General features: G+C 41.8%; 3 protein-coding genes across 4 annotated transcripts in view; 2 read left to right on the top strand and 1 right to left on the bottom strand.

Annotated features, from left to right (window-relative positions):
* Window positions 1-1,165: 1,165 nt before the first annotated feature.
* On the top strand, window positions 1,166-94,613 carry syt1a (synaptotagmin Ia; the record flags this gene model as incomplete). Its single annotated transcript, XM_080754824.1, has 8 exons — window positions 1,166-1,331; window positions 16,857-17,029; window positions 21,750-21,878; window positions 52,263-52,430; window positions 55,447-55,614; window positions 62,204-62,321; window positions 89,136-89,269; window positions 94,407-94,613. The coding sequence occupies 8 exons, from the start codon at window positions 1,166-1,168 to the stop codon at window positions 94,611-94,613; spliced, it is 1,263 nt and encodes a 420-aa protein (XP_080610950.1).
* A 13,048-nt stretch (window positions 94,614-107,661) lies between these two features.
* On the bottom strand, window positions 107,662-117,377 carry LOC308308635 (endoplasmic reticulum-Golgi intermediate compartment protein 2-like). 2 transcript variants are annotated; one of them, XM_080754071.1, is made up of 14 exons: window positions 117,249-117,377; window positions 116,685-116,810; window positions 116,131-116,239; window positions 115,991-116,037; window positions 115,812-115,879; window positions 115,498-115,538; window positions 115,051-115,152; window positions 114,361-114,456; window positions 114,218-114,273; window positions 111,783-111,881; window positions 111,090-111,187; window positions 109,903-110,065; window positions 109,701-109,780; window positions 107,662-108,922 (listed from the first exon to the last, which is right to left on the bottom strand). In XM_080754071.1, the coding sequence occupies exons 2-14, from the start codon at window positions 116,797-116,799 to the stop codon at window positions 108,848-108,850; spliced, it is 1,149 nt and encodes a 382-aa protein (XP_080610197.1). In that variant the 5' UTR covers window positions 116,800-116,810; window positions 117,249-117,377; the 3' UTR covers window positions 107,662-108,847. The 2 variants fall into 2 exon arrangements, with proteins under 2 accessions (XP_080610197.1, XP_080610198.1); XM_080754072.1 differs by having other exon boundaries at window positions 111,783-111,857.
* Window positions 117,378-120,559: 3,182 nt separating this feature from the next.
* Window positions 120,560-122,567, top strand: part of kdm7aa (lysine (K)-specific demethylase 7Aa) — a 39,838-nt gene continuing 37,830 nt past the window's right edge. The window contains exon 1 of the mRNA XM_080754104.1: window positions 120,560-120,693. Coding sequence (XP_080610230.1) covers window positions 120,596-120,693 — 98 coding nt within the window. The 5' untranslated portion in view covers window positions 120,560-120,595. The remainder of the gene's footprint in view (window positions 120,694-122,567) is intronic.

The following is a 122,567-nucleotide window of genomic DNA, read 5'->3' as shown; positions in this document are numbered from 1 at the left end:
TTCACCCATCTGTAGTTTTTAACCTGTACCAGAATACAAACTGCAAAATTGGCATATAGGTATATAGGTGCAGGGGTCTTCAACAGGGGGTCCGGGACCCTTAGGGGGTCCTCAGAGTTACTGGAGGGGTTCCTCCAAATCTTTGTGTGATAGAAACTTTTTGTTCTACTTTTTTATATTAACCACTTGAACCCAAGCATCCATATCCGGAGAACTTTAGCCAAAAAATAGCAGATCTATAGCAGATCTACAGCAGATCTATTGCAGATCTGCGAGGCATTGTGAGCTTGTAGATCAGCTATTTTTGGCAAAGAGCTTTGGTGTAGAGGGGGAAAAGAGTAGACTAAGTGCAGAGTGAAAGGTAAAGTTGTATAAGTATTGACGGTTCAAGTGGTTAAAGGCCCATTTCACCTCTGGGACAACCAGATCTTATTTTATTGTTGTTTGGGACACGATCAACACAATCCTGTTATTTTGTTCAATCTGTGTTTTGAGATATTTTAGTATTTCAGCATGACTAGTGATGCATTTTGCATCATATGATGCATCATGCTGATCTGGTTGTTCCAGAGGTGAAGTGGGCATTTAAATATCTGAAAACACAAATTAACATGAATCCAAAATACACTGATGATTGTGCTGTCAAAAGATGAAACTATGGAATCTAGGAAAAGGTCGTGGGGGGGTTCCCTGCTTCATCTCTCTCTCAGCTAAGGGGTCCTTGGTCTGAAAACGTTGAAGACCCCTGGCGTAGGGTTTCACAGCCCCTCTAAACTTTGTGTAAGGGTGAGGAGGGATTCTGAGTGAACGCCAGTCCCATCTCCCTCCCCTGGCCGGCTGGGACCTGCCGGCTCAACCTGGAACTCCAGGTGATGTTTACTCAGGCCGAGGCAGCAGCAGCTGCTCATAACGAACCGCCTCGGCTCACTCGTCAGACGAGTACAGAAAGCGGAGTCTCTGACGCACATCTGTCACAGCCGTGCAAATCTCACCCCCCCTGCATTTTGTCTTTTTTTCCCCTCTACCCCCCCCCCCTCTCTCTCTCTCGCCCTCTCTCTCTCTCTCTCTATACTCTCCCTCTCTCTCTGTACACGTATCTCTCTCTCCCTTTCTTTCTCTCTTTCCCTCCTCCCCCCAGCATCTGCCTGGCTGCCCCAGCGCCACCATGACTGAGAGTCGACGGGAAGCCCTGGCAGCGGCCCCGGCGCCCACCGCCACCTCGGCGGGCGGTGCCAACACCACGGAGCTGGCTGGCCCGGGAGCCGGGGAGAAGGACGAGGCTTTCTCCAAGCTCAAGGACAAGTTCATGAATGAGCTCAACAAAATCCCATGTGAGTAAATGTTCTGCTTTCTCTTGTCACTATAGGGATGGGACGATAATCGTTGTTATCGTGTATGGTGAAAATAATAATCACAATAATCGTATCGTGGAGATTAGATAGATTTATCGTGAAATTATCCTCCGTCATGACATGCACTGGGATCAATTCACCTTAGCCGTACTGCACATCCAGTACCATTTCAATTAATTGGTAAAACAGACCTGGAAATAATGTACTTGATACAGACTTTTTTTTCCCCTTCAAAATAGCCATCTACAAGCTCACAACACGTCGCAACGCCCCAGGATAATGGATGTTGGGGATATTTTGATTATTACGATAATATCGTAAATCGTAATTCTTTCGTTGATCACAATAGTTGAACTTGTGACATGACATTTTGATATGGTTCCATCTCTGCCTGCCACACAGGAGCAATGATGATTCATCCACTGGTTCTGCATGCTGATGCTTTTTGTAGATTTGTACCAAATAAAACAAATATATATATATTTTGTCCATTAACTCGGTGGTTCTCAAAAGTGGGGTCCGGGACCCCCAGGGGTCCTTGTGGGAGTTTCAGGGGGTCCCCAGTTAAATTAACCAAATGGATCCTTATAGGTTTAGAGTTACATGAGGCAGTATGTACAAATGGAACGAAATGGAGGTCCATTTGAACACTCTCAGAGTTACATTAACATTGATTTTACTATATTAATTGGGGTCCCAGAAATAAAATGCCATTAAATGGGGGTCCGTATATAGTTGGGAATCACTCCTAGAGCCATAAAAACCTTCTCTTATGGGGCTCCCTGACATATCTTTTCAAATGGGGGTCCCCAGTCATTTGGGGGTCCTTGACATTAAAAAAGTTTGAGAACCACTGTATTAACTTACCCAATATATTTTGCGACTATACATCTTTACCAGTCAACATCTTTACAGGAAAAGTATGAATAGCGTCTTATAGATCATGTTTGGGCTTTTTCCACCTGTGCCTTCAACCAGTACTGTCTCAGCAGCACTGTGCTGCACACACATCACGGAATAACATCAATAAAGCACTGACAGCATATTCAGGGGACTTTTATTCATCTACAATCCTAAATATAGACACAAGTGACAGGTTGTTGTTGAAGTAACTCTGACATCTCACATCTCGCACCCAAGGAAGAGGGCTATTGCTTCAGCAGCATTGCAAATGACACAGCTAGCATCCTACCCTCGCAGAGATTTATAGTGCTGGGAGATTGAAAAAGATTTCCTCCTTCCATCTGGGAAGCAGCATGTGTTTACCATGTAAAGTGAGTTTTTAATATTCCGTTCGTGGCCAGCTCTCCCAAGCTTTGTGAGGAGGACTGAGCAGGTTACAGAATTCACATACACACGCACACGCGCACATGCGTGCACACATACTGCACCCAAGCACGCACGCACGCTCACACACACACACACACACACACACACACACACACACACACACACACACACACACACACACTTTATGAGTGCATAATGTCTTGATAATCACATTCTGACATGTATGAAGACAGCGGTGGCCGCTGAGAAAACCAGTGTAATGAATTCCCCAGCAAGCTCTTTAAACACCCCAGGCTTGCAGGTTCCCAATGAAAAATAACCTCTGAAGGAGTCTGTTTAATAATATAACTGCTGGCTACCCAAGTCATTACTCTGAATAACACACAGTATTGACATTTGATAGATAAATAAAAAATCTAACCTCTGTTCGAAGTGGAGCTGTGTGTGTGTGTGTGTGTGTGTGTGTGTGTGTGTGTGTGTGTGTGTGTGTGTGTGTGTGTGTGTGTATTGCAGTTGATGCTCAGGGCAGGCTAGACTCAACAGCACCTCTCTGGTCACCCAGGATCATGTGTACCGATTTTTGTGACATTTGAAGAAAATATGTAGGAAAAGGAGCAAAAAGTGTGTTTTGGAGAAAATTCAAGATGGCGGAAAATCTATCCTGGCGCAAATGGGCGTGGCCTATATGGGGAGATGCGTCTTGACCCAAGGAATCCAGGGAAAAAAGAATTTTAATTTGCCGATCTACGGTTCAAGAGTTACGGGGCAAAACGCAAAGTGGGCCGTTATAGCGCCACCATGAGGCCGAGTGATGTAATTATTTTTCGATTCATTCTTAAAATCATTATGAATCTCCTCTCCGAGGTTTGAAACTGTAGCTCCTATGCTTTGCGAGAGAAAAATACTTGAATGTGATGTCTTGCATTGTCCCATTATAAGTCAATGGGGACAATTCAGCGTCGTTTTTTGCAGATTATGTCGCCATTGTAAGGCGGATCGGAAAGAAAGTTACTAGCACACCATTCCCGGCCGAGCCGCACGGTTTGATGTATATATTGCGGGGGTGGCGTAAATGGTGCGGGACTAGTAGCGTGCCGAAGTTTAGGCTACAGACACGGACGGACGGACGGACGGACGGAGACCCACACACACGGCCACGTATAGGGAGCTTGTGTTCCACACAGCTCCAAAAATAAAAAAAACAATTAAATAGATAGATACATACATACACAAATAAATAAATGTGTTGCAAGTATGCCCTTTGAAGCCGCCAATTCGTCAAACCATTCCTCAAACATTATGTTAATTTGACCCTGGAGCCATTTCTATGGTGTTCTGCTTCTGTGAAGCTGTGACTAAACGTATTTTAAAAATAGTGAGCTACAAAGCCCTTGACTCTGGGTCTGTTTTGACGCTCTCAGAGTTAAAAGAAAAGAAGACTCAAGATTTTTGCAGTGTCGCCACTCTGCTCTGCCTGCCTGCTGGCCTGGCTGCGAGCCCGCTTACCAGCCTGCTTAGCAGCCCGCTGCCCTGGTACTGGAAGAGTGGGCTGGGCATGCACCACCAGTAGGGGCTGCATGGGCAGTCTGCAGCCTGCCTCTCTGAGCCAGCAGCTGACACCTGCTTATAGAGCAGGCCAGGGGCTCCCAAACTTTCTTGCTCGAGACCCAAGGATAAATTAGGTTTCTTTGCCGGGACCCAAACAATTAACCACTGTTTCAAACACAAAATACTGGGGCCAAGCAATGCAATATGCAATTAAAGGGATATTCCACTGGGAGCCAGTGGTAGGGCCTCTCTCCACATACACACCCATTGTAACTTCAAAGGCTGTGTTTTTCGATAACTTTTTTCATTTATTTTTAATAATTATTTGGGAAAATGGAAAAAATGAAATACAAAAAAATAATTATTAAAAATAAATGAAAAAAGTTATCGAAAAGACACAGCCTGCTCACATATTAGGAGGGTAATATGAGTCACCAGAAAAAATAATGGGTGTTTTTAATGAATCTATCATGGTTAAAATGAAGTTTGAAGTTACAATGGGTGTGTGTTGGGAGAGGCCCTGGGCCTGGAGAGCCTGGTAACATTTACATCAAATATCTAAATATTCAATCAAGCTAATTAAAAACTGTTCAGGGTGTTCATAAAAGCCTGATTAGATGATAAAATTACCAAAAGTTTTTGAGAAAAAAACCAATATGCAATATGCACATTAAGCCATAGAAACATAATAGAGTGAACTTGAGAGAGAAAATACTTTGCAATTAACAAATGAGCATTGGAAAGAGCTGAGCACAGTTCTAGTTCTTTGTGGATGTGGCTATTAAAATGCAATAATGCATGTCTTTATTATGTTTCTTATTATGTCGATTTCAAACTCTTGTTCAAATTGACAAAGACAATTATTCTAACTAGAAGCTCTTCGGGCGGCCCAGCGTCTAGTCGGCGACCTGGCCAACTCGGGAACGATGTAAATAGGGAATGAATGCCCCGCGCTTTAATGCAAACCCCATTATACCTGTTGTCATAGGACCCGTTTTGACCATCTGTTTGCCTGTGTCCATTTATGCCCATATATGGAGATATCTGTTATCTGTCTGTCTGTCTGTCAGTGTCCATTTTATGTCCATATATGGAGATCACTGCAGATATAGTTCTGGGTCCATTTTATGCCCATATATGCCCATATATGGAGATATCTGTCTATTTGCGTCCATTTCATGCCCATATATGGAGATCTCTGTATCTGTCTGTCTGTGTCCCTTTATGCCCGTATATGGAGATATTTGTGATTCTGCGTAAATTTTATGCCCATATATGCCATTTGCGTCCATTTTATGCCCATTTATGGAGATCTCTGTATCCGTCTGTCTGTGTCCCTTTATGCCCGTATATGGAGATCTTTGTGATTCTGCGTCCATTTTATGCCCATATATGCTATATATGGAGATATTCAGAGATTTTTTGTTGACTCATGTGGCGTACGTGATGTCAGAGCCTTTTATGAAGTGATGTCACAATGAGTCAGAGCTTTCGCCGATTTCCTCCGGAACAGCCTGATGTCAACAATCAACCCCGCATAAGGAGATTCCGAACGTTTCGCGCCGGTTCGGGAAAACCGCGCGTCGGGTCGTGTCGAGACCCGGCACTGCACTCCGTGCCGCGGCGGGGAACGCGCGTGCCGAATCTGAAGCCGGTGGGACGAACGGTTCTCGAGATACGCGGATTACAGACACACAGACAGACAGACACACACGCAGAGACTTCTCGCATTTATAGATAGATTAGGGCCAATGCATACTCGACTTTTAGAGCCGAGTTGAATTGACGTCATATTAGTTTGGACAGAGCCGAACCGAAATAAACTCTGCTCTGAAAGTGGAGTATGAATTGGCTCTTTAGGCTATATCTTATCATCACTATTCCTGGCCAGGCGGTTTATCCAGTGCCTAGAATCGAACCTACAGTATGACCTAGGGGTGTAACGATACATTTTAATAGCGATTCGATACATATCACGATAAATGGTTGACGATAGGATACATGGACGATATTGGTTCATTCATGGCGATACGATACGATTCGATTCAATGATTTAAAATCGATATAGTAACTATTTAGCAAAGAAATTAAATCTGTGTGAAAAGTGTGGATAGTGCAGGTTTTTAAGGGAAACATGTATTATTATGGATATAAATAACTAAACACAGTGATTATCTGCCAAATACATGGACATTGTATAATGACAAACCTGCACCTTGACATGAACCCAGAGATTACACACATTTATCGATAGACCAGTGTAGCTATATGGAAAGGAAAAGTAATTAAAACCCTCCGTTTACATTTTTCTTCTTAAAAATGCTAAATACAATGCCCAAATAGGTAGTATCGATACAATCGATTCTTTGCACTGCCGATTCGATACGATACAAAATAAAACGATACGATTCGATTTTAGCTGTTTTCATTTAGGTATACTTCGATTTTTTATGTTAAAAACGATATTTCGATACAGTTACTATATCGTTACACCCCTAGTATGACCTGTTCCCTGGGTGTCCTCTCTACACATTCAGCTACAACAGCCTGGTTTAAGTTTGCTGAAAAGCATAACATGTTGGGCTTCTGTCATGCACCACACTCCTGTTTCATTATAGGACATCTGTATAGTGGACATTAATTAATTAATGGTCACTGATTAAATTAAAGTCATGATACCTGTGCAGCAATTTAAATGAAGCCTGGATGAGTCGAGATTCAAACCAGGGACCTTCTGACTGACAGAATATGAGCTACTGCAACGCATAATTGTTTTATAGGGCTGAAGTGGTTAGTGTACTTATGTTTTGTAATAATAATCTAAATCTACAAAGTAACCTGTAATTAACATTTTCAAATAATTGTCGTGGAGTAAAAAGTACAATATACATCTAAAAATAGGTATTTAGAGCAGTCAGCCTAAGAGTTGACCAGTGGTTTTAAACGTTTTTGTTTCCAAGGCACACTCAATCAATGACCGATCCGATTATGTGGGGCAATATTATTATTTATATGGTATGTAACCGGTGTAGCTTTGAACGCTCCGCATTGTGTAATTATACACATTTATAATTAATACTGTTACACACACACACGCACACGCACACGCACACACACACCCGCTGTAATCCTGGGCTCTGCTCTCCCTCTGCCAACCTGGGGAGGGCCCTGAACTGAGCTCATGCTTCCTTCAGTGCATGAGGAGTGATATATATTAGTAGGCATAACTTGTTTTATAATGGCATTTACAGTTTATAGCATTAATGATGTGTGGTTGTCATAAAATCCAAGGGCACACCTGGGCTTGTCTCACAGCACAGCACCATTTGGGAACCACTGGCTTAGACTCCCCACAGTGGGAAAAGGCCATGGACTGGCTGGGTGTTGCTCTCACTGGCATAACAAGATGTAATGTCAAGGTTAATTGACCATCCGGGTTCTGTCACATTTGATTAGTGTGGGCTGCAGAGGCTGTATATTACCCACATACAACATTAAACACACAAACTAGCCTGCTATAGGGCAGTGGTTCTCAACGTGTGGGTCGGGACCCCCAGGGGGGGTTTTGAGTGTTTTTCACTCAAAAGTAATCAAACCAACATAAAGTTTAAGTGTATAGAGGGTATATGCACATTTCTAAAGTGACAATTAAGGACTTTTCAATACCTCTAAAGTGACAAATTAAATGATCAAATATTAGAGGCAGAAATTGTGAAAATAGGAGATCTACATCCCGGATGGCTTGATTCTAGGCTTAAAATAATGTATATAGCGATAGATATTTTTGTAAAAGTCTATGGCGAAAATTTATGGGAGAGTTTTCAGTGGCACCAGTAAACCACGCCCACTGCTGCGCCCTATACAGGCTGGTGGTATTCTGTTCAATTATGTACCCTATAAATGTGCTTCGTAAAGCAACAATTCTTTTTTCTAGTTCAAAATACTTTAATACAACAGCACCAAGTCACCTACGTAACACTTGGGTTGGGTGGTGAAATATAAAGTAATCTTGACAAGTGCAAGAGAGAGAGAGCTAATATTAACAGAAAGTGCGAATACACTTCCCGGCACCGGCGTCTGCCGCGACATGCACAGAACACGACCGGCAGTTCGAACGCACGCCCCGGCAGGTAGGACCGGGGTTAGGGTTAGGATTAGGTATAGTTTTACTCTGGTTAGGGTTAGGGTTAAGGTTAGGTTTAGGTATAGTTTTACTGAGGTTAAGGTTAGGGTTAGGGTTAGGGTTATGGTTAGGGTTAGGTAACGGCCGGCACCTGCCGCGGCAGTGTCGCAGCACCCGCCGGTGCCGGGAATTGTATTCGCTGTCCCTCAATATTAAAGTGCCCCAACCAGGGCTCGAGACTAAGGGACTCCCGAAGTCCCGGGGACGTAAAAATATATATTTGGGACGCAAATTAATCTCCCCTGGGACGCAGACGGGACGTAGAGGATTTTTTTGAGCCAACGGCGCATATCAATGTCACTGCTCAAACCACGGTGTGCAAACTCGCAGCATGAGACTCACAGAAAATGAATATGATGTAAACAGAATGTTTAAGAAGTTACCACAGGCAGTGCTGATCATCCTTTTCAGGTAGAACTTAGTTGCTAAAATGCTGCGCTATTTGAAGAGATTAACCAGCAAAATGAGGCAGAGAACAGACTGTCAATCTGGGTTACAACTAGTGGAAAATAGCCGATCTACAAGCTGTGGCTGAGAGATAAATCTTAGCATCCCCGCCCCGGCGCCCCCTGCTTCGCCACATAAAGAGTAACGTTATATGATTTGGATTGTGATTATTAATGAAAATGTAAAACGGAACGCGATGTCAACGCACCAAGCACAGACACATAGCCTACGTTTAGTGAGCAGCACGAGCAGTTGTTTGAATATAGGAGTAGGACACATTGTAAGTAAATCAACGGTTTGTTTAACTTTTGTCATCTCTATAAACCTATAGCCTATATTCCCAAATACAAGACGTTACTTATGTTCGTCTAATCAACTTCATCACAACCAGCCGTGCAACGGACCCAAAAAGCAGACTGCACGCGTCTCCACTCGATCAAGCATGGCACTGGTTATACTTCTTTCAGTACGACGGTGTTGTGCGGTGCGGTGAGCATATAGACGATCTAAAAGCCCTCAAAGCCCCGAGGATGTGTCTAGTTGTAGGCTTGTAGATTAACGCGCAACACGTTCGTACGGACAAAGTACAAACCCAGTTTTACCGTAATTCCTCCAACAGTCGTGCATGATTGGTTCTTTAGTTTACCGTATATGACAATCACACCAGCAAACTGGCTGAGGTAAGATTTTTAGAAGCCACAAATGACAGTATAAAAATAGAAAGGATTGTCAAGCCAATTTCACCAGCAACAACAACAATATAATAACAACAATAACAATAATAATAAATATTATTATAAGGGTAATACTAATAGACCTGCAATAATTTATTATTTTATTATTATTATTTGGGACGGATTACATTCATTTGGGGACGGTTCAATTTGTATTTTGGGACGGTCCCGGGACGTAGGTGAAAAAAGTTAGTCTGGAGCCCTGGCCCCAACAATAGCAGTAACCACATATCCCAGTTCAATGTATAACGATTATTTGCAGTGTCCTAGTAGTGACCGATTAGCACTGTAGCTTGCTGTCCAGATGGACTTATTAGCAGATGAGCAGCTGCATGGAATATGCTAAAGATGTACCAACAACCTGCTATATCTTCAGATGTAATTTAACTGGACTGATTAGATGTCTAAATCAGCAGTTTGTTTTTGTTATCACCACTGACAGTCCTGTTTGTAGTAAAATGGAACATTTTGGCATTAAATCATTACTATTACTACAGTCTTGCATTTTCACATATGGATGCTTATTTCTGTATTTAGCACAAAGGCATGTTAGAATAGAATACTAACGACTAAATCTCTGAATGGCGAACAATTTCTTTAATGTGACAAAATTGAAGACTTTGTCTCAATGACAATAACTTAAATTGAGTAAATTCAGACTTTTGCTTTGTGCCATGAATTCTACCATGTGACCTTTGATCCAGCTCGAATGTAACATCTAAGATCTCGTGTATGGGTCACACAACGACAGTATCGACGACGTGTCAATTCTCTGTGTGGGGGTTTTCATAAAGGATCTTGTCTGAAACGTAAAAAACGTTGTCGGGTGGAAACCTTGTATGTCCAAAACCTGTTCTTTTAAAATAGTGAAAATAGTGGTTCTACAAGCACACAACGCCTCGCACCAGTTTTGTGCGACAGTCTTGTATGAGGAAGCAGGGCTTTACTTAACGGAAAAAAACGTACAAATTTGAAACTTGGAGATACAAGGTTTCTTCCTGACAGTGACGAAATGTAAAATTGCAATGCACTCTACAGCAGTCTTTCGTCAGAGTTTGGATAAAGAGCGTGCAGGGTTCAGACAGAGCTTCGAGCAAATTCATCAGGAGGCTGTTTCTCAGGGGGAGTGTATGGTACTTAAGGCTGAGCCAGAGGCCCCTGCTGTGTCCTTGAAGACGCTTGGATAAAAAGGCAGTGTTTATCAGCCACTCGTTGCTATTCACAGCCCCTGAAGCATTGTCTGGTAAAGACAAGAGCCGGTATTCGTTGGGGTTCTGTGATGATGATGGTTTTGTGCCAATGATGACGTCACAAACACCTTCCGCTACTAGCGCACATCTCTCTCTGTCTCTCTCACTCTTTCTCTCTCAAGGCACAATGTAATTGCTTTCATTGCTTTCTGGGACTCGGGTTCCCTTAATTAAGGGAACACAAAGCCAAAGGTGTCTTTCATTGAAAGGCACGTGCGGGTGCTGAATAAGATAAGAGTGCCAGTTAAATACATTGATTGCTACAGCAGCTGGCCGAATGCCATTTCATCAGACCGTAATATAACAAAACATTGACATAAGCATTTTGAACGATTAAATGTGATTATATAAAAAAGAAATCGCACCTGTGTCTCGCATGGTATCAAACACGACATGCGTGCACATCTTCTTGTATGGGTCGTTCTCTCCTGTGGTGATGTCGGTCTCTGCGTACCCTATGACGTTAGTCATGGGGGACAACTATGGGGACATAGGGACACGGACAGAGGGACATAGGGACACACAAAGCCAGACATATACAGTACAGTATGTAGGCCTACAATAGTGTTGTTTGTTGTGAAAATGTCAAAATGCCACTGTTTGATAGGCCTGTTTATTTCGAGGCATATGCTACAGTATATTAATCCATTCAACGTGTAATTTGTGTATCAGAGCTTTTATTTGAAAACGTGTCACTGCTCTGCAGGTCCCTCAGTGGGGAGGCTGCTTATCAGTACATGCTTTCAGGCTTGAAACATGAACCTGCCAACATCTGCGACACTTTCATTAAAAGATAGGCTCCTTAACTTATGTTTGTTTGTGTGCAAATTTGTGTGTGTGTGTGTGTGTGTGTGTGCGTGTGTGTGTGTGTGCGTGTGTGCGTGCGTGCGTGCGTGCGTGCGTGCGTGCGTGCGTGCGTGCGTGCGTGCGTGCGTGCGCGCGCGCACGCACGCACGCGTAGTGGGGGGGGGGGGGGGGGGTTAGAAAATGTCCAGTCACGTTACAGTTACAGTATCCCCGAATTATATGATTGTGAGACCAGTGCTCCTGCTCCAAGGTTCAACGTTATTCTCTTTTATATTTAGCTTTAAACATCACATTCATCTCATTTGTTTTCATTCTTACCGGTATTTATTTTTTATTCAAAATAACTAAAATGTTATACATTCGTATTTGAGAGAATCACTGTGTTTACTTATTTACTGTATATCCATAATGATACATTTTTCCCAACACGTTTCACACACTTTCAATTTCTTTGCTAAATAGTTACTATATCGATTTTAAATCATTGAATAGTATCAATGATTAAATGATACTTGAATTGATTGATGCCATGAATTAACCAATATCGTCCATGTATCGTATCGTATCGCTGTTAAATGTATCGTTATGGTTACACCCCTAGTGTACATACATGCCAAAACGTCCCTCGAAGCTTGGCCAATGCCAAGCTTTGCGGGACATACAGACATAGGGACATACACACAGAGCCAGATGTACAATAGGAGCGGTTAGCACTGCCCAAAAATAAAGTCCACTAGAGTTTTACGTTTGTGAATAGGAGACCAGCGGTTTGGGACGGCATCTTCTACAAGGTGCCTCTTGCATCACAACAACACTCCAAGCAAAGGGCAAAAGCTGTAGATCCTAAAGTTATTTTAGAGCATCACTCACTGTTTTTCCTTGGAGGAGAGTGCTTATTGATTTTGTCAACGGAGCATTGATTTTTCATGACCACGGCGAGGGAAGCGTGGCTGAATGCTGCTGAGCCAAAACCAAAAGGAGATGAACTGTAATGTTTGTTTCTCTTCTGATAGGGCTTTCTTCTGCACCAAAGATAAAGTCTTCACAGCAGAACTGAAAGTCTGTCACACTGTTACACTGGAATCTTTTTAATAACATTTCGAGTGGATATGGGAGGACGCATAGCATAGGGGTGAGGCCTTCTTTTTTTCTCAAGAGCTGACCCAAAGCAGTTTAAAGATAAATGATACGTAGCCCGCGAAGTTAGTTCAGGCAGGTATACTCGAGAGGGTACATTGCATTGCAGGTGTATAAGGACACTAATACTCACTATTATGCCAGACCCTACGTCATTGGCCGACATGGCAGTTAGCTGATCATTTGCCAACTACTTAAGCCCGCCCAGTCATTCTACCTGCTGCTCTTGCCTGGACTGTTGCTTGTGTTTGCTTGCCCCCACCACCTCCCCAGCACCACCAGTAGGCTCTGCTAACTCTGTTCCCCATTGGAGGTTGTTTATATATCTATATAGCTCCCTGCTCATTATGGTTAATGATGTTCTGCTTCTGTGCTGCTTGCTGCTTAGCAGGGAGAATATTTAGCAGAGTCGAAACGCCAAATTAAATGTGACATACACACTTGTATACTCATTAATAATAATCATAAACATTGTTCAATATATCGTGAGTTACCTGACTGAACCACCACTATCATTTTCCTATTTTATGCTATCAACATCAACATTTTTTTGAGTGGAATAAATATGGACCAAATCAAAATGTGCTCACAAAATTGACTGACTGTTTATTTCCCACTCTACTGAAAAAGAAGAGGTGAGCAGTGACTGCTGAACACGGTCGTCTGCTGCTGAGTTTCCATCCTATTTCCAGCCCATCTGGGCTCTTCACCATCTCTGTGATACGTTCAATAACCCACTTGCCCTGCCTGTGTGTGTATGTACAGTATATGGGTTATTGTGCCATTTAGGCAAACGGGATGGTTTGTCAGGTTTGCTGTGTGTAGGGTAGTGTGTGCCTGGCAGCTGGCCGGGGGTCCTTGCTGCGTTCTTGTCAATGTTGGACTGGCCTACAGGTTGTCCCGTTTGACTAGGGTCGCAGTCATTTAGAACAAACTGTGCCTTGGAAGACTCCCAACTGCTAATCAAATCTTTTCACTCAGATATTACACACAGTAAGCAGTGCCAACAAAACACAAAATACTTGATTTCATTATGTAGTGGTTCATTTCTGAAGTGCTACCACCTGCCCAAAGAAATCACATCACAGACAAACTGGAGGGAACTGAATGTACTCTCCTTTTTTAGAGAAACGGGTGAAATGGAAGGGGGAAATCTCGCTCTTTCGAACGACCATCATTTCGACAAAGGAGCCTCGGGAGGGTTAGCGACTCACCCCACGGAGGTTAGGGTAAGGGTTAGGTTTGGGTGTCGAAAAGATGACACGTAGAAACAGCGAAGCGCTCCCAAATGGAAGCCTCAAAACTTACAATAATTGTGCTGATGAGGATTTCTGTTACCTTACAAGCTCGGTAGGAATGATTTGACATGAGGTTTGAGGCATGCACGGTGGCCCCAGTGCACTTGAGTGAGGTGTACCAGAACCGCATAACCCTGTTCAGTGGTTCTGCATCATTGACTTGGACACGGCCCTATTGCCGGCGTGCACAATTACCAGTACTCCCTGTGCCAGTCCTGTGGTGACTGGCGCGAGAGTGTCAGTTGTCAGAGAATGTTTCGTTTAAATGGCAAGAGCAAAATGCTTCTGTTATTTCCACTAAACTGGCTGAGGATGTTCAGTGAGGTGTTGCCCTGCCAGAGCACGTCTGGGGTGATCGTTAGGACTCTTTTGAGAACGGGCAGAGGAGTGAGCTATGTCTTTCTTCTCTGCTTTTGAAAGAAATATGCCAGTCAATTAGAAGACCTTAGATGGTTTTAACTCCGGCTTAGCGGTTGGTTTGGCACACAGTTGACTGAAACGTTTTTCTTCATCTTCTTTTTTTAAGCCTCTGCAATAGTAAAGGGGATTTATTTTAAATAAGCCAATAACACAAATCTGCATCATATCATTCGCACAGGTGTAGTAATAAGAACAAACACACAGAGGGAGAAAGATGGGACCGTACCTATGCTCCCCAGATTCTATGTTCCCCATTTCCCCTCACAAAAGAGCTTCTATGTTCCCCGCTTACCCCAAAAAGGTCCTATGTCCCCCGGGTTCTGTGTTCCCCACTTACCCCCACAAAAAAAGTTCTGTGTTCCCCGCTCAACTTAAAAAAGGTTCCATGTTCCTCGCTCATCCAAAAATGCAGGAAACATTACTTTAACTAGAAGCAGTGCTCTTCCGAGCACAGGTCTCCACCAGGCCACACAAATCGGCCTGTTATAGCGCCACCATGAGGCTGATTTAAAAAATGTGGGGCAGAGGTTCTGAATTAGCATCCAGGGAGTGTGTGTGCTCAGTTTGGCAGCGATCGGGCCAACGGCGCCGGAGATTAGCTGGTAACAACCAGGCCACACAAATCGGCCTGTTATAGCGCCACCATGAGGCTGATTTGAAAAATGTGGGGCAGAGGTTCTAGATTGGCATCCAGGGAGTGTGTGTGCTCAGTTTGGCAGCGATCGGGCCAACGGTGACTGAGATTAGCTGTTCACAAACTGCGAGGACGCACGGACGCACGGACGCACGGACGGACGCACGGACGCACGGACGGACGGACGGAGGGGAAAACATACTCTCCCTCAGCCTTCGGCTGGTGGAGACAATAACAATTAATAACAAATTAATAACAACTCTAAACACACACAATAATGGGGAGAAATTACGAATACTAGTGGGACAGGAGTAGCCTGGTTTCAGACTCAGCTGAAACAGTCCGCTCTGAGAGTCTATGGGCTGGAACCAGGCTAGGACAGGAGGGCACTATAGGGACATCTGGGCGCCATATTTTTGTTCTGACTGGGCATCTGGATGAATGGGCACCTGGACATCTGGGCACTAGAGGTAGGGACATGTAGGCACCTGGACAACTGGGCACCTAAAATAGAATTGCCCACATGTTATTTCTTAGTGCCCAGATGTCACACCATTTCCTGCATTTGATTTGAGAACATATACCTTTTTATGAGTGGGGAATGTAGATCCTTTTTTTTCATTGAGCGGGGAACATAGAAACTTTTTGGGGGGAGGGTGGGGAACATAAAACCTGGGAAACATAGAACCTTTTGGGGGGGGGGAGTGGGGAACATAGAACCTGGGGAACATAGGGAGGACCCCAAAAAGACACAAGACACAGACAGGGACAGAGAGTTAGAGACAGCAGTTTAAATTATAAATAGAGGCACTTACACTATTTATCTCTAGATAGGCTCTTATTGCCCATGTAGTGCTATTGTGCACCGTGCAACTTCGTGATGGTCCACAGCGGACATGCAAAAGCTGTTTTGAATCAATTTGGTAATGTTCAAGAGCAAGAGGGCTACACTCATCAACAACATGACCCTTTTAACTCGCATTCCTGATTGGTGCCCAGATGACTCTACAGACAGCTCTTCTGGATACACTGTATACTGTGTATAGCTACCTGTCAGCGTGAGCTGTCACAGATGGACCCTATCCCTCCCTTGACTCTTCATCCGCCTGTCGTTGAGGTTAAAGTAAACTATGCATAAATAGCGAAGAAAAACATTTAGAGATTTGGTTAGATTTCAGTTGGTTTGGTATTCTGATTGCATCCCATTATGACCCGGACATTAGAGGAGAGTTGTGTGACAAACACATGACCTATCAACATCAAGTCTCCTATATTCTCTTGTAGAATTGTATTCCTGCTCCTGAAAATAAGTTGAATGAATTCAATTTTTTGTTTTGATTTTATGTTGTGAAAGTCAGCCTATTCACCTGAGTGGAACCTTTTTGGTAGAGCACAATGTTCCACATCTTACTGTATGTTCAATTTGACATATTACTCATGAAGGCTGGCGCAATTGTCGAGTGAAAATCCAAATATTTCTGTGCAGGACTAAGCCTGCGTGTGTTTCAACGCACTGACTTTAATGTAATAATACAAGCAATTGTCAATTATGATTCATAGTCAAAATGCAGAGTCCTATATAAAAGTTACAGAACCCATAAAGTCGGCAGAGTTAAGGGGTTCTGTACAAATATATTTTAAAAGTTTGCTCCCCCACCTCTGATCAAATTTAGAGGCCCTTGGCAAAACAACATTTCTAGTTTTATGTTGCATGTTTTTTTTTTTTATTACAAATATGTTTGTGTCCCCTCCACAGTACCATCATGGGCCATTGTCTCCATTGCCTTCGTGGCCATCATCCTGGTGTTGGCTTGCTGCTTCTGTGTCTGCAAAAAATGGATATTCAAGAAGAAAAATAAAAAGAAGGGCAAAGACAAAGGGAAGAATGCCATCAACATGATGGATGTTAATGACGGAGCCAAAACCGAGGTAAAGACACTAACTACTAATCCTGAAAAAGAATATCAAAGTTTACTTAAAAATCTCTTTCAATGCTATACTCTATGCTGTTAAGTTGTGTAGCTGCCTCCTGTTTCATGATCAACGCTATTATTTCAGCAATCGTTGACTCTCCCTAGGGTAGATCTCAAATCTATTCAGTATTGTTCTCTATTCTGTATTCATCTATTCAGTATTGTTCTCTATTCTGTATTACAATTCCCCCAAATGATTGCTTCAATTTATTTCAATGCGTCTTTAAGTGTTGTTCTGTGATGGCAGATTGATTTCTTTTTTTTTTTTCCCTCTCTCTTTGTTTTCTTTTTTGGTTTTCAAATATAATCAACACGTTATGTTTGGAAATGTTCAAAACAAAGCAGATACAGCCATCGAAAAGGCCTCATTAGTCTTTACATACAATACTGTATGTAAATACTGTACAATAGTACCATCAAGTTAAATCACCTATTCTAATTACAGGACAGTTTAAAGGACCATACCCGTGGTCTGGCATGTTTAGCTCACTGAATATGATTCAATATACTTGATATTTCTACAGATCATTTTACAAAGTATACCTTGGTTTTGTTTGGTTTAGCTTTTAAAGACAGAGAAGTCTAGCGGAAAATAGCTCCTATAGAAAAGATTGATTTATGAACTACATTCAAACGTCCTTGACTTATTTATCAGTGATGTTTACCAAACATTATCTCAGCTAGTTTGGTAGGATTTCAGAGACTTTGAAGAACATGCAGTGTAATTTGTAATGTTGATGGCTACATCAACTGGGTAAATTTATATTTATGTGCGATAATATGGGAAAAGATGTGAATAGAATATAACATGTATTGACACTGGTATGATCCTTTAAGGCAGTGGTCCTCAACCTTTTCAGGCCGCGACCCCCAAAATAATCATATTTTAATTGGGGACCCCCACCCTGACAAGCACTAAGAGTTGAGGCATTACATTTTGTATAACACGGTTCTATTGTGAAAATAGTTTTCATATTTTCACAATTTCTACCTCTAATATTTGACAATTTGGCCAATGTTTAATTTGTCATTTTAGAGATATTAAAACGTCCTTAAATTGTCACTTTAGACATGTGCATATTCTCTCTATACACTTAAACTTGATGTTGGTTTGTTTACTGTTAAGTGAGAAAACAATGTTGCACATTAAGTGAATCATCTGGGGACCCCTCCAAATAATTTGGGGACCCCTCTGGGGGTCCCGACCCACTGGTTGAGAACCACTGCTTTAAGGAAGCCAGCCATAAAGTTGGCTTCAGAAAAAAAGCAAAAAAAGAGTGAATATCTCCTCATGCTCTCTTTTATTTCTATACCTGTGAGTGTTTCCTTTTGTAAATGCAGTTCACTTGTGCTATGAGTGCTGAGTTAGGTTTGCTGTCTAATGCAGCGGCATCTACCCAGAGAAATGACCATCACCTAAAATCACAAAACTGTGTGGGAACCAATTGAACGCTCACTTCAAAAGAAACATAAAGGGACGGGAGGATGTGGAGTGCTTAAAACCTGGGATAGCATACTTACTTGTGTGAATGAAAGAATCTCAATACTGACATTCTTGGGATCTTCATTTTGCTGAGTAAATTTCCCTTTTTGCGGGTCTATTCCGTGCCAACACCTCTTTTCAGAAGTACATCAGACTTCTAATAAGGGAAACATAATAAAATCTGTGAACTAAATCGTTACCAAGAAATTTCTTCACCAATGTGTTTTTAAAGGTGTGTAATAATATGTACTAAAAGGTTGAAATTCAACTCCCGGGGGAAACTTCATAAAAAACTGATGAAAGTTTGCGTCCCATTAACTTTACTATACAGGAAAAAAACACAGAAAATAAATATGCTTTAAGTGAAAATAAATATGCTTTAAGTTAACGATTTACTTTGCAGATTGGTGAAATATCTTATAAAATCCCCTTACTATTCATCTGACAGAAATGAATAGAATTATTTGAGGGCTCACACTTGATTACAACTACTGTAACACATATTGTTGAAGACACTCCTCTCCACTGATTTAAATAGATTTAAAAAAATACAGCAGCTTAAATCATGGTGGTATACACCACAACATCCTTGTCATTACAGCTTACTACTAAAGCAATAAGCATTTATATTTTTGCTAAGACCTATGCCTAATTTCAGACCGAAGGTGTTGCAGTTACATAGTCAAATTCTCAGTGTTCATTTAACTCTGTGTACAAATTGACATTTATATGTCCTCTGGTTATATTTGTTAATTGACCAGATTCCCAAAAGGCTCTATACTCGCTCTACACCAAATATCTTCACCTAAAACAGCCAATCTATTAGTTCACCATGAGTCGCATTGTGCCACATTGTGAGCTTGTAGATTAGCTGTCTCAGAATGGGGATGCTAGGGTTCAAGTGGTTAAATTAACTGAAGATTTCACTGTGTAACTGCCCCCCAAGTCCCTCTGCCCGCTGGAGCCAGCTGCTCCTCAGCCAAGCAGTCATTTCTCCTGGGTGTGCCCACACTCTGGTGTGTGTTAATTCCTGTGTGTGGTTGTTTTAATTTGTGCTTCTTCCTTCTATGTCCTCCTTATCTGTGTTGTGTCTGATGACTGTTCGGGATGGTCACTGGCGGTAGGTTCCTCATTGCTGTTGGATCTTCCTAAGCCTGCTGCTCTGATGTGTTTTTTCTTATAGCCTCTTGACAACAACTTACTCCCGTGAAACCAAATATATGTAACTATGCATACAGTACATGTATATCTATTGTATATATGTGCATAAAAACCTGCATATGCACATATATATATGAATGTATGAAAGAAGCACTGGGTACGCTTTGACAAGGCTGAACCACATTGATTTCTTGCCAAGCGAACGTCTCCTGCTTTCTGAACCATTCCATTTACATTTCAAACAAGTGCCCAGCAGCTAACGTGGAATGATTGAGAGGCTCTACAAGGACATTTTCTTTTGAAACTGGCAATGAAAGAGGAACATTTTCACACAGAATTTTGCATCTGCGTCTGTCTAGCCAGGAAGAAAAAAAGATGCATGGTTGGTTTAACATCACGGGAAGACCTGATGCACTTTCAAGTCAGCCAGTAATCTGTGGCTATCTTTTCCTCAATCATTTTACCTGCTCTACCTTTCCTCCTCTTGAGATGAAACTATTCATCCCCCTCCACTCTGGGAGTGGAGGGGGAAAAAAACACTTCAAAATCCCATCGAAATTGGACGTGCTCGTAAGAGGGCGGAGACCAACGCGCTCCACTCAGTAGACATTCAAAGTAAAAAATCAATGTTGTTCAGCTTTTTTTGCTTTCACACAAGCAACCTGACAGACCGATAGGAAGCAGGGCCTGATGTCCATTCAACCCCCTCTTACCGACACCTACCCACCCACCACCCACCGCTGGCATGACGCTTCTAGCTACTGTACCCATCGGCGTTGGGGGAAAACACATTGAGCTGAGGGTTATGACGACAATGTGACTGTGTCTGAATGGGGGGGGGCGATATGAGACTGGGGTCACATGGGAGCACTGGTTTGTGCTACTGGGAATGCTCTGCATGTAGGCCTGTCACAATTATTACATAATAATCGTCTAACTGCAATTATTTGACATAATCGCAATTATTTTTGTCATAATCGTCATAATCGTTTACATGATGACGTTTTCAAACGTTTAAAAAAAATTGTGGAACTAGCCGATCTATAAGCTCACAACTTGTTGTGAGCTTGTAGATCGGCTATTTCCACTATAAATGTTCTTTTTCAAGTATAAAGTTGTCAAATATGTAAGTAATTTCTTTGTATATTTAGCTTATCTGTCATTTCTGCCATGTGCAACTTCAAAGCCTACAAGTCAAACAGGAATGTAATTGTCTACGACAAAAACACAATTAAATCGTTAATCGTAATTATTTGAGTGACAATGTAAAATGTCATAATCGTGACAGCCCTATCTGCATGCCTAAAGAAAGAGACATCTTGGAAGGCAACCTCTGACAATGAATGAATGACCTTGAGAGCAAGTTTCTTTTTTTGCCTCTTCAATCGCATGCGTTCTCTTATAAACAACTGCTTCACCCTGTTCCCCCACCAATGCCACCACCACCCCCTCAACGTCACCTAACTACTGTATATGGCTAGATGAAAGGGCGACTTCACCTGTTACCGCTCTCTGTCTTTTTTTTTTGGCCAGAGATTTTATCTGCCTGAAATAAACATCAAGGGAATGGTCACACTGTGATCTTTCCGGAAGCATCTTTCTCTCTCTCTCTCTCTCTCTCTCTCTCTCTCTCTCTCTCTCTCTCTCTCTCTCCCCCCCCTCTCTCTCCTCCTATCCTATCCTTCTCCAATGCTTGCCCATTATTCTCATCTCTGGTTGCCATCATTTGATCTTTCCTCCCTTTTAAACCAAACACCCACAGATTGATAGAAAGCATCATGGGGCCCATGTAGGCCCGGGCTATACTGTAGTTCATCACAGAGCATGTCCTGGGTGTTAACCACTGTGGTGATTTTAGTGCTTGCTCCCCCTCACCCTATCCCTCCGCCCAATTAAAAAAAAAGAGAGGCAGCTTTTTACAGGAGTATAGGTCGGCTGACAGGCCCTAGGCGGGGGGGCTACAGCCGGCCAGGGAGGGCCGGTGCCAGCGGCCATGCGGACGACTCTGACTGTTGGTGGGTGTTTCCTTCAGGCCTTGAAGGATGAGGATGACGCAGAGACAGGGCTGACCGATACCGAGAAAGAGCCGGATGTAGCCAAGGAGGAAGAGAAACTGGGCAAATTACAGTACTCCCTGGATTACAATTTCACCGAGAACACGGTAAGGCACTGCTCTCCGAAGCGCTCTCACTGTGTGTCGTTGTTGTGCGAAAGTAAGTATAGTCGCCCCCGCCCCCCAGCCTCTAATGGTGTTCCGACCTATCCTGTGTCTTTGTCAACCAACTGAGAGTAGACTGGACCAGGTACTGCATACATGGGTCATCATCAATTTATCCGTACACTAATCTTTTAGATTTTCTTTTTTACACACCATTATAATGTTCTTATTTTCCTTATGATTCATAAGTCCCAAGACTGTCGACAGTCTCCAGTCTCTTCAGAATATTTATGACACTTATTAAGTACGACACTATGGCACATTATGAGTTCACTAGTACTAGTGGTTCTCAAATGTTTTATTTGCAAGGACCCCATAACAGTGATATGTGTTATATACCTGTTATGGTCATTCAGGGATATCTCTTTGGTGTTTTTGGTAATATTATTGTCTTATCATTTTTATGTCCGTGGCAAAAATTAAATTTTGACAAAAATGTCCACCACAAGCCAACATGGCGATGACCCCTGTGCATAAGGTTCTGAATCAATTACATCCGAAGGAGCTTTATTGTCATGAGAAAACATACTTTTACATTGTCAAAATATAATAAAGACAGTTGAAAATGGGGAGTGTTTATACAGTTGGAGGGGGTACAGCATTGTGTAAACAGAGTTCTGCCTGCAGTATAACTGCACCATCCCAGGGCCGGTTCTTGGCATAAGCAATCTAAGCAGTCGATAAGGCCACAACCAGGAAGAAGATTTTTTTTTTTACATATTATTACATTACGTCATGTATCCCCTATCCAAAAACTAGCGTTATTATTTTAATATGCCCTCCCCCTTCCTCCTTCCCCATAATCCCCAACTTCACTCTAAGCCTAGCTGCTGATTCATGAGCAAGTCAATATGCCTCCAAAAAGGACATTTCGATGCAGATTATTTTAGTTGGTCCCCCACTGTGTGCGCATCCTTCAGTGGGGGGCCAGTAGGGGGCCACCCCCACCTAAAATAATCTTGCATAGGGCCACCTGAGTCCTAGAACCGGCACTGCACCATCGTCGCCGTTCGTCATGATCCTTCTCATTGATCATGCAGGGCAAGGGAGTATCATAGCAGTTAGGCTAAACCTTGTATCGCGGAGGCGTTGTTCAAAGACATGCCTCGGGATTCAATGCTCTTCTAAAGTACAGTAGTGTGCCTTTTTTTTCCTTTTCATTCTTTTTTCCTTCTTCTTCTTCACCTTGATGGAATATGCTCCCGGCAAAAATCCATCTGCTCCCGTTTCCAGTGAGTGGCTTTTAAAGAGCAGAGAGTGAGTGAGCAGAGGAGCCCAGATGTTGTGTGACAGATAATAGAAGCAGTGCGTGAACGCAGGCCTGTCCCTCACTGCGCTGGCTAGCTCCCCATTATAAACACTACTGACAGCCCCACATCACCAAGCACCACACACACACACACACACACACGCACACGCGCGCACACACACACACACAGGCTCAGGCACGTGCACACATAGACATCAAAGGGGGCTTGAGCCCCTGCCCTTTTATCCACCTGTAAAAAGTGCCCTCTCAAGACCATGAATGCAGTTTTTACTATGTTGAAAGAAATGCAAATGCCCTCTTAAGGCAGCATTCAAGAGAACTGCCTTGTCCAAACTCTCCCGAACTTAAATGCAGCATCTTATGTTACAATAATTGCCCTTTCTGTATAGAAATCCATGCCTTACGGCAGGGGTTCCCAAACTTTTTTGTCTCAGGGCACCCCATAAATATTGGGGTGCCCCGTCACCCACTTTGAAAACCCCTGCCTTACGGTACGCCACAATGGCCACATCTCCAGTATTGACTTGATTACGCTTAGTTCAGTGTGGTATCGCGCACCGAAAATAGCCGACCAAAGTCGTCACACAGCATTAAATGAGTAAAAAAAAAAAAAAAAAAAAAACTGTGATACAGATGAATAGGAACTTAAAAGGGGACATGAGCATTGGTTCGACCTCCTGTTGGTTCGACCAGGTTAGCATTCTCCTGCATCGGCAGGTTAGCATTTCACCAGGTTAGCATTCACCAGCGTTAGTTTTACTGAGGTTGGGGTTAGGGTTAAGGTTAGGTTTAGGTGGTCGGGTCGGAGAATTGGGTGGTCGGAATAATTGCATGGCACCCTTAAAAGTATACTGTATTTGTTCCATTGATCCAAGCCTGAACTGCTGAACACAATCGACTGATTGATCATTAAAATAAACATGCTTTAAAAATGCATGGCGTTTTAACAGGTCAGATGCAGGCCCTGATGCAGAACATTTTGTGAACCACATGTCATTTGGCATTTGCACAAACGGACACAGCTGGGGGTCTCCTCGATGATTAAAAGGATAAGGATCATAATTGTGCAAACCACAATGGCAATAACTCTGTGAGCTACAACTGCAATACTATGTGATCATCATTGCAGTAATTATACAGATAATAATTACACATATTAAATTAAATTGTACAAATGTACGGTACCGTTCCAGGCCCTCACTCTTCTAGAGCACAAGTAGACATTAAAACAAACAGGCTATGAGTCATTATGTGAAAACCAATATTACGGGGACAATATTACATTTCACAGACTCCATCTGTCATGGGGGTGCGATGCAGTGACAGCCTACTCTATGAGGTCCCTGATTACAGCAGTAATAAAGCTCCACAGTGGAGCTACAGTAGTAATGAATGGATGATAGCTGTCACCCCATGTGATGGTGACCTCGGTGCCTTGGTGCAAAAAGTAACTCACGTTTTGTTACTTAAGTAAAAGTATTAATACAGCACTGTAGAAATACTCTGTTAGGGCACGGTCGGTCACACCAAAGTATGGTTTCTAGCTGATAAACGGATTCCGCCAATGCATTTCAATGGGAGTGGAGCGGATTCCCATTGAAATCCTCTAACATGACCGGGCCCTTAGGCTGATCCTCTGCGATTATCACTTATCCCGATATTATCCAGGAAGAAGAAGGGCCATGCTCTGCCGACTGAGTCGGTCAGAGTGTTAGTGCGCATGCGCCGACACATCTTGACTCGAATAGTTATCTCTCCTCAGCGGGACGCGATCCCAGACCATAGTTATAGTAGCCACGTTACTCTACTTACAGAGCTACCGAGCGGCTGGCCAAACAAACCCCTTTTTTTGTGTTATCTTTGACAACGTGGATACTAACGCTGTACCTTTGAGCCGCATTCGGACGCAGAAGCAGTCCCCTGGTCAATATATACTATTCTGTCCATAACGGCATATAACTCTGTAACAGCGCTGAGTCGGCTCATGCCACCGTCGCAACGCTCGACACGGCGACTCGCTCGCTCCCGCTCGCACGGTGGTGTCTCACGTGGCTCATGGTCGCCTGAGACGGCGCGCCTCTGTTGTGGATCATGTGGCCTGAGCGGTAGTGCCAGGTGGCTGGGAAACCCACGGTAGTCGTTTCAAATCCCACTATAGGGATTTGTCTTTAGAGCTTGTCGATACACTCGGCTAATAAGCGCTTCAGTCAGCAGAGTATGGCCCTACTAGCTGGATAATATCGACTAATAAGACGTGATAATCTCCGATGGTATCGGATGATAACATTCGAATCAGGTGCAAGACTTAGTATCTATGAGTGTGGATTCCCCATTCCACCAATGCATTTCAATGAGAATGGAGCGTTTTTTTTTTGTTTTTTTTTACGAAAACCTCAACGCTCCATTCTCATTGAAATGCATTGAATTGGGAATCCACCCTCATAGGTACTTTGGTGTGGCTTCAGCCTTACAAGTAAAAGTCCGGAATTTAAAATATACTTCTGTAAAAGTATAAAGAATTGGCATAAAAATGTACTTAAAGTACCTGACTGTCGCAACAATATTTGCCTCTGAGATGTAGTGGAGTAGAAGTAAAATTACTGAATATTGGAAATACTCAAGTAAAGTACAAATACCTAAAAAACCTACCTAAGTACAATACTTAAGTAAATGTACTTAGTTACTTTACGCCACTGCAGTGGAGCTCCAGCATAATGAATGGATGATAGCTGTCACCCAATGTGACAGTGAACTCAGTGCACTGACCAGGGGTGTCGCACCAAATTCTGGGCCCTGGGTACAGGGATTCACTGCGGGCCCCCCATGAATGTTTAACCCATTTAGACTGGGAATGCATTATTTTGTGCGTTAACTTTTGAAAAATAGCAGATCTACAAGCTCACAGCGCGGCACCGAGTGCCGCGCTGCAAGCTTTTAGAAGCAACATTTTAGTTACAAATGTTCGCTTAAAAATACATATTCAAAGATTTGCACGCATGCATTTTCACGACTTTTCAAAAATAGCAGATCTACAAGCTCGCAGCGCGGCCTTGAGCTTTTATATCTGCTATTTTTCAATGGTTAAAGCATGAAATAATTAAGGCCCCTCCACCTTGGGCCCTAGTAACTCAGTCCCACTTTTGCCCCCCTTGTGACGCCCCTGCACTGACACTCTGGCTGCCTCTGACCATACAGTAGCTCACCATAGGAAAGCCATAGAGCAGGGGGATCCAGTCATCCGCCCTGACCTACTTTCAGCCAGTGGTGAAAAGCACAGTTTCCCAAACAGTGGGTCGGGACCATAGAGGTAGTAGGGACTTTAAAGGAGTAGTTCACCCCCTATTGACTTGTCACACCATGGAGACCCTTACCAAAAAGTAGTAAACTTCAAGTTTACTTTTCTAAGTATACTTAAGTCAACTTTGAGTATATTTCTTAAGTATACTTTAAGTACAAGTATACTGATATTTATGTACAAGTAGTATACTAACAAATGTACTAGTTAGTGTACTAGTTAGTATACTTACAGTATACCTACCGTACTAAAAGTAATCTGAATTGGCCCACTTTTGAGTATACTCGAGTAAACTCTAAGTTTACTTAAAGTATACATGAAGTATATATGAGTATACTTAAATTATTGTATTCATACACTAGAATTGTGCTATTCCCTTACTTAAAATAAACCATTCATATACTCAGATGTATACTTAAGTACACTACTTATTTACTTGAATTGCACTTCTCTTATACGAGAGGTATACTATGGTCATACTTGAACTGCACTACATTTAAATTTGAAGTATACCATTTATATACGTAAAACATACTATGCGTGAACTTAATGTGCACTTCTCTTTTACCTGCAGTGTACTTGAATAGCACTTTTATTGTACTTGAGGTATACTAAGTTCATATGAACTGCACTACTCGTAACCTTGAAGTATACCATTTATATACTCAAACTATACTATGCATGAACTTAATGTGCACTACTCTTTTACCTCTAGTGTACTTGAATTGCACTTTTCTTATACATGAGTTATACTACGTTTATATTTGAACGGCACTTTTTTCATACTTGAAGTATACCATTTATATAGTCGGAACATACTATGCATGAACTTAATGTACACTACTCTTTTACCTGCAGTGTACTTGAATTGTACTACGTTTACATTTGAACAGCACTATTTCATACTTGAAGTATAACGGTTATATACTCAAAACATACTATGCATGGACTTAATGGACACTACTCTTTTACTTGAATTGCACTATTCTTATACTTGACGTATACTACGTTTATATTTGAATTGCATTAATTTTAAACTTGAAGTATACCATTTATATACTCAAAACATACTTGATGTACACTACTCTTTTACTTGCAGTGCACTTGAATTGCACTTTTCATTTACTTGAGGAAGACTATGGTCATACTTGAACTGCACTACTTTTAAACTTGAAGTACACCATTTATATACTCAAAACATACTGTGCGTGAACTTAGTGTACACTACTCTGTTACTTGCAGTGCACTTGAATTGCACTTTTCATTTACTTGAGGTATACTATGGTCATACTTGAACTGCACTACTTTTAAACTTGAACCATACCAGTTATATACTCAAAACATACTATGCGTGAACTTAATGTACACTACTCTTTTACTTGCAGTGCACTTGTCTTATACTTGACGTAAACTACGTTTACATTTGAACTGCACTATTTTCATACTCGAGGTATGCCATTTATATACTCAAAACATACTATGCGTGATTTTAATGTACACTACTCTTTTACTTGCAGTGCACTTGAATTTCGCTCTTCTTTTACTTGAGGTATACTATGGTCATACTTGAACTGCACTACTTTTGAACTTGAACCATACCAGTTATATACTCAAAACATACTATGCGTGAACTTCATGGACACTACTCTTTTACTTGAATTGCACTATTCTTATACTTGAGGTATACTATGGTCACACTTGAACTGCACTACTTTTAAACTTGAAGTATACCATTTATATACTCAAAACATACTATGTGTGAACTTAATGTACACTACTATTTTACCTGCAGTGTACTTGAATTGAACGTTTCTTATACTTGAAGTATACCAGTTATATACTCAAAACATACTAGGCGTGAACTTAATGGACACTACTCTTTTACTTGCATTGTACTTGAATTGCACTTAGCTTATACTTGACATATACTATGTGTATATTTGGACTGCACTATTTCTATACTCGAAGTATACCATTTATATACTCCAAACATACTGTGCGTGAACTTAATGTTCACTACTCTTTTACCTGCAGTGCACTTTAATTGCACTTGTCTTATACTTGAGGTATACTATGGTCATACTTGAACTGCACTTTTTTCATACTCGAGGTACACCATTTATATACTCAAAACATACTATGCGTGAACTTAATGTACACTACTCTTTTAATTGCTGTGCACTTGTCTTATACTTGACGTAAACTGCGTTTATATTTGAACTGCACTATTTCCATACTCGAGGTATACCATTTATATACTCAAAACATACTATGTCTGATTTTAATGTACACTACTCTTTTACTTGCAGTGCACTTGAATTGCACTCTTCTTTTACTTGAGGTATACTATGGTCATACTTGAACTGCACTACTTTTGAACTTGAATCATACCAGTTATATACTCAAAACATACTATGCGTGAACTTCATGGACACTACTCTTGTACTTGAATTGCACTATTCTTATACTTGAGGTAAACTATGGTCATACTTGAACTGCACTACTTTTAAACTGGATTCATACCATTTATATACTCAAAACATACTTTGCGTGAACTTAATGTACACTAATATTTTTCCTGCAGTGTACTTGAATTGAACGTTTCTTATACTTGAAGTATACCAGTTATATACTCAAAACATACTAGGCGTGAACTTAATGGACACTACTCTTTTACTTGCATTGTACTTGAATTGCACTTAGCTTATACTTGACATATACTACGTGTATATTTGAACTGCACTATTTGTATACTCGAAGTATACCATTTATATACTCAACACATACTGTGCGTGAACTTAATGTACACTACTCTTTTACCTGCAGTGCACTTGAATTGCACTCTTCTTTTACTTGAGGTATACTATGGTCATACTTGAACTGCACTACTTTAAAACTTGAAGTATACCATTTATATACTCAACACATACTATGCGTGTACTTAATTGACACTGCTCTTTTACTTGAACTGCACTTGTTTTATATTTGACGTATACTACGTTTATATTTGAACTGCACTATTTTCATACTCGAGGTATACCATTTATATACTCAAAACATATTATGCGTGAACTTAATGTACACTACTCTTTTACTTGCTGTGCACTTGTCTTATACTTGACGTAAACTGTGTTTATATTTGAACTGCACTATTTCCATACTCGAGGTATACCATTTATATACTCAACACATACTGTGCGTGAACTGAATGTTCACTACTCTTTTACCTGCAGTGCACTTTAATTGCTCTTTTCTTATACTTGAGGTATACTATGGTCATACTTGAACTGCACTACTTTTAAACTTGAATCATACCATTTATATACTCAAAACATACTGTGCATGAACTTCATGGACACTACTCTTGTACTTGAATTGCACTATTCTTATACTTGAGGTATACTATGGTCATACTTGAACTGCACTACTTTTAAACTTGAACTATACCATTTATATACTCAAAACATACTGTGCGTGAACTTAATGTACACTACTCTTTTACCTGCAGAGCACTTTAATTGCACTTTTCTTATACTTGACGTATACTATGGTCATACTTGAACTGCACTACTTTTAAACTTGAACCGTACCAGTTATATACTCAAAACATACTATGCGTGAACTTAATGGACACTACTCTTTTACTTGAATTGCACTTGTCTTATACTTGACGTATACTACGTTTATATTTGAACTGCACTATTTTCATACTCGAGGTATACCATTTATATACTCAAAACATACTATGCGTGAATTTAATATACACTACTCTTTTACTTGCAGTGCACTTGAATTGCACCCTTCTTTTACTTGAGGTATACTATGGTCATACTTGAACTGCACAACTTTTAAACTTGAACCATACCAGTTATATACTCAAAACATACTATGCGTCAACTTAATGGACACTTAATGGACACTACTCTTTTACTTGCAGTGTACTTGAATTACACGTTTTTTATACTTTACGTACTACGTTTATACTTGAACTGCACTATTTTCATACTTGAAGTATACCATTTATATCCTCAAAACATACTTGAATTGCACTTTTCTTATACTTGAGGTATACTATGTTTATACTTGAACTGCACTATTTTCATTGTAGCGACGGGGTGCAACTAATTAATATTCGAACACAGTTCTGCATAAGTATTGTAATGGTTAAAGAAAAACAGAGTGTGAAATATTATAGCTTTGGAAATGGAGGACTGTATATTCTGGAGTTGAGGTTCTGCCCACCACAGGGCTCCAGTCAAAGAGCAGTAATCAATGATGAGACTTGATGGCGTTTTATGTGGTTTTTATAAAGGAGGTAGTTGGCGGACACAAACATACACAATGATGAATGGTATCTGAAAATATAAAAATAATACATAAGGATAAGGAGACAATAAACAATATGCAGTAGTAACCTACACAAACATAGCATATTACTGAAATGAGCCATGCACTCATGTGCCAGCTTAGACCCAGCATGCACTCACACACAGGTTAAACTAGGGCCTGTTAGCTTAGCCACTGAAGTTTAGCTAGCAATTACAAAAACAAACTTTTTAAACCACACACAGATCAATTCTGACACAATGAACTGTTACCACATGAACCATTATTGCTCTGCAGGACAGAAAACAACTCACTGGGGCATGCCTGCTCTAAATGGGGACAATAAAGCTGGTGATGGGGAATTTTGTACACAGAGTGTAACAAAGGCATTTAATGAAGTTGGGGGGGGGGGGGGGGGTTGGTGTTGCTGAACTGTCTGTAGATTTCACTCTGAATGTGTAGACTTGCCGGTCCCATTATACACCTACAAATGAACAGATAAAGCACATTAGTTATGGGAGTCAACAGTAGTAATATACTTTGAATTGACAAGTAGAATGCCAAGATGTGTGAAGATAATACCTTTGTCTGATGTTCTCCTCCTCCCAGGGTGGTGTTCGGGCAAAAGAGTTCCCTCTGGGAACACACACCCTATTTATAGTCCTGGGAGGGTGAAACCAAGTGGGAAGTGGATAGAGGGGAGATTGAGAATTATTCTAATGCATTTTATAATACAAAAGTACTTAAAACACTAGCACATGGAAATGCTCCTTTAATTCATATCTCCAATTACCACTATGCCCACTAAATGTGTACACCCACCATACATTATTAAATGCATTAGAATCATTCTCAATCTCCCCTCTATCCACTTCCCACTTGGCTTCACCCTCCCAGGACTATAAATAGGGTGCGTGTTCCCAGAGGGAACTCTTTTGCCCGAACACCACCCTGGGAGGAGGAGAACAGACAAAGGTAAGGGTTTTACAAATAACAGCTTTACATTATCTTCACAAATCTTGGTATTCCTCTTGTCAATTCAAAGTATATACTGTTGACTCCCATAACTAATGTGCTTTATCTGTTCATTTGTAGGTGTATAATGGGACCGGCAAGTCTACACATTCAGAGTGAAATCTACAGGCAGTTCAGCAACACCAAACATCCCCCCCCCCCCCCCCCCAACTTCATTAAATGCCTTTGTTACACTCTGTGTACAAAATTCCCCATCACCACCTTTATTGTCCCCATTTAGAGCAGGCATGCCTCAGGTACCCTCTGATCAGGACCCAGGTGACACTTTAGTTGAGGCAGTTGTTTGGGCACCACTAGAACAGAGGACCCCAACTGTTTACATGCATGAGTGCAGCCACACACAAACATATGCACATAAGAATGCGTTCTTGACAAAGTGAGTTGTTTTCTGTCCTGCAGAGCAATAATGGTTCATGTGGTAACAGTTCATTGTGTCAGAATTGATCTGTGTATGGTTTAAAAAGTTTGTTTTTGTAATTGTGTTTGCTAGCTAAACTTCAGTGGCTAAGCTAACAGGCCCTAGTCTAACCTGTGTGTGAGGGCATGCTGGGTCTAAGCTGGCACATGAGTGCATGGCTCATTTCAGTAATATGCTATGTTTGTGTAGGTTACTACTGCATATTGTTTATTGTCTCCTTATCCTTATGTATTATTTCTATATTTTCAGATACCATTCATCATTGTGTATGTGTGTGTCCGCCAACTACCTCCTTTATAAAAACCACATAAAACACCATCAAGTGTCATCATTGATTACTGCTCTTTGACTGGAGCCCTGTGGTGGGCATAACCTCAACTCCAAAATATACAGTCCTCCATTTCCAAAGCTATAATATTTCACACTCTGTTTTTCTTTAACCATTACAATACTTATGCAGAACTGTGTTAGAATATCAATTAGTTGCACCCCGTCGCTACAATGAAAATAGTGCAGTTCAAGTATAAACATAGTATACCTCAAGTATAAGAAAAGTACAATTCAAGTATGTTTTGAGTATATAAATGGTATACTTCAAGTATAAAAATAGTGCAGTTCAAGTATAAACGTAAAGTATAAACAACTTGCAATTCAAGTACACTGCAAGTTAAAGACTAGTGTACATTAAGTTCACGCATAGTATGTTTTGAGTATACAAATGGGATACTTCAAGTATTAAAATAGTGCATTTCAAGTATAAAAGTAGTATACCTCACGTATAAGGAAAGTGCAATTCAAGTACACAGCAAGTGTACATTAAGTTCACGCATAGTATGTTTTGAGTATACAAATGGTATACTTCAAGTATTAAAATAGTGCATTTCAAGTATAAAAGTAGTATACCTCACGTATAAGAAAAGTGCAATTCAAGTACACAGCAAGTGTACATTAAGTTCACGCATTGTATGTTTTGAGTATATAACTGGTATGGTTCAAATTCAAAAGTAGTGCAGTTCAAGTATGACCATAGTATACCTCAAGTAAAAGAAGAGTGCAATTCAAGTGCACTGCAAGTAAAAGAGTAGTGTACATTAAAATCACGCATAGTATGTTTTGAGTATATAAATGGTATACCTCGAGTATGAAAATAGTGCAGTTCAAGTATGACCATAGTATACCTCAAGTATAAGAAACGTGCAATTCAAGTGCACTGCAGGTAAAAGAGTAGTGAACATTAAGTTCACGCACAGTATGTGTTGAGTATATAAATGGTATACTTCGAGTATACAAATAGTGCAGTTCAAATATACACGTAGTATATGTCAAGTATAAGCTAAGTGCAATTCAAGTAAATTGCAAGTAAAAGAGTAGTGTCCATTAAGTTCACGCCTAGTATGTTTTGAGTATATAAATGGTATACTTCAAGTTTAAAAGTAGTGCAGTTCAAGTATGACCATAGTATACCTCAAGTATAAGAATAGTGCAATTCAAGTAAAAGAGTAGTGTCCATTAAGTTTACCCATAGTATGTTTTGAGTATATAACCGTTATACTTCAAGTATGAAATAGTGCTGTTCAAATGTAAACATAGTACAATTCAAGTACACTGCAGGTAAAAGAGTAGTGTAAATTAAGTTCATGCATAGTATGTTCCGAGTATATAAATGGTATACTTCAAGTATGAAAAAAGTGCCGTTCAAATATAAACGTAGTATACCTCATGTATAAGAAAAGTGCAATTCAAGTACACTAGAGGTAAAAGAGTAGTGCACATTAAGTTCATGCACAGTATAGTTTGAGTATATAAATGGAATACTTCAAGGTTAAAAGTAGTGCAGTTCATATGACCTTAGTATACCTCAAGTACAATAAAAGTGCTATTCAAGTACACTGCAGGTTTAAGAGTAGTGTACATTAAGTTCACACATAGTATGTTTTACGTATATAAATGGTATACTTAAAATTTAAATGTAGTGCAGTTCAAGTATGACCATAGTATACCTCAAGTAAATGAAAAGTGCAATTCAAGTGCACTGCAAGTAAAAGAGTAGTGTACATTAAGTATGTTTTGAGTATATAAATGGTATACCTCACGTTTAAAATTAATGCAATTCAAATATAAACGTAGTATACGTCAAGTATAAGAATAGTGCAATTCAAGTAAAAGAGTAGTGTCCATTAAGTTCACGCATAGTATGTTTTGAGTATATAACCGTTATACTTCAAGTATGAAATAGTGCTGTTCAAATGTAAACGTAGTACAATTCAAGTACACTGCAGGTAAAAGAGTAGTCTACATTAAGTTCAAGCATAGTATATTTGTAGTATATAAATGGTATACCTCAAGTATGAAAATAGTGCAGTTCAAATATAAACGTAGTATACGTCAAGTATAAGAAACGTGCAATTCAAGTACAATGCAAGTAAAAGAGTAGTGTCCATTAAGTTCACGCACAGTATGGTTTGAGTATATAACTGGTATTCTTCAAGTATAAGAAAAGTGCAATTCAAGTACACTGCAGGTAAAAGAGTAGTGTCCATTAACTTCACGCACAGTATGTTTAGAGTATATAACTGGTATGGTGCAAGTTTAAAAGTAGTGCAGTTGAAGTATGACCATAGTATACCTCACGTATAAGAAAAGTGCTATTCAAGTTTAAAAGTAGTGAAATTCAAGTATAAATGTTGTATACGTCAAGTATAAGAAAAGTGCAATTCAAGTACACTGCAAATAAAAGAGTAGTGTACATTAAGCTCACGAATAGTATGTTTGGAGTATATAAATGGTATACCTCAAGTCTGAAAATAGTGCAGTTCAAATATAAATGTAGTATACGTCAAGTATAAGAAACGTGCAATTCAAGTACAATGCAAGTAAAAGAGTAGTGTCCATTAAGTTCACGCACAGTATGGTTTGAGTATATAACTGGTATTCTTCAAGTATAAGAAAAGTGCAATTCAAGTACACTGCAGGTAAAAGAGTAGTGTCCAGTAAGTTCACGCAAAGTATGTTTAGAGTATATAACCGGTATGGTGAAAGTTTAAAATTAGTGCAGTTGAAGTATGACCATAGTATACTTCAAGTATAACACAAGTGCAATTCAAGTACACTGCAAATACAAGAGTAGTGTACATTAAGTTCAAGCATAGTATGTTTGTAGTATATAAATGGTATACCTCAAGTATGAAAATAGTGCAGTTCAAATATAAACGTAGTATACGTCAAGTATAAGAAACGTGCAATTCAAGTACAATGCAAGTAAAAGAGTAGTGTCCATTAAGTTCACGCACAGTATGGTTTGAGTATATAACTGGTATTCTTCAAGTATAAGAAAAGTGCAATTCAAGTACACTGCAGGTAAAAGAGTAGTGTCCATTAACTTCACGCACAGTATGTTTAGAGTATATGACTGGTATGGTGCAAGTTTAAAAGTAGTGCAGTTGAAGTATGACCATTGTATACCTCACGTATAAGAAAAGTGCTATTCAAGTTTAAAAGTAGTGAAATTCAAGTATAAATGTAGTATACGTCAAGTATAAGAAAAGTGCAATTCAAGTACACTGCAAATAAAAGAGTAGTGTACATTAAGCTCACGCATAGTATGTTTGGAGTATATAAATGGTATACCTCAAGTCTGAAAATAGTGCAATTCAATTACACTGCAAGTGTACATTAAGTTCACGCATAGTTTGTTTGGAGTATATAATAGTGCATTTCAAGTACAATCGTAGTATACGTCATGCATAATAAAAGTGCAATTCAAGTACCCTGCAAGTAAAAGAGTAGTGTACATTACGTTCACACATAGTATGTTTTGTGAAAATACATATGGTACACCTCAAGTATAAGAAAAGTGCAATTCAAGTACACTGCAAGTAAAAGAGTAGTGTCCATTAAGTTCACGCACAGTATGGTTTGTGTATATAACTGGTATTCTTCAAGTATAAGAAAAGTGCAATTCAAGTACACTGCAGGTAAAAGAGTAGTGTCCATTAAGTTCACGCACAGTATGTTTAGAGTATATAACCGGTATGGTGCAAGTTTAAAAATAGTGTAGTTGAGGTTTGACCATAGTATACCTCAAGTATAAGAAAAGTGCAATTCAAGTACACTGCAAATAAAAGAGTAGTGTACATTAAGTTCACGCATAGTATGTTTGTAGTATAGACATTTTGTGTAAATAAATATGGTACACCTCAAGTATAAGAAAAGTGCAATTCAAGTACACTGCAAGTAAAAGAGTAGTGTACATTAAGTTCACGCATAGTATGTTTGGACTATATAAATGGTATACTTCATGTATGAAAATAGTGCAGTTCAAGTATAAATCTAGTATACCTCAAGTATAAGCACTACAGGTGCACAGTGTAGGGCAACTACCTCAAGCAGCCAGTTTGAGAAATATACAAGTATACACCCACAAGCCAGATACTGTATAAGAACACTCCATGTTGCATTCAGGCAGGTAGAACATTTTGATTTACTTGTACTTAGTACTATAGAATATAGGCTGCACTTGAAATGAAGGAAAAGTATACTTAAACTTTTGCTGTGTACTCGTCAGTATAAACTAAGTATACTTTTGTTAAGTATATTCCTGATAGTACATTTTAAGTAAACAGAAAAGTATACTTACCAAAGTATTAGTTTAGACAAAGTATACTTAGTTCATAACAAGTATACTCAGAGTATACGTAAGTATACTACTTTTTGGTAAGGGGACTTGAGTTCAATAATATTTTTTTGCATCGCATTCCTTTGCAAACGTTTGCAAAATTATTCAAAAACAGCTGATCTACAAGCTTAAAAATATTGTGATGTGAATCATTGTGTGCTTGTAGTTCGCCATACTAGTCTATACTATGATTAGACTAATTCATGTTTTGTAACAATAATCTAAATCTACAAAGTAACTATAGTTTTCATATAGTAGAAGTATAAAGTATTGAACAATGGAAAGGCTCAAGTAAAGTAAAAGTACCTCAAAATTGTACTTAAGTACCGTAGGCCTACTTGTGTAAATGTGCTTATAGTTTCTTTCCACTGGCCCAGAGCTACAGTAGCCTTCAATCAAATACCTCATCCTCCAGCTATGAGGCCTCTGCAATCAAACAGAATAATGTACGCCTGCTGGAAGATGAGAGGTGCACATGATGAGCAACCTGCAGAGATGGGGGGGGGGGGTTGGCAGGAGCTGTATGTGTGCGTGCATGCGTGCGTGCGTGCAAGCTGCAATCCATAACTTGTTTAGAGAGTACAACGTTATTGATAAATTGATCAAAGTTTTAACCCAAGGTCAGGACTACTACTGGCTGACAAGTAGTACTACCTGGAGCTCAAAGCACAATACCTCCCCAGCACAAGTGGTAGGAATCTTCTGCGTGGGAGAGCAGTCACAGATTAAATCTTATGGATTGCAGTATTGGACCGAAAGGTGCCACTTAGTGCTCCTGAGTTTAGACTTGAATGAACAAGGCAGGCACGAGCCCCCGCCCTTTTATCCGTTTGTAAAAAGTGCCCTCTCCAGACCATGAATGCAGTTTTTACTATGGTGAAAGAAATGCAAATGTCCCCTTTTCATTCCATACCTGAAGGCAGCGTTCAAGAGAATTGCCTTGTCCAAACTCTCCTGAACTTGAATGCAGCATCTTATTTTGAAAGAACTGCCCCCTCTGTGTAGAAATCCATGCCGTTATGCCACATCTCCAGTATTGGAATCGAAAATAGCAGACCTCCAAGCTCACAACGTGGCGTGTTGTGAGCTTGGAGGTCTGCTATTTTTCATATTTTCGCCAAAATTCCCCTTTAGAAATGTCAAACCCTGCCTCTCTAACATTCTCTGCACGTCCCTGGAACAAGGCACACATGTCAGTCTGATGGCACTGCAATTTATCCACAAACATTAAAAAGCCATTCCTGCTTTCAATGTAATCTCCATAATGTGTTGGCCTTTCACCAGGTCAAGAGATATATGGCTTATTCATGGCAAGTAGAAAGTAGATTTACTCAAGTACTGTACTTGGGTGCCAACAGATGCTAACACGTCTTTTGCTCAAGTCAAATACTAAATGTAGGCCTTTTTGATATAGTAAATGTGTGTTCCTACAGTACATTGTTGTATTTCTACTTTTACTTTAAAGCTATACTATCTAAGTTGCTCAACTATTGGTCAGTAGCAGTATTGCTTTTTTCTGCCGTTTTTCGCCCGGGGTCGCCGCGGACCACCGAAGCGGGGCCGCAGACCACCGCGTCCACCTGCGCCTCGCCGAGACACATCCGTAGAGGGGTCTCGCGTCCCTCTGCGACCAGGCGTTGGGGAGTAACAGGCTAGACTCCTACACCAGAGTAAACACTGCTGTTGAGGCAAGCTACTTCCTGAAAAGACGGCAAGACGACGTATACGGAAGGATGCAGATGACGTAATTTTGCCGCGAAATCCGGTCCCCGGCCAGGATCATAGAAAACATATTTACAGAAGGCTTTAGGGGCTGAAATTCACAGAGTGGGTATTCTAAAACTTTAGCGATTTAATAGTTAGGACAATTTTAAGATTTGTTTTATTGGAAAAGTTACATAGTATAGCTTTAAGTAAAGAATCATATTACTTCTTTGTTCTTCCACCACTGGTGACCATTCGGAATGTGTCCATTTCAGAACAGATTATGATCGAGTGATGAGTTTCAAAAACATCCACTTCATTTCCTCTGCCGTTGCTTCAAAGCTTTGCTGAGGATTCTCCTTATCTGAGACAGAGCCAGTACACAGAGCTACCGCTGCCACACTGAAGATTACAATTATATCCCCTTCTATAGACACTTTCAGGTGTGTGTGTGTGTGTGTGTGTGTGTGTGTGCGTGTGCGTGCGTGCGTGCGTGCGTGCACAGTAAAATCATCAGTGTTATTTTAACTTTGAGGTACTTATCTTTCGTTGTTCCGTCTGTCGTCAAACACAAACACTGCTTAACCTGTTTGGTGCCAATCCCGAGTTTTCCGAGTTTGTATTGGTACCCTACCTGTGCCAACCCAGAGTTTCCCGAGTTTGGGCCGTTTTTGAAGAAGAAAAAATATATATATCTTTTTTCAAAAATTCTTTTTTTTTTTCAAAAATGTTTTTTGGACCTCAAAAAATGTATTAGGCATGATCGCGATTGCGAAATTGCATGTTTAACCCCCATACCAACCCCATCTTTCAAACATGGCAGCCATGTTTGTTTACATAATGTAAAACGTAATGGCTGATATCTCATGTCATGAATGCCTGAACGGATTTCCAAGCAGATGTTTTTGGAGAGAGGGCGAGATCATTTAGCGACCTACAACCGGGTTGCAACGTCACGTGGTCGGTAGTTTTCAGCGGCCGGGTCGCTAAAGCTCCGACCGGGCCGTTAAATCACCGACCGAGCCGCTAAAGCGTCCGACCGGGTCGCTAAATCATCGACCGTGCCGCTACAGCGAGCGACCGGGTCGCTAAATCGAACGACCGGGACGCTAAATCCACGGACCGGGTCGCTAAATGCACCAACCGGGACGCTAAATCCACGGACCGGGTCGCTAAATCCACCAACTGGGACGCTAAATTCACGACTGGGTAGGTAAATCCACCGACCGGTGGTCGCTTATCCACCGACCACCGGGCTACTAACGCTAACCCTAACCCTAAACCTAACCTCAGTAACCTTACCTCAGTGGGCTAACCTGCCGACGCAACCTCCCGACCGGGTCGCTAAATCACCGACCGCACCGCTAAAGCGAGCGACCGGGTCGCTAAATCGACTGACTGGGGTGCAAAATCTTCCGACCGGGTCGCTAGATGTACCAACCGGGTCGCTAAATCTACCGACCTAAAACTGCAGGTAGGTCGGTAGTTTTAGCGACCGGGTCGGTCGATTTAGCGGCGCGGTCGGTGATTTACCGGGCCGGTCGGTTGATTTAGCGACCCGGTCGGTTGATTTAGCGACCCGGTCGCTCGATTTAGCGACCCGGTCGCTGAAAACTACCGACCACGTTGCGACCCGGTTGTAGGTCGCTAAATGATCTCGCTCTTACTGTGTTTTTGTTTGAAAGCTGTGAACAGCGTGCACACACGTGGTGCATGATCTAGGCATGGGAGTGCATGATCCGTGCACTATAAATTACATGGAAGTCTATGGAGACCATGGCATCGCGGACCTTCAAAGAGATTTAATTGATTGCAACAAAAGTGTTTTAACATCTGGGAAATTACACAACTCACCCACCCAGGTGATTACAATAATACTAATGATTGTAATAATGATTATAATCTAGCTCACGCACAGACTTTAATTGCGCTCAAGGACAGAACATTTCCTTACCATTTAGACAGTGCATTATTGTGATTAAGATGCGCCTGGTTAGATTCACAATGAATGTGCACTTGAATCGTAATCAAAATACATTTCAACACAACACCTCAATGAACAATATAAGTGGCATGTGATATGGTAGCCTACTTTTCACGTATGCCAAAAAAAAAAAATCGTTCATGTAAGAATGCCATGAATGAATACTAGCCTCCTGGCATTCTTTATGTCTCTGTAGCTACTGGAAGGTCATATCAATATCCAAATGGGGCTCAACGTGGAGCATGCTCTCGTTGCGTCTCTGATTCTGTCCGCAGAGTCACAGTCACTGTTTGGGTTGAATACCAGTAAGCTCGCCCCAAAACACAATCGCCTCGGGTGTCCATGCGGCTGAACGGTAGAACGGTTTCTGCCTGGTATTCCTAAACGTAACGTCGGTAAACTATGCCTAAACGGTTAAACCTAACTTTATTCCTAACCTCAGTAAAACGGTGCCCAAACATAATCCTATCTTAACCTCAGTAAAACTATGCATAACCCTAAAGTTATTTCTAACCTTATCCTCAGTCAAACAAATAGAACCACCACACCAATTGGTCGGTGTTAGTTTGGAGGAAAGAAATTAGGGTGAGCGTGCTTTGGAGTGAGCGATCTGGTTACCATTTGGTTTACCTCTCCTTTCCAGGTGATGTTTGTGGGTGAGAACTTTTGTTTCCCCTGCATCTCCTGACAACAGCATTATATCACATTTTTAATGCTGTTCCCAAGTTGCCATGTCATTGTTCCAATGTCCCGTTGTCCCAAAGTCTCATTAGTCCTAACCCTAACATCAGTAAAACTAAGCCTAAACCTAACCTTAACCCTAACCCTGACCACCGTTGGACTAATGAGATGTCGAACTTATGGGCAGTCATTTATCCCTTAGACGGTGGAACGCTGTTTTCCTCAGAAGTTTAAACGTCTCCTCCAACTTGGGTTGTTTAATTAACAGTGTGCTATGATGAAGGCGCAGCACTCTGGTTTATTAAATGTTACGCTCAATTAGGGCTGTCACGATATGACATTTTACATGACGATTAATTGTCACTCAAATAATTGGCGATTAACGATTTTATTGTGTATTTGGCATTGATAATTACATTTCTGTTTGGCTTTTAGGCTTTGAAGTTGCATATGGTAGATATGACACATAACCTAAATATACAAATACATTACTGACATATTTGACAACTTACTACTTAAAAAATAACATTGATAGTGGAAATGCGACGCATTGTGAGCTTGTAGATCTGCTATTTCCACTATTTCTGACATTTTTCAACATTCACGATTATGACGATTATGACAAAATAATTGCGATAATGTCAAATAATCACGATTAGACGATTATGTAATAATTGTGACAGCCCTACGCTCAATACACACCTATGAGTAATTCAGAGGCTTAATACCACCCCCTGATGGCTTAGTGCCGGGTAACATGCTGTTTAACTAGCAGAATTGGCGTTTTGGTGCCGCAGATTTTCGAAATATGGCCCTGAGTGTACAGAAGATGGAAGCAAATACTCGTGAGTGTCAATTTGCTTCCATTTGTACACTCTCACAGCTACACATGTATTAATCTCCCAAGAAGACATACTTTCAAAAAGAGATGTATTATCTTTTTATTTATTTTTTTACCGAATGGGTTCCCCACTTCCCGGATTGCAAATAAAAACATACATTAACACTGTGGATTTTATCGTGCATGCCTGCAGGTGCGTGTGTGCAGTGCACGTGTGTGTATGTGTGCTCATTTCCCCTGCAGAGTTGTCAGAGCAGGGTTGTGATGCATTAGGACAAATCCCTCAGGTACAGTAGGTTGCCAAGGGCTGAGTCACCAACCTATGCCTAATCTGGTCGGTGCACAGCACGCTTCTGCCGCCACTATGTAGACCACAGTTTCCCAAACAGTGGGTCGGGACCCATTTTTGCTATTTTTGAAAAAGGTTAAAGGAGCTATAGTCAACTTTTTCATAGTAGGGCCGACACTTTGTTTACATCCTAGTCTATAGACTAGAATGTAAACAAAGTGTCGGTCTGACAATGGCCAAAATGATTATTTTATCATTATTTTACGCTTTTTATGGTCATTTTTGAATAGAAACACATATATGAAGCTTTTTTTTTTATAAAATATTTTTGAAACATTATTTTTATTTTAGCATCCGTTTTTCAAGAAAAAGTTGACTATAGCTCCTTTAAGTCGTTAAACTGTTCCTTTTGCTGAGGACCCTCACCGGAACCCCTCCATGGACCCCTGGGGATCCCCGGACCCCACTTTCAGAACCACTGAACAACCACATGCAAACAGAGAGGAGTTATAGCGCAGCCAGTGTGTCTACAGTCTTCAAAATGGAGAGTGTCTGTCAACCAAGCCCCCCAGACACCAGGCGGAGGGACTACTGCAGCTTTTTTTACAGATGGGGCCAGAAACATTGGCTCTTTTGAATTGACTGCGCGTTCATAGCGGAAGTGCTCGTTCACAACTTGGAGCCCCAGCGCGTCCATGAACAAACTCTATGACGCAAAACGCGTCACTTAGGCCCCACTACGTCACTTTTCAAACCCGGAAGAAGGGGTCGAATTTGGCTTCATGCGCTGGGTGAGCAACTCAATGCAAGCGGACGGGCGGGGATATTTGTTTATTTGTTTATTTATTTGTTTATTTGTTTATTTATATTATATTATATTATATTATATATTATATATATATTATATTATATTTATGATATCTGGTGCCCTCTTCTTCTTATAACTCTATGCTGTCAACCCTGTCAGCCATCTTTTCATTGTGGGCAGATGGTAGAGATGTGTTCCTTGTTTGAAGAGGAGAGTTGCGATGACCAGGGACGTGCAGAGAATGTTAGAGAGGCAGGGGCTGACATTTATTTTGGTGAAAATATCGAAAATGGCAGACCTCCAAGCTCACAGCGCATCCCGTTGTGACTACTGGGATCCATTCACCTTTTATTTGCCGAGCTGCATATCTGACCATTTAAACCCTCTATTGGTAAAACGTACTTATAACATACGTACTTGATACAGTATTTTTTCACTCTACAAAATCTCTTACACGACTCGTTGTGAGCTTGTAGATCTGCCCAGGATAATGGATGTTCGGGATATTTTGATTATCGCGATAATATTTCTTTGGTCACAATAATCGTGATATGAAATCGTCATATCGTCCCATCCCTAGATTTGCACAGGAACTCCAGAAGTGGAAGGTGGAGGTGAAGGATTTGAAACGGTAACAAATTTGGCCACGGACGACCTCTGAAAATATTTTGTGCCAGGGTCATTCAGAAGAGAAGGAACATTTTTCAATATTTTTTCCAAAAATCTCAAAAACAGCAAGCAAGCGTGTAGATCCGCTATTTTGGAATATCCAACATATAAATAGATAAACTGGTTAAAATGGTTGTGATGCTGCATTGTCATTTTTCTGGTTTTCCCCCCCGGTATCCTCTCAAGGACCCCCGGACCGGTCTAGTTCACTGGTTCTCAACGTGAGGTCCGGGGGGGTCCCAGTTAAATGTTTCAAAGTTAGGAACCTAATGGAAAAGTTCAGGATTTCACAGTGGACATTGGGGTCCCAGAGTTAAAAATAATTGAGATGAGGGTCCGTGTCCTAATACCAAACTGGGGTCGTTGAAATAAAAAGGCTGAGAATCACAGCTGTAGCTGATCTGACATTCTATCTATGTCAGAACATCTGGCACTCAGTTGAACAGAACACACCGTGATCCCACTCCCGAACCACTGTTATTATAACATCACACTTAGCCCAGGCCATGGTAAGTGACAGACAGTCAAATGAATGGTACATTATTCGTATCAGGTTCTTCAGTGAGTCACACTGACAAGCTACAGGGAAGGGCGCAATTTGAGAAAGGTATTGTCGGCGTTAGCCATCGAAAACATGACAGGATCTCATTTCGGCGCTCCTGCGCTGCAGTGTTGTGATAATGACAATGTTATGCAGTACCTGTGGGATGCCTTTTGAGCACAGTTAAATTGAGTGAGGACATCCGACGCTGTTCCCATGATGTTCTGTTCCTGTTTGCGATCTGTGTGTGTGTGTGTGTGACGTACGTCGTATTTCTAACTGAAGCAGAAGTATGCTTTTAATAGTGTGGTACGATGTGTACTTCCGTAGGATTTTTGTGCAGAACGTGGTTCTATAGAGTCCAAACTATGAGAAAATGATGGGTGTATAATTTTCCGGACCCCCACCCCCTTTCTGGGGGTCATCTATTTTAGGACCTCCCAGAACAGTACGCCAGCCAGTTAATGTCCAATTTTCTTAATATTAGAGTTGTTTTGTAGGTTTTAAAACATTCTGAGTTCATTTATTACACATTTGAAGCAGCCAGAATAACCTTTCTGACTTTTGTTTGGGGTCTTTCCTCACCTGGGACCCCCGGAATGACCCCTGTGCCTATCTCAGTAATCGTTCTGCTCCTGCTCCAGAACAATGTCATATTAGGACATAATTGAAGCATAAAAGTCTTTGTAGCTGGGCTCTGAAAACTAAAATGAGTAGTAGCAAATACCAGGGGTCTTCCACAGGGGGTTCGGGACCCCTAGGGGGTCCTCAGAGTTACTACAAAGTGTAATTCTAAGGATTTTTTTGCTAAAATGTATTGTTCTGCTGCTTTGGCTTTTATAGGGACCAAACTGTCAGGAAATGATGCGTATCACATTTTTCCGACCCCTGCCCCCTTTCTGGGGGGGTCATTTATTTTAGGACCTCCCAGAACAGACCAGACAGTTAATGTCCAATTTTTATAATATTAGAGTTGTTTTGTAGGATTTAAAACATTCTAAGTTCATATATTGCACTTTTGAAGCAGCCAGAATAACCTTTCTCTCCTCACCTGGGACCCCCAGAATGACCCCTGTGTATCTCAGTACTCATTACAGTCCTTGCTCTGTTTCTGCTCCAGAACAGTGTCAAATTAGATCATAATTAAAGCATAAAAGCGTTTGTAGCTGGGCTCTGACAACAGAAATTAGTAGCTAATACCAGGGGTCTTCCACAGGGGGTCTGAGACCCCCAGGGATCCTCAGAGTTACTACAGGGGGCCAGCCAAATCTCTGGTCACCCCAACCTCCCAGTCAGCCAAGACATTTGACTGGAACATACCCTCCAGTCTCTGAATTCCATCCATTTTCTTCAATTGGTGGAAGCTCAGGGCAATTTGTCAGGTATCATTTATACTGCATTGTGATGTAGTTGGCATTGAGGATATGTGGTAGCAGTGCAGCTCCAAGTTCTTTGACTGAAATCCCATCCCATATGAGTTATCGCAGATGAAGGGTTGTTGGACCAAAGTGCTCCAATGACTCCAATGTTGATGGTTGTAAGTGCCTTGCCCAGCCCTGAGGCTCATAGGGCAGGAGCATATGTCCTGTTTCTGTAGAGTGAGGCAGCTTGATGTACAAGTACCCCTGGACAGTGGACATGATAATAGTTTGTCACAGGGACATAGCCCAATCCAGCCTTTGATGCTGAGGTCCCATTTTCAGAATCTTTAGTATGACCCAGCTGGGGATCGAACCCCAACCTCCCAGTCTCAGGAGGAATGGAACCCTTGCCAAGGTATGTTCCAGTTAGGTGTCTTGCCCTCCCTACTCCAAAGGCAATACTTGAGCTCATCAAATGTGGCTGCAAAACAGGTTGCAAGACACAGTGCAGCAGCATGCTCAAGCAATAACCTGCCATGCACTCCTCTCTCCAAATTATGGTGGAAACTGTCAACACTATTAGGCAGGACATTCAACATGACTGTGTAATGGACATGTTGTTCTACATGGCCAAAGTGAGAAGTTGCAATACTTTCTTGTAATCCCTGCAGTAACACCTGTGAATTATAACTGTTATTGCGACCATAGGTCGCAAGTTTACTACGAAAACCAGCACATCTTGTCCGCGTATCTCTGTCTGTCTGTCTGTCTGTCTGTCTGTCTGTCTGTCTGTCTGTCTGTCTGTCTGTCTGTCTGTCTGTCTGTCTGTCTGTCTGTCTGTCTGTCTGAAGGTCACACCTGACACTGTGGTTCCCCTGACACATCACTGTGACATCACAGGTTATATCACAGGTGACCTATTTAAATGTAAAAGTACATATAGGGGCATTCCCCCGAATTCCTGTTTATGCCCATGAAGTTCCCTGATGTCATATACATCACTGGCCAGATGGCCAAGACATGGCCCATATCTGTGTGGCCGGTTCAGATAGGGATCTCCATGTATGGGCATAAAAGGGATTGTATGTTGTGATGTCATGGGAACCACTCTAACATAATCCCTTTTATGCCCATATATGGAGATCCCTGATGTCATCAATATTAAGCCCATATCTAACAGGACTTCATATGGGAATGCCCATATATGGAGGAAGACAGCCCATATCTGTAGGGCTGGTTCAGAGAACATCAGACAGGGATCTCCATGTATGGGCATAAAAGGGATGTACCATCAGTACACGGATCTCCATGGGTACCAGGGGTCTCCATATATAGGTAACTGGTCCGATATACATCACTGGCCAGATAGCCAAGAATTCACCCTTTGTTAGCCTTCTGGTTGGTCCCTGACTGACCAACCAGAAGGCTCTATCTGCCTTGTCCCGCCCTGGTTCCGCCTTTTTTATGTTGAATTTGCTAAAACATAATTTTTGGAGAGATAAAATAATTTAAAAACATTCTGAGTCACTATACTGCCACTGAGCAGCTCCATTTTACTGAAACCAAGTTTGAAATGAGAATTGAATACACAGAATAACAATACGAAGCAACTGAATTACAATGGTAGTGGATGGAGTGTCCCACTGAATGTCCCACCGAGACATAGCAACCAATGGGTGTGAAGAGGGGCGGGACAACGGGCGGGACTTGACAAAGGGTGAATTGGCCATCTGTCCATAAACCATCAAGTACACTTCATAAACCAAGGAGAATAATATTCAAAAATAGTTAGCACATTGCAGAAATGGTTGCTGAAATAACCATTTGGCTGCCCCCCTGTAGTAACTCTGATGACATCTGGGGGTCCCGGACCCCCTGTGGAAGACCCCTGGTATTAGCTACAAATTTGTTGTTGTCAGAACCCAGCTACAAAAGCTTTTATGCTTTAATTATGATCTAATTTGACACTGTTCTGGAGCAGAAACAGAGCAAGGACTGTAATGAGTAGTGAGCTAGGCACAGGGGTCATTCCGGGGGTCCCAGGTGAGACCCTAAACAAAAGTCAGAAAGGTTATTCTGGCTGCTTCAAAAGTGCAATATATGAACTTAGAATGTTTTAAATCCTACAAAAAAACTCTAATATTATGAAAATTGTACATTAACTGGCTGGTGTACTGTTCTGGGAGGTCCTAAAATAGATGACCCCCCAGAAAGGGGGCAGGGGTCGGAAAAATGTGATATGCATCATTTTCTGACAGTTTGGTCCCTATAAAAGCCAAATAAAAGCCATTTTAGCAAAAAAATCCTTAGAATTACACTTTGTAGTAACTCTGAGGACCCCCTAGGGGTCCCGAACCCCCTGTGGAAGACCCCTGGTATTTGCTACTACTCATTTTAGTTTTCAGAGCCCAGCTACAAAGACTTTTATGCTTCAATTATGTCCTAATATGACATTGTTCTGGAGCAGGAGCAGAACGATTACTGAGATAGGCACAGGGGTCATTCCGGGGGTCCCAGGTGAGGAAAGACCCCAGACAAAAGTCAGAAAGGTTATTCTGGCTGCTTCAAATGAGTAATAAATGAACTCAGAATGTTTTAAACCTACAAAACAACTCTAATAAGAGAATTGGACATTAACTGGCTTGCATACTGTTCTGGGAGGTCCTAAAATAGATGACCCCCAGAAAGGGGGTGGGGGTCTGGAAAATTATACACCTATCATTTTCTCATAGTTTGGACTCTATAGAACCAAGTTCTGCAAAAAAAATCAATTTTGGCACGAAAATCCTACGGGAGCTCTTTTTTTGGACGCATCGTATCACACTATAACCACTTAAGCCCTATACCAGTGTCTCTCAAGCTTTTAAATGTCAAGGTCTCCCCTTAACTCTGTACAAATGGAACCAAATGGATCGATCCGTTAAAGGTACATTCAGTGATTGTATTTCATTCAAATAAAAATATAATTGGTACATTTTCCATTCATTCTCCTCACTAGAATGTGTGCTGACCATATAAGGACTTCCACCATGGCCCGTGTTGCGAGCATAGCTAGATTCCGTTTTCAGAGGTGGCCAGCCAGTCCTCGACCAATCAGGGTAGAGTATGGCCGTAGTTATGTTATGCTGTTTAGTTATGAAGGTCAAAATAAAGGTTTTGAGAACCACAGTCGCTCTGAATTAAGAAAGTCTGCTAAATGCCTAGATTGTAAACTACTTAACTCATAAAATGCCACAGTCTCCTAGTAAATCAGTATCATACATATCCTGAAGCTAGAGACGTAGGCCTACCGATATTCAGTGATAATGATCAAAACGAGAACATTATAATGGTGTAGAATCTATAAAAAACTAAACATTTCCACGCTGTGACAAGATGACCCCCGGCCACTTTCTTTATCACTGAATACACCTTTAAGGGTCCATTTGGTTCCATTTGTACACTGTCAGAGTTATAGACTTGTATGGGTCAATTTAGACCCCTCTAAAGGAACCCACAGAGTCCCTGCAATCCACTTTGAGAATCACTGCCCTGTACAGTATAGTTTTCAGAAAATAGCCGATCTACAAGCTCACAGAACGCATTACATCACAACGCACCATGAGCTTGTAGATCTGCTATTTTCAAAACGTTTTGAATATTTTTTGCCTATGACATGCCCGAAAATAGTGACACCAGGGTGAAAGGCCTAGAATTATTTAATGTTTTAACTATTGAAAAATAGCAGATATACAAGCTTACAGGCGCTGCGAGCTTGTAGATCTGCTATTTTTGCAAAATTGCGATTTCTTTTTTTGCAAGTCTTTTTAACTCATTGAGTGCCAATCCCGAACTAGTTCGGCTTTATTAGCGTATCGCAGAGTGCCGATCCCAAACTAGTTCGGCTTTAAAAAAAAAAAAAAAAAAAAAAAATTGATTTTTTTTTTTTTTTTTTTTTTGGACCCCATCAAATCTGGTGAACATGATTTCAATCGCGATTTTGCATGTTCCACCCCATACAACCCCATCTAACATACAGGGCAGCCATTTTTGTTTACATAACATGTAAAACATAATGGCCATTATCTCAAGAATGCCTGAATGGATTTCCAATCGGATTTTTTTGTTTGAAAGCTGTGAACAAACTGCACAAATCGCATTGGATTTTTTAGAGCTCATTCTTCTCTGTTTTTTTCCCATGCATGAGGTGTGCAAGGTTTAATCGTGGCTAAATTGCAGAAAATAGATCTTCTAAAATGCTTGGTAGCCAATAGCTAACTTCAAGCTAACTTCATCCTCTTCCTGTACATGCACAAAGGAAAGTGTTCAGGCAAGTCATGGCTGCAGGGCTTCTGCATATACCAGCATATCTCCATGGGATTTTCTATGGCCACTGGGCGCCCTCTAGTGGTGAACGGGGTGGCACTCAAAGAGTTAAAAGCGAACATTTGTAACTGAAATAACTTTGAAATTTTGCATCTGGGGGTCCCTGGAACAACATATTCATGGGTTGCATTTGTAGTCCTACACCAGCCATGTTGAGGACCAACACAGGTGTTCTGATTGGCATAGAACATTAGTTCCATGCCAATCAAACAAATTGAAACACCTTTGTTGGTCCTCAACATGGCCGTTTAGGACTACAAATGCAACCCATGAATTTTCAGACAGTGGTCCACGGCCAAATGCATGTCATTTTGGGGGTCCTTGACATGAAAAAGTTTGAGAACCACTGATTTAGAAGAAGGATTTAGAAGACATTTATAGAATCGGGACACAAATATTCAAAGACTTGCACAAATGTTCACGATTTTTCAAAAACAGCAGATCTACAAGCTCGCAGCACGGCACTCGGTGCCGCACTGTGAGCTTGTATAGCTGCTATCTTTTAATAGTTAAAGCATAAAATAACGGCTAAACGTGGTTCAAATCTAAAGTGACACAGATTTGCGTTCGGGCCTATATAAATGGGGGAGTGGCAACCCCTCTGATTGCGGTGACACTCGACTGCCCGGTAAAAGCCACGCGGCTGCTGACAGCTGTAGAGTTCCATGGCTTAGTGGCCCTGGTCACCCTCCAGATTGCCACTTGATGGCTTCCTGATAGGAAGTTGATTGACTGACTTGCCGCCGGGCCTCCTCCAGAGGCCTTGGAAGGAAGGCCCGGTGACTGGCAGGTCAATCAGCCCTGCAGGGCCTCCGCGTGTTCTCAATTATCAGCCTCGTGTGAAGAAGAGCCGCGCCTCCTGTTCCTGACCTGACACATCCTGACCCCCGCGCTGCCGCCATAGACGCTGCCATATTGCCGCTATAGGCTAGTTGTTATGAACCTGTAGGGCAGGGTTCCCCAATAGGCGGCCCGCGGGCCATTTGCGGCCCACGGGGGGCTACTGTCTGGCCCCCACCAACCCCAGTAATAATGGTGGTATAAGAGCAGCAACCAACACTAGTATATCGTCATTGACGGGTGGAAAACCCGTATCTCAAAATGTGTACGCTCTTTCGCAAAGTAGAGCCCTGCTTCATCAAACAAGGCCGTCGCACAAAAGTAGTGAAAACAGCAGATCTACAAGCACACAACGCCTCGCGGTGCGAGGCGTTGTGTGCTTGTAGATCGGCTGTTTTCACTAGTTTAAATCATTTTAAAAATGATAAATGCAAAACGAACGGTTTTGGACATACAAGATTTTTACCCGACAACGACGATATCTGAACGGTCACTGGAGTGGCGGGAACGCCACCGCTTCCCCCTGCAATGTTGTGGCCCTTGGCTTGGTACCCTAGACATAATTTGGCCCTTGGGGAAAACTAATTGGGGAAGCCTGCTGTAGGGCGACTATAAAAACAAGTCGCAGAGAGGCTAAATGTAGCTCCATGCTCCTATCCATCTGGGCCCAGACCGCTGGCCTAGTGGTCCGGACCTCCCTCCAAACCTTTCTGTGTTCTGAACAGCACTCAGAACTCTGGTCAATTTATCTACCCAGCAACAACCGCAGCTGGGCAGATTTAGCGGCCATCGTGCGTCTGGTTGTAAATCCTCATATAGCTACTGGCACAAAGAACATGCCAAGTCTCATATACAGTACATACAGTTCCACCTGGGGTAGATTAATCTGTCGTATCCCTCTCGTTCAGCTGCCCCACTATCTCTGTGTGGATGTCACCATATCGTGGGGAAAACAAATTACTCGTTAAGCTTCTTTGATTAGCAGTCATGCATCCTGTGTTACCCTGTCTGTTTGTTGTTGTTTCACTTCATGTGACAGCGATGGCCAGGATTAGATAGGATTGCATACGCAGTCAGTTATTTGCAAAAAGGTTTTATCTTGGGGATGTGGATGCTGTCAGGATGGCACTGAGATGACAGTGTGGTGCGGTGATGCTGTTGTCAGCGGGTCTGTGGCGATACAGATGTGAATGTCCTCTCTCTCTCTGCCTCCCTGCCCCTGCAGCTCATAGTGGGGATCATCCAGGCAGCGGAGCTCCCTGCCATGGACATGGGCGGCACCTCGGACCCATACGTCAAGGTCTACCTGCTGCCCGACAAGAAGAAGAAGTTTGAGACCAAGGTTCACAGGAAGACCCTCAACCCCACCTTCAATGAGCAGTTCACCTTTAAGGTATAACGCTCCTTCGCCTGCAACTACAAAACAAAGAAGAACATTCATGCACCTTTTCTTTTCCCACAGGAGAGATTTTGGTTCCACTGACAAACTGATTTGCATGCAGTGGGGAATTCTGGGAAGGCGCGGAGACAGCGACCAGCTGGCACATTAACAAGCTCCTGACAGAAAATTTCACACAAGCCCACACACACACACACACACACACACACACACACACACACACACACACACACACACACACACACACACACACACACATATTGTAACGGAGTACACACACGAATACATACATGCATGTGCACGCACGCGTGCACCACACACGTACGCACACAGGCTCACTGTGATTGGGATTAACGCAGGCAGCTGCACCGCTACACAACGGCCTTGGTTTGGCCTAGATTTCAGCAAACATTCTTTCATAATGGATGCATGAGTGTTACTCGGCAGCTGGAAAAGTTGTGTTATTCATCCAACGGTGAAAAGCGCAGGTGTTTGGCAGAAGTTAGGCATAATGTGTGCGTCTTGGTGCCAGGTCCATTCGTACCCCTCTTTGTGATGCTCAAAATATGTGAAGTGTCCTGGAAAACACCACAGGTAATTATAAGTTAGCGGTTTCTCCTTGTGGCAAGGACACATGCCCAAGGTGCTTATCTCACTCCCGACCAGCGATGCTCACTTCATTCCACGGTGTTCTAACAAATCTCTATCGCAAGAGGTTCCCAAATATTGTCATGTCAACAACTACCAAATATGTATTTGGCCCGTGGACCCCAATCTGAAAGCAATTTGTACCAGGTACCCCCATAAAGAAAGAAGAACATTCTCAGAAACTAGTAGATTGTGCAAGCTTACAGTACATTGCATTGCACCGTTACGCGTTGCCGGTGTTGGTGTTTTCATCTGGTGTTCCGTGATGGTGTTGTTTGTGATCACTGACCAAAGATCACTGACGGAAGATTTTATTGTCTCCGCCAGGCCGAAAGGCATGGCAGAGACTATGTTTTGCACCCTGTCCGTCCGTCCTGTGTCCGTCAGCTAATCTCTGGCACCGTTGGCACGATGGTACCGTAGCAAGCACACTCCCTTTGCCCTGTATTTTTCACATCTGACTTTTATAGCGCCACCAGGAGGCTGACTTATGTAAAACACCTTTTTTTGATATTACACCTTCAGATTTCGTCCAAATGTAATGCAAATCGGTACACATGATCTCTATAGTCAAGTGATCAAAACTTATCTGTTAGATCTTTTATTTTCCATCCTGGTTGGTTACAATCTAAAGTTTGCAAGGGTGGCAAAATGTTGCAAATCATGAACACGCCGTCCGATTGCGGTGAAACTGCATGCACATTCCCGCTTGGCTGAGGAAGAAATGTCACTTGAGCATTTACAAATCAGCCTCATGGTCGTGCTATAACAGGCAGAGTCGTATCTTGACCTATAACTGCGTAAAACTTTGAGAGGCCACGGTAAAACGTCTGGCCTGCATTTTTCCTAAGCTGCCTTCTATATTGCCACCAGGTCGACTTATGTGAAACAATTTTTTTTGATGATCACTCAATACCAAAAAATGCATGCCCACAACAAACATTCCTCACCTGGCAGAGACCTGTGCTCGGAAGAGCACTGCTTCTAGTTTTGTATTTCTTTTATTATTATGTACAGTATATTTTATTTTTGAGAACTTTGATTGTTATCATTGTTATCATTATCAGTGGCTATTTGAATAGGTTTTGCTTCAAATCCCCAAATACTTCAAGCTTAACAACTACAGAATAGGATCAGCTCATTAAGATCCACATATTCTGTCTAGACTAGAGGCACAATTATGAAACACAGTCCCTTTTGGAGCTCTGGATGAGTTGTCAGGCAGATTATTTTTACCTTTATATGCCTCTATATAGGGTGTGCCAAATGTAGTTCTAAGAGCGGCCATTTCTTGGGTAAACACAGCCTTACACAGGTGTTCTGATTAGACTATAGCATTAGTTCTATGCAATCAAACAATTGAAACACCTGTGTTTTGACCCAAGAAATGGCCGCTAAGGACTACAATGACGTAGCTGCTGGCACACACTATACTGTAACTCTGACTGTGGGAGTGTTTTCTATTCACTAGCATACATGAAGAATACAGGCAATACTCTGTCTGTCTACAGCAATATAACCAAGACAACCCCCAACACCAACACAACAGTGGTCCCAGGTTGATTCTTAGTCAAGACGTTGGTCCCTGGCTCACACTCAGTTAAGAATCTGTGCGTTGTGAGCTTGTGCACACAGTATTTTCCAATAGCCAAAGTAAAAAAAGAAATAGATAGCCCTGGAACCCACTCAAGGACCACCTAGGGTCCCCGGACCCCAATTTGTGAACCACTACCGTATCGTATCACCAGCATCATCTCGGCTCAGTGGAAGGCAATAAGGAATCAAATTCTAGATACCACCCTCGAATACCTATAGCCGTACCCCCCCACCCCCCACCCCATTTCTTATTCCTCCATCCCAGGATCGGGGCCAGATAAGCCCTGTGCTGTCAGAAACAGCATTGGACAGTGATTGATTTGGAACCAGAACAACCCGCCCCCATCCACCACGTACACACACTTGACAAGCAATTACTTGTGCAATAGATGTGACAGTAGGAGCCTGGCAGTCATTATTTTCTGTGCAAAGGGATTCTTAAGAGTGATCAAAAGAATGATCGTTAAGCCTGGCTCATACTTCACGACACAACGGCAAAGAAAGAATTTGCCGACCTACAAGCTCACAACGTGTCGCATCCGCAACGCGCTCTGAGCTTGTCGGTCGGCTATTCCTGGCACGTGACACCGCTGTGTGACAAAGCATAGATCTCTTAGACATTGCCCGTGCTATGGATGCCTTTGCATAATCCTTCCCAAGATTGGAAATCTGTTCCATTTTTCATGAGATTACGGTTCTCTCTCAATTTCTCTCCTCTCAGATTTTCTGTTATTTCTTAACCGACCGTTACCCTTCTCCTCAACAGGTCCCTTACGTCGAGCTGGGTGGTAAAACGCTAGTGATGACGGTGTACGACTTTGACCGCTTCTCCAAGCATGACGCCATCGGCGACATCAAGGTGCCCATGAACAAGGTGGACTTCAGCCACATAACAGAGGAGTGGAGGGACCTGCAGAGCGCCGAGAAGGAGGAGGTAAAGTGAAGGAACATCAGAGATTTTGTGTTTTGTCAGAAGAACATTTGCCAATCATAGTCCAGGATTTCAAAATAGCCGCCCCAAAATTTGAATCAACCAATTACCCTCTTACAAGTTCTCATTCGAGATGTGCGAGAACAGTTTAGAAATGACAACTTCTTGACATCTCTCTCTGTGTGTCGATACACAGATGCAGTTATAGCACAAGCGTAATTTGATAGGGTTTTTGGGTTTTAAAAACCCAAGGGCCCCCCCTAGTGGCGAAAATACATTTAGTTTTTAATAGGCCAAAATAAAAATATACGCCCAATGCGCCCATATCTACATAAATTCATACAAGGATATTATATGTATTTAGTAATTTCCAATATATTAGGGGTAATCATTGTAGTTTGCGCTTAAATCGCGCAAAGACAACAGACCTGGGCCCCTTTGATCAGGGCCCCCTTGATCTGAAAACCCATGGGGAATAAGGTCTAATTTCGCCACTGAGTTATAGCGTCCCCATTCAAATCGTAATACCGTAATGTATGTGCCAATTGAAACAAGGACACAAGTGGCAGCACAATAATGACTTGGCTACATTTAAACATGTGTTCCTTGGGTTTGGACCGCAGGCGCGATGCCCTGGCCAGGGTAATCCATCTCTCTAGGAAATGTCACTTAATCGGATGTCCACACTTCCCCTTCAATTAATATGGCCAGGCAGCAGTTCAGGAGATTCAATTTTCATGGTAAATGTCATGGCATATAGCATTTGTTGCCAGGGGAACCTCATTTTTTACATTACGGTGGTTTGATTTAAAGGTTAATTATAACGGCAAGGAATTGCGTGCTTGTTTGAGCTGAAGGGCATCACTACGCTACCTTAGATTTGGCCAGGCAGCCGCACCTGCACAATTTCATGCAAGGCTTGAAATGACACTGTACTCGCTCGCTTTGTGTTACTGCTCACTGAAGGACAACTTGCAACTCGAGGAGCGGTGAAAAATCGACTGCCAAAATCATGGGCAGGGAGTTATTGTTCCAACTGCTTAACAGTGTTTGGCGGTTAGATTTATGCAAATGCTCTGGAAACCTTTTTGACAGGCTGTCAATGTGCTGGTGAAATTCATGTCATGCCTCAGTGGCCACAAATGACACTTGCCAAGGTTAAAAGGGGATTCTTCTTCCCTGGCAGTCCCCCCACAATACTATATTATTAGAACGCAAGTCTGAAGAGTGTGTTGTGTATCCAAGTTTTGGTTGCAAACTAAATGCATTGAGAGCACTTAAAGAGGTGGTGCCATAGTTTTATTCTTTTTCTCTGGTTTACATGTGTCTATGAGGTTGACAGTATTTCATTGCCTGGTGTGGTTGTTATGAGCAATTATGTATTCCCTTTGTATTGTGGATTTCTTCCTGGAGGCTGACACCTTGTGGGTCAAAAGTGCCAATCCAAAAACACAGATTTAATGACATCATATCATCCCCTCCCCTTTTACCATTCACCCAACACTGGTGGGTGTGGCTAACTTCAGCTGGGTCACCACCCACCTGACAACCAGGCATACTTAATGAACTGGTGGGTGTAGCCACATAAAAACCCTTTCTGTACACTCTTTTGGAAAAAATCCTCCTCCTAGTATAATAATAATACCTGATAATCATGTTTAATGAAGGAGATAAATCATGGCACTGCATCTTTAAAATAACTTGTATATAACATTGTACAGTATATAAAATTGTTAATTTTCAGGAAAGGGGAAAAAAGAACCTGCGTTCCAATAGATCCAATGTAGTTATTATCGAGTCACAAGCTCAATACTTTTCATTGGTTCAATATTTATAAAAACCCACACATACTTTACCACTTTCTCTTTACTGTACCTTTCAAACAGTTCAGCAAAACTGCCGACGTGCAAGCACACAGCGCATTGCATAGATCGTAACCCGCGTTACTTGTAGGCTTGTAGATCAGCTATTTTTGATACTTTTGCGTGACACCATTGTATCACCAAGTAGGCCATTCATTTACACCCCCCCCCCCCCCCCCCCCCCCCCCCCCCCACACACACACACACACACACACACACACACACACACACACACACACACACACACACACACACACAGTTTGTTGTTTTTTTTTTAAGTTGAACTATGGAGATACAAGGTTTCTGCCAGACAGCGGCAATATGTAAATGAATATCCCAGACTAGGTAAGGACTTCTCTGTGATAAGCTGTTTACAACTTCATATCCCTACCTAGAATAGAATATACTATATTGCTGTAAACATTTATAGAATATCATGGATATGATTACCATGGAAACTGTGGAAAACATAATCCAACAACAGACATGGTGATGGTGAGAGATGTTCAATTCTCTCTGTATCAGTAGAAATAAAACAAGCAGAAATCAGCTTGTCCGGCATTGCGACCGGCATTTCTGCTTGCCTGCCGCAGACAAGACAGCTTCATATAGCCTAGCTGATTACCATTGGTATTATTGGTATTTCTCAATTCACCAATTTTAATGATTCAGTTCAAGTGTATTCGATCATTGTAAAATTACCAGTATAATATATTTTTAAACCATACACAAACAACATAACACTCGTCATTCAACTTCTTTGTTTAGCCTTATAATGTATGTTTAGAAACAGTCGATAATGAAGTCTATAGCCATTATGAAATACAAGCTCCATCATAATGAGGCAATTTACAGCCAAATTTGTCATTACAATGAGCGTCTAGAATACCTTTGAATTTCCCATAATAGTGCCTATTGCTTCATATTTCCCTTGGTGCAGACTTTGCCTATGAATTTCCTGTTCAGTTATGTGACTGAACACACACGCACACACCACACTCCATGCTTGACTTTTAAGGTCAAGCATGGAGTGGCAGGCTCCAGAAATGTCCCCTCAGGTCACATGGCAGCGGTTGGTGTTTTACAGTTCATAGACATTGTCAGGCGTGATGGCTGCTCTAAACTGCACCATAATTAAACCTACCCTCTCTCTGTCTGGCCGCGTCTTTGCCCTCCTGATGAGGGTGTTTTCATGTTGATTAAACCTCAGCCCGAGCCTGTAAAGTCTACTTAAGGTCATTTCATTGGTGTTTTAGCGTGTGAAGCAGTGTCTAATAACGTGGCCAGAGTTTATACAGCCAGCACAGGCAAACTCATTCTGCACTGCCTTGTTAAGTTCTCCAAGGCACTGAATAGACCCTGATTGGAACTCTACTCAACGGAAAGACCTCATAATATTTAATACTGACAATACCCATATTCAGGCCTACGTGTGTCCCACATGTAAAGTACAGTAGGTGGGATCCCATAATTATATTGATGAATTATTCTGATTGACATGTAATGTGGCATCTTGAGGCATCATGTCGCAGGAATATGAATCACATTCTGTTCCAAATGTCAGTGGTGCTCAAAGTAGGGTCAGGGCGGGGACCCCCATAGGGGTCCTTGAAGGGGTTCCAGGGGGTCCCCAGTTAAATTATAAATGTAATCAAATGAATGTGCTGTTCACTACTTCTTAAACATCTGTATTTTTTATGTTGTGATTTTATTTATGAAATACTTTTGAAAGATGGTGGAATTCTTTTTAATTGATGAAAAGTTGTACTTTTTGACCCACTGTTCGGGAAACAGTGATCTAGAACATTGAACTACTTTGTAGTGGTGATGAGCTAGACAGCCAAAATAGTCGATATATAAGCTCATCATCTATTTTCACTATTTTCTTTTTATTATTATTATATATTTTTTTTAAGTTTAAATAGTGGAAATAGCAGACCAACAAGCTCTCAACAGACAACACATTGCACTGTGGTGCGCTATGAGCTTGTAGATCGGCTATTTTTGCTAGTATATAGGTCTTAATAATGTTTGTTCCAGGCCTATAGCCATTAGCCACATTACATTACCAGTAAGACTCCCTAATCGGGAGATAAGCGACCGTCAGGTCGCAGCGTGATTTTAGGGCAAAATGTGTAGGAGCAGTGTCCAAAAATGTGTTTGAAAAAATTGGCCAGATGGTGGCGCTATATGGGACAGATCCATGTTGATGACATGAGTGTAGACATACTGTGTACCGATTTGCGTGATTTTAGGGCAAAATCTGTAGGAGCAGTGTCCAAAAATGTTTTTTTAAAAATCGGCCTGATGGTGGCGCTATATGGGACAGATCCATGTTGATGACATGAGTGTAGACATACTGTGTACCGATTTGCGTGATTTTAGGGCAAAATCTGTAGGAGCAGTGTCCAAAAATGTGTTTGAAAAAATGGGCCTGATGGTGGCGCTATATGGGACAGATTCATGTTGACGTCTCATGTGTGCTGCAGTGGCGGGGGTCCTCCACTAGGGGCATCCATTCTGGAGCACCAGGAGTCGTGGTCCCCAGGAATTCCCCGTGAACAGCCCCGTTTGGGTGGTCATTTGGTCATTTTTGCACTTTTTGGCGGCGGTGGAAGGGGGTCCCTGGGGGTCCCTGGAGCTCCGGGGGTCCCTGGTGGGGTGGAGGTTGTGGATTGGCAGGCAAGGAGTGTGTGTGCAAAGTTTGGCATGGATTGGGGTAACGGTGGCGGAGATATGAGTTGGGGAAAAGTGTGACATGACGGACAGACTGACTGACAGACTGACTGACTGACTGACAGACAGCCGGTGGAGGTTTTGGTAGTAACTGCGACCTGACGGTCGCAATTAACCACTTAAACCCTGTTTGCTTTGTTGACTGGGGTCCCTCAGGGGTCTGTAATTCGGCTCCCCTTTTTTTCCCTGTCGCTAATCTCCTCACTGAAAATAGCAGATTTACACGCTCACACGGAAAGTTCACCTATTTTCATGTGTGCCTATTATGACGTCTCCAGAATATGGACGCTAGGGTTTATGTGTTTTTCTTACGACATTGGTCTGCTGCAGTGGTTCTCAACCTTTTCAGGCCGCGACCCCAAAATAATCATATTTTAACTGGGAACCCCCCCCCCCCCCCACCACCACCACCACCCTGACGAGCATTAAGAGTTGAAGCATTACATTTTGTATAACACTGTCTATTGTGAAAATAGCAGATCTACATGCTCACAATGCCTCGCGTAGCATTGTGTTGTGTTGTGAGGGGCTGTGAGCATTGCTTTGTGAGGCGTTGTGAGCATGTAGATCGGCTATTTTTAACAATTCCTGCCTCTAATATTTGATAATTTAGCCAATGTTTAATTTGTCATTAGAGGTATTAAAAAGTCCTTAAATTGTCACTTTAGAAATGTGCAGATACCCTACACTTAAACGTTATGTTGGTTTGCTTACTGTTGAGTGAGAAAACAATGTTGCACATTAAGTTAATCATCTGGGATCGACCCCCCAAAATAATTTGGGGTCCCGACCCACAGGTTGAGAACCACTGGTCTACTGTTCCATTTCCACTTGGAGACGGCAGCCAGACGGCAAGATGACTAACAACCTGGTCCTCAGCTTTCTTGCATACATCAGTGGACTATTTTGAATATTGGGGCAGAAAATGGGAACACATGCCATTTTGTCTACAAAAATGATTACGCATCAAACACATCTTATACTGACTTGCACATTTGTCACAAAAACACTGCTGCCATGAATCACTTTAAATGCAGAGAAACACATCATTTTAAATGCTGGAAAGTCTAATCATCAAATTTGAAATCTGTATTTACAGCTAAATCGCAGTTAGAGGAGTCAGGACAGGAGTGGAAGGAGTCTGCAAACTCTATATAAACAAACACAAAATGTATACATCATCAATAAATATACATTTAATTTCACAGTTAATAGAGAGGCTTCCAGAGCATTGCAAATATTGCTGGTTTTGAATGCACAAGATAATTTACACATGCATTTTTAAAATTAGAAGTCAATACAATATGTACAACTAGCTACCTCCTCCGCTTGTGATGTCATCAGTGTGCAGTTCCATTCTACTACCTTCTACTTTACCTGTCAACTTTTCAAAACCATTTTAAGTCCCTTACATATAATTCCAACTCCATATAAGAAAATGATAATGTTGTCAATGGGCTTGTAGGCTACTGTATGTAAATATCAAAAGTTGTCCTTTATCTTTTAAAGATTCGTTTTTGGGGCTTTGTTTTATGCCTTTATTAGATAGGACAGTAGACTGACAGGAAATGGAGGGAGAGATGGGGAGTGACATGCGGCAAAGGTCGTCCGGATCGGGAATCGAGCCGGCGACGCCATCAGGCATCAATGCCTATGTGGCAAAGCCTATGTGATATGCGCCTGGACCAGTAGGCCAGCGGGCGCCCCCAGATGTCCCATATCTTTTGCCCTAAATTGAAATCCATGAAGTGGGAATGGGCATACAGTATAGGCTACATCTACTTAGCCTAGTGCAGCTAGACAATCCACCCATGTTAAAACAAGGAAGGGATATACTGCAGTTATTTAGCTGCATTAGTATATAGTCTGGCCAAGCCAGGCTAACATCTACTCTATACGTCCATCGCAAGCAAGCCTCTTGCATTAGTTTGCATTTGTTTTTCATTGTAATTACAACCATTCTCACCGCTGATATGTGTCTTCCTTTGCCACAGCAAGAGAAGCTAGGAGATATCTGCTTCTCTCTGCGATATGTACCCACTGCTGGCAAACTGACCGTGGTCATTCTAGAGGCCAAGAACCTGAAGAAGATGGACGTTGGAGGCTTGTCAGGTGAGGAGGACTGCATTTGTGTACTGTATGTGTGTGTGTGTGTGTGTGTGTGTGTGTGGCCCGTTGAGTATGCATGCTCCAATGCTGCAGCTAATGCTTTGCCTCTTACAACTCTTGCTAGAACTCGTGCACCTGCTACAACAAGCCTTTGACACATAACTGACCACTATTACTTTGGCGCAGATACATAGAATATCAAGGATGGCGGTTGTGTTCATGAGGTTCCTCCCCTCACAACCTGAGAAATGTCAAACCGAGCCATCTCTCAACATGGTGGGATGTTGGTGCTAAAATACATTAATAAATGAATAAATCTGAACAAATAATTATGTCATCAGATGCTTTCAGGAGAAATGATTTGAGTGTCAATCATGATGCCCTGAGGAATCAGTAGAGTGGGTGGAAACAGTCTCTCTCTCTCTCTCTCTCTCTCTCTCTCTCTCTCTCTCTCTCTCTCTCTCTCTCTCTCTCTCTCTCTCTCTCTCTCTCTCTCTCTCTCTCTCACTCACTCACTCACTCACTCACTCACTCACTCACTCACTCACTTACTAAGAAATTCCATAAATTAGAAAACAAATATTTAAGAAGTAGACAATAGCCGATCTACAAGCTCACAACGCGACGTGAAGCGTTGCGTTGTTAGCTTGTAGATATTTGTCACTATTTTGGGTCCCTGAAAGGTTTGGGAACCACTGCTGTATAGCAACAGGAACCCCAAAAGGGGTTCCCATCCTAAAGTGGTTAAGCGCCAGTATAGTGCACCAAAAATAGCTCACACTGCGACATACAGTATAGTGAGCTTGTAGACCGGCTATGTTTTCATAAAATCATTGACCAAAAACGTTGATATCCTCACAAGTACTGTATAGTAAAACAAACCTACGTGTTTGCGTGTGTGCATGTGACGGTGCGCGCACATGCGTGTGTGTGAGAGGGGTTGGGGAACATTCATTGCTGGTCCACTGGCCAGGGTCCAATGGTTCCGCCATCAGTCAGGGTGCACAGGCAGGTGTGATGCAGGGACATGCAGAGAATGTTAGAGAGGCAGGGGGCTGAAATGTCTAAAAGGGCCTTTTGATGAAAATATCGAAAATAGCAGACCTCCAAGCTCACAACGCGTCGCAGTGAACTTGGAGGTCGGCTATTTTCGATACTTGATTCACACTGAACTAAGCATTATCAAGTCAATACTGGAAATGTGGCCTAACGGCATGGATTTCTACACAGAGAGGGCAATTCTTTCAACATAAGATGCTGCATTCAAGTTCAGGAGAGATTGGAAAAGGCAATTTTCTTGAATGCTGCCTTCATGCATGGCATTTGCATTTCTTTCACCATAGTGAATTCATGGTCTGGAGAGGGCACTTTTTACAGAACGGGTAAAAAGGGCAGGGGCTCAAGCCCCCTTAGATGTCTTAGAAGCAGCGCTCCACTAGGATCCAATTTTGCTCTCACAGCAGCAGGTTTATGTTGCACCAATTAGGGGGCGTGTATTTTTTTTTTGTTTTTGCCCGCGAGTGAAAGGTTTTATATTGACGCATTTCTCTGAGATAACAAAAGAAGTCCCATCTTGTGAATCTGCTATTTCTCATGACGCATCGGGTCACCACTCGGCACATGCAGGCAAAGGTGCACCAGCAGAGCCCGTTGCTCTGTGCGTCATTGCCTCAAACAGCAAACACACCTACACTTCCTACACACTGACGCTTTCTCTCTTTCTTTCTCTCTCTGCCTCTCTATCTTTCTCTCTCTGCCTCTCTATCTTTCTCTCTCTCAATTTCAAAGACATTCAAATGAGGCTTTATTGGCATTTGAAACATACATCTCCATTGCAAAAGCAAGTGTACAATTAAAGATGCAGTCCTACTAATACTTTTTTTTTTCTCTCTTTTTAAATCTTTATCCCACAATTTTGTAACTCATTCTTTCAGCCTGTGCCAATTGCCTATGTAATCCTGGCCTCTCAGTCTGCTCTCCCTCTGCTGCGCCTGGGGAGACAACGGACTGACCTCATGCTTCCTTCTATGCATGAGGAGTCCAAGTTGTTTCTTTTCTCACCTGACAGTGGAGATTTCCCTGGTTTGGACGTAGCGCGTGGAAGGAACACGTTATTCCAACCAGTTCCTTTCCCCTCCATCAGGCGCCCCGGCTGGCCAGGGGGAGGCATTATTGAGACCAGGATTACGTGCATGTTTTTGTGAGGGTATCAACCCTAGGAGACACGGGGAGAACATGCAAACTCCACACAGAAAGGCCCTATCGCCAACCCCACCTAGGGTGTGGGCGCTGATGACGCGGAGGGACTAATACTTTAAAGAGGAACACACACTGGACGTGGAGGCGGCGCGGAAGCGGCGCCGCTGTTCTATTTTTCCAGCGTTGCCGCGCGGGTGAACATGTTCTCCCATGGTCTCCCCACTGGGGGAAATGGATGTGCTGTGTGGCAGCGCGCCGCATCCAGTTGGGGTTATTGCGCGGCACTTCACGTGCGTCGACGCGACGCTGCGCAGCCGCCCGCGTCCAGTGTGTGCTCCCCTTAAGATAGGGGTCTGAGGCTTAATACATGTCAATTTGGGGGGGTCATTGACATGAAAATGTCTGGGAACCACTGCTGTAGTGCTATGCTCTCTCTCTCTCTCTCTCTCTCATCTCTCTCTCTCTCTCTCCTCTCTCTCTCTCTCTCTCTCAATAATGATAGTAATAATGAAAACAAGTGTATAACAAACAATGGTACAAAGATTACAGTAATATGCAGCAGTTTAGTGATTTTGTTTATGCATTTTTAGATTGTTCTCCCCAGAACATATTGAAGTGACGACTTAATGGTGGAATCAAATTCTATATATTTATCTTTAATTTTAGGGAAGAATGATGCTCTAATGTCTTTATGTTTGTCACACTGTAACAGGAAATGTAGCTCTGTCTCCTTCACTCCTTGAGAACAGAGTGAACACAGTCTGTCTTCTCTAGGCAGCCAGTTCTGTCTGTCTGTCTGTCTGTCTGTCTGTCTGTCTGTCTGTCTGTCTGTCTCTCTGTCTCTCTCTGTCTCTCTCTCTCTCTCTCTCTCTCTCTCTCTCTCTTCTCTCTCTCTCTCTCTCTCTCTCTCTCTCTCATATCCACACACACTCACATGCACATGTCTACCGGCTTCTTCCTCACCGAACGCGGACTCTGCTTCTCTTCGCACTTCCTTTCTGTCGATTAAAATAAATAACCAAATTCCCACCGTGATGTGCGCCTCCGTCCCCGTCGGCTCCGCTTGCCACAATTACCATGCACCTGGGTCCACTTGCTTCACGCCTGAGAGCAGCGCAGCCTCGCCGTCAGAGCCTAACCGCCCTACGGTACACTAGTGCTCCGCACATTAAAAGCTTAGAGCTTCCTTTTCATCTGTCAGACTAGCATGGACAGCCGTGCGGCAGGAGACCATCCTCCCGCTGCCATTTCACGCCACTGCCGCGAGCTCTCGCCCGTATGCATGTGCAGCTCAGGGGCACACACTAAAAACTCATGGGTCATTTCTTGACCCAAATCATGGGTCATTTGTGTTAGGTCACATTTCTGGGTCATTTCTCAGAGCCACAACCCTTCCTTGAGTTATTGGGATATTATTTTGACCCAATTCCAGGGTTGTTCGAGTTAGGTAATATTTATCTGGGGGTGACCCGTTTTTGGGGTTAGTGGTAACCCCTATACTTGGGTCAGTTGTCTAGCTTTGGGCCAATCAGGGGACAGGCACCATAAACCTGTTTGCAAAGCATGCTGGGAAAAGCATTTTTCTAGGTTTCCAGAGACATTTTCTAAGCTGTTGGGAGCTAAAAATGCTAAATATGTCATATCCATGTGTCTGTCTCGGCAAGCTGTCTGTCATATGTCTGAATTTGATTTGTCAATATTTGAGCCTAAACCCTAACCGTAAGTGCTTGGCTGCTAGCTTAGGGTTGAGCTCCCTCCCCTGGCTCCCAACAGCTTGTCTGAAAGAGAAGAACTCATAGTAATTCTGAGATTATTTGTGTGTATCTTCTCTAAACTATTCTGACTATAGTATTATCAACATTGTTGCATAATATATTGTATGCACTTTTATGTTGATATTACCAATCTTCGAACAAATCATCTGAGAAGAAACCCTGAAACATTTCTGATGTTATGTTAATGACAGATAATATTGACATTGTCATTCTAAAGACCATGCATATGTAGGTTGTATTCATTTAGCCCACTCAACCCCAAAACTTGGGTCATATTGACTACAATCTTGGGTCATTTTAAACAAATAATTTGGTTATTTATTTGACCCAATTTATGGGTCAATATTCATAACCAAATTTCTTGAGTTAAAATAACCAAACCTGGCATTGGTCCCTATTTGACCCGTGAGTTGGATCAAAAATGACCCAAGTTGAGTTGTTTTTGACCCAGCAGTTTTTAGAGTGCATCAGCAGGGGGGGGGGGGGTTAGGGGCCGGTGGCGGGGGGGGGGGGGGGGGGGGGGGGGTTAGGGGCCGGTGGCGCAGTCGGTAGTGCTGTTGCCTCACAGCTAGAAGGTCCTGGGTTTGATTCCCTCTGGGGACGCTGTGGGCGTGTTCTCTCCTCCGCGTCATCAGTGCCCATCAATCCTTTTGGTGGGGTTGGCAAAAGGATCTTTCTGTGTGAAGTTAGCATGTTCTCCCCATGTCTCCTAGGGTAGGTACCCTCACAAAAACATGCAGTAATCCTGGTCTCTATTCAGCCTCCCCCTGGCCAGCCGGGGCGCCTGATGGAGGGGAAAGGAACTGGTTGGAATAACGTGTTCCTTCCACGCGCTACATCCAACTGGGGAAGCTCCCCCCTGTCAGGTGAAAAGAAGCAACCTGGACTCCTCATGCATAGAAGGAAGCATGAGGTCAGTCCGTTGTCTCCCCAGATTTGCAGAAGGAGTGTAGCGCCCAGGATTACATTTGATAATTGACACCAGGTGAAAAATAGGTTACAAAATTGTGGGATAAAAAAAAAATAATAATAAAAAAGGTTAAATGAATTAACAGTGAGGGTTTTGTTGCGATTTTATTCCAGGCTAGGAGGTTATAGACCGTTAGGCATGTTTGATCATTGATGATAACTATAGCAATACTTGATCATCATAGTCACGACATCTGTCAAAATAAAATGTATTTTAACCATGCTCATGCAAGCCATATTGTGTATAGATAGATAGATTTATTTATTTTCGTGTCGTGCACCAAAAAAGGTGCCCAGCCCACATGGACTTACAGGACACATACATATAAATCATTTCATTGGTACCATACAGGTGTACAAAGAAACAAAAAGACTGTTCTTCAAACTGTCCTTCAAGCATACAAAACACTTTGTCTTTTTTCCCAAGCTTTACACACATAATCTGCCAAAAAGAAAATACCTTTACTGAAGCATAATTCAAGTCTTTCATAATCATCCAACCAAAAAAAGTTAACACAAATAGATGACATTTTAACAAATAATCTATGTCTTAATTCATCATACAATGGACAATAAAACAAGAAATGAACCTCATTTTCAATTTCCTCCAAATCACACAACAAACAAAGTCTGTCCTCCTCAGGAGTCCCAATGAATCTACCTGTTTCCAACGCCAATGGTAAGGTCCCTGAATGTAATTGAGCACAAAACGACCTTTGACTCTTAGATACATTCTGCGTGACATAAGGCTCAGGACCATAACCCTTCTTGATAAGACGATATGTTCTGAGTTTCGGTTTACACCATAAATCAACAGACCAACTCTCTTTATATTTATGAAACATAGAATTCTGCAATTCATGAATATTACAACATAATCTATTTAGATAAATGAATGAAGAATTATTCATAAAAAATAAAGATTTCACTTCATTAGCCCAGGGATAGCCATTTGAAATATCCCAGTTAAAAATCTTTTTAGTTAATCTGTGGTCAGGCATTTTAACAAATCTATTCCACAGTCTCATCATCTCACCTTTATGTCTTATATTTACTGGCATCCATCCCATATCTCCACTAATGGCCAAAACTGGCGTAAGCTTATGGACTCCAAGAAATGAGCGAATGGCTCTATTTTGGATTTTGTTTGAATTTTCATTGTCATGGAAGCCCCATACACCAGAAGCATAATCTGAGACAGGACAAACACAAGATTGATATAATTGTGTGTATGTATGATATCCTAAATCTTTACAAGCTTTCACCTTATTTAGAACTGACCCCAAAGCTCTACCAGCTGAATCAGTTAAGACTTGAATACCTTCCTTTAGGTTCATATGCTCATCTAAGGTTAGGCCCAGATATTTGTACGTCTTTGTGTATATCAATACAGTTGAACCAAACATAAACGAAAATAAACTTCTTTTTACAGATGGTTTCCTGAAATGAACAATTTGTGTTTTGTCATTATTTACTACAAGCCTCCACTTGAAGCACCAATCAGCAACGATATTAAGCATATTTTGCAAATCTTTTTCGCAATCTGCAAGTAAAATTATATCATCTGCATACAAAAGTATGCCTACCATCATATCAGCTACTTTAACCCCCAGTTTGGAGTTTCTAATCTTAAGAGCTAAATCGTTCACATACATGGAGAACAAAGTGGGCGACAAAACATCTCCTTGTTTCACTCCAAAGTGTGTAGGAAACCATCCTGTTCTAAAATCATTTACTTGAACACAAGCCATAGGTGCTCGATAAAGAGCCCTAATGGCCCCATAAAACTTCCCGTTTACACCTGATGTTATTAATCTATATTCAAGGAGCTCCCTGTTTACCCAATCAAAGGCCTTCTGGAAATCAATGAAACATGCATATGTTGATTTGTTTTCTTTAAGTCTTGCTCGAACAATAGTAGTGACTGAGTAAATATGGTCAACACAAGATCTTGCTTTACGAAAACCATTCTGCTCATCAACCAGTAAGCCTGATCTTTCAAAATGATCTGTAAGTCTATTATTTAAAAGTGAAGAATATAATTTATAAACATTACTAATAAGACTAATGCCTCTATAACTAAGCGGTAGTTTAGGGTCATTCTTAGAGGACTTTGGAATAGGCTTTATGATAGTTTTGTACCACTGAGAAGGAACAATACCATTATCGAAACAGGATTGAAACAATAGAAACAAAATCTGTAGCAATTTAGGGGATTTCAATACCTCATATGAAATGTCATCAATTCCAGTGGCTTTTCTTAATTTACTATTTTCAACCACTCCCTTTACTTCCTCAATTGTGAAATTACCATTTAAATAGAAATTACAATTATAAGTATCTGCGCTCATTTCACTTTCCATTACCCTCTTTTGACTGTTCACTTCTTCCAAGAAGGACTCATCAAATAAGGAGTGATTACACCCGGAAAACAGATCTGTGAAATCCTTCTCCCATTTTTGTAGTACTGTTTCTATATCAGAACAACACTCCCCATTTTCCAGTGTTACAACCATCGGAATCTCTTTCTTCTTACAGGGACCCAATCTATTAATTTCATTCCAAAATTTCTGAGGGTTATGAGTTTGCAGTTGCTCAATATGTAATGACATTCCTCGATTAAACTTACGCTTCACTGCACGTAACTTTTTATCAAATTCACATTGACACTTTTTAAATTCCTTCCTCAACTTTACTCTCAATTCTTTACTTTCACATTTTAGGAATTTCTTTTCCACTGCTCTTAAATTGTCCCATAGCCTTTGTAAATCTTGATTCCAATATGGTTTAGGAATTCTTCTTGCCCCTTTTGAAATATTGTTTTTAACACATTTATCTAATTCTCTATATAAACACTCACACAATGTGTCATACCAAGCGTCCATATGAGCTTGACCATTTGTGCTTAACTTCACCTGATCAGTAAGCTCTGATAAGCTATTATTACAAGCGTTAGTTGACAAAAAAGATTCAGGGAGTCTTCTTATTTGAGATCTTGAATTTGTTGAATAGCTTGTGGGAACTTGCACCTCTTTAATAAAATTAGATCTAGTCTGAAAAGATACCATCACTACAGAGTGATCAGGCATTTTACATCTGTCTCCCAATAAAGAAATACCCTCAGACCCTAAGCTCTCTAATAACTCATTTGGAGTCCAAACCATAAACTTGTTACAATGTTTTAGCCCTTCATGGGGAACAATAATGTAATCTACCACAGCTCTCCCTCTAGTGGAGACTGAGGTGAAATTATCAGTACCTGGTATTCTCCCATTCAATACACAGCATTTAGCATCCCTCAAAAATTCAATTAAAACATCTCCATATTTATTAACAGAAGTATCTAAATTATTTCTGGGAGGTACATCATCCACATCTGGAATGTAATCATTTAGATTGCCAATACGTCCATTTAAATCCCCACATAAATACATTTCATCTACATCAGATAAACTATATATCTGGGCCAATAAATGGCTGAAAAATAAATGAGAAGAAATTGTTCTAGAGGATCCCTCAGGTGGCAAATAACAAGTAAAAATAACAAAACAATTCATTGAAAACCTATTTCTAAAACGCATTCCCATTATTCCCTCCACTGTTTTATCAATTACATTAACTTCATAACTTTCAAACACTGTGTTTTTGATCAATATACCAACTCCTCCTGATCCTTTAACAGCTCTTATGTGTACTTTTCGATTTTGTCCAAACCAAGTGTACCCTTTAAGCTCTATTTCCTGGCGTCCTGTTAAATGGGTCTCATTTAAAGAGATAATGTCAGGATTCATATTTAGCAGTATTACTTTTCTAAGCTCACAATTCCATGTTGTCCAACCATTTACATTCCAATGCACTAATGTGCAGTTTTCAAGTTGTGTGGGGTGGGCATTTACCGATCATTTCGCCGGGTAGTCTCTCCTCTGCCCGTACCCACGACCGCGGGGGCTTCGTGCGCCCCGTGCGCCCCGTGCGTCATGATTCCCACGTCCCCGGGGGTTTGGCGCGTCACGGGGATGTGTGAGTCTATCACCGTCCTCAGCCTCCGGATTGTCTCTGGACTCTCTTCTCTGGCCATTCCCCCGTCGCCGAGGGCTTCGTGCTTCACGGGGATATATATTATGTCTCAATACCCCCCTCCAAAAGTGTCTTTCTCCTCTAAAAGTGTGGCTGTTGAATGAAATAATGGACAGGTTTAAAATAACAATAATTAGACTGTCGTACAGCATGTCTGAGCCAGAGCTTGAAGGGGTGGACAAGTAGACTAATGATATGGCTTAGGATCAGTCTCCCCGCCACCTTCCTGTTTACCATGCCTAATTGCCGCTCAGAAAACAAGACGCGGCTATTTTCATTAACCAATGTATATAATCAGAAATGATTATTTTGATTGGCGCTTACTGTACTGTACATGAATCTTCCCTCTGGAATCCAGCGAGCCGGGCAGAACTTCCTCAAAGATGACACCATCATGGCGACGAACATTCTGTGAGAATAGCTACAATGTGTCAGCTTATTAGATTGGCACTTTTCAGCAACGAAAGGCTGTAGAGCAGGGCTACTCAACTTAAGATGGCTCAGGGGACACTCGGCTAAATACAAAAGTCCAAGGGCTGCAAGCTAAACATGACGGCCCTATTTTGGACGTTTAGACAATGATTTTGTAACACACTACATGAGTAGTTTAAAAATTAAGGAAACACACAGAAAACAGCCACATTTCCATCTATAAGGCCAAACCTCATTGAACAAAAAGATGGAATGATTAGTGATGAGATGATGAAGTTTCTTCTTTTGGAACAAACAAAATAGCAAAACAAGTCTTGAAATTGACAGTTTCCTATTTACCATTTAATCATATTTATACATTACTGGACTGTTGTGGACGGCGTAAAGAAATTTAACCGGGGCGATTTTTAAAGTTTGGACACCATCACGTACGCAGCACACAGCAGCGCAACGTCGGCAGTGGAGCACCTAGCTCTGGTCCATAGTGTTAGTGGAGTTCTCCCTAACGCTATGTTCCTCTACTTCCGTATTCCTTGGCAAAACCGGAACACCCCGCCGTCTGGTCCAAAAATAACAAAAACTGTTTCGCCCCTCATCAAACCAAAGGTATCAGTGGACAGTTGAAAGCTTACTCTACTTAGTGGACGAGGTCTGAGCTCCCCACCACACGATTAAAATACATTTCTAGGGCAAAATGAAAAATATTCCACCGGATGGAGACGCTCTTCCAGGTTTTTACGAAACAGCGCTTCCAACGTCGCAGAGTTGAATAACACCCAGTGAGACTAATGCTCAGTGTAATTCGGTCCTCTGACCTGCGCGGCAGTAGTGAGTTGGCACCTTGATGGCGACGACAAATAGTGAAAAACGAGAAGAAATGGAGTCTCCATCCGGTAGAATATTTTTCATTTTGCCCTAGAAATGTATTTTAATCGTGTGGTGGGGGGCTCAGCCCGCGTCCACTAAGTAGAGTAAGCTTTCAACTATCTACTGATACCTTTGGTTTGATGAGGGGCGAAACAGTTTTTGTTATTTTCGGACCAGACGGCAGGGTTTTCCGGTTTTGCCAAGGAATATGGATGTAGAGGAACATAGCGTTAGGGAGAACTCCACTAACGCTATGGACCAGAGCTATGGAGCACCCTTCATTGATTAAAACGGGAGCGTTCCCAGCGTTGCCGCTGACGCGACGCTCGACGGCGCTCGGTGGAGCCGGGGGGTTATATGAATATATAAAAGCACAAAGCAAATGGGTAAAATGTATCAAATCTAACATAGGATCAAATACTTGATCCTGTGTGGAAATAGCAGCGCTTCAAGTGCTTTAACATCTGCACCACTGCACAATTATTCACTCTGCCAGGTGGCCCGCAGTCGTGTGTTTGGAGTGTTAAGGAGGCGGACAGCTCTAATGTGATATTCTGGAACATGTTCTGCTATATGCCTCTTAGTCTAGTGGCAAGGAAGGAAATGAAAAAAAGGGTTGTTAGCCGGGTGAAAGGCCCTTCTTCTGTAAAGCATTATAGAACCCTGCTATAGGTAGGGAGATCACAGAAATGACTCACCCCATGAAGCTTTGAATTCATGCAGATCTTTTTGTTTTTGTCACATTCCCAAGTCAATAATTTGATGACCAGGTCATCTGTCAATAGGAGACTCAATAGGAGACACTTTGAGTCGCTGTTATCAAATTATTGGCTTAGGAATGAGACAAAAACTAAAACATCTTCGTGTGTAACTTTTAGAAAATAAACTACTGTTGTGATATCCCCCCCCCCCCCCCCCCCTACAACATGATTATACTTGGAGGAAGATTATTATTATTTTTATTTATTTAATTTTTATTATTATTATTATGTATTTATTTTCAAAAATGTGTAGCCTAGAGAAAGTGTTAAAATTGTTTTTATGTGGCCACTCCTGGTTTTCCAGTTAGCCACACCCACAGTGTTGCTGTACGGTAAGAAGGGGAGGAGTTGATTTTATGATGTCATTAAATGTGTGTATTTCGATTGGGTCTTTTGACTCAGAGGCTTTCAGCTTTCAGGAAGAAACCAAAAATACACAGGGACAGGTTGTGGGGGTCCCTGCTTCAACTCTCTCTCAACTAAGGGGTCTTTGGCCTGAAAACGTTGAAGACCCCTGGTATACACCAATATCTTTTCTTTCCAGTAGCTGCTACTAACTTTGTGTAAAACAGGCAAGAGCTTAACAATGAGCTCTAAGAAGGCTGAGAAACACTGCTGTAATGTGACTCACTGCTTCAAAGAGACATTCTGCCCACTGGCTGCCTCAATAGCTTACTCTATAGCTGGTAGGCTTAAGTCATTCAATGAAAGGTATATAAATCACACGAATGACCATAAGAAAAAAAAAACACTTCCGTCAAAAAAATGGTATGGGGTCACAATAAAGTCACAAGAGTCCCTTACATTAGACGGGTTCGTGCGTGCGTGCGTGCGTGTGTGCGTGCGTGAGTGAAATAGAGAGCATGCATGCATGCATTTGTGTGCATGGGCCAGAAAAGCTAAGTGGCTGTTGATGACTGTGGAGGATAGGGAGGGACGTGCAAGCCATTGTAGCTATGGCGCTGCGTGCGTGCGTGCGTGTGTGTGTGTGTGTGCGCGCGCGCGTGCAGGGGCGTGAATTGGGTATGGCAGGGGTATGCAGCTGCCATACCCTGGGTCCAGGGGGGAAAATGAAAGTTAATTTTAAATATAAATCCATGAATGTCTCTTTGGTATTATAATTATATTCTCCACACTTGTATTCTCCCCATCTTGACAAAATGTTGCTAAGGTATGGCAACATGACCAGTCATGTTGCCATACCTTAGCTTTTTCTGAACTGACGCCACTGTGTGTGTGTGTGTGTGTGTGTGTCTCAGATGATGTTGCAGAAGAAAGTGAGTGTGCCCATAGCAGGGTAATGGACCCGGGTGGGGGATGTTATCACAGCACAGCGGCACTGTGTTGGTGGTAATGAGGCTGCGTTGCTCGACCCAGCGCGCTGGCTCACCATCAAGCCTCTCTTACGTGCTGAAGGGTTTATTTGTTTTGCTTCCCCGTGCACATTGCTTGACTGGTTAGCCTGCCAAATCTAAGTCCCCGTCTCTTTTGTGTGCACGCGTGCGTGGCTGCGTGCATGTGTGTGTGTACATGCGTGCGTGCATGTGTAACAACACAATCAATAGTATTATCAGGGTGACAAACGGGGCCAGGGGGAGTGGAAGTAATGTGACACTGATTGTGAAATGTGGATTTTCTTGAGTGAGCAAGTGGATGACCAGTGTTCCCTGCTTGCTGTAGTGATGGCACATGCACATGTTTTTTTCTACAGCAATTTGTGCAAAATGACCAGCACCTTATACCAATGGTTCTCAACATGGGGGTCGGGACCCAAAGAGGGGCCCCCAAATTATTTTGGGGGGTCCCCTGATTAACTTAATTTGCAACACTGTATTCTCACTCAACAGTAGACAAACCAACATAACGTTTAAGCGTATAGAGGGTATCTACACATTTCTAATTAAAGGACTTTTTAATACCTCTAAAATGACAAATTAAACATTGTCCAAATTGTCAAATATTAGAGGCAGAAATTGTGAAAAATAACAGATCTACATGCTCACAACTCCTCGCAACACGAGGCGTTGTGAGCCTCTAGATCTGCTATTTTTCACAATAGAACCGTGTTATCCAAAATGTAATGCCTCAACTCTTAGTGCTCGTCATGGTGGGAGGTCCCCAGTTAAAATATGATTATTTTGGGGGTTGCAGCTTGAAAAGGTTGAGAACCACTGCCTTAGTTGATGGGTATGCATGTACAGTACGTGTGTGTGGCCCTGTGTTATGTTGTGGTGTGTGTGTGTGTGTGTGTGTGTGTGTATGTATGTATGTGATTCACCACTCAAGTGTGTAAAGCCAAGCCGACAGTCACCCCTGGATGCCCCTCCTCACTGGCAAATCCAAAATGATGGTGGGGAAACCAAGATGACAGCTTAGCTATATTTAACCTGCTTGTACTGGTGATTAATTTGCATACTCTAGCAACCAGCCCCCACAGCTTCTGCACTCTAGAAACATGCCCGTGGCGAGCAGTGGTGGGAAAAGTACTCGCATTTTACTTAAGTAAAAGTATCAATACTGCAATGCAGAAATACTCTGTTACAAGTAAAAGTCCGGAATTCAAAATATACTTGAATACAAGTATGAAATAATTGGCATCATCAACAAGTACTTAAATAAAGTGCCAAAAGTAAAAGCACAAAATGTTTTAAAATAGCAGATCCACAAGCTCACACGTTGTGAGTTTGTAGATCGGCTATTTTCAAATAGCCTAGGTGTAAAATAGGGCTTTTATAATATTATAATTTATACCTGCAAAGTAACTAGTAACACAAGTTTTCAAATCATTTCAGTGGAGTAAAAATACAATATTTGCCTCTGAGATGTAATGGAGTAGAAGTAAAAGTATTGAAAATTGCAAATACTGAAGAAAGTAGAAAATACCTCATAAATTAATACAGTACAGTACTTGAGTAAATGTACTTAGTTACTTTACACCACTGCCGATGAGCGAGCGCCGTATTTATTTGATATATCTTCACACCTGATAGACTTTAATGCACTAAGTGTCACCTGCCCCTTAATAATCAAAATAAGTAGCAATTAGCGATAATTAACTGCCTGAAACACATCGATGCCCACTTGAATTAAAACAATCTTTCCCTTCGGCAGTAGATTTGGCTCAGCGCTCATTTTGTCCCCCCCCCCCTACAACATAATCATCAGGTATTATCTATCTATAAGTCTCTGTGTGCGTGTCTGTCTGTCTGAGGGGAGGGGTTGATTATATGATGTCATTTAATCACTGTTTTTGAATCAGCACTTTTGACCCACAAGGTGTCAGCCTCCAGGAAGAAATACAAAATACAAAGGGAATACATAATTGCTCATAACAAGTAACACTCCCTAAGGTCAAGTAGCGACCGCAGGGAGTACCAGATAATTTGACTATTTAGACTACAAATTGCAAAAAAGAAAAACGTCAACATATATACATATGCACCAGTAAGACTCCCTAATCGGGAGATAAGCGACCGTCAGGTCACAGCGTGATTTTAGGGCAAAATGTGTAGGAGCAGTGTCCAAAAATGTGTTTGAAAAAATTGGCCAGATGGTGGCGCTATATGGGACAGATCCATGTTGATGACATGAGTGTAGACATACTGTGTACCGATTTGAGTGATTTTAGGGCAAAATCTGTAGGAGCAGTGTCCAGAAATGTGTTTGAAAAAATGGGCCTGATGGTGGCGCTATATGGGACAGATTCATGTTGACGTCTCTCTTGGCGCCGCCGAGGCGGACGCGTGGGTACCGGCCCCGGCTCTCCCGGTCGCTCCTAGCCCGAGTTACGGCATTTTATGTGTGCTGCAGTGGCGGGGGTCCTCCACTAGGGGCATCCATTCTGGAGCACCAGGAGTCGGTGGTCCCCAGGAATTCCACGTGAACAGCCCCGTTTGGGTGGTCATTTGGTCATTTTTGCACTTTTTGGCGGCGGTGGAAGGGGGTCCCTGGGGGTCCCTGGAGCTCCGGGGGTCCCTGGTGGGGTGGAGGTTGTGGATTGGCAGGCAAGGAGTGTGTGTGCAAAGTTTGGCATGGATTGGGGTAACGGTGGCGGAGATATGAGTTGGGGAAAAGTGTGACATGACGGACAGACTGACAGACTGACTGACAGACAGCCGGTGGAGGTTTTGGTAGTAACTGCGACCTGACGGTCGCAATAATTGCATATGAGACATGGTGGGGGTGGACATTAATTGACCATAAATATTGCGTGCAGGCGAGCATAATTGCATGTAAACTTACAAGCAAAGGCTCTTCAAAACACACGTGAGAAGGAAAAGGGAAGAGGAGATCTGTACACTTTGATCTACCACAACTGAACAGGCTTAGCACTGATTACAGGTCTAGTTACAGCAAGCGCCTGTAGGAGGTGTAAAAGAGCACAGGCAAGCGTGACAGTGTGACAGGCAAGGGTAACAGCTTAGCGTGACTGCATGACACAACTGCTGCAGGTTTTCACACTAAACTGCTCCCTGCGGTCGCAACAACCACGCCAGGGGGTCTGATCATCACAGACATGAAAACCAGAAAAAGTACAAAATTATGGCACCACCTCTTTAACACATACACAGCCATTTACAATATGCGTTTGCGCCTATACTGCCAGGAAATTATTAATTTTTCAGAGTCACAGTAGATCTCCCTTATATGCATGACAGTTTGGTAGGCTGTAGTCTATATAGTGTACACTAGATGTCGCCAGCGATTAAGGTCTCTGGCGATTGCTAGAAGGCCTCAAATTAGCAACCAGTCCATTCACTTAGCATTAGCGTTAGCATGGAACGGCCCGGGACCCGTGCACGCCATCCGCGCTCTTAAAAAAAAAAAAAAGGTATCGACTATGTGCCTTAGATGCCCAATTGACGCACAGAGCCTTCAAACCGGATCAAGATCCGACGTTTAGAACGTGAGATAGAGCCGAGTTGCTGTAATGGTTTCCAATGTAAAATATATGCTCGGGTACATGATTGACACGCTCGATTTCCGGTTTCCGGCGATGACGTCACTTCCATCGCAGAATCCTTGCTGAAGCTTATATGAAGCTAGAATGGTCATTTATAGCTCAAAAAATGTCAAAAAAATACCTAAATCATCAGAAAATGATCCCCAAGGCGACGTTTGGCGATCTGGCACGGTTTGGCGTCCCCAAAATGGCGATGAAAGGCGATTTGGCTAAGAATGAGTTTTAAGGATCCTGCCTCTAGCCGCGTGTGTGTGTGCGTGTGTGTGTGCGCGTGTGTGTGTGTGTGTGTGTGTGCGTGTGTGCGTGTGTGCGTGCGTGCGTGCGTGCGTGCGTGCGTGCGTGCGTGGTGGGTGCTTGGGGGTGGGTCTCTCGCATCAGGGGGCCACAGCCGCTCATCCACAAAACGGGAGAGATTGCATCCGTCTGGGATTAGATGGCAAAATGTGACCGGATATGAGTTGTTGCAAGACTCTGAAAAAAAGAACCCAATAATGCCAGGCTCTCATCTGCTGGCCGGGAAGATAAGGGATGGTCTGGATAGCCCTGATGTGACACCACAGGTGGTTTTCATTCTAAGGAGAGGGTTATCTTGCATAACCTCACTCGGTTGTTCTGTTGTTTACGCGCAGACTTCATAAGATTTGTGCCATTATTATTATTTTCTTGACAGAATGGTACGATGTACACATTGTTTGTCAGTCAGTGAGAGATGTCACACACAGTAGGATGAAAAGGAGACGTTTGCCAGCTAACTTAGAATTCCCTGTCAATGCTGTTTTGAATAAAAGGCAAGCAGAGGGATCCATCGATAAAACCTGACGATAAAAGGGGCTTATAGGCCTACTGTGTACAGTATATGACCGTGGAGAAGATTCTCATTTAGATACCACTGGACAAATTATTCTCTTCTTTCACAAACGGAAAACTCACACACACGCACACACACACACACACACACACACACACACACACACACACACACACACACACACACACACACACACACACACACACACACACACACACCCCGCACGCACACACTTCAACCTCTGTCATCACAGCATGCAGTGACTGTCTCAGCAGGAGAGTACCTGTAATAATGGACATCCTCTTCATTTCCCATTTTTCTAGCTCACCCGTCCTCAACCCTTCACCCCTTTCTTTCATTCATGTCCCTGTTGTCAACTCATTGTCTTGCTCTTTTCTATCTACTCTCTCTCTCTCTGTGTGTCTGTATTTATCTCAGTAGGTCCAGGATGCAGTCTGTTCTTGTCCCCCGGATTAGATAAAAGATTAAAGGAGCTAAGCTTGTCTGATATTTGCTATGGCTAAGAATCCCTCACTTTTCAATGCTGTCATACACCATAAATACTTTGTACATACGGAATCCATAGATAATTCCACATGATGTGTGCAAGCAGCGGTTCATTAATTATAGCAGCATTAATTCACAGTCTTATTTCCAGTCCTTTATAATTTCATTATGAAAGGTACTACTTTGTTCTGGGATGTTCAGCAATAAAAATTACAGTGGCAGCCTCTCAAAGTAGGGATGGAGCTCGAAACAAGAGCCTTTTACAAACTCGATAACAAATTTATTGGGTACTCGGATTCACTAAGCTCATGTTTAAACAATCAAGACAAGAGGCGATCAAGAAATTATTACAGTACTATTCTAATATAAAGCCATTCAACACTTATTGCACATTAATGAATGTTTTTTTTTTTATGATAGGCAAAACATTTTTTACTTTGGTTCTCATTGATTGCCAAGGCCCGAGTTTCCCGAGTTATTACAGTAGTCCCAGGCTGCCACAGCCCGAGTTTCCCGAGTTGGCAGCCATTTTAAAAAAAAAATAGAAAAACTAAAATGTATTAGGCATGATCGCAATCGCGAAATTGCATGTTTAGCCCCATAACAAACACATCTTTCAAAATGGCAAAATGTTTGTTTTGTCTGACTTTGAAGGCTTCTATCTCATGAATGCCTGAACGGATTTCCAAGCGGATTTTTTTGTTTGAAAGCTGTTAAAAAGTACTACACATATGGTGCATCATCTAGGCATGGGCGTGCACGATCCGTGCACTAAAAATTGATCTAGAAACTAGAAATTTAGGAACGTGGCAGTGAGGAACATTTTGAAAATGGCAATCAATGAGTTAATTGTCATCTTCATAGATGGTGGTCAGCCACAAACTCACAGTCACAACAACTGGCCAATAATGGTCAGGGTACTAAAGTATCGTTAGATTTTCAATAGGAATTCAATTTTAAAAAATCATTTTTCTCTCAATTTTCAAATTTTCTAGCTCCCCATAAAATCAAATATTGGTTCATTTTTCCAATTTTCTAGCTTGCAAAAAAATCACGAAAATGCTTCAATTTTTTAAATGTGTGATTCATATTTGTCATTATTTGATTTGGAACCGACAAAGGAAAAACATCTTTAAAAAAGGTATTTTTCATTTTTTTACCACATTACGAATATCAAAAAATGGACCAATTTTTCCAATTTTCTAGCTTGCAAAAAAATCAGGAAAATGCTTAAATTTTTTTAATGTGTGATTCGTCTTTGTCATTATTTGATTTGGAACCGACAAACAAAAAAATAGGCCCATTATTCAATTTTCAAGTCCAGGAAAGAAATCGTCATCATGAATGTCACGTGACCACGTGTCAAGTCACATGGTACACAACTTCAAAATAAAAGCTGTAAGCTAGTCTAACATCCAAGTAATAGGATCAACATGCAGGCAGGCAGGGGGTCCATGAGGGGTTTACAAGGGGGTCCATGGCTGGTTCCCAAAGTGTGGTTTGCGGACCCCCAGGGTTTCTATGGCTGGTTCACAACAGCCTGGTACACGTACAGCCATGGCTGGTTCCCAAAGTGTGGTTCGGGGACCTCTTGAGGTCCATGACGGATTTCCAAGGGGGTCCATGGCTGGTTAGCAATAAATGTGGTTCGGGGACCTCTGGGGGTCCCTGAGGGGTTTCCAAAGGGGTCCATGGCTGGTTAGCAATAAGTGTAATTGCGACCGTAGGTCGCTACTTACTATTACAGCCTGCACAAACTGTCCGTCTGTCTGTCTGTCTGTCCCTCTGTCTGTCACACCTCACACGTCACACTATTGCCCTGCTCATATCTCCGGGTCCCTGGGGGACCCCCAGATGTAAAAAATGACCAAATATGCAAAAATGACCAAATGACCACCCCAACGGGGCTGCTCACGGGGAATTCCCGGGGACCACCGACTCCTGCTGCTCCAGAACGGATGCCAAAGTGGTGGCGCCCCCAGTGGAGGACCCCCTCCACTGCAGCTCACATAAAATGCCGTAACTCGGGCTAGGAGCGTCCGGGAGAGCCGGGGCCGGTACCTATTCGTCCGCCAAGGCAACGCGGAGACCCCACCCCTCATTTCTCACATGGCCCTCTTCTAGCGCCACCATGAGGCCGATTCTTGCAAAACACATTTTTGGACACTGCTCCTACAGATTTTGCCCTAAAATCACGCACATCGGTACACAGTATGTATACACATTGCCCACACAACTAGGAACCAATGGCAGTTACAGCCCTCTTTGTGTATACATGTGACCTACGGTCGCTTATCTCCCGATTAGGGAGTCTTACTGGTAGTGTAATAGGTGAAATAGTGTAATAGTGCATTACTTGTAATATTGAAATAGCATAAATGTTATTGCGACCGTTAGGTCGCAGTTACTATCAAAACCTCGACCAGCTGTGAGTCCGTCCGTCCGTCCGTCCGTCCGTCCGTCAGTCAGTCAGTCAGTCTGTCTGTCTGTCACACGTCACACTTTTGCCCTGCTCATATCTCCGCAACCGTTGCCCAGATCCATGCCAAATTTTGCACACATACTCCTTGCCTGCCAAACCACACACATGACCCTCTTCTAGCGCCACCATGAGGCCGATTCTTGCAAAACAAATTTTTGGACACAGCTCCTAAATTTTTTGTCCTAAAATCACGCAAATCGGTACACAGTATGTCTACACTCATGTCATCAACATGGATCTGTCCCATATAGCGCCACCTTCAGGCCGATTTTTGAAAACACATTTTTGGACACTGCCCTAAAATCACCCTATTAGGGAGTCTTACTGGTAGTGTAATAGTGCAATAAGGGTAATAGTGTAATATTGTAATAAGTGTAATAATATAATAGTGTAATAGTGTAATTGCGACCGTCAGGTCGCAGTTACTATCAAAACCTCCACCAGCTGTCAGTCTGTCAGTCAGTCTGTCAGTCAGACTTTCAGTCACACTTTTTCCCTTCTCATAGTGATTTTGGCTGCCAAACCACTACCCCCATTTCTCCCTCTTCTAGCGCCACCATGAGGCCGCTTCTTGCAAAACAAATTTTTGGACACTGCTCCTACAAATTTTGCCCTAAAATCACGCAAAGCGGTACACAGTATGTCTACACTGTCCAAGATAGCGCCACCATCAGGGCGATTTTTCAAACACATTTTTGGACTCTGCAAAGCGTGATTTTAGGATGCCCTGATGGTGGCGCTATCTCGGACAGATCCATGCTGATGACATGAGTGTAGACATAATGTGTACCGCTTTACGTGATTTTAGGGCAGAATTTGTAGGAGCAGTGTCCAAAAAATTATGTGTTTTGCAAGAAGCGGCCTCATGGTGGCGCTAGAAGAGGGAGAAATGGGGTAGTGGTTTGGCAGCCAAAACCACTATGAGAAGGGCAAAAGTGTGACTGAAAGTCTGACTGACAGACTGACTGACAGACTGACAGCTGGTGGAGGTTTTGATAAGAATGCACTATTACACTATTTCACCTATTACACTACCAGTAAGACTCCCTAATCGGGAGATAAGCGACCGTTGGTCGCTTATCTCCACAAAAAGGCCAAAAGTTTGTTTTACCAAAATCGTCCTGATGGTGGCGCTGGATGGGACAGATGCGTTTTGATTACATGACTGTGCGATTTGTGTGATTTTAGGGCAAAATCTGTAGGAGCAGTGTCCAAAAATGTGTTTAAAAAAATCGGCCTGAAGGTGGCGCTAAATGGGACAGATCCATGTTGATGAGATGAGTGTAGACATACTGTGTACCGATTTGCGTGATTTTAGGGCAGAATATGTAGGAGCAGTGTCTCTGTGTAGCGATTTGCGTGATTTTAGGGCAAAATCTGTAGGAGCAGTGTCCAAAAATGTGTTTTAAAAAATCGGCCTGAAGGTGGCGCTATATGGGACAGATCCATGTTGATGAGATGAGTGTAGACATACTGTGTAGCGATTTGCGTGATTTTAGGGCAAAGATTGTAGGAGCAGTGTCCAAAAATGTGTTTTAAAAAATCGGCCTGAAGGTGGCGCTATATGGGACAGATCCAAGTTGATGACATGAGTGTAGACATACTGTGTACCGATTTGTGTGATTTTAGGGCAAAAATTTTAGGAGCAGTGTCCAAAAATGTGTTTTGCAGAATCGGCCTCATGGTGGCGCTAGAAGAGGGCCATATGAGAAATGAGAGGTGGGGTCTCCGCGCCGCCGAGGCGGACGAATAGGTACCGGCCCCGGCTCTCCCGGCCGCTCCTAGCCCGAGTTAAGGCATTTTATGTGAGCTGCAGTGGAGGGGGTCCTCCACTGGGGGCGCCACCACTTTTGCATCCGTTCTGGAGCACCAGGAGTCGGTGGTCCCCGGGAATTCCCCGTGAGCAGCCCCGTTGGGGTGGTCTTTTTTGCACATTTGGTCATTTTTTACACCTGGGGGTCCCCCAGGGACCTGGGGGTCCCTGGAGCTCCGGGGGTCCTTCGAGGTTGTAGTTTGGCAGGCAAGGAGTTTGTATGGAAATTTTGGCATGGATCGGGGCAACGGTGGCGGAGATATGAGTAGGGGGAAAGTGTGACGTGTGACGAGTGACGTGACGGAGGGAAGGACAGGCTGACGGCTGGTGGAGGTTTGGATAGTAGAGAGTGTAAAAGTAACTGCGACCTACTACGGTCGCAATTAAACACACTTATTGCTAACCAGCCATGGACCCCCTTGGAAACCCCTCAGGGACCCCCAGAGGTCCCCGAACCACACTTTGAGAACCAGCCATGGACCCCCTTGGAAATCCGTCATGGACCTCCAGAGGTCCCCGAACCACACATTGGGAACCAGCCATGGCTGTACGTGTACCAGGCTGTTGTGAACCAGCCATAGAAACCCTGGGGGTCCCCAAACCACACTTTGGGAACCAGCCATGGACCCCCTTGTAAACCCCTCATGGACCCCCTGCCTGCCTGCATGTTGATCCTATTACTTGTTGGATGTTAGACTAGCCTACAGCTTTTATTTTGAAGTTGTGTACCATGTGACTTGACACGTGGTCACGTGACATTCATGATGACGATTTCTTTCCTGGACTTGAAAATTGAATAATGGGCCTATTTTTTGTTTGTCGGTTCCAAATCAAATAATGCCAAAATATGAATCACACATTCCAAAAATTGAGCAAATTTTAAGCATTTTCCTGATTTTTTTGTGGGCTAGAAAATTGGAAAAATGGGCCCATTTTTTGATTGTTGTAATGGGGTAAGAAATTAAGAAATACCTTTTTCAAGATGTTTTTCCTTTGTCGGTTCCAAATCAAATAATGACAAAGACGAATCACACATTTAAAAAATTGAAGCATTTTCCTGATTTCTTTGCAAGCTAGAAAATTGGAAAATTGGTCCATTTTTTGATATTCGTAATGTGGTAAAAAAAATGAAAAATAACTTTTTTAAAGATGTTTTTCCTTTGTCGGTTCCAAATCAAATAATGACAAATATGAATCACACATTTAAAAAATTGAAGCATTTTCCTGATTTTTTTGCAAGCTAGAAAATTGGAAAAATGAACCAATATTTGATTTTATGGGGAGCTAGAAAATTAGAAAATTGAGAGAAAAATGATTTTTTAAAATTGAATTCCTATTGAAAATCTAACGATACTTTAGTACCCTGACCAATAATAAAATATACCAGTTCTGTTCAGAATTTGTCGTCTCACATCTTTCCACAAAATATTAGAAAACGTTCAATAGTGGGCTCAATAAAAGCCCTGCTCAATAAGCAGGATCAATAAGGTGTACATTATCAATAAAGATTAACAAGCTCCATCCCTATACATAACTCAATGTCTTCAACTTCTGTGCGCACATCCTCGGGTATGGACTAGTGTTTTATATACACAGATTTAAAAATAAATAAAACATTTATGTAATTTGTTCTGGTTTGGTAATGTTTAGTAAGATGCAAAGTTATGACACATTATACCAGCTTGTGGCAAGTTAAAACCCTTGTCATATTGTGACAGTATACTTTTATGACAGTATACTTTTCAAGAGTTTTAGCTTGCCACAAGCTGGTAGTTGGTGGTTTCACCTATTTATGCTAGGCCACATGGGCACTTAGTTGGTCTTACATGTGTTCAATCCCTTAATGTATTGTTTTTGGTTTCTGTCCTCTGCCCGGCACCTGGTACTTTAGTGAGTGGATTATATTTATTTACAAACTTTATTGTTTAGGGATTCAGTGTTATTATGGCTCTTTCTAGAAATGTATCACGTAATGGCATCCACATACTGTACTATACAACAACCCAAAGAACCCTTTTCCTACAAAATGGGCAAAGCATTACTATGGTTGTGTGTGTGTGTGTGTGTGTGTGTGTGTGTGTGTGTGTGTGTGTGTGTGTGTGTGTGTGTGTGTGTGTGTGTGTGTGTGTGTGTGTGTGTGTGTGTGTGTGTGTGTGTGTGTGTGTGTGTGTGTGTGTGTGTGTGTGCGTGCGCGCGTGCGTGTCCCAAGCCAACACATACAAACACAAACAAATAAATGTTGCCTGGTGCTTCCCGACTGGTGTTGTTCCCGACTTGCACTGTTCCTGAGTTGCCCAGTGCCCAACACGCACCAGTCTAGTTGGATAAAATAACTTATGTATTTATCTCAGTTTACGTTTCCTACAGCCAAAGTGCTGAAGGCTTTAAGATTTTCATAATTATTTGTCTCATTATTTCTAAGGACTGACCCACTCCCACTTAAGGGCCGCTTATAGTTACGTACGTTTGATTTTGTGTACGTTTGGGGGTGAGAAAGAACGTGCGGTAATTACGTCAATATGCATAGTTCCGTACAGTCTCTGTGTTATATACGGTTCAATAAAGCCTATGTACATACTGTATCCACTAGATGGCAGTAGGGAGAGCTATGTCGATCTCCCGCAATGAGCAAATGCTACACAGCGCCTACATTGTTGACAGAGAGGTTTATAGGCATCAGCGCTAGTCGCTGTGCTGTCTGGGTATAATATAAAAATGACTTTACTGGAGAATGGATGAGCATGGACACGTCCCCTGGTCTGTTCACTGTTCAGCGTGTTGGTGACTTCCACCTACGAAATGGAGAGTACTAGACTCCCTCACTACTGCCCCCACGGTTGACAAAAATTCGCCACCGGTAGTACGTACAACTGGTACGTAAGTTTTTATCGGTTTTAATCCGTCGGGTTGAGTGTTGTCCATAAGGGTACGGACAGAGAGAAAAACGGACAGACCAACGGACCCAGTGGCGTCAGTTCAGAAAAAGCTACGGTATGGCAACATGACTGGTGTCTTGCACGCGCGCAAGACACCAGTCATGTTGCCATACCTTAGCAAGAGGCATGATACATTTATTTTAAGAAGTACATTTTATTTTTTCCCCCGTTTCTGCGGTTGTTCAAGTGCAGCTAAACTTGGCATGTTAGTAAACATGCCACAATTAACAATAATGCATTGCACCTGTGCAGCTGACCTGCGGAACTTGGGAATATACCATTCTGTCAAGATGGGGAGAATAAAAGTGTGGATAATATACTTATAATACCTTGTTAAAGTGACCATTTTGTTAAATTTTGCATTTGTAGTTATTTTACTGTAATTTAACAACATAATAACCAGCACAGATGGACACAGAGACATTCATGAATTTATATTTAAAAGTAACTTTTATTTTCCCCTCTGGACCCAGGGTATGGCAGCTGCATACCCCTGCCATACCCAATTGACGCCCCTGAACAGACCAAATGGATTAAATCACTCTCCCCCTCTGTTTCTAGTGTAGACTTGCCGTTCTTATGTATTACTATGCATGGTACTTTAACTGTGCTTGACCTTCCTGCATAAGCACATCTCCCACTTTATGTCTCTCCCACAAACCACATGTGTTTAGCGCAAGCATTGATTTATTTATGAATTCGAATGGGCTCACGCTAATCTGATGCCACTTTGTGGGGCATTTATAATTTGACGGGCCTTCACTTCTCTGGGGGGCTAACTTAAGTACAATTTTGAGGTATTTGCACTTTACTCGAGTATTTCCAATTTCCAATACTTTTACTTCTACTCCACTAAATCTCTGAACCAAAATATTGTACTTTTAATCTATTACATTTATTTGAAAACGTTAGTTACTTACTAGTTATTTGCAGATATAAATTATAATAATACAAAACATGCATTAACCACTTTAGCCCTATTTTTTTACCTAGGCTATTTGAAAATAGACTATCTGCTATTTTCGATGCCACCACTTTCATACTTTTACTCAAGTACATTTAGAATTCTGACTTATAGGCCTACTTGTGACAGACAGAGTATATCCACAGGGCCGGTTCTTGGCATAAGCAACATAAGCGGTCGCTTAGAGCCACAAGTGAGGGGCCACCGAAAATAATCTTGCTTAGGGCTAGCCTGATACTTCAGTCCGCACATCACCACCCCCTGTTGGTGGGTGGTTTGTAGTGTGGACTGAAGCTGCACATATTTTATTTTATTTCGAGCCGCCTGAAGAGCGGGCGCATTGAATGGGCCAATCAGGGTTGTATGCTTGGGGCACATGGTTTGGCTGCTCCGGTCCCAGCCCCCTCCAAACAGAGCTCTTGAGCTCACGTGAGACACGCTCGTGGACTCTGATTGGTGTCCTCTGCCCACGTGAGAGTCTAGTGGACTCTGATTGGTCCGTGAAAACTGTCATGGCGGAGTCAGACTCGACTCGTATTATTTTAATAAACGATGCAATAGTGCCGTTTCACCACGTTTTAATACCATTTTGCACTAACGTAAACATGCAGACATATAATATGTTATGAGAAATAACGTATTTTTGCAATGTCACGCCACGTCGCCGTCGCGTGTGTGTGTGTATGTGTGTGTGTGTGTGTGTGTGACGTCAATAGGCTTTAGCCCGCCCACGCCGAAGTAGAATCTCCGTCCGTAATCTCAGACTCTCATCCCGAAGTGAAACGTAGTGTGAGATGTCTGGCGCTCGCAGTCAGGCAAGCTTAGGGCCACCTGAGTCCTAGAACCGGCACTGTATATCTATATTGCAGTATTGATACTTTTACTTAAGTAATATGTGAGTACCTTTTCCACCACTGGACCTCAACAAGCCACTCTTCAGGGAGTCCAGATGACATTTTGGAGAAAATGTAAATGAGGCCCCCGGTGGGAAATGAGCGCCATCGAAAACGTACAGCTATCTCACAAGCAACGCTTTATCAATACCAGCCTTCTGTGCTTGTTGTGAAATGTGAAATGCTTTTGTGTTTCTTATAGTGTTTGAATGTCTGATTAACATTCCGGGAAAAGGCACTCGGTTCAAAGAGAGCAGTTCAAAGACCAATCCTATCAGTCCTTACTAAGGAGTCTTTAAGGATGTGGATAACAGACACACTCACTAACACCTTGTTCCTCAATTGACCCCCACTCTTCTCTCACTCCACAGATCCATATGTGAAGATCCACCTGATGCAGAATGGTAAGAGGCTGAAGAAGAAGAAGACGACAATCAAGAAGAACACCCTTAACCCTTACTACAACGAGTCCTTCAGCTTCGAAGTACCATTCGAACAAATCCAGGTACAGATTTCCATGGGCTTCACAAATTGCAATTAGATTACACTGTTAAGTGCAGAGAGGTGCACCCGTTTGTCGACATACCACACAAATTCTGCTTTTCGGAAATGAAATACTAGACTAAACAAAAAAAGAAAGAAGATAATTGAAGCCTTTCAGCTGTGACCATAATATGTTTTCTTTAATTCAGAAAGTTAATACCTCAATTTTGAATCCGTGTAGGTTTGTCAGTTTGGCAGGATAATTACTTAGTAGAGTGGTGAGATACAATACAATTCTTTGCACTTCACTGATTGCACACCTGTCGCATGAAGCTCAACACCGAAATAGCATGCCACAAGATGATTACCAGTCATTGTCACGATTGAGTCGTCATTTACGGCTGTGACAAAAAGCTCACAATTAAAAGTTTTTTTCTATTCCATGAAAGATGATGAATAATACACAGAGGGGACTTCAACGCTCCAAGCAATATGGAATTTGCTTTTCTGAACCTTAATAATAATATTAATAATACCTCAGATGTACAGATCCATCTAAAACAATTAGAATATTGTGTAAAAGATGCCCTAGCACCCCAAATCATAACTGACTGCGGAAACTTCCCACTGGAATTCAAGCAACTCTGACTTCAGAAGGTTGACATTTCTCTATTATAAATCCTTGTTTTGAGTGGTCTCGTGTAATATTGAATATTTTGAAATATGCACTTTTGATATTCATAAGCTGTATGCAATAAAAAATCTATTTATTTTACAAAAAAAGGTTTGGAATAATTCACTGAATGTGCATTATATCTAGAATATATGAAAGTTTCAAGAAATATATGAAAGTTTCAAGAAAGTTTACACAGTATTCTAATTTTCTTAGATGGATCTATAGTGTACTCAAAGTTACTAAGCTGCTTTACATGGTAAGAGAAAAGAAGTAGAAATCAACTTTATTGTGAAAAAAGGTAAACCTGTAGTCTGTAGTCTGTTTTTTATCTCAAAACAGTAAGATTTAACTCATTCAATGTCTTTACCTGCCAGGCCCGATAGTACCGAGAATGTCCCGTTTTTGAAAAAAAAAAAAAAAAAAAAAATGTAGTAGGCATGATAGCAATCGCGAAAATTGCATTTTTAACCCCCATAGCAACCCCATCTTTCAAACATGGCAGCCATCTTTGTTTACATTTTAGGAAAACATAATGGCTGCTATCTCATGAATGCCTTAACGGATTTCCATTCGGAATTTTTTTGTTTGAAAGCTGTGAGCAATGTGGACACACGTGGTGCATGATCTAGGCATGGGTGTGCATGATCCGTGCACTATGAATTACATGGACGTCTATGGAGACGAATGGCAAATGGGAGTACGAATTGGTATTCTTAAAAGACGGTGAATGTGTTAATATAAGCTACAGCAGTGTGCTGTATGCATTTATTTTTTCAAATGTTATTGTTATAGCAATCCTTGAATAATAACTAGTACCATTGATTGAGCTGTAAATGCTTGCTTGATCAATACTATTGAACAACACCACCTCTGAAGAGCGGGGCAATGTTTTGCTCATTCTGGAAGGAATGAAATTAATTGCAAACAATTTGTAGATTTCATAAAGGAATAATTATCTGTAGTTAAATGTGGTTAAATTAGCAATCCAACCTCCAGACGACTTATACAGAACCACCTTTAGCAAACCGTAGTGGTCGTTCTACTTGAGCTTAGCCTTAGTGCTGTGTTTTGCACAATTAATCAAAACATTTTGTCTCACTAATTGTGTGACGATTACAAACATTGCTTTTAATTGCTTTATCTTGTGACTCTAATAGGACATTTGTCACTGTCTCCGCTCAGCATTCTCCTCAACATAAATAATCGATGGAGGCAAGGCAAGTTTTGCCAATATATATTTTTTTTTCCTTTTTTTTTTTATCCAACTGGTTCTGGACATCCTCTCATAAATTAGAAAACACAAAACAAGCACACACAGTCTATATAAAATGCAGTTTGCCGGGTGTGTGGCTCATAAATCCTAGCCTCGGAAACCCAGGCTTTTATTTTGGCAATTGGAAAACACAAATACCTGTAAGACGGTGAGAGCACATTAGACACATGAGACAAAATGTCACAGATTAGTTGGCTTGAGGATTACATTTTAAATTCATAACCCGATTTTTCAATTGCTTTCTGAATCATCACATAATATTTGCTTGGACAAGCTGCTTACAATAGTACAAAAGAGGACTTCTAACCTCCAATCAAAAAGTTAATTTCATTCACTTTCATGAGCAATCTGAAGGTGAACCTTCCCTTTTAAAAATCACCTAACCCCACCTGGCCGCCTGGGTATTCAGTATTTCATTACACGCTGTATTAGGCATGGTCTTTTAGAACAGTGGCTCTGTGTTCATGCAGGTGGCGACGGCGCCATCTCAATACGCTAGACTGGAAGGATCGAAACTTAATCAGGGCTCTTTGTGAACTAATTCATATTCTCTGCCAGAGATTGACGTCCAGGTCAATCCTCTTTACAGTGCACCTCTTCTTTTAAAAAAAAATCAAACCTCGGTTCGAAGTGAAGCGGTGAATCTTAGTATAGAATTGTCTGGAGAGCCGGTATGACAGCCGGTATAATAGGTTTTAAAAAAATATATAAAAAATCCTGCTTGCAGGTCTCTTAGTTGTTTGTCAACTGCATCCCTCTATAATTATTATTATATTAGCATCTGTATATTCTTATTGTGCCTTTACTTTTGCTCTTATGCGGCTATTTGTCATTGCTGCAATAGGTGAGACCTATTTGCATGTACAAGACAGATAAAACCTGAAGGCCAAATTATCATGTGAAGCTTGACCAATCCTCAAAGTATCCATTCATCTGACCGGGAGGGACACATATTCACCGCACACATATTCTGGACGTACAGGACAGATAAAGCCTATTCATTCTGAACTGAAATTACCATATATGGACATGGGACACACATTTTGCTTTTTGAAAAAGCCTATTCATTCTGGACTGATATTTTGCACATACGTGACAGGAAAAACCTGTTCATTCTGGCCTGGAGTGACCATATATGGTAATTAAACGGACATTCTGTTTTTGAAAAAGCCTGTTCATTCTGGACTAAAATCACCATATATGGGCGTGATACACACAAAGCCATTCATTGGAAGCGGTTTTCACCGCTTCAAAAAAATAAACACATGCCGAGGGAAGGCTGAGTTCTGTATCTCTGAGTAATCAGGCAGTCTGCTCTGTTTGACCTGGTCAGGAGGAATGCCATTCCCTCCCAGTGAGAGCTACTGTCTGGATGAGCATTCTGGTTGGTATATAACTGGATTTCACAAGGGAAATATAGGTAAATAATAAAGAGCACAAACTCTCTCAGGATTGTTTGATGGCACTGACATCACATTCCTGTCTGAGAACACTCCTGTTGTGTATATTCTAATACAGCTACGTTGGGTCTGTTAAGCCTTTGTAGAGGAAGCATCGCTGCCATTTATTTCATCTAAGCAAGTGTAACGGAGGCGAATCGGACCTCCCCACCCGGGCTTCGAACCCGGGCCTCCCACGTGAAAGTCCAATATCTTAACCATCACGCCAAAGGGATATCCCCATGGAACGAGGGAGATACTAGACTTTTTTTGAGGCTTCAAGGCTGGGGCTGTGACTCTCTCCGCCACACTCGCCCCCCTTTGACCTCCTCCTACGGGGAAGCCCGATCCGGGTCACGGCACCAATGTAACGGAGGTGATCCGAACCTCCCCACCCAGCTTCGAACCCGGGTCTCCCGCGTGAAAGTTCAATATCTTAACCATTACTCCAAAGGGATATCCCCATGGAACGAGGGAGATACTAGACTTATTTGAGGCTTCAAGGCTGGGGCTGCGACCCCCCCAAATAATAACCTTTGAACTGGGGACCCCTCACCCCGAAAAGCACTAGGAATGTAGGACTTTAGCTTGACTCGGTTCCCCAGATAAATATGGTGAAAATAGCAGATCTACAAGCATTGTGAGATGAGATGAGCTGAGACCAGGGGCGTCACACCAAATTCTTGGCCCTGGGTACAAGGATTCACTGCGGGCCCCCCATGAATGTTAACTATTGAAAAATAGCAGATATACAAGCTCACGTGCCGCGGTGCCGCGCTGCGAGCTTGTATATTTGCTATTTTTGAAAAATCGTGAAAATGTGTGCAAGAAACCTATGTTTCCATGTCAGTGGTGCTCAAACTTTTTCATGTCAAGGACCCCCAAGATGATATGTATTTGGCCACGGACCCCCATCTCAAAATCCTTAGTTCCAGGGACCCCCCAGAAGCAAAATCTGAGTTACAAATGTTGTTTGCTTAAAAAAGACATATATACAAAGATTTTCACACATTTTCACAACTTTTCAAAAATAGCAGATCTACAAGTTTGCAGTGCGGCACTTGGTGCCGCGTTGTGAGCTTGTATATCTGCTATTTTTCAATAGCTAAAGTTACTAGGGCCCCTCCACCTTGGGCCCTAGTAACTCAGTCCCACTTTCCCCCCATTGTGGCGCCCCTTGCTGAGACCCTTCTTTTTTGTATGCACTTGATACGTTTTCTTTTCCCTTTTTCGTAAGTTCGACAACTTAGTTTTTTTACAACAAGGGTTCATATTTTAGATTGTAATTAGACAAAAGAAAAGATGAGTGTTAAAATGTTTTCTTTTACTGCTTTCTATCGTTTTGGTGATTTTAGCTATTTGATTTCAGTGGGTGGGGGCATGCGTACAAGTGGCTAAATATGTATTTTTTAGACACAATAAGCCAGCGATTTCTTTATTACTATTTACAGTAATACTACTAGCCCCCATAAGTCCTATCTGCTCATGAAAGATCGCGGTGCATCGTGGGAATGGGCTTATTGTGTCTAAAAGACATATTTAGCCACTTACGCATGCCCCCAATCACTGAAATCAAAATCGTTAAAATCGCTAAAACGATAGAAACCAGTAAATGAAAACGTTTTAACACTCTAACAACTTTTATCTAATCACAATCTAAAATATGAGCCCTTGTCGTGAAAAAAACAAAGTTGTCCTTTGATAAGCTAGCAATGCTTTTGTTCCACAAACTGATATTTTTTTCTGTCCATTTCTCCATTGCTCCTTTCAGAAAGTTCAAATTGTTGTGACTGTTCTGGACTATGACAAGATCGGCAAGAACGATGCCATCGGTAAGGTCTTTGTCGGCCTCAACAGTTCGGGGACTGAGCTGCGCCACTGGTCCGACATGCTGGCCAACCCCAGGAGACCCATCGCCCAGTGGCACGTGCTGAAGCCAGAGGAGGAGGTGGATGCCCAGCTCTCCACCAAGAAATAGGCGGGGGGCCCTTTCTGCTCCTGCCATGTAGTGCTCTTTAGCCAGTATGTGTAAATACCTCAGTGATATATGGGTCCATCCATCGTCAGTAACCCCCTAATCCTACCTGACCAAACGCCAATCGTACACCACTGTATGTCTCCGTTTTCTAATTGTTGAACGTCCTTGTGACATCTTGGCCCCTGTTGTTAAGACTTGTTTCTTCTGTCAGGTTCTGGCCCTTTGCACTCTCTCTCTCTCTCCCTCTTTCTCTCTCCCGTTCTCCCCCTCTTTCTCTCTCTCTCTCCATCTCTCTCTCTCTCTCTCTCTCTCTCTCTCTCTCTCTCTCACATTCATATGTGGTCAATCCCCAATGCCATTATACCCCCCTAACCAAATGCCCCCTTCTTTTAAGCAATATGATCTGTATAGATAGCGCATGACTGAAAGAATTTATTGTACCACAGTTGTATATATCAGTATGCAGACAAAAATGATTTCTAGTTTATGTGTTTGTATGTTGTTACCCGTTTCCTAATCTGTGTATATCTCGATGTTTTTAATAAGATGTTCTATTTTAAATTATGTAAATGCAGATATAGAGGAAAGCCAATATTATATATCCCAGGATTTAAAAATTCTACCTTGCATTCCAGAATATAAAAAAGAGAATTCCAACCTGCAAGATGCTAGTGGAAGTATATTCATATTGTAATGGTCAGGCATTACGTTCAATAAAATATCACCAGAGGATACACTAGATAAATATACACACTCCAAAAATACAAGGCCATTAACTACTATGGTTCAGTGGTTGGAAAAAATGTATGCTGCTGAAAATTAAACAAGCACATGATTTCATATGACTTTTTTATACTTGGTTTTCAATCAGAGGACCTATGTTATAGCTTGACGCACATCATTGTCGGAGTCGACACAAATTATTTAGTTTTGTTTCTTTGGAAAGCTTGGAAAGGGCCATGGCCCATTTCTTCCAATTGCAGTACGTATTTTATTTTTTCTTCATCCTAAAGTTGTAGTGGCTCTGCTTTTTCAGCCCTAAAATTGACAATAATGGTCACCTTAATCCCAAAAGCCTCTTCCATGACTAGTCAGAACAAGACTCCAATGGGAAAAAGCATTGTGCTGGAACCATTGTGTCCTTTAGCTTCTACAACATCTTGTTTACTTTCAGTAGCCTTGTTGTCGTTGGAAATATCTTGCTGAGATATCTTGTTCAGACTGGAGTCCAGTCTCCATAGTCCGAGCATTTCAGGCAAAAATCGTGCACTTTATGAAAGAAGCATGTAATTTGGCACACAGAACATCCCATATGGAACATTTTTGGCTATAGGGGCATCGCAGATTTGTCTTGGGAAACTTGTGGGAGCTTCTTTCATAAAGTGCACGATTCCATCAAAATACTGCCCGAAATGCCTGGACTACCAGGAGTAGTTCACTCCCTAAATTACTTTTTTTTTTTTCTTTGGTCAGTTACTTTGGTCAGTTACTTACTTAGTTATAAGAATTTGATTATAATAAATGTACCCCCATTGATTGACAAATGCATTTGGGTCTCCATCCGGAATCAATGGGCCTACAAAGAGTCTCCACAAATTATTGGCTTCGTAATGTGACAAAAACAAAAGAATATTATTGAACTCCATGGGTTGAGTAATCAATAGGAGAAAAATGCATTTTGGGGGTGAACTACTCCTATAAGATGACTATTTTAGATCAATTTAGCATCTTACTATTTTTATTAAATCGCATGTTTGTTTGTTTTTTTAACAAAAATAACTAAAGGCAGGGATGGGGAGGTCTACCAATGCCTGGGACTGTCTCTTCTGATAGGACCCCCTTGCCTTCAATCAGAGAAAAAAAAAAACTCAAGAGTGAAGTTTAAACTTGAGGTGGGGTGAGTTGCTAGGTCGATATATGGTTATATCGACAGAGGTGAAGTTAGTTTCTAAACACTGCCATTTACAGAGAGGTGTGTTATGTATACGGACGCTCTCTTTAATGCACACTCCCATGAGCTAGTGGTTGTAGCTTTCATTTATTGGGAACAATGTCTTTGGCTGCAAAGGTGCCCTGAATAGCAGCCTTTGCTTTGAGTTGCCTTCTCACAGTGACAATAGAGCTAGCCATGTTTTACTGCCAATCTTACCTTTTATGTGGCTACTGTTTTGCACTGGATGTCTTTAAACCAACAATAGCTTGTTGATTTCTTTACACAATTTTGGACTATGTTGGTGAAGTTCATTTCAGGATACTTCATTGCAGGGGACCATCTGCCCGGGGACTCTTAAAGTTCTTGAATGGTTGTAAGGATATTGCATGGAAGCTGCAATGACAAATCGTCTTTGAGCCAACCGCAGTTAGGCCACTTTTGTTTTGTTGTCTGCACAGGACAACGTCAAGAGCAAGTGAAACAACCGTAAAAGTTAATGGTCTGCGTAGGTGATTATATTAGTCCATCATGTCCATACTACGGGTCCAGATAAAAGAGGGATACGTTTTTAATCCATGAAATCCATGAAGTCTCTTACATTGGAGGAGCCTCTTGCATATACTCGATGCTAGCTTCAGGAGGAGTTTCTTAAATGTTTTCAATGTTATTGTGTAGTTGATAGCACTATTATGAAAATGCTACTTGTCATTCCATTGGCGTCTTTGAGCACTGCTTCGTGTATCACTGTGACTGCCGTGTGTGCTTAGAGATGTAGACTTTATCAGTAGGTAGCGAGCCAGTCTGTTCTGTAGTGATGTTGTAGCATTAAATGCCATTTCCCTTCTACATTCAGAAAGAGAGCGTGCATAGCAGCGTCCGCTGTCATGTCTGGACTAGTGGGGGCCCATCGACAGGGCTATGCACTCACAAAAGATGCAGGACAGGGTTTTTCTTTTTTTACTTTTCGGGAGTGCTATTGGGTCGCTTCACACAGCATTTTGTTGAGCACTGTGCAATACGTGTATGTTCATCCCATTCTGTAGCGTTGTGTGGATGGTGTTTCCCCAAGAAAAAGATCTAAAGATTACTTTTGACTTTCCAGTTAAACGGTTACACATTAAAATCCTCTGTGTTAATTTATCCATTTGTAACTCTGAGTTTACAAATGTACATTTGTACACAGTCTGAGTTAAATTAACACTCAGGATTGTACAGTGTAGGACACAGCACATGTGGATTCTGCAATGGTTGGACCTTGACACTTGTTCAACTGTGCACAGGGTTTCCTCCAGTTCATTTATCTTCTTGCACACAGTTTCAGTGTCAGACATTTCAGGGAGTATTAGGAAAATACCAAACTAGACACACTTAAATGTCCCTGTCCCCCGCAAAATGCCATGTATATATTTACATAAGTGTCAAAATAGTATAACAAATATCAGATGACATGAATATAAATATAGTCTGTCACAAATGCCATTACATCAATTAACAACATGCTCATGTCATACTGCTATTGTAATTTTCATTCATGTTTTTTTCATTTGTTTGCTTCCCTAATGAATACTCTTTTATATTTAAGGAATTTGAATGTACAGTATGGACTGTGTGTTGGTGTTGATTACTTTACCCCCTGTGAGACTACTGTAGGTGTAATTTGCACTTTCTGTTGTAAAAAAGAAAATAACTTGCTGTTTATTTGTTTGAGTGTTTTTATTATTTTCTATTAGGAATTTATTTTATACGCCCATGGGGTACAACATCCCCTGTTAAATAACATTCCAAAATCATTGAATATACTTTAACCACAGCTGTACTACACCCCTATCCCCTTTGAGTATTTCTTGTACCACTACCAAGGGACTCTTTTGTTTGACATGTGTAGATTAACAAATTATAGAACAGCTTCAGAATATAAAACATGGAATAAAGTACTTTGTATAATCTACGTAAAATGACCACAGCATCTCAGAAGAAGTGCTTATGGAATTATGCGTTCAGCACTGAAAGATAATTGGTACAATTGTTACTCTAATATAGTGTTTCTCAAAGTGGATTCCAGAGACTCTGTGAGTTCCTTTAGGGGGGTTTGAATTGACCCATACAACTCTGACGGTGTACAAATGGAACCGGTTCATTTGGTTCCATTTGTATGCTGTCAGAGTTAAGGGGAGACCTTGAAATTCGAAAGTTTGAGAAACACTGCTAATACATGTGTGAAACGTATCAGGAAATCCAGTAATAAGCAGCATTGCAGAACCCCTCAGATTGTGAGGTGTGTGGAATACGACAAGCAAAAGCCATTACCTTCAATGCAATGCTATGCTTATTACGGTTTCCTACCAAAGTATGCATGCATAATCAACCCCAAATCGTCCTATTGTAAATCTACTTAATCAAGCTCTGTGTAACAATGAAGTTATGATCCCCTCAAATGACACCAACAAAAAGCCTCACTAAAGGCTAATTTATACTCCACGGAACAACTCTGTCGTACAACAAAAAAAAACATGTATTTTCAACTGAACAAAAGTGTTGACACTTTTTTTGTCGTACGACAAAGTGCTGTATAGATTAGCCTTGATCTTTTAAGACAAAGCTGTGTAAAGTATTAGAATCTGATGCTGTAGAAAGATCCTAGTTGCCTTTGTGTATATCAACTGCCTGCTTGAGTATTCTGTGCGTGGAAATTTTCTCTGTAATCTTGTAGAACAGTTTGGGGTGTTTTTTCCTGCCATATTGCTCGTGAGTGACGGCGAGCGGCTGACAGATATATTTGCTGTGTATACCTTCATTTTTGACGAGGTGTTTTACAGTTTTGGTTTCACTTTGTGTAGTGATTCACTCTGTGGAGTTTTCTGACTGTTGTTATATAACTTCATATACACAAATTATCAATAAAAAAAACGTTTTATTTCCGGTTGATACAGAACCCTTTCATGTTATTTATTTGCTCATGGTACATTATCCACATTGTGGTGTACAATGTGTACAACAGGTAGGCCTATTCTCATTCTCAACCTTTTTCATTTCAAGTACCTGCAGGTTGATACAGCCCCAATATACACTATAAAATCCTGTGCTAATTTAACTCTGATAGTGTACAAATGGTATTCCACGTGTACATTATTGGTGTTAGAGACCCTTAAGGGTCCATTTGGTTCTCAACTATAAATCATTTAGCTGGGGGCCCCCTAGTTGAGAACAGTGGTGCAGTCTAGCAATAATTCTTGATAAAACTGGTATGCTGCCACCCAGACATCACTTTGTCCTCTTATTGACGCCTGTCTATTTAATAGTTTACGTGAGTCATTGCTGCCATCTAGAGGACGGAATTGAGTACTATTTTCAGTACTTGATTTGCCTTTGAACCCACCCTCTCCACTGAGTTAACTGATTGGAAACGGAGCCTGTCTGATATCAGGCAAGTACTTGATCTAAGTTTTTAGATTTGCCCAAAGCACAGCCAATTTGCATTAATGAACACTGCCACCCTACTCCAGACTAGAGAGACGTTTTTCCTGTCACTCAAACTTGGATGTTTTACCCAAATGCAGCTTCATTAAGAGAAAAGTGCAACGTGATGACATATGCTTGCTTGTGTGATGGACTTTTTCATCAAAATTACATTTTTGCCATCTATGGACATAGAAAGTGAGCGGACAATAATATTACTACCAGAAGTGGGTCGATGGACCTTCAGGGTTCCTTGAAGGGGGTCCAAATGGACCCTTAAATGGAACTCTCAGAGTGGGTGTCCTTGAAAATAAAACGTTTGAGAAGAACCACTGTACTAATGAGCTCGACTTGCCATAGTGTCTATTCCAATGGAGACATTTAAAAAGTATTAGGCCTGCTGCATTAACGAAATAAGTGTCATACATATTCTGAAGAAAACCTGGAGACTGGCATTTAGTAATTGGGTATTATAATGAACAAAGGAAGAACATTAATAACAACTAGAAATACTGTTCCTTCGAAACAGTGTGGGCTCGATTCCAACCCAACAAATAGGATACTTTAAGGTACTGTAAGGTACAGTACCTTACAGTATTGTACTGTACCTTACTATACTGTACTGCACCTTACTGTACTGTACTGTACTGTACTGTACTGTACTGTACTGTACTGTAACTTACTGTACTTTACTGTACTCTACTGTACTGTACTTTACTGTATTCTACTGTAACTTACTGTACTTTACTGTACTCTACTGTACCTTACTGTACTGTACTCTACTGTACCTTACTGTACTGTACTGTACCTTACTGTACTATACTATACTGTACTCTACTGTACCGTACTGTACCTTACTGTACTGTACTCTACTGTACCTTACTATACTGTACTTTACTGTACTCTACTGTACTTTACTGTACTCCACTGTACCTTACTGTACTTTATTCTACTTTACTGTACTTTATTGTACTTTACTGTACTCTACTGTACCTTACTGTACTGTATTGTACTTTACTGTACCTTACTGTACTGTACTCTACTGTACCTTTCTGTACTGTACCTTTCTGTACCTTACTGTACTTTACTGTACTCTACTGAACCTTACTGTACTTTTACTGTACTCTACTGAACCTTACTGTACTGTACATATTCTATGTGTTCTAGATCTACATTTTTGATTCTGTGTTTGGGAACCAGCAACTGTCAAATGGACTCCAACTGTAGTGGAGTATATTGAGTGCATATACTGTAGGCTAACAATCCCAGATCACATATGTCCTCCACTATGTCTATAACCAAGGCGTTCTTCTATGTGGCCACTCCAGACTGAGGAGTGGAGCATGGCTTTTATTGTGTTTGTGGATCTGACTTGGAAATGCATTGGTTTTGATATCTCCCTGACAACCAACAACAACCACTAATATGGCTGACTGTCCCTGCGGGCTCTAGGATATATGGCTATGGGATTTACATCCCATCGCCCGGACTTGATTCTTGATCACAGCTGTGTAATCAGTAGAGTGGAGAGGGACATTTATTTATAGTTTTAACTATAACTATAGTTTTATACATCACACAGCTTAGACATTTGGATCAAATCAGAGAGCAGACCTGTGTGAACGCAATGATATAGATAGCATATCTGAAGTGTGAACACTGCAGCCACAGCGCCTTAACATAAACATGGGTCTATTATCCTTCTCTCCACTCTGTTCCACTCAATAAACCCATTGGAAATGCATTGGGTGCTTAAAGTTAAACATTTTTATTTTTTTATATTTATACTACAAAACATTTCAAAACCAAAAATACAAGCACACTTGTCCTCAGTAAGCTGAACACATAAAAATTTGAATGGTGTTGAAAGGTGTAAGCGTTTAAGAGATGAAGCGCGCCAAAGTATTGAGGAGATACTGACTGACTGACTGATAGATAAATAATGAAGATATCATACGTGTGCTCGCCTTCCAGGCGAGCCCACAATAACACAAGACATGTGTCGCCACTGACACATTCGGGTACGGACAGACTTGGTGGGGCAGCCATAGCTGAATGCATTGTTAGGGAGCCCGTTTGTGGAACCAGGGCCCCTGGTTGTCCCATGTTTGATTCCAGGCAAGGGTAGCAATGTCGATGTGTGTCCCTGAGCAAGGCTCTTAACCCCTAATTACTCACGCGCTCCTTGTGGGCAGTAAATCAGCTGTGTTGGGCTGAAAATACTGAATTTCCCTCCCGGGAGGAGTAGGTAACTATTATTATTGTGGGCTCGCCTGGAAGGCGAGCACACGTATGTTATCTTCATTATTTATTTATTTATAGCTATATGTGTATCTCCTCAAAACTTTGGCGCGCTTCATCTCTTAAACGCTTACACCTTTCAACACCATTCAAATTTTTATGTGTTCAGCTTACTGAGGACACGTGTGCTTGTATTTTTCATTTTGAAATGTTTTGTAGTATAAATATAAAAAAATTAAAATGTTTAACTTTAAGCACCCAATGCATTTCCAATGGGTTTAGTGAGTGGGGACAGAGTGGAGAGAAGGATAATAGACCCATGTTTATGTTAAGGCGCTGTGGCTGCAGTGTTCACACTTCAGATATGCTATTTATATCAATGCGTTCACACAGGTCTGCTCTCTGATTTGATCCAAATATCTAAGCTGTGTGATGTATAAAACTATAGTTATAGTTAAAACTATAAATAAATGTCCCTCTCCACTCTACTGATTACACAGCTGTGATCAAGAATCAAGTCCGGGCGATGGGATGTAAATCCCATAGCCATATATCCTAGAGCCCGCAGGGACAGTCAGCCATATTAGTGGTTGTTGTTGGTTGTCAGGGAGATATCAAAACCAATGCATTTCCAAGTCAGATCCACAAACACAATAAAAGCCATGCTCCACTCCTCAGTCTGGAGTGGCCACATAGAAGAACGCCTTGGTTAAAGACATAGTGGAGGACAGATGTGATCTGGGATTGTTAGCCTACAGTATATGCACTCAATATACTCCACTACAGTTGGAGTCCATTTGACAGTTGCTGGTTCCCAAACACAGAATCAAAAATGTAGATCTAGAACACATAGAATATGTACAGTACAGTAAGGTTCAGTAGAGTACAGTAAAAGTACAGTAAGGTTCAGTAGAGTACAGTAAAGTACAGTAAGGTACAGAAAGGTACAGTACAGAAAGGTACAGTAGAGTACAGTACAGTAAGGTACAGTAAAGTACAATACAGTACAGTAAGGTACAGTAGAGTACAGTAAAGTACAGTAAGGTACAGTAGAGTACAGTAAAGTACAGTATAGTAAGGTACAGTAGAGTACAGTACAGTAAGGTACAGTACGGCACAGTAGAGTACAGTACAGTATAGTACAGTAAGGTACAGTAGAGTACAGTAAAGTACAGTAAGGTACAGTAGAGTACAGTAAAGTACAGTAAGGTACAGTACAGTAGAGTAGAGTAAAGTACAGTACAGTAAGGTACAGTAAGTTACAGTAGAGTACAGTAAAGTACAGTAAGGTACAGCAGAGTACAGTAAAGTACAGTACTGTAAGGTACAGTACAGTACAGTAGTGTACAGTAAAGTACAGTAAAGTACAGTAACGTACAGCACAGTAAGGTACAGCAAGATACAGTAGTGTACAGTAAAGTACAGTAAAGTACAATACAGTACAGTACGGTACAGTAGAGTACAGTAAAGTACAGTAGAGTACAGTAAGGTACAGTAGAGTACAGTAAAGTACAGTATAGTAAGGTACAGTAGAGTACAGTACAGTAAGTTACAGTACGGCATAGTAGAGTACAGTACAGTATAGTACAGTAAGGTACAGTAGAGTACAGTTAAGTACAGTACAGTAAGGTACAGTACAGTAAGGTACAGTACAGTACAGTAAGGTACAGTAGAGTACAGTAAAGTACAGTACAGTAAGGTACAGTAGAGTACAGTAAAGTACAGTAAGTTACAGTAGAGTACAGTAAAGTACAGTAAGGTAAAGTACAGTAGAGTACAGTAAAGTACAGTAAGTTACAGTACAGTACAGTACAGTACAGTACAGTAAGGTGCAGTACAGTATAGTAAGGTACAGTACAATACTGTAGGGTACTGTACCTTACAGTACCTTAAAGTATCCTATTTGTTGGGTTGGAATCGAGCCCACACTGTTTCGAAGGAACAGTATTTCTAGTTATTATTATTATTTGATCCGCCTGATGTAGGCCTATAATTAAACCACTTGCACCCCAGTATTTCACAGAAAATAGTAGATCTACAAGTGCAATGTATGTGTTGTCTTAAACTTATAAGCTTGTATTTATAGACCTATGTCCTTATTTTCTCTCTCTAAATTTGTATCGCACGATTTTGTAACCCATTTTTTCACCCAGTGCCAATAGCCTATTAAGGCTAAACTGTAATCCTGGACGCTGCTCTCCCTCTGCCAAGAACTGAGCTCATGCTTCCTTCAGTGCATGAGCAGGTCGCTTCATATCACCTGACAGGGGGAAGCCTCCCCAGTTGGATGTAGCGCATGGAAGGAAACACGTTATTCCAACCAGTTCCTTTCTCCTCCATCAGGCGCCCCAGCTGGCCAGGGGGAGGCATTATAGAGACCACTATTAGTGCATGTTTTTGTGAGGGTATCTACCCTAGGGGACACAGTGAGAACATGCAAACTCCACACACAATTCAGTTTCCCTAGGAGAATCCTTGACAGCTGCTGAAAGTTGGGGTCCCATTAAATTAACTATGCACGATAAAACACACCAAAATAAATCTGCTTTAGGTAGCATGTGAGCATTGTGAGGGGTCAAACTAGGGGTTTTTCATGATTCTGAATCCATTGCAAGCATTTGTTTTGCACAAAAGGGTTCCTTGGGCTAAAAAAGGCCCAACAAAACTATGGTTTAGTGATGAGTCATTACTTTTCAGTTTTGTGGGAGCTGCCTTTACCTTTAGGAATGTTTTTGTCATCATAGTCGTTGCAGTGCTTCTGGCCCTATGCCTCCTTTTGGCCATTATAACATCATGTTATAGGTTACACATGAGATGCAGACACTCAGGGCGTCTGAAGGTTGACAATGAAAAGAAAAGGTATGATGATTTAATTTGATATGCGCAGAAGTTATGTGCATTTTTGTGACAGCACTCCACTGGCATGCCACCGTTTGGCCAATCACAGCAGAAAGTTAATTTCTTCCTTGGCCCATGTACCAGGAGGACTAACCTGCCCACCAGGGGAGGAATTTCAGGGAGGCCATGGCCGCCATTGCCCCTCAGTTTGGCCTTGTGCCCCTCAATACAATGGCATGACCTGAGGCCACAGTGGCCTTAATGCCCCAGGTGACTGTACCACTTTCACTGTCTCTTTCTTGTCAATATAGACACCAGTCCCTTTCTTGTCATGTAGACAACAGTGTCTTTCGTTGAGATTCTCAGCTCTATCTTTATCCATGCCTTACCCCTTATCGCTATAAACTTCTTTGCCTTTTTTCTTTTTACTATTTTGAAAAACATTTTAAAATACTTCAAATAGCCGATTTACATAGGCACGTTGTGAGCTTGGAACCAGGTAAGATGACGTCAAACTTCGCAGCTCAATTAACACTGACATTAAGCAAATGAATACTGACCGGTGGATGATGTCAATGTGACAATTCTTCTCACTGTCTCTAATTATCTTGTGTGCTTTGTAAAGTTCAAAGCCATCATTTGCTAAAAGTAGAAAGTGAAGAAGGTATAGGGAAGTAGACAAAAGTTCAGAAATGGCCATAGAAATAATAACAATAATTACACTTGACTTTTAAAGCAATTTTGGAAAATGGGTTATGAATTGCTCCATCTACACCTTCTCCCTCTCAGCTTTCGTACTTACTATCTTTTTTTTTTTGTTCCACTTCAGTCTACATTTCAAAATCATCCTTCTAAACTTTGTTTTATTTGATGGCCTTCCTGCCCTCACATTTGGCCTTTGTGCCCTAAAAGAATTGACAATACCAAAGGCCAAATGGCCGTGCCCCTAAAACGATGAAATTCTAGGCCTGCTGCCCACCACGTTTTGTAAAATCCGCTCAGTTGCTCAAGATTGGTCGAAACCATACCTCTAGTGGAGGAGGTAATTCACTTTTATCGCAATACTCCCTATTGAGCAGCAGATGGCACACATGTCCTACATTATCAGTTGCAGTTCAATAAGTAGTATTATAAGTCACTATCTAATTTACAATATATTTAAGGCCTAAATATGTCACTTTAAAAAAAAGAATAACATTTAATTTGGTCCAATCTGTAGAGTACGTTAATATAGTATAAGTATATAATAATATAACTTATACACTTGGGGTGGCTGTATTTTGTTTCCCCTTTACATTTAGATCGTGTCAAAGGTCATGGCCCCGCTAGAAACAGGATCTGATATTACAGTAATTTTGACCTGATGGTCAAGATTCAATTATAGAGTCTGCACACTGGTTAAGCTTGCTGGTCAACGTTTCGATCTTAATAGATCTTCATCAGGACATCAGGAAGATCTTTTAAGATCGAAACGTTGACCAGCAATAAACGTATGGTTTATTGCTAACCAGTGTGCAGACTCTATATGTCCTTCTTCATGATTCTGCTTGTCTAGCACCTGGGCCACGGATGTGCGTGCACTACTTTCTTCAAGATTCAATTATCCCCTGAGCAAGCAGGCCGGCTCTATTATCTAGAACAAGGGTCTTCCCCCAGAGGGTCTGGGACCCCTAGGGGGTCCTCAGAGTTACTACAGGGGGTCCTCCAAATATTTGTGTGATAGTAACCTTTTTTTCTACTTTTTTTATATTAACCACTTGAACCCAAACGTCCATACTATGAGAACGTTAGCCAAAAATAGCAGATCTACAAGCTCACAACGCCTCGCAGACGAGGTTTGGTGTAGAGGGGGAAAGGAGCAAACTAAGTACTGAAAGGTCAAGTTTATTAAGTATTGACGGTTCAAGTGGTTAAATATCTGAAATTGACATGAATCCAAAATACACTGATGATTGTGCTGTCAAACAAGGAAATTATGGAATCTCTGAAAAGGTTGTGGGGGTCCCTGCTTCATCTCTCTCTCAACTAAGGTGTCCTTGGCCTGAAAACGACCCCTGATCTAGAAAGATGGTAAAAATGTCAGCACTTGTGCAGGAAACCGGGTTCAAATCCGGGTAGGGGTAGACAAGGAGAGTTACATAGTGCTGTTTTAATTTTGTACAAGATCTCAATTATTTTTGTAGTACTTTTTCTTAGTTAACCGGATTCTCACACCTGTTGCCATTAAAACTATAATATAAATGTGCGACTGAACAATAACCAAACATTCAACTTTATCCATTCCTACAACAAAAGGAACCGAAACCCCATCAAGGCTGCATAATATAATGGAAACATAATAATAAAAATAATATTAACAATAATGAATAGACATCTGTTATTACAGTCAGCGCGCGCGCACGCACACACACACACACACACACACACACACACACACACACACACACACACACACACACACACACACACACACACACACACACACACACACACACACACACACACACACACACACACACACACACACACACACACACACACACACACACACACACACACACAAGCATATTACAACAGCTTAATAGTTACAGCACCAGAGATGAATCAGCATGAATGATTTCCATTATTTGTATAATAAATAGTGCAACAGTAACCATTGCATTCTAGCCACAACAATGGTTTCTGACGTGGTGTAGGTCAGTGTTTCTCAACCACTGTGCCTGGGGACCTTTGGTGTGCCCCTGAGAAGGGTCAAGTGTGCCCCTTGAAACTGCTTGACAGCCAGTATTGTATTTATCATTTTAAAAATGATTTAAACTAGTGAAAACAGCCGATCTACAAGCACACAACGCCTCACTGTTTTCACTACTGTTGTGTGACAGCCTTGTATGATGAAGCAGGGCTTTACTTTGCGAAGAAACATACAAATTTGAAACTTGGAGATACAAGGTTTCTTCCTGACAGTGACGAGATTTACACCCCCGTATTATGTTGGTGTGCCCATGGATTCTTGGGACATGAAAAGTGTGCCCATGCAGAAAAAAGGTTGAGAAACACTGGTGTAGGTGACTTATAGTTAACAAAACATTTGTACATAACACACAGAGAAGTTGGTATCAGCTGTCCAGAATACACAGGCAGGGAATAATAAATAAAACTGGTATGTTGGAGTAATGGTGTAAACAATTACTGACTAATAGATATGTAAATCGACAGAAATTCATCCAGTCGTTTTTGTAATTGAATAATCAGTTTGGTGAATTTCAAGTTTGGGTGCAGGGGATGTACAACTGCACCAAACTATTTTGGAATGCTTGTGTTTGTTCCAGATTTAAAATTATGTTGACTGCTGGGTAAACACATTGAGCAATTTCATTTTTTCTTCTTTTTTCATAGATTTGTTTTTGGGCATTTATGCCTTTATTGATAGGACTAATAGACTGACCAGAAATGGGGAGAAAGATGGGGAGTGACACAGCAATAAAAGGTTGTCGGTATCGGGACTCAAATCCGCGACACGCTGTCAGGCATCAGAGCCTATGTGGTATGCACCTGGACGGCTAGGCCAGTGGGCGCCCCCCACATAAAAAATAAAAAAAACATTTTACCTTTAACTGGCAGTCTAAATTCATCACATACACTAATGGAATAATTGAATAGTTGCCATTTCATCCACTGTTATAGAAAATGATGGTAGCGTTGGTCTTTACATATCCATTACATGTGCTTTGATGGCTCGAGACAGAATAAACAAAGTATAAAAAGGCTAGTCTTCCTGAGGTTCAATATCAGCCATCAAAGGAGTACAGTGATTGTTCATCTGGGTGTCTGGCTGAGAAACCTGGAAAAGGGAAGGGACCAATACCAATATGATCACAGTAATATGAAAGAGTTCATGCACAGCAACTTTAGGAATCTGAAATGATTGAGTTCACGTCATTAAAGCTGTAGTTCAGTGGTCTTCAACAGGGGGTCCGGGACCCCTAGGGGGTCCTCAGAGTTACTACAGCCCCCCCCCCCCCCCCCCCAAATCTTTGTGTGATTGGAAACTTTTTTCTTTCTTTTTTACATTAACCTCAGCATTCCCTATTCGGAGGAGAACTTTAGCCTAATATAGCAGATCTACAAGCTCACAACGCCTCTCGCTGCGAGGCGTTGTGAGCTTGTAGATCGGCTATTTTCGGCAAAGAGGTTTGGTGTGGGGGGAAAAAAGAGCAGACTAAGTAAAGAGTGAAAGATCAAGTTTACTAAGTATTGACGGTTTAAGTGGTTAAATTACTGAAAATACACAATAACATGAATACAAAATGATAGCGCTGTCAAACAAGTCTATGAAACTATCTATGAAATCTATGTAAAAGTTTGATCAGCAAAACAATTATATACAGAATATGGGGGTCCCTGCTTCATCACTGTCAGTTTAGGGGTCCATGGCTGAAAAACGAATACCCCTACTGTCGTTATTTTGTTCTAAATCTTCATTTATGCTTCAGTGCACATTACAATATACCTTAATACTGTAGTTCTTTTGTTCTAAATCTGCACATTACAATACTGTACAATATGAAAAGTATTGCTCACAGACTGATATTATAATAACAGTCTAGAATCTACTGTACCTCAGGTGGCCTGTATGCTCCCAATTTGAAGCGACAGCAGACAACATCAAAACAGAAGCCCACAAAGCCATGCAGCATGCCTTTGGAGAGAGAAGGGGAGAACAAAAAAAAACAAAAATGATCTTAAGTTTTGTTTTCACTTTGCCTGTACAACCGTTACTCAAGCTCTGAATCATATACATTTACAACATAGCTAACTCACCGGTTGTGGTGAATATGCCACCAACAATGCCACACAGCCGCACTAGGAACTTCCACAGAGGCATGTGCTGTTCGCTGACCGTCACCATCAGGGAGCTGGTGTCATACTTGACAAAAATTCCAGAGACGCCATGGCTGCCTGCTGCGTGGTTAATGACCCGCTCCTTTGAACCACAGAACACAGTGGAGGTGTTAATTACTGTAGGCCTAGAATTATTGAATTCTTTAACCAGTGAAAAATAGCAGATATACAAGCTCACAGCGCAGCACCGAGTGCCGCGCTGCGAGCTTGTAGATCTGCTATTTTTTTTAAAGTCGTGAAAATGTGTGCAAATCTTTGAATGTATGTATTTTCAAAGCGAACGTTTGTAACTCAAATTTTGCTTCTGGGGGGTCCCTGGAACTGAATATTTTGAGATGGGGGTTTGTGGCCAAATACCGTAAATATAATTTTGGGGGTCCTTCACATGAAAAGGTTTTAGAACCACTGACATAGTTAGTCTCTCAAGAACAGACTAACTGAGCTCCAGTTAAGTGAAAAGGACCTTTTCTTTGACGATGGCTAGCCAGATTGCTGACATAGAAACATAGGTTTTTCAAAAAATCTTAGAAGCATTCAAAAGACACTTATAGAATCGGGTCAAAATTCGAATTTTCACGATTTTTCAAAAATAGCAGATCTACAAGCTCGCAGCGCGGCACTCGGTGCCGCGCTGTGAGCTTGTATATCTGCTATTTTTCAATAGTTAATGCATAAAATAATGATACACAATAATGTGTACCCGTTAAAGTGCATAACTTTGTATGCCATCGGCCAAAGATAACGTTTCAACCGAAACATGCCATGCATCACATTTCGGTGAGCGACACGGACAAAGTATATCGTTGTTGTCGGGTGGAAACCTTGTATGTCCAAAACCTTTCATTTTGTATTTATTATTTTAAAAACGATTTAGAATAGTGAAAACAGACGATCTACAAGCACACAAGAGCTATTTTCACTAGTCTTGTGAAGTCTGTCTAGTCTTGTATGATGAAGCAAGGCTTTACTTTACGGGAAAAAAAACGTACACATTTGAAACTTGGAGATAGAAGCTCAGTGCATACTGACACGTTCATTTACCTACTAACTCAGTGCATACTGACACGTTGTAACATTTACCTACTCACTCTGTGCATAATACTTACCCGTTCAGTAACGGAATACTGGTGTGTGTCTGCAGAGATCTTGTATGTGTGCAGTTTTGTGGGAACTACTGTGATGAAATACTGGAACATCTGGTTATCTGGAGTAGCAACACAAAGGAGGGAAGGACTGTAAATAGGTTCATTTTTAAGCCGCTATCATAGTAGGCACCGCGGTGATAAGCTATCCACTGCGGTGTAGTCTTTTTAAGTCATAAAACTACAACATTACGTCATTACTCGTGGTGAAGAGCTATCCACCGCGAAACCCGACACATCTCTCTGTTTGTACTTTCAGACAGATCGGCCCATCACCCCGTTCACTGATTGGTCGATCTAGACCAGTCAGTCACAGTGATAGGACTTCGCCGTGACTGACTATGATGGCCTCCACTTGTTTTCTCACTTTAGGTGGATAGCTTTACACCTAAAATTTGCAGTGATAGGCTCTTCACCGCAGACTCTGATAAGGGCTTAAGTTCCCCCCCGTTTTTTGAAAAGACAAAGGGGAAAAGAATGTTGGTAAAATGCAGTTATATTTGTCCCCTAAACAATGAAGTTGTCTAACAATTTGTTTGCAGACTCCAAAACAATGCTCAAGACTTGGCAGTAAACACCTTCTAAACGTTCTGTGATAGGTCACCAATTTATCTTGTGTTTTCTCTAGTGTGTCTGGTGGGAAGAGAAATAACTTACTGTTATTGGTGACTTTCTCAGTGCCATCCAGAGGATTAATGATTCCTGGAACCTTCTCTCCAAAAGACAAATGGTCTATTCGATGGGAGAAGTTGTATGCTGTAATGTAATAACATCAGATCAGCCTTTCAAGTCAGTTGGAGATTGATGAAAACATTCAAATGTGAGAGGAGAGGTTTTAGAACTGAAACAGTTAACCATTAAAGGGGAAGACCACCCATTTTATTGAACTATGTCATTAATATACCTTAGAGGAGATGTGGAAATAATAATAAAAAAGTTCCCCCCTTCTGTGTTGCCTAGAACTGGAGGATTGATTTTGTAGTTTGTATTCTAAAGTACACCATGATGTCATCTCGGTCACCTTTTTAATTTTATTTCCACACAACTCCTCTAAGGTATATTAATGACATAGTTCAATATTGACAATGGGTGGTCTTCCCCTTTAAGACCGGGAACGCATGTGTGTCACGTAACCACTTTAACCATTATTTTTTATACTTTGGCTAGTCAAAAAAAGCAGATATATACATGTACTTTATATCTGCTATTTTTGAAAAAACTTGAAAATGTGTGCAAATCTTTGCTTCTGGGGGGTCCCTGGAAGAAAGTATTTTGAGATGGAGGTGTCAAATACATTTCTAGGGGTTGACAATATAAACTTTGAGCACCACAGGTAAAAAACATGTTTTTCAGAAACCCATTAGGATTTAGAAGACATTTTTAGGTATTTTCAGGTCTTAATGGGTTAAAGGTGATGTTTTTCAGAAACCCATTAGGATTTAGAAGACATTTTTAGGTATTTTCAGGTCTTAATGGGTTAAAGGTGGTCTAAGTGATATGTTTTGGTTAAAACAAGTTCTTTTGTTAAAAGCTCATGTTCTGTATTCTGCTAGTAATCACTGCTACAGAGTTCAGTAACAGTGGTCTGTCTCTCCAGCTCTTTAGTAAACAAAACATAAATGTTCAGGTACAGGTAGGTCACCAATTTTATTCAATCAGCGATGCGTTGTGAGCTTGTAGATCGGCTATCTTTTGAGTCTCGAGGCTAAAAGGTTTGGGAACCACTGGATAGATAACCGTGTCTCCTCCGATCCGATACACAGAGTTGCCAGTAGCCGCTCCTGTTCGCCTGGCAGTGAGGAGTTTCACCAGGAGGGTGTAACACTTGGCGAGGAACATGTTATCCCTCCCAGTTCAACCCCTTGCTGAACAGGCGCCATGGCAACCTGTAGGAGTCACTAGTTCTGCAACAGAGATCGCCCTCGCCTGCCGGCTTTCCACACACAAACACGTTGGATATCCTGGCCAAGACTATAGAACAATTGCTAAGATAATAATCGATAGCTGCAGTTCAAGTTTATTTTGCTGTACACCTTTGGAGGCGCGGTGGTGACATTTTGTCATATCGTGGCAGACTCAAATTAATTTAAATAAAGAGGGGTAGAAATATACGGTACATACTTGGCCCGAATTGCAAGCCTTGCACATTGTGGGTTCGAGTCCCGTTCCCTACGATCTTTGCTGCATGTCTCTCCCCATCTCTCTCTCCCTGTTTCCTGTCCATCTTTACTATACACCAGTAAGACTCCCTAATCGGGAGATAAGCGACCGTAGGTCACTTATCTCCACAAATAGTGCAAAAATTTGTTTTGCCAAAATCTTCCTGATCCATGTTGATGACATGAGTGTAGACATACTGTGTAGTGATTTTCGTGATTTTAGGGCAAAATCTGTAGGAGCAGTGTCCAAAAATGTGTTTTTAAAAATCGGCCTGGAGGTGGCGCTATATGGGAGAGATTCATGTTGATGGGATGAGTGTAGACATACTGTGTACCGATTTGCGTGATTTTAGGGCAAAAATTGTAGGAGCAGTGTCCAAAAATGTGTTTTGCAAGAATCGGCCTCATGATGGCGCTAGAAGAGGGCCATGTGAGAAATGAGGGGTGGGGTCTCCGCGCCGCCAAGGCGGACGAATAGGTACCGGCCCCGGCTGTCCCGGTCGCTCCTAGGCGGAGTTACGGCATTTTATGTGAGCTGCAGTGTAGGGGGTCCTCCACTGGGGGCGCCACCACTTTTGCATCCGTTCTGGAGCACCAGGAGTCGGTGGTCCCCGGGAATTCCCCGTGAGCAGCCCCGTTGGGGTGGTCATTTGGTCAGTTTAGCACATTTGGTCATTTTTTACATCTGGGGGTCCCCCAGGGACCTGGGGGTCCCTGGAGCTCCGGGGGTCCTTGGAGGTTGTGGTTTGGCAGGTAAGGAGTGTGTGTGCAGAATTTGGCATGGATCGGGGCAACGGTTGCGGAGATATGAGCAGGGCAAGAGTGTGACGTGTGACGTGTGACTGACGGACTGACTGACTGACTCACTCACGGACAGCCTGTGGAGGTTTTGTATCAATAAAGGCAGAAAAGTACAAAATAAAATATACATACTTTCATGGCTTACAAAAGCTGCAATGTGCGCATGGCCCCGAGGATGATGGATAGGCCTGAAAGAGAACAACCGTTAGCGTGAATATCATACAGTACATTCAATCGTGCCATGTTCATTTTTTTTTAAAGGTGTCTTGACTTACTTCCCCACGGTGATGTGGAAGTTTCCTGCCACCTTGTTGACATAGATGTGTCCATGTATCCTGCAAGCGCTGAGCGGCTCCTGAGATGTGCCCTCCCTACAAACACACACACACACAAAAACAGTAAAAGTGTTTATTTCCCTAACACTCTGAGAGTACACAAATGTAACCAAATGCATCCTTTCGGGTCAATTTGGTTACATTTCTATAGGCTACATTTCAGCGTTAGATAGCGCTTACATAGGGATGGGACAATATGAAAGTTTCATGTCACGATTCTTGTGACCAAAGAAATTTACGCGATGATCAAAATATCCCCAACATCTGTTAACCTGTGGCGGAACATTTGCCAAGAAATTGCAGATCTACAAGCTCATGATCCGTTATGGCCTTGTAGATAGGCTATTTTTTGGCAAAGAGATTTGGTAGAGACTGAAAAAAATACTGTATCAAGTACGTCATTTCCAGGTCCGTTATACCAATTATAGAGGGTTTAAATGGTACCAGATATGCAGCTCGGCAAATAAAAGGTGAATTGATCCCAGTGCATGACGGAGGACAATTTTATGTTACATTTAAATCTCCACGATAGGATTATTGCGAGCGTCACGATAAACGATAACAACGATTATCGTCCCATCCGTAGTGCTACATAATCATCACCATCAGGTGCAGCTGAATCAGACTAACCGTGGGGGAACAGCGGTGGGACGTCCCTTGAGGATGGTTTTGTAGAGGACCTCTTGGAGGGCATGCTCCTCCCTCACTCTGTTCTGTATGAGGGCCAAGGTTCTGGACGACAAATAACAAACAGCATTACAACTCAAAACACTGACAGACCCGTTCACTGTGTGCAGAAAGTACAACTGGAATGTGGTTACGCCAGATCCTCCACCTTCCTGCGTCCACACCCTAGCCTAGGAGCTTGAGTGTTGTAAAATAATTCAATCTATAGCCTAGATACAAATCTGTATTTGCTTGCAGTACTAATTATTCCAGGTTTACGACCTAAAGAACATTAGTTTTAAGCCTGAGATATTTTCAACGAAAAGAAAGATGATGATACTCACACCCATATATACATACAGATACATATATACATACAGTATATACTCGAGTTATGCAATTTAAGCTTACCTGTGCCACAGTCTCTGTTGTGGTGTCAGATCAAAGATAACCTGAACAACGACACAAAGGCAGCTGTGAAAGTCCGTCTCTACAATCTTGAAAGTAAGAATCCATTTGAATGATCCCATGACTATTACGGCTCCAATAAAATGCCAGAATAATTGCCCAAATGGCATTTTATGTTAATTGTGTTGCATGATATTGCGTTGTACTTAAAAATACTAATACGAAAGGTTGATTGGGCCTGCTTTGCAAGGCAAAATAATTGCTGATATAGGATAAAAACCTAATAGTCTGGGTTTTGTAAGATATACTCCACACACAGGCTCATAGTACAGGCCATCAGATGTGATCATGGTCTCAGCCAGGTCCAAGATGTCTGCTCCAACATCTGAAACCACAGAAAATACATTCATGTAATTACAACCTCATTACACATCCTCTCAAAAATGTATATTATTTGCACTACGATGAAATATGATAAAGAAAGGCTAACACTTACGCTGGCATTTCATGGCGACAGTAATATCAACATTTATCCTCAATTTGCTGTAGTGGAGAAAAAAGGTGTTATCGGACTCGACTGTATAGTATTAGTGATCAGCCACAACCACGTGAGCACACAAAAAGCCACAGACTTACCTGGAAAAATCCTTGTCGACTTCGTATTCATATTTCATCCAGGTGTCGCGATAAACGAAGAACTCCAAGATAGCCAGAATCGCCATGGCGCTAAATGCTATTAATGATACTGTGGATGAGAGAGAGGGAGGATAAAAAGGCTCACTGAGGTGTCAAATATTCAAACCATGCAGGAGTATGGAAGGGTAACTTTGTGTCTGTCATTTAGTGTTGTGTGAGTTGAGTACAAAGGGAACCCAATTTAAACAAGCTTAACAGCTTTCTTGTGGTCTTTATCCTTTTAGTTGACCTTATCAGTGAACTGTACTGTCCTGTACTTTTTCCTATGCAAACTTCTAATATTATTCAATCAATTCAATTAAAATCAAACAAAATTGTATATTTTCTTTGATTGGCTTGATTGAATATCTTATTAGACAAAAATGAAGAACAGTACAAGTATAGTAAAAACAAAAAAATGTTGTACAGTACAAGTACAGTTAAACACCATGGCTAAAAGGAACACCCCACATAAGCCCTTTACGGTCTTGTTTATGTGGGGCTGATGAACTCACCTGTTCCTCCTGAAGCTGAGGTCTCCACATAGCTCTCTGGCACCTTGGGGAAGGCATCTAGTTCCTTCACCAGGCTCAAGGCTTTCTTTTTGGATAGAAGACGTCTCATCTTCATGTTCTCCACCTCTATGATACAGCAGAGATCAGTTATAGGGCCGGGTTCTACGAGGGTGCTGAGGCCTGCTTTGCACCCTCATTTTGGCCAGGGAGCACCCCCACCTCTCAGTAATTCCCGAAATTTACATTATAATACAGTAGATCAGCATTGGCTGGCCACAACCGGTTTGGCACACACTCCCATTGGTATGCAAATTTAGCCTTTTGTTTTCACCTGGCCGATTTGAGATGGGTATCCTTCACTTAAAGCATTACATTCATTCTGCATCACAGTTCTAGATCAAGAATGTAAACAGTATATATTTGATAAGCTGAAAATCTACTGTAAACAAAATACTCCAACATTCTACAGAATAGGCTAACTGTCAGAGGCTAAATGTGGATGTTGCGAGCACCAACATTTCCATTACTGCATCATTCTGACTCTGTGACTCAATGCACTCTTACCTTCGTCCCCGTCTAGAAATTCGTTCTACTTTGATATTCATGCCAACTCTGCCGCACCATAAGATACGCAAGTTGTTTGTGTTGCCTGCATGATGCTTAGCAGAAGACGGATGGCATTCTCTTCCTTGTTGTGGTCGTTCTCAACGTCACACACGATATGTAGCCCTAGCTCCCATAATGAATGATGTTGCAATTAACCTGTTTACTCGCTAGGGGGCGCTATAACCTTGGACATCTTTTCTTGTAGGGTGCATCACACACTACAAAGCATTGTGCTTTGTACTGTGATGCTGTGAACCATAGATATTTATGTCTATGGTGTGATGATCTCCAGTGTGCCATTCAGTGTTGCTTGACTACAACCTCGAGCTCTCTTTATACAAACTGCAAACTGTAGATCCACACACACACACACACTCACACACACACACACACACACACACACACACACACACACACACACACACACACACACACACACACACACACACACACACACACACACACACACACACACACACACACACACACACACACTCTCTCTCTCTCTCTCTCTCTCTCTCTCTCTCTCTCTCTCACACACACACACACACACACACACACACACACACACACACACACACACACAGAGACAGACAGACAGACAGACAGACAGACAGACAGACAGACAGACAGACAGACAGATAGATAGAGATTCAAAGTATATACCTAATTAAGAGGCATAATTGGGACACTATTCTTGTCACATTCTCACGCAGATAGATATGTTTGTTGCAATAAATACAAAAATAAATACAATTAATACATAGATGAATGATTGAATTATAAATGAAAGGATCCATTCAGAGTCGCCATCATTCATGCACCACATTTTATTTAAGGACTGATCTTGACTCCCTGGCCTGCGTTCACCACCAAGCCTGCTTATATGCAGAACAGCACAGATGGACGTGTGGGGGGATGGGTGCTGTCAGGGTCAGTGGACCCATTGCTATTCACCACACAAGCACGTAGGGCATGTCAGACATGCTCCATGGAGACATACCCGGGGGGGCGGGGGTTTGTTGTGTTTTGATTTGTATCTGATTTAATAGGTCTGACAGTACAGTCAGTTACAGTAGCCTAGATGTAGGCCTACACCTATTAAATGACTAAGTAAGAACAAAACGACATTATGAAAATATACATAACATTGTCCTAATTTTGGGTTCCATTTATGCTTCTTTTAACATCATTGGATAGGTTTTGGAGTGCAATTTGGGAAATCAGACTGAATGGCCCTCTACAGAAATTCATTAAGATTTACAATAAATGTATGGTCGCCAATAAGCTCTTTATATTCACATATTCACATAATATTGGGGAAATCTCTTTATTGCCCAGCCATGCTAGATGATGCTACCTCTTATTTTGTCTCTTGTCTTGTCTAATAATAATCAATATTCCACTTATGATGATCCAGGGGGTCGGGGGGTGAAGAGAGGGAGAAAGAGAGAAAGTTTGTGGCTTTGTTGTAGCAGACCAAAATGAATAATTTCGAACTTGATGTCAGAGATGGGGTTGCCAAGACTAGAGAGAGTCCTGTGAGCAGAGGCCCCCATCAGCTGGAGGGACGGCCGTGTGATACGTCAATTTGTTGTCAAGTGTCAACCAGCACCTTGTAAACATATCGAGTAGAGTAAAAGACAGAACACATTTTTGGTCATTTCGAGGCAATAACATTGTTCGAAACTTTATATCGGAAAGTGTGTGATTGTGATCGTAGGTCGCTATTTAGTATGAAAACTTGCAGCTCATGTCTGTCTGTCTGTCTGTCTGTCTGTCTGTCTGTCTGTCTGTCTGTCTGTCTGTCTGTCTGTCTGTCACACCTCATGCTCCTATGATGAAGTCTGACATCATAGATGTCTGACGTAATAGACCACATGAGGCTTAATGTCAGTAATGTTTTGGTCCGGTCATGCGGGTAGTCGCCGACCCATCTTTTTTGACCTGTGTCACGGCTCTCACACACACTGACTGCTGACATACATCGATGCCAAAAAAAAAACAAGTTCACACCTCGACAACGCAGGGACTGCCCATAAGTCCGAAGGTTCATTAGTCCGAATTTAGTTAGGGTTACTGAGGTTAGGTTTAGGGTTAGGGTTAGAGTTAGGCATAGTATTCTTAACAAATTCGGAATAATGAACCTTCGGACCAAATTACCAATGCCATGGCACCAACAACGCTTTAGTTTCACAACAGGGTGTTTTAACAAATAAACAAGCCTGTCAAGCCTATCAATAGGTGCACCCACCTGTATAGTAGGTCAGGTGTTACGCGACGTGCGAGTGACGTCATGAAAATTGTGTACCCCCAAACATTGAATCAGCAATGCAACACTGCTTAATGTTGATGACATCATGGATGATTGTATTAGTGTGGATGCCCTAACAGGGAATGCCCATATGGACATATTGTGTCAGTCTCATGTGGTCTATGGTGAATACCCATATATGGACATATTGTGTCAGTCTCATGTGGTCTATGACGTCAGACATCTATGATGCCAGATGCCCATATATGGACATATTGTGTCAGTCTCATGTGGTCTGATGTCAGACATCTATTTCAGATGTCATGTCAGTCATCTCCATATTTGAGAAAAATGTATTCTAAGGCTCGGCCTGGGACATCTGGTGTCATCCATACACCAGCAAGGACATCTCTCCCCCCAGGAACCCTGTATGGACTCTTTGTCTTGTGATTTGTGGACAAGAAACATGTTCTATGAACTGTTGAAACATCATCCATTGACTGATGAAATGACCATACTTATACTCATGTCAAAACATAATTTGTCAGAGAGAGCACGAACCATTGATTATTCTGTTGTACCTTTGTCTTGAATACTCTCTCTCCATAGTAAAACATTCCATTCTCACTCTGATCACTCTCCTGTCTTATTTCTGTGTGATGGATTATTGTATCTCATATGGGAATAAGAAGGTGTTGTTGTTTACAAATAATATTTCCATCAGTCATGACTCATGTAGGCGGTCCTAACACTAATTGTAACTAACATTTTACAGTCAAATTGTTTGCGTACAATGACTACAATCTATTATTATTATTATTATGGTTTATTTTTAGAGATACTGGATGCCTAACTTCTGGGAACTGAGATTACTGGATGCCTGACAACTAACTAGCCAACCACAACGCGAGGAGCGTGTCTCCCTGGGACATGGGGTTCTAGCTGTTCGTGCATGCTCGGCATGACGCTCGGACGCTCCTCGGCCTTTTCCGTAGCCTGAGTTAAATCCCCGCCCCACTCCATTCCTGCGTTGTTTGGGGACAGTAGGAAGATGGCGGCGGTCCCGCTGTACTGTGTCTGCCGGCAGCCCTACGACGTGAGCCGGTTTATGATCGAATGCGACATCTGTAAAGACTGGTTCCATGGCAGGTATGTAGAGCGGGTTCTCCCCTGTGCGTGTCGGCCATTCGAAGAGAAAAACAAATTAATTTAATCAAGGAAAACGGCGACGATTGTCATCCGCCGCTGACTGCTAGCTAACTTAGCTCGCTAACGGGCTAGTGGTGGGCGACGGGGGCTTTAAACCCTCTATTGACACGACTTACCAAAATAAAGTGACTGTAATTTAACATCGCTAGTATACATTATATTTCTTTGTGCGGTTGGTGTGAATGATTTGTCTTCTTGGTGTACACGTTTTGACTAACGTGTTGGTGATAATCGATCTAAATAGAAAGCTGTAGGCGGATAGTTTCAGCTCGAGATATGCGAATCTATCGTGGATTGGAGCTGTGTCAGTCAGTCTCAGACAGTGGTGACTGGTGATCAAAGCCAGTGTGACTCCTGGCCTGAAATAGATGCGTGTTGTTTGGTTCTTTTTTATTGTCCTCAAGTCGCCTTTTGGTCTTTTGACTGGTATATGAGAGTCATGTATTCAGGGCTAGAGCAGACAGTGCTTCTCAAACTTTTTTCATGTCAAGGACCCCCAAATTGACACTTATTAGCCCGCGGACCCCCATTTGAAAAGATATGCCATATCCCCATTTTAAGTAGTAGATTTTGTAGGGCTCTAGCAGTGATTCTCAACCATTTACATTTCAAGGACCCTCAGTTAGGCTACGGACCCCCATTTAATGGCATTTCTATCTCTGGGACCCCAATTTATATTGTAAAATCAATATTCATTTAACTCGGAGTGTACAAATGGAACCAAATGGACACTAACAGGTTCCATTTGCTCACTCTGAGTTACAGACCCATAAGGGTCCATTTGGTTCCTAACTATCATTTAGCTGGGCACCCCCTCGAACTCCCTCAAGGACCCCTAGGACCCCACTGGATTAGAGCCAGTTTGGCCAGTCACAATAACAGCCATGTACTTTCCTTTACCTTGAATAACCTGCCATGAGAAAAACCTGGGTTATTCAAGGTAAAGGAAAGTACACGTCTGTTTTTCCACTGTTTTAAATTAAGTTATGTTATATTATGTTAATATATTAGTCAAGTCCTGTCATGTATTAGGTCACCATGTGTGAGCTATTTAAGGGAGGAAGTCTTGTTTATTGAAACCAGTCTGTAATTGTTATAGATAGATAGGTAGATGACGTGCATGCTGTTATTGCTTATGTGCTTTGACATTATTTCATGGTCTGTTTGATTGGGAGGTAAATGTTTGGACAGGCTGGGGAAAAGGCTCTTGTTATGGTCAGACGTTTTGATTGACGGCTCAGGAAATTTAAATCCCCTTTCAGCCAAAATGGACACATGGCAGCAGACACCTAGTGGTGGACAGGAGAAGTATTGAAATGAGGCACATGTCCGCATGGAAAGCTCACTCTGTTCTTTTTCTGTGCGCACAATCGCATGCAGAGTGGAACAGCTCTTGTCCTTACATGACACCCACTCCACTGATGTAAGATGGTCCCTTTTTATGTTGCACGATGGGCCTAAGTAATGAACAATGTATGTGACATCGCTATCCATTTGACCTCCCCCCCCCTTTCGATCACAAGATTTCTACCCTCGATCGCATGTGTACGATCATCAGTCTGTTTGGGATGCGTATCCATGGCAACCAGTTATACACGGCGTTGCTCATGTCAAAATGACGGAAGCCATTGCGTAACCACATTTACCGGACTGCCAAGAACTCTGTGCCCAGAATTTAGATGTCTGCGCCAAAAGAGACTGGCTATGTGTCATGTGAAGAAAAGAAAAGAAAAGGAACAAACGTTGGAGCTTCCCCCGCGGATGATGACTCATAAATGCACGTAGTTTAGATCCAAAAAGGGCCTGATTTCAGG

Source organism: Nannobrachium achirus, assembly GCF_963921795.1.
Source record: "Nannobrachium achirus genome assembly, chromosome: 23".
In the NCBI taxonomy this organism is placed as follows: Eukaryota; Metazoa; Chordata; class Actinopteri; order Myctophiformes; family Myctophidae; genus Nannobrachium; species Nannobrachium achirus.
This window is presented reverse-complemented; position numbering and strand designations above follow the sequence as displayed.

What these genes read in the sequence shown, in the direction of transcription:
- LOC308308635 (XM_080754071.1), bottom strand. Translation starts at nt 116,799, where the DNA reads ATGAAGATGAGACGTCTTCTATCCAAAAAGAAAGCCTTGAGCCTGGTG. An exon ending in CCCACCGCTGTTCCCCCACG is followed by an intron (nt 114,457 to 115,050) that starts GTTAGTCTGATT and finishes GTGTGTTTGTAG; the next exon opens with GGAGGGCACATCTCAGGAGC. An exon ending in GAGCATACAGGCCACCTGAG is followed by an intron (nt 108,923 to 109,700) that starts GTACAGTAGATT and finishes TCCCTTTTCCAG; the next exon opens with GTTTCTCAGCCAGACACCCA.